The sequence below is a fragment of the Phalacrocorax aristotelis genome, chromosome 7 (genome assembly GCF_949628215.1).
Source record: "Phalacrocorax aristotelis chromosome 7, bGulAri2.1, whole genome shotgun sequence".
NCBI classification, from domain to species: Eukaryota; Metazoa; Chordata; class Aves; order Suliformes; family Phalacrocoracidae; genus Phalacrocorax; species Phalacrocorax aristotelis.
In genome coordinates this window covers 12,218,852-12,329,742 of record NC_134282.1, presented here as the reverse complement: position 1 = coordinate 12,329,742, position 110,891 = coordinate 12,218,852, and the positions used below count along the sequence as shown (strand labels likewise).

General features: G+C 40.0%; 2 protein-coding genes across 7 annotated transcripts; one reads left to right on the top strand and one right to left on the bottom strand.

The window, feature by feature from the left end:
• Positions 1 to 540: 540 nt before the first annotated feature.
• TFDP2 (transcription factor Dp-2) lies at positions 541 to 59,491 on the top strand. 6 transcript variants are annotated; one of them, XM_075098835.1, is made up of 13 exons: positions 541 to 638; positions 13,085 to 13,178; positions 19,729 to 19,795; positions 32,984 to 33,087; positions 36,839 to 36,960; positions 39,476 to 39,523; positions 40,959 to 41,121; positions 41,662 to 41,805; positions 44,774 to 44,842; positions 46,498 to 46,649; positions 51,061 to 51,227; positions 57,710 to 57,815; positions 58,701 to 59,491. In XM_075098835.1, exons 2-13 carry the CDS (start codon positions 13,164 to 13,166, stop codon positions 58,882 to 58,884), a joined length of 1,341 nt encoding a protein of 446 aa, XP_074954936.1. In that variant the 5' UTR covers positions 541 to 638; positions 13,085 to 13,163; the 3' UTR covers positions 58,885 to 59,491. The 6 variants fall into 6 exon arrangements, with proteins under 6 accessions (XP_074954936.1, XP_074954935.1, XP_074954937.1 ...); XM_075098834.1 differs by having other exon boundaries at positions 542 to 638; positions 41,659 to 41,805; XM_075098836.1 differs by lacking the exon at positions 541 to 638 and adding an exon at positions 963 to 1,272.
• A 20,062-nt stretch (positions 59,492 to 79,553) lies between these two features.
• On the bottom strand, positions 79,554 to 105,982 carry ATP1B3 (ATPase Na+/K+ transporting subunit beta 3). The gene is made up of 7 exons (XM_075098829.1): positions 105,691 to 105,982; positions 97,609 to 97,737; positions 92,917 to 93,024; positions 91,153 to 91,340; positions 90,849 to 90,899; positions 85,137 to 85,223; positions 79,554 to 81,833 (listed from the first exon to the last, which is right to left on the bottom strand). Exons 1-7 carry the CDS (start codon positions 105,797 to 105,799, stop codon positions 81,663 to 81,665), a joined length of 843 nt encoding a protein of 280 aa, XP_074954930.1. The 5' UTR covers positions 105,800 to 105,982; the 3' UTR covers positions 79,554 to 81,662.
• Positions 105,983 to 110,891: the final 4,909 nt, after the last annotated feature.

The window sequence follows — 110,891 nt, the reverse complement described above, 5'->3', positions numbered from 1 at the left end:
TAGGAGCAACAAACGGTGCATTGCTGCTTTGAATGGAACTAGTGCTGATTTTGGTTTTTCTTTCACGGGAGTGCTTTTTCTATTCGTATCCTCCCTAGAAGAATACCTAATCCTGCTTTGTAGTCATCAGGGTTTTTTTAAAACAAAAGAAAAGGTTGAAAGCAAACACTCCTTCGCGCCTTGCCCAGGGGCGCCGCAGCGACGGCGGGCTGGGCTCCCGGGGGCCGCGGGCGGTGCTGCCCGAGGGGCGCTACCCCGCGGTGCCCGTCGATGCGGGGGAGCGCGGAGGGACGCCCGCACCGTTCCCATCGTTTCTTTGTTTGCCGAGAGATCCTTTGTCTCGCGGGGGGAAGTCACAGAGCCGCAGCGGGGCACGGTACAAAAGGCAGCGAGGTCCGAGCTTTGCCGAGTGCCCTCCGCCGCCGGGCTCCCCGCGCCGGCGGGGACCTTCACCCGGCCCGGGCGGTGGGGCCGGACTTTGCCTCCCCAGCCCGCAGCCGCGCCGGCTCCTCTCAGATAAGCAGGAGCCCGGCGCGGCCTGTGCCCGCCGCCACGGCGGCGCCGCTCCGTGCGCAGGAACACAACCACCTCACGCCGACCCGCAGCGCCCCGCGGAGGGCGGGCGCCGTCGGGGGCAGGTAGGGCCGCCCCGAGCTGTCAGTGAGCGCCAGCCCGCCGAGCGGGGCCGGACCCCGCTTCACGCCGCGCTGCCGCCCCCCACCCCTCCGCCCGCCCGGGGCAGCCGGTCCCGCCGCCACGGGGGGCCGTGAAGGGAGGCGGTGGCCCCTCGTCCCGGCCGGGCCCCGCCCTTTCGCCCCGCCCCCCCCGCCGTCGCCCCCGTGGATTGGCGAGCGGCGTGTGTACACACACGGGATGGAGCCAATAGGGCGGGCAGGGCGCCTGACCTCACGCGGTGCGGCAGCCAATGGGCGCGTCCGGTTGCCAGACGCCGCCAAGCTTGTGCGGGGGAGAAGGAGCCGGGCAGAGCGCGGCGGCGGCGGCGACGGAGCGAGGCGGCGAGTGGGGCCGGGCGCGGGGGGGCGCGGCGGCGGCGGCGGCCGGGCTGGAGGCGCTGCGAGCGGTCACGCCGCCACACGCCGGGGCTCGCGGACTGGCCCTGCTGGGCCCCCGTCTCCCGCGGCCTCCTAGCGAGCGGCTGGTGCGCGGCGCCGGCCCGGCTGAGAGGCTCGTCGGTGCGCGGGGCCGGGCGGAGCGGCGGGCGGAGGAGTGGGTGGAGGAGCGGCTGGCTGCCCGCCGCCGCCGCCGTGGCTGGTAAGGGACCGTTGTCCTCTCCTTGCCTCAGCGCCGCTGTCTAGGCCCGGCCCGCGTTACTGCCTTCCCTCCCCTCCTCCCTCGCCGCCGCCGGGCCTGCGGGTGAGCGGGGAGCCGGGGCGGGCGGCGGGGCCGTGAGGGAGGGGCAGTGCCTTTCCTCCCGGGGCGCCGCTTCCCCCGCCCCGCGCCGTTCAACGGCCGCTCCCCCCCGCCCCTGTCGCCGCCCCCCCGGGGGGAGGGAGGCGATCCGGTGCCTGACACCTGCGGGCGGCGGCGGGGCGGGTGACAGGCGCTCTGCGCGCCGCCGGGTCACCCGTGCTCGGCTGCGGGGAGCGCGGCGGGCCCGTGCCGGCGCCGCGGCGGCTGTGCGGGGCGGCGGGGGCGGCCCCGCCGGGGGGGGGTTCGGGGTCCCGGTCCCGGGGGGGAGCGGCGGAGCCCGCGGCCCTGCGGGTGCAGCCGGACTTGGCGGCGCGGTGGGTTTGAGTGGCGGGTTCCACCAGGGGAGGGCCGGTCCGGCGGCAGCAACAACAACCACAAAACTTAATGGGATGCCTGTTCCTGCGCCCTGCGAGTTACAGGCCTCCCCCGAATTTCGGCCGCAAGGGGTTTAGCGGCAGAGGTGAATCCACATATAAATACCGCCTTTCGGAATTGGGAATGCAAACAATAGGAGGAAAATACGGAATAAGCAAACTTCCTTGAAATGGGGAAGAAAACCTTGTCTGAGGGCGCGCTCCCGCATCGAGCACAGGGGTGATGCCGAGCTGCGCCGCGGAGCTTGAGCTGGCTTCCTCTGAGGAGGGAGTCTATAGAAGGAAGATTTTCGAATCGATGGAGAGAGCGAATAGCTTAAATTTATATAATTTAACATACTGTGTAAAAAGTCTAAAAAATTATTACTTGGTCAGTTTTCATAATTTGGAAATCAGTTATTTTCATGTTTCACTTTTAACAGCTGATAGATTTTTTTTTTCAACTGCTATCACTGATGTAGCTTAATTAGCCTGACAGAAAACAGCAAAACATTGGAGGTTGTGTCATGTAACTTATTGCAACTTGATATGATCTTTGATTCAAAAACAAATTTTAGGCTAGTATAAATTGATGCTATTAAAAGATAAAATAATCATTTTTTCTCCATTTCTTTATCCTTCCCAAATTAACTTTAAACGGCAAATTAACAATAAACAGCATTTGATTATATTATATCCTGTCTTACACAAAAAATGTATGATTTGTATGCATGGGGCAAAAACTCATGGCAGATGACCAGTCTTGTAGAACAAATGCAGAACTGTATTTCACAGCCCATTTCTGTGCCAACGCTGTGTGTACTCAGAGATGTTTTGTACATAATGAAGTACTGAATTTCAGGAACTTCTGTTCAAAATAGCATATAGGGTGCTAACTACAGCACTTGAAGGAATGTGAAAGAGCAAGAAGTTTACATTATAGAAAAGTCGACTTGACAGGAGAGGTGGGCATGGGGGGGGAAGGACAAATTCTTCTTTGAAAACTTCCTTGTGAAGTGAGTCTAGTGCTTCTAGAAGGGGAAAGAGTAATAGGTTGAACGATTTAGTTCTGTACTGAGGAAAGACTGAAAATTGTTAAATATTGGCAAGATTGTCGCATGGGTGAAATTAAGAGTGATCTTATTTCGCTATCAAATTATCAGGCTTTCTCTTAACCCCTTCCTGTTTGTACCAAAATAGCTATTATAACACAACAAAAAGAAAACATTTGACTAGTACTATATTGATGCAATTAACTTTACAGAAAACAGGCGCCACTGATAGGAATGCTCTTTATTGCTGTAGAGGATTCTGACTGGCAACCTCACTTTACAGAGTGACAAGGTACAGTTTTCACTACAGCAGCTGTCCAGTGTAACAAGGGGATGGGCCAAATCAGTGAGCGGGGCAAAGGCACAGTGCTGTTTTGCAAGGGATGTCACTGCTACAGGAGAATTCTTTATATTTGTCTACTCTTGTATATGTTGGGTGCTACTGTAGGGGCCTCATGTGCATCTGGACATACTTCCTGGACAGGTGTGAGCACCCTCACAGTGAAGATCTTTCAGCGGGTTTGGCTAAGTGTTGTTACAGGTTTAGCGAAAAAGGAACCAGAATTCCAACTTTCCACCCCTTCAAAAATTTATAGTGGTATTTGGTTTAAGTGTGCAGACCTCTTCACTGTGCCTACAGGAAAGTTTAGTGCAAATTACTGTGTAGATTGTAATATTTGAACTTCTGTGTCCTAATGTGGAGCAGAATCAGTTCTTTATTATAGCTAGTCTAATTCAGTTATTGGAATTGCATTTCTTCTGCTGTGCTACCTTAAAATGCTATTCTTAGGGTTTTCTTTAATAAGTGATAATTTCTTAAACCGTTTGCTTTTTCTACATTTTGTTGTAATAATTCAGAATTTCTCCTCGACCTTTCCAATTACATTCACAGGAGATGACTACTAACAAATCAACGGTGGACCTTAAAATAGGGAAAATAAACTGTCTGGTCTGGTGCAGGGAAATACACTTGTGGAATTCTTGTGTGCAAAGCCAAGAAGCCACTGGTGTCATGGTTTATCATAAAATTTTAGGTATTCAGTCGAAAACAATCCAAATGTCTTGGTGTGATAATAGTGCACATACTACATCAAAGCCGATAGTACAAATGTTGACTGTGGGATCAGAAAAACTAGGGATATGCTAGGAAATATTAAAAAGTTGCAGGTGTGGTAGGGAGTGACAGTTTTATAACAGCTTCCTTGTTTGAGTCTTTATGTGTTTTTTGTAGCATCCAGTATTAGAATGAAATTAATTTCCCGCTCCCTTTTTATTTAATTTGTAGACTACAAATTTAGTTTAGCAAGAAGGAGGGGCAGTAGTAAGTGATCTTACTCTTACAGTTTCATTTAAGGAACTTTTTTGCTACTTTGTCTGATTTCCTGTGTGCAGTGATAGTTTCCAATAAAGATCTTTGCAGACTGTTCAAGTTTACTTTTATACTTCCCAATATTAACAGCATAAAAATCAGTCTAAGCAAATCAAACTGCATGCCAATGCCAGTTCAGTTTGCAAGACTGCTATACATAATATATGTTAATAATGTGTATACTGATATATCCTAATATATGCATTAGTAGAATCTGCAGCAAAAGCACAGCTTTCTAGCATATCATATTTCTAGTGAAATACAGAATAGTAATTAAATTAAAAGGGATGATATTTGGAAAAAACTTCTCCTAGATCTAGCTATTCATTTAGTACTGTTGAAAAGACTCTGCCTTTCAGAACACAGTTGTAAAATCCGCAGCCTACTGAAGCCACTTTTGAGAATATTTGTCTTTACTGAAACCTGTAGAAATTTTTAGACTTTTGCAATGCTAACTTGGTGATAAAATAATGCTTCAGCCAGCTGACATTTCGTGTTGGCTGTCACGATAGAGATTGAAAGTAAGCTGGAAAAAGATGAGCATTTGTTTTTTGTTAGTATGCTTGGTTGTAAACTGCAGCAATTCAGGTGTTGGCACAATTTCATTCTTTCTCACTTGGTCTCTCTTTTAGAGAGGTAGAAGTCAACTTGATATTGTTAACCTCCCAAATCACTTAAGCATGAATTGCAGAGGGTATCTTTGAAGGCACTGTCCAGAATTGTCGTGGCACTGTGATCTTCCTGGTGTACAGTCCTTAGGATATTTGGTAGACATGAACTGCTGAGTTTTTCACCAAGCTTCTAAACATGCTGTTGGTTAACATAGCTTCTAGAAATAATACATTTTATAAAGGTGATTTTCTTTCAACTAGTTTTACATTATTTCAATCAGTGAGACATACCCTGACCATCAGTTTTTACACAAACAGTGGCAAGAGGAAGCAGTGATGGTACTTGAGATTATGCTTCCCCTATGTCTCGATAGCTGATTCTTTCCCAACAGTGAATGGAGTGCCTGTGTCCCAAACATGAAATTTGTGTTAACTTCTATAGGCCAAAGTCCATTTGTGAATGTAATTCTGATCTTGCAGCTTAATGTAGTTTTTTCCTGTGGAAGTTCAGGCATGCTCCTCTGTTTGGCAAGTCAGGTTTCTCTTGTTTAATCAGGTTCCTGTTGCTGCCAGGTTTGTCTCCGTTTGGGTGGGAATAGCAAATGATTCAGTTCTGTCTTACAACCTGTTTAGTTCTTTTGTTCAACAGAGTCCCTTACTAACCTCTGTCCAGTGACTGTATCATCTGGCAGGTCACATGAAAAGGTTGCTTTGATAGTAACTCATAATCCATTTCCCCGTGTAGGTGTTAGCGCATATATTCTGCATGAATAAGTAACCATTTTCATTCACTGTTTTGTTATTGGGAATTTCAGCCCAAGATGCAAGTGGAAAAAAATCAAGAAATATAAGGTCATATGTTCAGAATGAAACTGGCAGGTTGCTACAGGCGCGCGCTGTCTTTAAGACCATGAACTTTTAGTCAAGTTGTACAGATGAATTCTTCAACTTGGTAGCAGCAATTATATTTATAGGTATTAAAGTCTTAAAGCAAATGTATCCCTTTGCGCATTAAGGCTTGTGAATGCCAATGTGTTAACATATTGAAAGTCACTTGTGAACCATAACAGCCATCCAAGTATTAAACCTTGCCCATATGAGCAATAGTTGTAATTACAAGAATAGCTGTAACTGATCTGTAATAGAAATTATGGTGGTAACGTGACCAATAACTACGAATGAGGTTAGGAACTGCAAGTGAAAGTGAGCTTATGTCCCCAGAGTGAAATCAGAAACCTTTGTGTGCATGGGTTCTCCGTTTATTGTAAGGAAGGAGTTAGGTAAATTTTCCCTTCATTGTAAACTTGACCTTGAGGCTTGAGAAGCTTGAGAAATACATTTCTGTTCTCTTAAATGTGCAATCCAATTGTCCTAAGCTTCAGTTTATTTAAAATTCAACTTACAGTTGTAATACATTTAAACAATTTTTAAAAATCAATAACTTCATACACACAACTGATAAAATTTCAAGCTGTGTATTGATTCTGTATAACAGCAGGCTTCTGCTGTCTGTCAAGAACGAATTGTTTATCCAGCTTATTGCTGCATAAGAAATTAGGAAGGCTCTGATCTGAAGACAAAACATCCTGCTTCTTCCTATAGATTTTTGAAGCACGCACACACACCAGTGAGCTCTTCAAAAGCACAGAGTAGTCTTCATACAAACAAACCATATCCAACCTTTTGTCACATTTCAACCCAAAAGTAAATTTGCAGGAGATCATAAATGCTTTTTTGCAGAAACGGAGTCATGATGAGGTTCTGCAAACCAGATTGAACCGATCAAGCAGCTTGATAAATCTGAAGGGTTAGTCCTGTCCTGTGCACAGCCCTGTAGGGCCGTCTGAGCTGTCAGTGGGTTGCAACCTGTGGAAAATTTTCTTCTTCTCCCTTTCAGCCCCATTCTTGCTATGCTGACAGTATTAGAACTAAATTGGCTCACCGAGGGGTCAGGTAGAGCGGGAGATGTTGAGAGTATGTAGTGTAGGGAAGGAGTGGAAAGTGGAAGTAGGGAAATGCAGATCCTTCTTAGCAATGATAGCAGGTGTAGGACCTTACATCAGTGCAACTTGTTTCATGGAATTGTACCCTTTAGGTAATTTTGTGTGCTGTAATCGGTACTTGAGAGCTTGTGCATCACTAGAAAAATCCCTTTTTTGCCTTTGTACTGAAGTATGACCTTTTTTTGTAACCTTTAGCCTTCAGTGAACACTGCCATAATCTTCAATCCATGCAAGAGTAGACTTAATAATGGTTTTAAACTAGAACAAAGCTTCTAGCAAATTATAAGGAAATAGTTACTAATTCTCTCTCTATCAAGGTCTTTATCCCAATATAACTTGGTGATCTTTAATTAAATGTAAATGTAAAATTATCTTCAGTTCATTGGATGGTAAGATCCTTCCAGCTGCAGGTGTAGACAAAAGCGCGTCTCAACAGGACAGTTAAACTGTTCCATGCATTTGTCAATGTACTGATAACCATGGAAATTTTAAAATCTCAAAATTAAAACTCATTACAAGACCAGATAAATAGAGTATTCTCTGATGTATCATACAGTATATGACCTGGCAAGAAGCTTGTCTGAAGTCTCAGTAGTCAAAAAGATTTTCTTTTCAGCTGAGCTTGATTGAAAGAGGCGCTAATGTATTATTGGCAATGCACAGACTGTCTTACCAAGATATTTTACAGTCATTCATGTAGATTGCTAAATTTTTCAAGTGTCAATCCATTTCTAAAATGAAATTTCTGAAGGCAAAAATATGTTTTTGAAAATACAGTGTGCCTTTTGCTCTGAAAGGAAGTTGCACCTGCCTCTCTCCACTGAAGCAGTAGACTCCCAAATATTGCGCCCTGTATAGTAGTCAGCTATGGAAGAAAACCCTGGGCTAGAAACCTAGTTAGAGGACAAAAGATGAGCTTATAGAATAGACTGTCTACTTAAAAGAACTACAGCTAAATTTCTGTTAATTCCAAATGTATCTGTGAGTGTCTGTGCTGATAAAAGTTGTCTATAAAACTGAAAAAGAAATTTTAGATCATCTTACTTTTTTAAGTGCTGCATGAATGTTATCCACAGTTCTGATGTCAGGCCTCTACGTGCTTTATCTTGAATGACAGTAAGCTGGTTTGGGGAATTAAAAGAGCCTTCGAAGGTTCAAGTACTTGGGAATTATTCCACGTGTTTAATGTAACATCCTCCTCATTTGAGCAATAAGGAACATGTTTCACCTCATTGATCTTGAAATAAACCCTGAGTGCTGCTCCTATTCTTAGATGTAGAGTTTATCGCTAGTACTTGCATGATATTGAGCATGTCTAACAGTGTGCCTAAGAAACTGAGTCCCTTGAGGGACAGAACATCGAATTCCAGGTTGATGGGATTTGGGTCTCAGCACTGTCAGGACTGGACAAGCAGCAGAACTTGAGGCTCTGTAGTGCAGTTAAGCGCATGGAGACAGTGGGCGCTTCCATCTAGGGGAGAGTTTAGTTACAGCTTTGGATTATTCCTGTGTTGTGTGTTCTTGTCACTTGTACATCCACTCAGACCGGTTTTCATCCCTCGGATTCAAGATATTCAGTAGTCTCCACCGATGGTGCTTTTGCTAGTCGTGTTATGATATGTACAACAGGGAGAGTAAACACAGCGAGTAGTGGGAGTAATGGGGATGTAGCGTTTGGGGTCAAGTCTGAGAGTATTGAAAGAGATCTGATTCATTTGTTGCCTCAATATATGTTCCATGAGGTTCTTAAAGGGACATTTCCCCTGACATGCTTTTAGCAAACCACACTAACTGTTGGTTGTTTGTTATATAGCTTAAGTGCTACAGTTTATACTAATTGAACTTGTATGTAGGCCTTGTCTGTTTTTCCAGGTTCTTTGTACTGTGTAAACTTGAGTCATAATTACTGCTGTTGTCAGAAGGTGTTGGTTAATTTGTTGTGATGATACGCTGGCATTTTGCTGAATCACAGCAACTTAGGAGAACCTGGTCAATTGTAGGTACTTATTTGGTTTTGCTCCTTTTGATTTCTTGTGGGCTAGCTGGTTCCCCCAAACTACAAGATGAGATCTTAACTTTCAAATTATGTTCAGGTAGTTATATCTTCTGTTTGCATCTTGGTTTAAAGCAGTCATGCTCATTTTGGTTTTGTGTCATGTAGTAGTGGAGACTTCTGTACTTTGGATTAGTAGGTTTCAGTCTTTTAAGTCACGTAACAATGATTAAATGGTGAAGCTTTTAAACTCACTACTCAAATTATTTAATTTTGTTAAAAACTCCTAATATCATTTAGCAGTCAAGTCACATTTCCCTTGCTCAGTCTCTCTAATCACCTTGTCTGTTAGCTGCTAGGGCTTTTTTGAAGGCATACAGTTGCTCACAGTAAAAGCTAGAAAATAAGTTGTAGTACCTGTAAGACCTTCATTATGCAACGTCATGATGGGTGTTCCTTTCAAACGTTTCCTAAGAGCTACTTTCTAATATTATTTTCAAAATAAAAATTATGGTGTGATAACTGAAGATGGGGACTTATTTCCCACTCTGAGTGTGCAACTTGTTGAATGCACGCCTTGGCTGGCTTTCTGAAGTCCTTCGTTAAGTGACATGCTGAATGTTATATGGACATGGATATTCCTGTCTTTCATAATTTGCAGGCCAAGTTTATTTCTTGTGTGCATAAATAAAGGATAAAAGTGGGACTAAGTCATCTGATTACTCAGAAAAAAAGGTTGACAAATCAATGGAATCTTATTACAGAGATGCAAAATCTGCAATTTAAATTTCAGAAATTTGATAACAGTTGTATTTCTGTTTCTTAGGGTACCAAGAAATTAAACTGACTTAGATATTTTCACTAAAATTGGTCCCTTTTAATCTCAATTGCTTCATAAATGAGTTGGATATTGAAATGGTTTTTAGGAACAAGATGGGGAACCACTTCCTAGGAGCAGGTGGATTTCTGATAAGTACTTTGTAATTTTGAAATCTTCCTGGTCTGAAAACTGAGACACAAGGAAGCAGCATATGTGTAACAGGTGGTCTAATCCATGTAGATGCTGTGCATAAATTAGTGGTTTAAAACTGAGCTTGTACTGATTAATAAGGAATCTTTTTGTTACTGCTGTCTTCTGAAATTGGCCTTGTAGCACCATAGCTTGAAACATAGTATTGTGGAAAGGGGCGTGAAGAATATAAACTAGTTTCTAGTGGAAAGGCTGGCGTTATACAGGTTTCTTTTTCTTGAAACTGATGACACTTTCTTTCTTCTTCGCTGACTCAGTTACTTGGAATGATTTTCACTTTGCAATACTCTTGATGAAGTAAATGAAAAAAACACTCCTTGGTGATGATAAAAATCATTCCAGTATACTAAAATATCTGTACAGTTTTTTCTGTGCTCTATGAAGACTTTTCATCATAAAAATTTAGGTAACTGTCCAATAGTTGTTGTAATACTTACATAAATGACACTTGTTGTGAAGTGGAAGTGGCCTCTGGGACTGGGGAGAATCTTTGTGTGGTGCAGGTCTATGTGAAGGTGTGGTTTGTGAAGTACTGATGAGAATTTGAGAAAGCTAAAGAAAACCAGGATAAGTTTGGCAAAGCTTAATTTTCAGGGGCAGAAAATAGACTGTTGTGGTACGGGGCTGTATTCTTTTCTACTATTAGGTTTTAGGCAGTATGTGTATCTTAAAGGGATAATATAAAAATAAGACTTTGGACCACATAAAATAAACCTATGAAGGAATATAATATTTTTCTGCAGATAACTGTTTTCTGTTTTGCATTGTTTCTTGTACTGGGATTCAGCTTCAGTTATCACTGAAACTTCTGAATAGATCTGGCTTTTAACCTGTGATGAGAATAGGTGCAGATAAACTCTTGTACTGTTCTGTTGTAACTAGAGCTTGATTTTCTGGGCTTTTGTAAATTTAATGCCCAAACTGACTTTTTAATGCCATTGGTGTAAGGGATCAGGCAACATACATTCTAGAAGAAACTACAATTCAAAGTTTACAAAGTCAGGCAATTCAGTTGGCTCACTGTACTGTACAATATTTGACCAAAAGGCAAAACTATAGGAGTGGATTATAAACCAAGGCTTAGATTATGAAGGGACAACCTTAGTTCAAATAAAGCAATCTTTGTGTCTCATGTGCTTTGGGCTCTGAACCTGTCTTTATGCAGCTTCATTTCAGTAGAAACCAGCTAAAGAAGAAAAAGGTTGAGTTTTATGTTTCTCTATCTGTGGGGTGCAAGCTGTCAAACAGCAATTGGGAATGAAGAGAATCTCCATTTTGAGGCCATCTGTGTAGGTTCTTTTGTCTGAACCCGACAAGAGGTCATGGCAGATGGTGGGGTCACAAAGTCTGGCTTCTCGAGCTTGACAAAATGTGTTCATAAAGCTGGAAGAATACCAACTGTTCGTACTGGCTGAAGAGCATTGTGGCAAAGGACTGTAATAGTTTATGGACAATACTTTCTGGATCACTAAGCTTGACAGCAAATAACTCCTCAAAGATGAAATTAGGTTGCTTATCTGTAAATGGGTTAAAACTGCTTAGCTAATGTGTTCTTAACTATGTTTTATTTGAGTAAATGACTTGTAAAGCCTCTTAAAGGAGGAGAGGGAGGTCGAACAGCATAATGAATTTTGGCCAAAGCTCCACATGATGTATTTGGAGAATTTGTGTGGAAGGAGAAGGAAGGTGGAAAAAGAAAAGGGAAATAGATTATGATATTCAGATACAAGGCAAGGCTTCAGTATTTGCTCCTTTGCCAAGACCACTGTAGCTTTATGACTTTTCTATGGCTCTTCTTCACGTTTCAGGATTGCTACACAGATCCAGTAGCCCCTTTCCCCAGGGCGTGAATAGATATACCTCTGCAGAGTCCTCTCTGAAGGCAGAGAAAATGCTTCTTATTTTCTTGGATGTTTTGTTGTGAAACTAAAACTTATAAGCTTTCATGGAATTATGTCTTAGTAGACAGAATTGTGTGGTGTTCATAACTGCTTAATTATGGCTGCAATAAATTGAGGCACTAAGGAAGATAGATAAAACTCATTCAGTAGGAAATGGAGAACACCTCTAAGTTGAATAAAATGTTTTTCTGCTAACTTTAATAACAGTTTAGTTGAGGTGATGTCTGAATAAACCAAGAAATCTACAGAAACATCCTAGAATTTAAAATTCGGAATTATATGAAACCACTAACATGGTGATGGTAGAGCTCCCCATTAGCTACATGCATTACTGAAAAAATTTTTGGCACTTCTAGAAGGGAGGTGAAGACACTAGGCATTCCCAAACTTTTCATAGGTTAAAATACAGAGGAAATAGCACTAATTGCACCCTGCTTTTGTAGCTGGTGAGTTCTGCTGTATTTGGTAACTAGTTTAGGCATCTTTCAAAAGATTTTGCTGAGTTGATTCCACACTTGAAAGTGTGAACAGTTCTCCCTCTTTTAAACATCCAAGTGCAATTCAGACATCTTTTGTAGTCCGTTTTTTAACAGCATGTAGTACTTAGAAAGTACTTTTCAAGTAATTAAACACTTGTCAAGTTAATTCTATCTTTAAAATGGTTTGTGCTGCCAGCATTGATTTGTAACTTGTTTTCTCCTGTTTTCTGTAAGACTTCTGGAAGCTTTGTTTTAAAACAATGAGTCACATTAAGTATTTTTCAGTATACCAAAGTGTTTGTTGTCTTCTGGAATTCTAATATTGTAATTCTAATTACATAGGGTTAATAAAAACCCCTGAAAATATTAAAATTAGTTTGAACTGGAATGTTTTTCTTGGTGTTTCCTAAAAACACTTAATGTTTGCTGTGTATATATATTTGATAGTATTTCCTACTTTTATCAAGATCTTTGTTTGTCTGCAGTGGTGGAATTAGAGGCTTTCTCTGTTGGTGGAGGCTAAAGACATGATGGAGAGAATTAGTTCACTTCCAGCTTTTAAAGTCAATCTGCATTAGATGCAAATGATTGCATGGTTTTAATTACAAGACTTCAGTAATGGTATGACATGCACATTAATATAGTTAGGCCCTATGTAAGTTGGGCCTTCTTGTATAAAGATTACATATCTGCCTATTCCAAGCAATGTACGTTTCTAGTATCCATATAGAACCTGACTATTGTGGTGATTGATTTTATCAAAAAGTTTTTTAAAAAAAGAATCTATCCTCTGGAGAAGCAGCATTGAAGCTAGAGAGGTAACTGAAAATATATTTTAACTATTTTTTTAACTGTCTTACAGGACGTTCATTTTAAGGATTCTGTGAAGATGAAAAGAGATATCTTATGGTTTTACGGAATATAAAGCAATATTGTCTGACATGACGGCAAAAAATGTAAGTATAATTATACAACATGTATTACTTCCCATATTGGCATGCTGCCAGTCACTTCTGGCTTTCAGAGTTTGGAGGTCTTTGTGTTTGATTTCTTGTGTTTGTCCATACAAGAAATCAAACACGAAGACTTTTAAATTCAAAAATCTTGTCCAATTTTTGTATACCACAAATGTGTACCCCATCATCTTCTACAGTGTTTTGATAAATTTAAACTGGTTAGAAGCTCTTTAAGGATGTGGAGTTTACTCAGCTATAGGTCAGGTTGATAACTGGGGCAATGCTTTATGCTGTTTCCTTATGGATCCTTACAGGTCCCTTCCAACTTGAGATATTTTATGATCCTCTGATTCTTCTAACATTGCTCCAGACTTATCAGAGCGCTTCACATTTTGTTGAAGCATCTCACCTTTGCACCAAAGTAAAATCCTTCTACTGAGTCTGAGTCTCAAAACTCAAGAAACAGAAAGACAGCATATTTCTTTACTAACGTCGGTATGCTCTTGGTTTCTAGAAGGCTGAGGGCCTTCCTGTTTCTTCGTCTGCCTCATTAACAAGCCTGTAGTGTGGTGTCTAGAGGCTCTATATTTGACTCCGCTATCGTGAGTTCTGAGGAAGCTTATGAAATGTCTAACATCCTGACCTTATTTTTCTGCCTAATTAGCTATGCTTCCTGAGGTACACAATTTGCATAGAGAACAGTCCTGATTAAGGGTGGTGGTCAGTGAGTTGCGAATGACGACTTTGGGCCCTGGGCAATTTACCTGTTGACTGCCTTTGATAGGGCATCCTGTGGTCTAATTAAATCTGGACAGGTTTAGGAAACAACATGACTAAAGAACTACTCCACAATAAAAGTGCAGGTAACCCTAGGATGGCTCTCTGTTCAATAACTGCAAAAGCTTTTGTGCATATTGGTTAGATTGATGCCAAGGGCAGAGTTAGGTTAAATAAATTCTCAAGTCTTGGAAGTTTCTTTTCTGTTGGCTTTATTAATAGTTTCATTTGGTGGTAGTTCCAGGTAAGGCTTTCAGATGTCTTATGTCTGACTGTCTGGTTCAAGCTGCCCAAGACAGAAAATAAATTGATGTGCATATGCAAAGCCCTTTGACTGACTTATTTCAGAGGTCATATTCAACTGTAGTATAAATAGGTAATTCTACTGATGTATGTGGAACAGCTGCACAAATCTAAATCATTTGTGCTTTTGACCTTTTGTTCAATGCAGTCAAAGGATAAATAATGGCAATAAAATCCATGGAGTGTTGTGCGATAGAGTCATAGAGTGACATATATTGGAAGGGATCTCGGGAGGCTGCCTATTCTGGTGCTCTGCATACAGCACTTTGACACTTGAATTCAGAACCCAGTTGCTTGGTGCTTTGTTCAGGGCTTCTCAGGGCTTAGGGTTTTGAAAACCTCTGAGGACGGACATATGACATTCACTCTGGGCAACCTACTCTTGTGCTAAATATAGCAATGTTTTTGTTGTTATTTACTTTAATGCAAGGCTAGAGTTATTTTATAGAATAAATATTTTATTGGTATATATGCTTCAAAGGTTTGCATATTAAACTCTGCAAACCTAGTTATTTAGCTAATGTTTATGGGTTTATTTTTAAAAAATCAGTTACTGTGGTGCAGATGAAAGTACAACTCAGTTTTCATGTTTGCTAAGTATACCTGTTCAAAGGATTTGTAAAATAAATAACAGTGTAAAAACAAGGGTGGTCCTGTGCTTTCTGTCCTTTTTTTGTAGCACTTCTTCAGGATTTCCCAACCGTAGTTAATCAGAACTGCACACTCAGGCCAACAGTGTCAGCCCTAGTGTTTTCTATTGCTGTTAGGAGGCCCCAGAATGCTTCTGAATTTGCAAAGTTCCAGGGTTTAGCATGTGTCTATGGGTTTCTGCAGCCTGAAACCTGTTCCAAATATAAGGTTACTATTTGTCTGTTATACTGTCTGAAATATTTTAAATATCTGCAGAGTGAGTTGAGGGAGAGAGCTTCTCCGCAGCAGTATTTCTATCTCTTTTTTTCTTTCTGTTGAAGCATCAGGGAAAGGGAACTTTTAAAGTATTGGAACCTGGACATCTTCTGGAAAACTCATAAAGGGCACATACCTTTCATCAAATGTACACATCAGGAAGCTGTCACCTCTGTGTTCTGAAATCACTGCCCCTCAACTGGGACACAGTAGTCTAGGGATGTTTGTGCTCCTAATAGCATCGGAAGAACAAAGTGCAGTGAGTTTAGGCTAAAATATCTTTGCATCTCACATGCATAAGTTGTGTTGAGCAACTTTATCTCCAAGGAAGCTTGTGCTTCAAGCACATGGCAAAATGTTTTCATAGACTGAATGTGTATGTACAAAGAGTAATGTTCCCCACCACTGTTTTTCCTTGCTAACTTTTTGATGTGATGGGAGGATTATCAAGACTGGGCTTACTGCTCCCTTCCTCTAAATGCAGGACACTTTCTAGTATCTGCTTGTGGAATATTGCATATGGGTAATTTGACCTTCCTTAGAAAACAAATCTAACCAAAACAGCTATAGATAATAAAACGTAGAATAAAAGTTACGGATTCTCTTGGAGATTAGATGTTTACATGCTTACCATACACATTGTACCCAGATGTAATTTAAATCACCCTGTCATAATGGGTTATTTCATTCTTCACATATATCATAAAAAGCATTTTTCTCGCCTGTTTTGTACTTCCATTCCCATCGGTCCTTCAGGTAAGAAGGCACCAAAGCAGTATTGAGAAATGGGTGAAAAATGAACAAATACTCATGGTAAACTTATTTTTAGGACAAAATAAAAAATATTACTCAAGCAGATTATTTGTTTAAGACTGTTAGTTTTGATTGTGTGATCTGAGTTTATATTCATGTCCATGTAAAGTTGTTTGTCACTGCTTCTCAGAGGGTGGTTGCCTTGTCATAGATGAGGTCAGTTAAATGGCTAGAATAGTTCTCCTTTCACATGTCAATATGGAAGAAAGCAAGCTACTTTAACTGCTGAAGTTGGTCAAGAGGTCCTTAACAAGCCTTAACAATTGTCTTACACAGGAAACTTAAAAAACAATATAAAGGACATTAGCTGTTCTGCACTGATAGTCCGTGCAAGTTTCTTTCAGTTATGATGAGAGAGCCCTTTTTAGGTCCTACCTGAGTAGTTTCTCTAAGTGATACTACTATAGTATATCTACAAATGAGCCTGTTAGGGCTTACAGGTATAAGAAAACAGTCAGTGGATGGATTCCTTACGCATTTACAACAGCTGCATGTTATAATCTGGATTAATTCTAGGGCCGAGAGAACAAAAACTTTAGGTTACTGGAAAAGCTATTTCTGTAAGGAAAGGGAAGGATGGTAGGCAGAGACCTGCTACCTGAACAGTATCTTAAGCAGTGGAGAAGGCTGATAAGCTACAAGAGCAGCTTATGACAGTTTGCCCCATCCATGGCCCTGGTGGTGATTCTTTTTTTCTTTTCCCTAGCCCCATTTGAAAACTTCTTAGTCACCTACTAGGAAAGGAGAAAAAAAACTTGATGAAAACATTTAATAGGATGCAAACGCCTGCCAAGTGCTTGCTTCATCTTACTTAATGGCTGGATTCATCTTGCTGCAGATGGACAGAAGCAGGAATCCAGCTCCTGCCATACCCAGTAATCCAGACACTCTGGAGCAAAGATATAAAGCAGAAATATCACACGAACCATACAAAAAGTAATAAATGATGCCCATGTAAGCATTGCGTTATTTGCTGGTTTCAGCTTAGAAGTGGTTAAATGACAAGAGTCCCAAAAGCAGTGGGTAGTACAGTCTCCAGATAACAACACGGCCTGGAACCTGTGACATCGAAATGGAATACTGGAAAGTTCTCATTCTGCTGCAGTATTGTAATATTGTATCACACTTGGCTGCTTCTGAGGGCTTAGTTATGATAATTCTTCTGTAAAAGAAACATTCCTTTGGATCTGTCACACTTCTCATTTAAGTTCTCATGAAATTCAAGTTTGTTTTGAAGATCTTCTAAACTTAGATACAAAGATTATAAAATTGAGAGAAATGCTCCTGTTCTTTGGATGCTCTTTATAAATGTGTTACTAGGACCATCGTAATGAAAATACATATTTCTGTGCAAACTACAATTTTGCTGTAATGTATAATTTGGATCACTGAAGTACAAGATACACAAAAAATAGAAATCAAGTACTTTGTGACACTTCCTTAAATATTGAATCAGTTAAATAATCTAAATCTTTCAGAGAATTAAATGTAAATGTTTGAATTTTTATAATGTCTGGAGAATCATCTTGGACTGACAGTGCATATGTATATCATCTTCAGTGCTTAACTGAAGCACCAATATGAATCAATAGGGAAACGTACAGTTGTAAATCTGGAGCTGAAGGTTCAACTGTGAACAAATTGCAGTGCTCTCTTTGAAGATGTTCATGGGAATCATAATTCTTATCCTTTCTCTTGGAACAAGTTAAGGCCCTTATAGCCAACAGTTAGTATTTATCCCTGTGGCTCCCACGTTCCTTCTCTGAATTAAAATTTTCTCCTATTTGTGTTTTTCTGTTCCTTGCAGAGGCAGGGGTCCTAGGGAGAAGCTGCTACTCTTATTTATTGTGCAAAGGCAGCAGTAGTATGATCCAAGAGTGCTGGCTCTTCATCTTGGCTTTGCAGTCGTAATGCCCTTTCAATGCTACGTGCTATGCAATTTACTAACCTTTCCAACCTCTGTTTTAAAGACCTCCTCAAGGATACATTTTCAGTGTAAGGAATCACAGTGACCTCTTACCACATGAGCTCTCCTTGATGCCCAAGCACCCGGGGGGAAGAGTACTAGAATGCTGCTGTTTTCCATATGGATCTGCTACCAAAACGTGATAAGAGACGTTTTGTGTTTGTTTTCACGTCCTCTTCCTCTTTCCCCTGCTCAAATCCAGGCGTTCCTGTTCACGTCCTCCCTAGCCCTGCTGCATTGCCTCTGCACCGCTGCCACCTGGTGGGAGACAAAAGGGGAAACGGGGAAAAAATGAGAGGCTGTTTCAAAAGCAACTTTTGGTGATACCATAGTCTGCAACAACCAAAGCATTTGGTTGCCCACTGGAAATAGTATATGACCATCTATTTGGGTCTGACAGGAAAGAGCAAGTCTGATGCAGACAACATCTGGGATAAATTGATGAACTATATTGAGCATCTCTAAGGGCTTGTTTACTGAAGCACGTAACTTAGCTCATTTAGGCAGTATTTTAGTCCAGGTAGTGCTGCAACAGTTAATGTTTGTACGTTGCTCCTGATGGTGAAAAAATCTTTATAGAAGTAGTTTCACAAGACTCTGTCACAAGGCTGTGTGAGGATTTTCCCCCTCAAAAATTTCTTGCCAAATACAAGTTCTGTAGTGGAACTGATCGATTGCATGCTTGTAGTAGGTATTATTTGTTTTTGTGTAGTTTATTTTAGTTTCATGTTACTACTGTTTAATTTTTCTGCAATTAAATGATTCTCTAATTTGATACAATAAAAATTCTATAAGCGGCCCTAGCATATGTTCCGTTATTACTACATACATCTGTAAAATAAAGTAAATATTTGATCCTTGATTGTATGATTGGTTTTTCTTAACTTAGATACCTGAATGCTTTGTCCCAATTACCTACAGAAGTCGTCAAATTTTAAAATACTTTGAGAAGAGATTTTGTAGTATTTGTTTTAATTGCCTACTGCTCCAACAGAGCTCAATCCTTCAGTGCTTATCACAGCTTCTGTCTTGGAAGCATAACAAAATGCTTGGTTGAACAGAGGTTACTACGGTGGTACAAACATAATGCTCTGAAACTGCAGAATGCCTTACCATTACTTGCTGTTGCTGGGCCCATCCCTTGCTAGCTGGGGTCTGAGGAACTTTCCATCTCTTCCCTCCCTCATCCAGAAACATGATCTTGTGTTTTTTGAAACAAACTCCACCTTCCTATGCTTTGTGTACATGCCCAAAATCTGAGATGCACCACTCTGTATATGATTTAGGTTCTCCATGTCTCTGGTAATTTGCCCTCAGGGTAAATCAGTTTTATGTCTGAAGACTAGGGAATGTATTCAAAAAGCATCAGTTGTCACATCTCCTCAGACCTGTAGACCGTGCAGCACAGTACTGAGAATACTGGACATCAGTCAGATTTCTGCTGTGTTATTGGTGGCAGCTGCTCTCTTTGACTTGGAGGAGGCAGTGACTTAGACCATAATAGCCAGAATGTGCTGCTTGGGTCATGTATATTACAGTGTCAGAATATTTAGGGTTTTTTTTAGGTAAGAACTTAGTTAAAATCAGAGTTTGTCTTTATATACACACAGTGAATATCTTGGATCCTTTGCTTTGAATCTCATGCTCTTGTTAGACTCTACTATCTGTAGGATTATGATGTTTCAGAAATGCAGAGCAGATTACTTTTGTAATACTGTTAGTTGCATACTAGAAAACATAGAAAGGTTTATCATATTTTAAGACTTAAAAAAATGTTTTGTTCAGGTTGGTGTGACTTCCACAAATGGAGACTTGAAAGGATTTATAGATCAGAACCAGAGTCCAACAAAAGGTAAGAAAATTCTATTTGTATACATAGAAAAGTAGTATACATTAAGACTTATTTCTCTCTTATGTTTACTGAATTACTATTATTGCTGGTTTCACTGCATATGGTTGATTCAGTTTTGGGAGGCTCGGAATTTACATGTTCAAAATGTATTTTATACATCCACAGTGGCAGATGTTTTATTACTGACATGCAAGTGTCAGTAACAAAGACTGGAAGATCTTCAGGTTTTCAGAGGGGAAGAGAAAGTGTAGTAAAAATAAGTAGAAGATGGAAGAAGCCCTTTTTTCTTTCCCTGATGGTGAATAAGGTGCTGAATTTTGTCATTTCCACTCCACCCTTAAAGTTCCCAGATTCTGTTGTAGTCCAGATGGGAGAGAAGGTTAGGCATGACTTCATGGTCAGTGATCTTGCGGTACTTTTATAAGCATTCTGGACAAATTACCATAATAATTATATTTTGTCCTATCCTGTTTCATCTTAGCATTTCTAGATTAATCACTTTTGACTCTAAAACAGTGTGTTGGCAGAACAGCTATAGGATTCCAATAAAATAAAACTGCAACCCCTTATCAATCTTAGAAAACTCGAGGATTCACAATTCAGGAAATGCCTCAATCAGCCTTTCTAAGTAAATACTGGTTTGCTGTTATCCACTGCAATAAACAAATGCATGTACTAGCTGGAAGAATTATTTTTGGCTCATCACAACAGTTGAGGCACGTCAGACTTCAGAGTCTAAAAATGAAAGAGTCTAAACAGAAAATGGCTAGAGCTACAGTGTCTTCCTAGTTTTCTAAACTATGCAGAACGTTACAGACTGGTTTTAGGCCTTTGAGAATTAATTTGTTGTGCACTGGTGAGATAATTCCCCTTTGTGTTTCATTATTTTGTGATTATTGTGTCATGATACTAGGGAAAAAGACTAAAATAAGTGCAACATTTTCGAATAATTTCTGTGAGACAAGCAATTTATTTGTTCCAAGAATAACTGAATTCAATAACTTTATAAAGTATGGGGCATTACTGTTAGTAGTAATATCTCAGTGATCCTTATCCCAGTCTTTATTAGATTTTGCTTCTGGAATGCTGGATGTATTATTTACCTCCATTCTTCTATGTTTTCTAATATGCTATGCTCTAATGATATTTTTTTAAAAAACCTTCGGGTATAATTACAAATCACTGACATATCTGTTGAGATGTAATGTCTTGTTCATGCTGGCTTATTCTTCTCGGAGAGTCAAATATTCCATGAAAGCTGGAAAAACTTGCATGCCAGTATCTAGGCTGTCTCTTACTTTCAATCTGAAGTATCCTTTCCTTACTTCTTCTGGCATGTCCACTGTTGAACTCTGGAAATTACAGAGGGGGAAGAAACTCCAAACATGCATTCAGATCCACAGTCTCTTAACAGGGTTTTGTGAACTTCCTAATTAATACAGTTTTTATTATTTTATCCATTATTTAAGTTAACTCATTTGCTGTAGTAAAAATACAGGCAATTTATTGCTATGTATCTGGGCCTGTTAATAATGTGCCTTTACAGAGTTCTTAGACTGAAGCATGATGGATTTATGATATGTTCAAGAGCAAAAGAGAGAGGCCATTTGCTCAAATAATGATCTTCTTGAAAGCATCAGATTTCAGGTGCTAGAAATGCTTGTTTAGAAAAGTTGCATTTATTTATTTTCTTTCCAAAAAAGATAATTATTTCTGGTGTGTGTTTATTTGTTATTTGCCTCTAGCACAAACATACTGATTCAGTACCACTATTGCATTAAAGGAACGCTTCATATTCCAGTGCTGATCCATGAACACTGAACACATAGAAAATTCCTTGCAAATTTTGTCTTTTTTTTTTCCCCCCCAAATGAACTCTGGTCTGTTACTATACTATGAAATCTATTGTGTAATCCTTGTTTTACTAGGTTTAATTTTGAAAAATGCTGGGCTGTTCTAGGTAAACCCACTGCTCTGCCACTTTGCCTAAAAACAGTAGGCTGCAGCCTGGATCATTGAGGATGCTGTTTCAAACTGCAGGAGAATGTCTTGAAACACCAAATCAGCTGTTGCTCTTTCTGTACTCATAGCTGCAGTCTCATTCTGTAGCATTAGCACCACTAGGTGTAGTTATGTAGGGGAAATTTTCTGGCTTTTTGCACACTAAAAATGTGTAATCAAAACAGCTAATCACTTGACCCTTGCACTCTAAAATTACTTTCCCTGCTTTTTTTCCGTTCACAGGCTTAAGTTTCAAAATCTCTTCTCCCAAGTTTTTCCCCTGAACCATCTGAAGCACGCACTCTGTTGCTGCTGTTCCAGTGTGTGTTTGATCAGGCTTAGTTAATCTTTCCCACCATGGCCTGTAGTGTGCACGCACACAGGTTTATTTTGCTACAGGAGTAGTTAATGCTCACAGACTGCTTAGGTAATGCAATCTAATCTATAAATCTTAAAGTACTGCTGTGTCACTTCTGCTGATTTTTAAATCTGAATTACTGTTCCTAAATAGGTTGGCAGGTTTGGCTTATTTGGGGGTTCAGTTTTCTTATTACCTGCTTGTTAGTGAATACTGTGGTCTTCTTGCTGTAGGGTTTTTTGATTCAGGCTTTTTAGAATACTTTAAGTATTTTTTTATTCCTTGTATAGATGATGTTTGGGAAAAAGAAGCATTTCTAGTACCTGGTGTATCTAAATGCAATACAGATTTACTAAGGAATTTGATGGTTTAAGTGTACAGAATCAAAGAACATATGTACAAACTTGTAATCCTCATAAAAAGACTTACTGCCTAATTCCAAAGGGAACTAGGTTTTTCTTTCTAGGTGTGCCTAGAAGAAATACCACAGTGCTCAACAGGGCATTAACTCAAAATGCTATTCACTTTGTTTAGTGAACAATTCCTATTCAACAGACAATTTACTTTCCCACATTTGTTGCCTTTAACTCATAGGCAACAGGCTCTTTTCGCGAAAGGATCTCCATTTGGAGCTTGTTTCCTCTGCTTGAAATGAGTACTCATTGGATCTGAGAGGGAATGCCACACGCGCACGGCGCTTGACCAGTGGCCAGGGTACTCGCCTAATGCCAGGGGCCACTTCATGCAATGACAGTCATTGGGTAAAATATTTCAAGTAGTCCACACAGCACAGTCTGGATATCTCCTTTCTGAACGTTGTTTTCACTCAGTCTTTGATGTAGTAGATTCTTATTGTTACAGTCAAAATTGTTCAGCTATGGCAAACCAGGTTGTCTATGTTTCATTTCTTTATCTGAAAGTACCTGGTAGACTAGTGATTGAAATTATTCCTGTAGGAGACTGCATATTAATTTTCCTAGGTAGAAGAAATTGGCCCTGTTTCTCATTCTTAGTGAAAGAATACTCTTGGGTTACCGAATGCGAAAAAGATGCTTCCTGTCATGTTTTGGAGAACAGAGATGATTGTTGCTGTTCTTAGTCTTGGGAATAGATCTGTATGTATGTGTTAGGTATTCTAGTGTTTTATCGTGAATTCTGCCTGTTGGGAGAAACTCCAGGTATGCTCTATGCTAAGAAGACTGACACACTCCCGGGTGTAGGCAGAGCTTTGGTGCTTAATAAAGTTAATTGACATCAACTAAGGTACTCCGTTATTTAGGCAAAACCCTGGTTTAAGTGGCAAGACGTCTTTGTGAAGTTGGCCCATTCTGTTAAAATTATTAAGCGTAATAGTTCAAGTTAGTTCTTAAACAGGTATAATTAGGTTTGTGAATGAGTTGGATAGTGACAGTTCAGTTGTGGTTTGGGGTGATTGTTTGAAGCTGTGAATGAATTAAATCAGACATACTGTAGAGTCCATGTTGAAAAGCTGCGTGTGTAACCAGGAGTGTTTAAAATTTAATGTTTGGGAGACGTTCCCAGTCAATAAGTTAAACACTTCCAGTTTTGTAATCCTGTTCCTACGTATTATAAAAATGGAAAATCAAATCTTTTCCTGCTGATTACAAGCAGAGGGCACATCTGTGTTACCACTCAGTCACTCATCCTGTAAAGCCACCTCACCTGCCCTCTGCATCCCCATGGATGTCTGCTGCTTTGAGGGCTCCATTCTAGTTTAAGGAGTAGTCCCAAGGCTACCTGATCCACAGAGCGTTGGAGTTCCCTAGGTATGAAGGCTTGTAATAAAATCAAGGTTTACAACCAGGTATTACTTGCAAAATCATTTTAGTCGTCAAAGAAGCTGGTGCTTCTCAGCTGTAAGTTCAATGAGACGTGGTGCCATCAGGGGAGCACTACTTAAACACACCTGAAATCACCTTCTGCGGTGACAGGTAAAGGGACAGCATGTCCTGAAGATTCTGTTGAACAAAACAAGGTATGCAGAGAACTCCAAATTTGAAAGCAGCTGCAGATTTTAAAGATTTCTGCTCCATCTGTGCAGTTCTGCAGAACGAGCTGGGGCAGGGGAGCCATGGCTGCCCACCGCCGAGGGGGCAGGACCCGGCCCTCCAGCCGCTGCAGCTCCGGCTCTGGCAAAGCGCCCTGTCCGTGACACAAACCAACGTGGGCTGCTGTGGGGCTTTGTGCCTTTGCTTTGTTCCCACGAGGTACCGGCGTTTCCCGCCTTAACACCCCGTACCCTGAGCAAAGTATTTTTCAACTCCTTCCATTTCCAGGCGCTGCTGCCGAGGCCGTACTGCGGCGTGGGACGGGCTGACTTAAAATTGCCAGTTTCAGCTTGGGAATATCGGCGTGAATGACGCTATTTCCAACTGCAGACGCGGGGAAGGAGAGGCTTTGCTGAGGCGGGCCGGAGGCCGCGGCCCCGGCCCTGCCGCCCCGCCGCCTGCTGCGCCGGGGCTCGCTCGGCGCGCGATTGCTCCCGCCTGGCCGCGCCGCGCCCGCGGGTAACGACGGGGCGCCGGGCGGGGGCCGCCATGGCCGGCCGGGAGCCCCCGGGAGCCCCCCGCGCTCCCGGAGCCCCTCGCTCCGCCCTGCCGAGTCTAAACTCACCGCGGGGGGAGGGGGGGGTTGGCGCTGGGGGGCCGCCCGAGGCGGGGGAGGGGCGCACAAGAGGAGCTCCTGTCTGAGCGCCGGTAGGAGGAGCAGGGAGGTGTTACAGTGCTACGGGAAGGTGCCCTTGCAGTGCCCTGCTGTGTGCGGTGGGACGGGGGGTGCGCTGCCGCCCTGCCCTGGGGGACCGTGGCAGGCTGCAGGAGTTCGTTGCTGGGGGGGGCGGAGTGCGGGGCTCCTGGGCGAGGCTGACCGTGAGCCAGCAACGGGTCCTCGCCGTGAGGAGGGCTGAGGGCAGCCTGGGCTACTCGGGGAGGAGTGCTGGCAGCTGGCGGAGGGAGGTGACTCTTCCCCTCCACCCAGCCCTGGTGGCGCCGCTCCCCGGTCCCCCAGTGAAAGAGAGACGCTCACGTAGGGGAGGGAGTCGGCCAAGGGCCGCTGAGGTCATGGAGGGACTGGAACATTCCTCATGTGAGGAAAGGCTGGTACTCTAGTCTGGAGAAGAGAAGGCTGGGGGGGGCGGAACTTAGCAGTGTACATAAATACTTGCAAGGATGGAGCCAGGCACTTTCCAGTGGCACCCAGTGATGGGACAAGGGGCAATGGTCGCCAGCTGACACACCGAAGGTTCCCTTTGAACATAAGGAAGCCCTTTGTCACTGTGAGGGTGACCGAGCACCGGCACAGGCTGCCCAGGGAGGTGGTGGAGTCTCCATCCTTGGAGATGTTCAGAAGCCATCAGGACATGGCCCTGGGCACCCAGCTCTGGGTGGCCCTGCTTCAGCAGTGGGGCTAGACAAGGTGACCTTCAAAGGTTCCTCCCAACTGCTCTGTGATTCTGTCTGCGTACTTGTAACTTTGCTTGTTAAGTATGTCTTTTACCAGGAATAGTTAGTTTAGGTTGGGAGGGGGGGCAATTAGATGAATCTCTTAGTAAACTGGAGAAGTTGGGGTTTGATCAGAATTATTACAGTAACAACAAAAACAACAGCAAAATCAGTAAAAATTATCAGGAAGGCTTGGGTTTTGGGGAAAAAAAAATTACCAGGCTTTGAGCTGGACAATTCCCAATGAGAATATGTTTCAAAAAAAAAAATCAAGATGTCTCATGTAACAGGGTTGTTTAATTCAAAACTCGTAGCTGCTGGTAGGAATGAAGAGGCAATAAACCTGATATAAATGGAAAAAGTCTAGTAAGGATTAACTTGTATTTGATAGGTTGCATTTTTAATTATACTGCGTCCAAGGTCTTGTTTTAACATGCTTTTAGCTTATTTTAAAAGTACTTGATGTACATGACCTGCAAGTAAGGGATATTCCCAAAAGTAAATCAGATCAACTAAATACACAGAGAAGTCACGTGGAGCACAGGCTTAAATTTCAATAGATAATGATGTGAAAATTTAAAGAACTCTAAATTTTTAAGTGCCTGTACAAAGGTTGCTGAAACCATATTCCATCATCTTTCATGGGGAATACTCTTGCACGTAAAAAAATTAGTTTATTTCACAGGTTAACCATTCTGTTTGCCTCCTAAACAAAATCTATTGGCTGACCCAGTGTGTCTGTGTCTGAAGACACTGGGTACTGATACACTTCTGTCTATGAACAGTGAGTTGGCAGTTACTAGTCAACAGGGTGTGGAAGAAAGAAGCAACAGTTTTTGACTGGTTGACTACGAGCGACATATTTGATTCTCATAGTAAAATGGTAGTCTAGACTAACAGTAGTTTTGGTGAATCTTACTGTCCTTTGTTAATACTTTTTTGTTACTATATTCTTAAATTCTAAGAATTTACATGGTGTTCTCTGCTTACTGCTGTGGAGGGAAAAGGAGGTCCAGCTCTAGGCCACCAGACTTGCCGCAGGCTCCATGAGGGAGCATCCCTTAATCAGATGAAATTGCCGTCCAGATTCCTTTGGGTGGTAATCTTAACTCTTAATACAACTTCACAATGAACTTTGTTTCAATATGTCTTTTTTTATGCAGTACCTAATTTTTACTAAGTCCTGATATGGCTGGCGTTTTCAAAACTTCTCAAAACTTCTCAAAACACAGGGCTGCCGTATGTCTATGCAACTGTAGTGGAAGCAGTAAGGCAGGTGTCTTTCTCTTTCTCTTTTTTTTTTCTTTTTTTTCTCCCCCTAATTAACATATTTACCATTTTCTGCCTTTTCTTGTGATGTAATCTTTTGCTTGCTTTGATAGACATCTTCTCTGGCAACAGTACCACCTGAATTGCCTCTGGTCACCTCACAGCTGCTTTTAAACATTTTTCTTTGCTTAGTGCCAGCATAGCTGTGTAGGTGACCAAGCAGTTCACCGGACCCAGGAACAGATTCAGCAAAAAAAATACCCATTGTTCCCCCTTGCCAAAGGAAAAGAAGGCGAGTTCACTGCATAGCAGCCATAGCCGTAGCTGTGCTGGCTTGCAGGCAGGAATGAGCATTGGCGATGAGGTCTGCCTAAACAAATTTTAGTGGCGGTGTGCTGAATATCTGAGCAGCGACTAGGGGGGCTTCCAGCTCGAGGCCTGAAGAGCACTGGGAGTTCATTGTGTGCTTGAAGAGATCTGCTAAAATGACCAGGACAACAGAATCGGTTATCAGTAGGCCTACACTTGGCACTTTGAGATTCATAGAACTGTTAACTCCTATAAATTTGTCTTAGACTGAACAGTAAAACACTGAAAGTGTACTGGTCAGTGTAAGCCAGAAGTACACTGAAATATTGTCTGCCCCATTTTGTTGTTTTGGTCTGGTTTGGGGTTTTTGGGTTTTTTTTTTTTCCTACAGATCTCTTTGATTTCACATCTTTCTACATATGTATGTACTTCTACAGACTAGAGAATTTTTAAAGTTAGGTTTATAGCCTAGTAGGTTTGTGCAATAAACAAATGAGGAAATCTACCAAGAAAATATATGCATAAAAATAGCACGTTAATAATTCAGTTTTTCTGTATGCTTTTTTAATACTGTATCCTGATCTTGGAGATCAGCTTCTGTTTTAGTGTAACAGATGTGCCTGAGGACACATCACATATGTTATTGCAAAATATCCTAGTGGACTTCCGATATTTCACAACTCCAAACTGGGTGTTTTTGCCATTACTGGTAGCCATAGGCTGTATTATTTAAAATGGCTGTTCACTGAATCACTTTTAAAAACATGGATATTTGTTTCAGAGCTCTGAACATGAAATCCAAATTACCAACACTTCCCTCACGTTTTGTCTAAAAACTGAAAGACTTTTTTTTTGTTGATGTACACATTGTGTGACCCCAGCTGGTTGGTCTGTGCTTCCCATCAGCTATGGTTTCCTTCAAACTGGCTGTGACAGATTCTATAGATTTTCTGGTTGACATTGTTCCTGATTATCTTTGCAACTAAGCTGCAGACCTAAGAGATTCAGTTACACAGGAAAAAAAGACTAAAACCTCTTTAGCTTCATATTTGTATAGGAGTCCATGTTGTTTGTGTGAAGTTAAGCTATTTAGGATGTCACATAAGGATTTAAAATTAGTCTTGTGGGATGGTTAGTGGGTGCATGCGAGCATGCATGTACATAAACATGGATAATTTTGTTCTGTGACTGCTTGAAGCTGAAGATCATTTAAATGGGATTTTTCTTTGTGCGTGCAAGTAAGAATATTTTGCAAATGCCAGGAAGAATAATATTTATGTAGTGATCATGTTTTTCTAAATATGAAAGAATAGCAACACTGGGTTTTCTCCATGAGAAACAACAATAGTGGTGAATGAGGGATGGAAAAATAATTTATGTAGAAGCAAAGTGGTTTTTTTCTAAGAGAGACATATATGTGTCCACTGACAGATTTTTATTTTGAATTTGCATCGGTGATGAGCATGCTCAGTTTGTGATGGTTTTATATATATTGCAGTTAAAGCCTCTGTGTGAGAGTTTTAAGTGGGTTTCTTTCCCATGTGCTCGGTTTTCCATAGGTAAAATGGGAATAATGACACTGACCTCCTTTGTGCTTTGAAAGTACTGCTGAGAAACATTATATAAGAATTGAGTATTATTATACAAATCATTCTAGTTTGATCCATCTCTGCTGACCTTTTTCATCCATGCAGTAAGATTACCGTGACTAGGAGGCTGATGGGTCTCATTGTGTTCAGCTTATCACTGTACACACTGGTGTTTTTCAGTGGAACATAAATCAGTGCAATCTTTTTTGTCCCCAGATGATGAGCGTTATTAAGGCTTGGCATTTATGTGGAATCTGATCATGTTTAAAGCCCTTACAATTGCCTTTATCACAATACAAGTGATAAAGTATATTACTTTGGTGATATTTCTGTTCTAAGTTGAATACAGAAGTCTGTTGAATATTTATAGATGATATACAGTATGACATCTACTTCTTTCTTCTACTTTTTCTGTGCTGATTTAGAAATAAGACTTGAAAAGATTGTACCTGTTGATGCTTGCTGTTTTGTAATACTACCTTGCCTTCAAAGCTTTAGAAATTACCAGCTCTTCAGCAAATGGGGGTGCACTAACCTCAAAAATTTGGTGTAAGATACAGCTAGTCATCTTAGCAAAGCAAATGCCTGCTCTCTGAGCTGGTTGCACTTGTGTCAGCAGTTTCCAGTTCGTGGTGATATTTCTACTGTGCTGGGGCTGGTCCTCACCAGCTCCAGGTCTTTCAGTGTCAGCTGTGTCCCACAGACCTGGGCTGCCGCTGGGCAAGGGCCACAGGTGTGACAGGATGCTCTTGGAAGCTGGATTTCTCTTTGTTTAGAAAAGACTAGTGACGCTGGCGATATTGACTGCAAAGTCTGTCTCTTCAGGTTGGGGTGCTGATATGATCCATTTGGAAACGCTTTAACTTTTTGCAGCAACTAACTGAACCAACTATCACATTTGCTGTGAAGAGGGGTGGGAAGGTGGTGTTTCCACCATTAAATATTTGGAGCAGTCAAGGCCACATGAGTATCTGGACTATGATCCTATTTTGGGGGAAAAAAAATAAAACAGGAGGGAGGGAGTATTTTATTAGTAAGTGATAAAACTTCTCGTTCACTACTTTTTCAACTGCTGACAAAGAATGACCTCTTACTGTGAAAATTTGGTTGCGCTTTCCTTGAGTCCACGGTGGATGAGAGAGACATCACTTATAAAAAGAAAGTGGTCCCTTTCTGTCCTATTTGTGTTCAAAAGTCTACACACTTGCATATTTATATTTACCCATAAAGAAATTTAAAAGGAAGGACAAGGGCAGGAAAACATTTCTTTGAAAACCTGATAAACTCTTAAGATCATTTTGATGATGCTGCTGCCAAATGAGGGATTTGTGTAGGGATTAGAAGATGATGATCTTTCTTACTGGCAGTAACTCTAGCCAGAAAGACTTTTAAGCATATGTCATAGGTAAGCAACTGTCTTTTTCAAATCAAGATCAAGTAATTTGAACGACCCTTGCATTTACGAAAGTTGCCTTAGAGGTGACTATATACCTTAATCTAGGTAGCTTTGTGAATGAAGGCAAAGTGCAGCAGTAGCTCTTAATTAGTTGTTTGGGGGTTTTTTTTCCCCCAGGGCTGCCACAGTTGATCTGTGGCTTTGGCCATGGGTGTTGTATTTTTAAGCTACAGTTTTCAGAGAGCCTCTGTGTGTGTGCAAGGGTGGGGGTGTACATACATATGTATGTTAAAACGATTGCCAGTGAAAATACATTACCATTTACATGCCAGATGTTGAGCAAGAAGCAAACCGTGTGCACAGCAATTGATGTGGGACAGTGGGTAGACCCGTACATTTAACTTACACCAGCAGCGCTAGTTGTACGGTGCAGTAAGTCTGACATGTCTCAGCCTTATGTTTTGAAACGTGACGATACGGGACCTCTTGCGGGCCAGGAAGTGTCGCTGGGGACGGCTCTGTGATGCAGCCCTGTGGTAAGAGAACTGTAAGCCAAGCGCTGACATTTCAGGATTTTACTGCACTTTGCCATGTGACCTTATGTTGTCGACACCAGAGAAGGTAATTTATTTCTTTTCCCTGGTAAGAAAAAGGGACAAGGAGAAATAGCATGAGAGCTGATCTTGGAGAAAAAGGGGTCAAAAGTTTCAGCTACAACAGAAAGAGGAAAATGGCTACAGCAATACTGGGAAGTGACAGGCACGCTACCGATAACAGCAGCCTGCAATGAGAGGGGGTACTAGGTTTTGACGAGAAAAAGCTGGCACAGCTTAACAAATCCTGGGCAAAATCGAGTAGGAAAAGTAAAACTGACAAGTAACTGGCCAGTTTAGAGAACTACTTTGAGCTCAGAATGGGAACACACTATATGCAAATAATGAATTACTCTTGTCTTGTCCACTCTGGTGCTACCTCACAAAAGGTGTTTCATAATAGAGCAAGGATTTACTGTGGGGGTAGGTTTGCGGGTGTGTGGGTTTTGTAAGTTGTTTTTTTCTAGATGAGTTAGGTGACCAAATAAATTATTCAATTTATTGATTAGAGAAGCAGCAAGCTACTTCTGAAGATGTTATCAGATACAGATCTGCCTTTTAGAAAATCAGTATTAAGTAATTGTATTACTCCAGATGCCAAAGGAATTTACACCGAACATTAGAACATCCTTGTCTCAAATGGTAAACATTTGTTACATCTGTTCATTTTTTTTATAAAGGTGAGACTTTGCGTGTGTGTCCATCTTTTCTACTTCTGTGCTGTAGCTACAGAAGATCCTTCTTTAAGTATTCTTTTTCTCTCAGTTGTCTTGCTTCAGCTTTCTATGACAGAGAAGTTACACTGTTGAATTTGTGATTTTCCAGTTACCTCATGGCAGAACATAGGTGTACTAAAAAAACCAAAGGACCATGGTTCAGGACCAAGTGAACAGAGCAGAGCAGGCAGTGGAGGAGAACAGGTTATGTGAGAAAAGACCAGGGAACAGAGATGTCAAACACCACTGCGTCAGCTTGGCACCATCGGGGCTAAGCTGCATGTTGACCAGCTCCTGTGGAAGGAGGGCAGGGCAGTGGTGAGGGCTGGCGTCTGCACTCTTCTGACGGAACCTGTCACCTCGGATGCCTTCAGTTTCTGCCTGCTAGTACTAGAGAGTGTAAGTGGCTCTTCAGGAGCCAGTCATTGGCCTTACGGCTCATGACCCCAGCTAGACCCAAGCTGACTCTGTGGATTGCGAGGCAGTGGCAGCTCTTCCTTACATTTGATTCTGCCTCCAGCCCCACCACTGTAATTCCCCTTTTTGAATAAAGCTGTGCATAAGAATGGGGCGAGGTATTTGATTGATCGATTCCCAGCTCTCTTGCTTTGAAGCTGTCAGAGACAGGAGCTGCTGCCACCACAATGTCCATAGATAAATAAGTGTTCACTGCTTTGAGTGTCTTGTGTGCAACAGTTTGAACACTCATGGGCTAGTAGTGCTGCATGTCAGTTTTGATAAAGACATTAAGTGAATGATTAATCAAGATTACAAGATATGATTTGGAATAGAGGATGAGCAGCAGCATTTGTGAGGCTCTCAGCATAGAGCTGCGCTTCTCTGTGAAGGCAGGATGAGTTAGGTCCGTAAGCAGTCAGGGATCACAAGGGTGATAAACATCTCGGAGTGAGAACATGCTGGGTTAGAGATGGTGGGATTGGCTTTATCTTGACATCCAGCTGCCTGCTCTGTTACTATAGGTAAGTTGCAAAGGCATCATTTACTCCAGCTGTACAGTGAGAGGCTGTGGTAGGCTTACTTCACTGATGTTTTTAGAATAGTGTAGTATAGTCAGATGAGGAATGGTTAAGGCTATGAAGATACCGGGATACATATTTTATGTATTTTATACATGTGATTATAGGTAGGATTTGTATGCTGACTTCTTTCTGCAAGTATACTCATTGACTTTAACTTCTATTGCTGAGATATGGCAGGCTGTGTGCTCTTTGTCTTAGGCAAGAAGAAATTGTTTCTGGAAATAAAATACTAACATGTAATTTTAAAGGTAAAATAGCAAAGGTGTAGTTTTGTGAGGTGTCCTTGTGACATCCGCTAAAAGGTCAGAAGGCTGTTATGTGAGGGTGTGTTTGCAGTGTACAAGTCAAAAAGGCTAACCAGATTCCAAAACTTTAAAATTATGTAAGAATTTGTCAAAGTGTTATTCCTAGAGTACTAAGGAAGTAATTAAAAACTCTTTTTACTGCTCTTTTTAGGTAATATTTCAATAATCGCATTACCAGTTTCCAGCACCAACTCCCCAACGAAGATTTTGCCAAAAACCTTGGGACCAATCAATGTGAATGTTGGACCCCAAATGGTAAGTTTTGCAACTCCGGTAATGCTAACTTGTGTAACTAGCTGCCTGACTTCCTGTTGATGTAATATGGAAATACGGAAAACAAAGATGTGAACAGTGCTAGGAACTTGCGGCTTCCTGCCTCAGCTGCAGGGGCACTGGAGTGCCCCACCTGGATGGAAGGTGATGATGTGTGGCTACAGCAATCTTGGCGTGCCAGAATTGCCACTCCCAGCTACGCTGCTGGGCAACCTTGGGGGATACCCATCTTCCTGGCTTTGAATGGAAACAGAATCAACTTTACTAGCTGACATTTTAACATTCAAAAGTGTATTAAGAAAAAAAAAATATCTCATTATGAATGTTATTAATGCTCTTTATTTTGAGCGATGTTCTCACCAGTAAATCTCCAGCATTGGCAAAGACTAAATGTCTTGGATGTGTCACTAGAGATTTAACTTGTTGAAACTACTCTTCTTAAAGAGGAGTGTAGTGTCTTTTCCTGTCAATGATAACTGTATGTGGGAGTATATTGCTGTTTCAGGGGGTTTGGATCTGGTTTTGCGAAAAGTTTTCGGTTTTCTGATGGCCAGAGAACTAAATACACAACACAGCAAACCATTTCTAATAACCTGATGCCTACTTGCCAAGCACTTAGCCTGACTACAAGAGCCATTTAAGGTGTTTTTTAAATAATCATGGTGTGTCTTTTTCACATGAGAAGTTCTTGCCGTTCTTCAGTGGCTTTTATCCCAGTTGGACAGATGGGCACAAGCATTGCAACCGGGCCCCCCTGGCTCCATCCTCCACTGTGCTGAGCTCTGCATCTGAAGTACTAGCTATGGGCTGTCTGCCAGAGCACAGCACTCCTCAGTGCATCCGTACTGATGCAAGTGTTGCTAGAGCACATGCCCTGGAGCATTTCACCAGAATAGTTCTACTACAAAAGAGTTATTTTGTGAGTGCAATAAGTAATAGCCAAGAACAGGGGAGAGCAGTCAGTTAAGGCAGTTCCTACTCTTAGGAGTGACTTCTCAGGACCCTGATTTTGGTTGAAATGAACCCCAGGTAACAGTTTAGGCTCTATAGCAGGTAGATGTTGCAAAAGCTACTGCATGGTGTGGCGCGCACATTTTGTTGTGGTTTTTTTTATTCTTATTTTATTTTTAAATTTTTCAATTATTTTATTTTATTCTGCTGCTTTGCAAGGATACATCTATATTCAGAAAACATTTTCTTATTAAATAGCCATTAGCACAAGTCTCCGAAGACATCCAGTGTACAGTTGTGTTGTGTCCCAGACTATCTAAAAGAGAACGTTCACAGGTTCTCAGTTGTGGGAACGTTAACACTCCTTTGGCATCTCATCTGTGTTAGCAACTGCCTGCTGCCGCAAGGGGCTTTTGGCTTTATTTCACCACTGTAAGTTACAGCCCTTGCAGCTGCTCCAGGTCCTTTCCGCAAGCACACAGTCCTCAGGATCAGTGGGGCGGGCCATTGGCTGAACGGTGACCATTGGGCTGAATCCCTCAGGGTACGGCTGTGCTAACAGTGAAATCAGCACAGTTTGCTGGATTTTTGCATGTGGGTGTTTGTTACAGTTTCTTCAGATTCAGTCTGTCGGTGTAAATTTAACAGCGTATTATTGATAAAATGTTAGTGCTTAGTTACAGGGATTTAACACATCCTACAGGTGCTCTGTTTGCTAAATTAGAGTGAGGTTTTCTTTTTTATGCTGTGCAGTGAATTCATGTGATTGCTTCAGGCACACTGGAGAAATATTTGCTGTTAAGAGAAGATGGTATTAGTTCTCTGAAAATAGTGTAGCATTTTTTGTGAAAGCAGACATTCAATAGTAAATTCAGAAGTGACACTGAAATAGCTCTGATTTGTGTAACCATGACACCTGTGCCCCTGCATCCAAGAACTTGCAGCTTGAACAACAAGCTGCAGAGCGGTGCCTACGAAACAGGTGTAGCCAGAGCGGCATGGCTGCCGGGGGCAGGGGCTCCCGGGGGGCGTGCTGCTGGTGTCTGCCCCCGCTAGATGGCACCAGGGGATGGAAGGATGTGGGACAGTTGGCCTGGGAAACACCCGAACATGATTTTGCCACCACAGTTTATTATAGCGGTTGTCACAAGAAAATGATGAGGAGATCAGACATAAAATACTCTTTTGTGACACGTTTGGTCTGTGATTTACAAGACATCGGTAGAGCAATGCAAAACCTCAGAGTGGGTGGAATGCAGTGAAATGCATTTCAGTCTGCAAAATATTTAAAATCTTTTTCTCCCTGGCATGTCTGCCATACGCTGGCAGAAACATATGCTTACTGCAGATAAATGTCATTTATAGCATTGCAAGAAATGCATATAAAAAGTTACTGGATTAGCTTGATGTTTAGCTAAAATATTGCACTGCTGGTTCTCACATATTGGTGTTACACCAGTGCTGAACTTGAGCAAGCTTTTAAAAATCAATCATTCTATCACAAGATGTTTTTGACTTTCAGCCAACGTAGCAGTAAGTCAATAAAAGTTGATACCTTTCCTGTGCCTGCATGCAGTGTGTAAAGTGGCCAGCCAGGGATCTTTTGTTCTCCAGTATCAACCAGTAAATATTTCACTTGGACCTGTGTTTTGGTTTTCCTAAATTTCTCTTTTCACTTGTTTCTGTCAAGCAATCCACTTGCAAAAGTAAGAAAGAGAAATGTGTGTCTTTAGGATGAAAAATACATACTTGTAATCACAGTGTGGTGTCAGGAGGGATGTGACATAATGCTCAGTGAGCTAAGGAAATGGGAAGTTCTTCAGATACCATTTTTTTCTATGTGCTTAAACAGTATTGATGGATGCCAAAGTACCTGCCTTATACTTATATGGCTGTTGGGTAAGTTAAGTAGTAAAGGACACTACAAATTTTAATACAGTAAGTACTCAAAAGGTCACTAACAAATGTGGTGAAGTAAAATAAAGTTTAAAAAAGCAAAATAAGGTATATGAGTAAAAGGCGTTGTCCAAGAAGCTCTGGTACGAATCTTAAGCTATTGAAATAAAAATAATTTAACATGTTTTATTTTAAAAGTTAATTAATTAATACTATTTCATTTTCAAATACTGCTTAAATTCTTCTGGAGACCTACTTTAAAGAATAAGCTTAGATGTGATTTAAAAGTTGTGACCACGTGTCTTAGTGTTCTGACAACCATTGCATGTACAATTTCACCAGGTTTTAATAAATGTAAATTCTATCTATACTGTACAGACTTTACATTTAATTCCATAGGTACAATGCTAGATTATTAGCTTGCTGGAATGCCTTGAGATCTTGTGAATGCTGGAAACTGCAGGGAATACTTTGTCTGCAGCTCAGATTGTCTTTGGTACCAAGGATAGACAATTGCAAGAGACAAATCCATGGGAAAGGAGGCTTTATTGATTACAGTGATCAAAAAATGGCCTAGGTGTACTCATGAAGAAACAATGAGATGTATGTAGGTAAAGGTCCTATCTGCCATGCCTAGTTATTTCTATTTGTCTAGATCTTGTCCATAGGAATAATACAGTAATATGGTACACGTAGTAGAAAACGTAACAGCATTGTAATTACTTTCATATATGAAGGTCTTCTGATTAAATCTCTTCTGTATATTTTGACTGCAGCTTGCATCTGGTACAGAATTTTTCTTAGTACCATGCTTAGTATGAATCTTGGGCTGTGGTAACCTCTATTTTCTTGAGTGAGCTGTGTTTTTTATTTTTAAATTTCATAGATCATAAGCACGTCGCAAAGACTGACCAATTCAGGGAGTGTTCTGATCGGGAGTCCGTATAACCCCACTCCAACAATGGTCACACAGACACACATAACGGAAGCTTCTGGCTGGGTCCCAGGGTAAGATTTTTGTTTTATTTTAAGATGTTTGATCTGTTCTGATTTTTTTCCTTTATTTAAACTATTGTATCTATGTGTTGGCTTACAGCTTTTAGTTCTTGCACAACTAAAAGGAGTATGCTCTTTAGCCTGTTATGCGCTTTTGATGTCTGGAGCACGTGAACACGAAATTACAAGCACCAGTCACTTCCCTGTCTGTTTTAACTTTTTTTTATGGCACCATCTGTTTCTTTGTGAAAATGGAGAGTCACAAATTCGTGAGTCCTGTTAAAAGAAGACTTTATTTTTTTCATAAGTTCACAGTATATCCAAGTAGCTTTTCTGTTGAGCGTACCAGCGGGTGCCAACAGCAGAGAGACTGTCAAAAACACTTCAAGCAGCATTTCAGAATAAAGCTCTAATGGAAAAACTGTAATGTAATCAATGTTGTCTTATTATTACTATTTTATAGTAGCAAGTTTTCATGGGGTTCTGAGGTACTCCAGAGTAACATGGCTGTCTTTATCTCTTCTAAGGAAATCTGGTCTTTACAGTGTGCTTCATCATTTTTTTTTCTTTTTTTGATACCAGTACTGCTGAGCTGATCTGTCTCAAGAGCACTGTAGTGCTTTGCCTCTGAAAATTAAAAAAATTATTTCCATATCTGGGTTAGTTTTTGTAAACAGGTGATGAATGTCAGTAGTACCTTTTCAGCTTTAGAGGTGGGAAAATGGAGCATCTGGGACGTGGCAGAAATGAGAGTATAATTGTACCATGACTTTCTTAAGGAAAGGACTGTCAGAGACGTGTACTTCCCAGTCGCTATATTCCCACCATAGACTCAAACTGCATGCCTGGCTGAGCAGTTTTGAAGCTTGGTTGTTGTTTTTTTTGCCGAGTATGTGTCCATCTCCTCAAATTCCTTTTCAATCCACATAGTTTTGATTTTATTTGAAAAAGGATTTGTCAAAGATTACTTCGTTTCTCCAAATTTTGCAAGATTTGTAGGTCAGGCGGAGTTCTTTCAGTACCCAGAGGAGGGAAAAGCTACAGTGCCTGTTCACGGCTTGCTAAACAAAGAATCAACGCCCATGAGCTTTCTTAAGCTTCATCCAAACCCAGGTGATGGAGATTCCCAGAGAGAAGCCTGGTTGCAGTGCATCAACCACACCGTCAAGGAGAAGCACCATCCTTCTGTTTGTATGCTGTCAAAATCTAGACACACTATTTCCAATGAGCCTAACTATTTTGATGCTAAAAAGGAGCAAGATGTTCTCTAGACTGGCCGATCATTATTGTTCCCTGCAGAAGTCCATACTATAGATCATATTTTCATCAAAGACAGAGGGTGAGGAATGGTCTGTGGTGTTGCTGAACCTGAGCGGTGAGCCCTTGCTGAAGGCAGTTCCAGAGCTTTGCAAGTCCAGACGCCTTGCTTTAGCCATTGTTTACTTCTCTTGACAGATTCCAAATTGTTTCCAAAATCAAATGAGCCAAGAGCGCATTCATTCTCAGGGCTCCAAACAGCCTCTGTCAGCCTGGCTCTCAGGCCAGGGGACAGCTCTCCATTCCCTGCCATTCCAGTCCCCACCCCAGCCCGGCAGTCAGTCTGACCCCTGGCAGTCAGTCCGACCCCCAGCTGCATGTCGGGAGTGGTTAAGCACCATGGACAGGGATTGCCAAAGATAAAAGTCCTGCTATTGCTGCTGAGGAAGACCGTCTGCTGGTGGGTTCTGGATCGCACAACCAAATACACGCAGGCTTTCATGGAACAGCTCTTCAAGTCATCATTTTTGTTCAGTTCCATTCATAACATTGTCAGGTTTTTAGCTGGGTAGGTATCTGCTGTGAGCCCTGGTTTTGAAACTGCAGGGTAACATGAAGTGATTTACTGATAGTTCTCGAGCAACGTGTGTTAATCACCTGCAAGAACAAAAGACAAGTTTGGCATACAACTTCTGAAGTCTGCGTGATGTAGCTAATAAAAAGAACAATAAGGAAACCATCAATGATAGGTGACTGCTTCTCCAATGCAAAGTTCATGTCAGCTACTTCTTCACACTATCGCTCTTCAGTGTTTTACCTTGTTTTTTGTTTAAAGATACCAGAACATTCAATGTCCTGAAAATACAGGATATATCTTATGTGCTATTTAGAGGCATTTTTCTTCCACATGGAGGAATGCTAAATAGGAGTTTTCAAAGGAGCCCAATTTCTCCTTTTTGATGGGATTTGGTTATGTAGCTCACACCTGCACTTCCTGTAGTTCCAGACAAAGTGACATCCCTAAAATCATACAGGCAAAGCGTTGTAACATTGGGACTAGAACTTGTCTGGCAGTGAGCTCAGACAACCTCCAAAGTCCTAGCCACTTTCTCACAAATTTTGTTAAGCTGCACGTATGCACACTCTTTTCCTCTGTCAGTAAACATGTGACAACAGCCAGTCATACACCACCTAGGCCCCAAACACATTGATTTTGCTGGTCTAAATATATAATGTTATGTTCATCTAAGTTTGGATTGTCTTTTCTTAGGGACAGAAAGCGGACTCGAGAATTTATAGAATCAGATTTTTCAGAAAGGTGAGTATCATTGCACATATGTGTATGTATACGCACACGTTCTGTATATGGTCATACCTATTTTACCTCTTCAGAGCTGCCCTTCGGAGAGATGGGTGTCCAGTTCCCACTTTCAGCAGTTTCCACTCCTCTGTGTAAAAGCTGTGTTGTCTGTTATTCCTTGTAGTTATAATTCATTACTCTCTGCTTTATCACTTCCTGATAAATACATTTGCTGTTACAGATGATACTGGGAGTTGTGAAAACAAACAAAACACATTTCAGAAACAGGATTATTTTAGTTTTCGATGTGACAAATGCTTGTAAACAGATTATCTTTTCCTTTGCTTCTGAAACTTCTTTGAATGCGTTCAAGGTAGTTTTATTTGTTTACATCTCAGGGGTTACTCAAATACCTGCATAGGGATTAGGAGTGTGGGTTTGGTTTTGGGTTTGTTGTTTGTTTTTGTTTGTTTTTTTTTTTTTAATATTCTGGTGTTCCTTTCCACGCTTTCTTTTCCTCTGTCCTTCTTTCCAGTGTTCTGTTTTCTTACATAGACTCAAAATTTTGAAATGCATTCTTGTATTTTAATGTTTTCCTTACCTTATTACTGTTGACAGAAGTAGGGCCTTTTTCTCTGAAATAATAGATCTCCCTGACACTTATTATCAAACCAACTTGTAAAACAGTAGTTAAAAAAAACCCAAACCAACAACAAAAACCCAGAACAACACAGCTGAGCTTTTTAAAGGCTTCTGTTGAAATATGCATCCAAATCTAGCTTGGTGATAAAACCAATTGGCTGGTTTTCCCATTATCATTATCTAAGCTCTTGCTTTTCTGGGTGAAGAAAGCAAATGCAAAAATAAACCTGACAGCTGCCAGTTATTACTCTGGCACCATAAAGCCCAATGAAAATGTACTCACTCTCCGCAAAAGAGATTCTTGTATCTAAGTCTTGACTATGATGGCACAGATATTAAACTTTGTTGTTAGGAGAATTATGGTATCTTCTGCTGTCTGTAAACAGGGATGTCTGGGCCTTCCGATTTTCAGCACAAACATGAGAGTTCCCTGTAAATCTGGCTTCCAGGGACATAAACAACCTGGGAGGTCCCCCTGCAATTTTTGGTTGCTCCTTTGTGAAACTGCCTGGACAGGAACTACAAATGCAGGGGTTTTTAAGCATCTGCCCAGAAGCGTGTGTCAAATACTATACAAATGTAGAAATCGCCAAGAAGGGGGAAAGTACACTGAAGAGTGTACTTTTCTGCCAACTTGTAAGAAACAAGAAACTGGTTCAATAAAGCAGAACAGTTTTATTTTTCATAAAAATTTCATAGTACATACTTGTTATCAGTCCTGATTCCTGTTGCAAAAGGTAGACCTTTTCCTGTGTAGCAAAGTAGCTTATTAACATTCAATGTGTTCAAAGAATTACTTTTCTCATTCCAGCAAGAGAAGCAAAAAAGGAGATAAGAATGGGAAGGGTCTGCGGCATTTTTCAATGAAAGTATGTGAAAAAGTTCAACGTAAAGGAACAACTTCGTACAATGAAGTTGCTGATGAGCTGGTATCAGAATTCACAAATTCTAACAGCCACCTAGCTACAGATTCGGTAAGCAAATATGTGCTGAAATCAGATATACCAGTACAAAATTGTCCAGTTTACCATGGAATTCTGTCCCTTCTGTTGCTGCACTGTCCTGCTACACTCCATACTTCACTTACTTAACCGCATCACAAATACACAGACTTACGCTCTGAAATTTAAAAATATAGAATTAAAATGAAGAATTGACCTCTGTCTGAATTATAACCAAAATAGAGACGTCTGCTAAAAAGCGCTATCTTTAAAAAAGGCTACTCTTGTACCTACCATATGTGGGCTTGTCAGGCTTTTCAACTGTAACAGACTTGCCACAATGGGAATTTGCTGCACAGAGGTGTCAGGCAAGTCTGAAGCTGCCATTTGCAACCAAGCACACTCGTGGTGGCCAGGTAGTAGTACAGGTGAAGACGTGTTTTAATACCGCTCTGACTTGAACTGCCGCTTTGGCTTTGTGTCTTCTATGTATCTATGAAGGCTGTGTTCAGTCTTTTTTTCTTTTTTTTGAAATCTTTTGTTGTAATTAATGCTGCGTTGTTTTCTTAGCAGGCTTATGATCAGAAAAATATTAGGCGGAGAGTTTACGATGCCCTTAATGTCCTGATGGCAATGAACATAATTTCAAAGGAGAAGAAGGAAATCAGATGGATCGGCCTTCCTACAAACTCAGCTCAGGAATGTCAGAATCTAGAGGTAAAGTAAGGCAGATGGGAAATTCTGTGTACTTCACAGATTGTGATAATGGAGCTGCTCTACTTTAGAAGAGGATTTTTTTTCCTCAGTTTGAACCTGATTAGGTTTGATTCTTGCACACTATGAAAATACAACTTCTGACTTGATGCTCCTCAGTTGGACTTGATCCTAGAGGTCTTTTCCAACTTTAATGATTCCATGATTCTATGTTTTGGGCCCCTCAGTACAAGAAGGACATTGAGGTGCTGGAGCATGTCCAAAGAAGGGCAACAAAGCTGGTGAAGGGTCTGGAGAGCAGGTCTTACGATGAGAGGTTGAGGGAACTGGGGTTGTTTAGTCTGGAGGAGAGGAGGCTGAGGGGAGACCTTATCGCTCTCTACAACTAACTGAAATGAGGGTGTAGTGAGGTGGGTGTTGGTTTCTTCCCCCAGGTCACTAGCGATAGAACAAGAGGAAACAGTTTCAAGCTGCATCAGGGGAGGTTTAGATTGGATATTAGGAAAAATTTCTTTACTGGAAGAGTGGTCAGGAATTGGAACAGGCTGCCCAGAGAGGTGGTGGAGTCGCCATCCCTGGAGGTATTTAAAAGATGTAGACGTGGCACTTCAGGGCATGGTTTAGCAGACATGGTAGTGTTGGTTTGGGGGTTGGACTTGATGATCCTAGAGGTCTTTTCCAACCTTTATGATTCTATGATTCTATATTTGAATAAACTGATAGGCTATGTTTATGTATTCTTAGTTGAGTTTTTAGTATACATTACATGAAGTTAAAAAAACCATCTGTTTACCTTACAAAAATGGACATTGATTGAGTCAGGGATTACTTTTAAGATTAAAGTCTGTAGTAGCCTGAATTAACCAGAAGGAAGTCAGAAGAATTTATGGTACAGTTATGCTTACAAAATGGTATAAATTTGAAAGGAGACCAGTTTTCTATTAATGTCTGTACTTGGAAATGCCATTCAAAGGAAATTAAATTGAAAAATAATTCTTCTAGGATGTCAAATTCTAGTTATCTAGCAGGGGGAAAAAAAAGAAGTTTTACTTATTGGTTATTTCCGTTATTTTTCCAGCAGGCTAAGAGTTACCATGTTTTTGCAGGGATGCCAGAATTTATAGGCACAAATGTTGCTTGTCCTTCAGGCCAAACGCTCTATAAATAAAAAGCACAAGTTACTGCATTTACTGCAGAGTGCTGTAATGACTGTCTGTAAATACCTCTTCATATGTATTGTATTTGTGATACTTGTGACATCAAATATCTTGAGGTGGGTGGGGTGCCTCTCCAGTACAGATCAAGGTTTTTTTGGGCAAGTTCATTTACATCAGTTGTCTTTCTAGATGTGGTAAGAAAAAGCTTTTACTATCCTTGTCCATTTCAGCAACTTGGAAAATACATCCACGCAAGGAGTAGGTGTATGCTCAATCATTATCCTCCAGGATTCTTTTTTTTAAAAAAATTTGAATAAATCTACATTTTGCATGCATTCATGTGAATGCATTATCTTCACTGTAGGTTATTGTTACACATACAGAACTTGAATTTCAGTGTGTCATCTACAGTGTTCATACACTATTTGCTGTTTCAGGCTCTAATTACATATGCACAGAATGGAAGCCAGGCATATTTTCTTAAAATGTTGCTTCCTATGACATAATAGAAAGGAATAGAAAATAAAGCTGCATTTTCATGGTGTGAAATTCAGCATTAAGTTTGCTTTTAAAGCTGTGTAAAGTGCCAGCTCTTCTTACAGTGTAATTCCATAAGAAGATTACGAGAACAAAAATGAGACCCACATACAAAAAAGCTTGTTGTAATTTAGCCATATTTTCTATATATCTGGACTGTTTCTTGGTTTTGAGAGTTATATGTTTGTCCCAGCTAATAAAGTCATATCTACTGTGCTCTGAAGGAAGCATTTTAAATATTAAAGTGGCTGGGGGAGGGGAGGAACCACCACAAATAAAACAGGGGGTTTAGGCTAGCTAAGTTTTAAAAGACTGCATCATTTAGTTTCAGTGGGTGAATGAAAGGTAATTTAAGAGTTTAATATTTTTGGGAGCAGTGATACAGTGCAGGCAGCAACAGGATGATGAGGCAAAATACCTTTTAAACATGATGACTACTGGCCAATTCTTTAGTGTTGCCACAGAACAATATTTAAAATACTGTTGGCTGTATCTGCAGTGTCAGTCAGCATCCAGTACTGCTGCTGTTCCAAACACTGCACGCTTAGGTTGAAGATAGCTTTGCCCCATAAGCTGGCATTAACAAAACTGATGCAAGAAATGGATTCTGTGCTCATGTATAGAATGTTACCTCTACCCCCTTTTTGTTGCTGAAATCTTGTTAGTTTATTCAAGTCTCAAATGCGTAGTCCAAACAAAAAGTGGAGGTCACTGAAAAGACGCAGGTGATGATCCTAAGCCCAGTCTCCACACACTTATGCCTGGTGGCTTGTAGCTGGGAGAGCAGTGGAAGGGGTGTGCACAATTCCAAAACAGTGGAGGGCAGGAGGGGGGTGTAAAAAAAAAAAACAAACACCCAACTCAAAGCACCCCCTCCAGCAAGTGTTTAATTTGGTGGTAATCGGCACTCTGTGCACATTACGAAAGAGGAGGAATGAGTGGAGAAATAATACCGTCTCTTGTAATGATTGATTCTTTACTTAAAATTATTGACAAAGAAAGAAATTAGTTTGTCAGACCTGTTTTATGGAGAAACTCGTGACTATGCGATTAGTCTATTTGAAAAAGAAGAAAATGTATGGCAGCTGGGTAGGCCCAAAAGGCTTGTGCAATTTACTTGCCGTGCCATGGAATTCACCAGCATTTACAATGAAAGTGTGGATTTTTATCATGGTGCTAGCACACCAACATAGCTCTAAAGCCTGTTCAGTTTGGCACAATGGAACAGACAAGGTAACTAAGTAATTATCTTGATGTATTTACAATTATATTTTAAGCTAGAAAAACAGAAGCGGATTGAAAGGATAAAGCAGAAGCGAGCCCAACTACAAGAACTGCTGCTGCAGGTATATTTAATTTTAATTATTTTTTTCTAGAAATGAAATTATCAAGTGCTGATCTGACATGTTAGACCTTCTGAAGTTCTTTCTAGCTTTATTTAGCAGCTATAATATAATAGGGAGAAAAGTTTCACACTTGTGACCTTTGTGGATTCTAGTAGGGGGACCTCTTACCCTCACTTTCTGGTTCATTTTTACCTATTGTAAAACAGCATGACACACCTGCGTGCTACGGGCTTTTGTAAGTGCTCTGCTGCAGTTCTGTCAACGTTCATGGGAATGGGAGCAACTCACGAGTCCCCCTTGTTGACTCTACTCCTCCCCCAGAGTTACCTTCTCCAGATAGTTCTTACTGGAAAATTTCTTTTTTGATTCTAAGCTATGAAATTTACAACTGAACTTGTGTAACTATGTACAGAGTTGTTTTGGGGGAGATAGACATTTCTGGATCCGAAGAATGGATGGCAAATCCAGCTCTTTTACATTCTTAAGATGACTTGAGTTTTGGCTTTGATTGCAGAAACAGATTTCAAATGCATCTTTGCTTATCAACTAACATTTTATAAGTACAGTTATGAGCATTCTTAAGTGTTTTGGTCTGTGCAGACTTCCAGTAATTTAAATGCAATCATACTCTTCTATGAGGCTACAGGCAATAAGGGTATATTTTTTTCCTGGTGTGACTATATTGATACAATTCATATGTAATTAGATATGCATGGGAGCTTTTAAATATCTGCTACTTCTTTTTGCCATCACCAAAAACTGTTTCTCTACTTAGGGCACAATTCTGATTCTATCTGTCTGACATACTAAATTAGCAGCTTCTCTAAGAGTGACATGAAATTATCCTGGTGAAAAATAAGGCAACTCAGGCCCTCTTAACTACTAGTTTGAAAACGACAATAGTTGCACTCTCTTGCTATCTACAACTGTCATTATTTCCTTGATGATGTTCATTGTCAAACAGTTTACTGTCCTTTGGGATTCTGTCTATCCGTCTGTCCCATTCAGTGGAATAAGTAGTGCCTCAGAGTGGGCAAGTACGCTGACTGCCAATCCCTCAAATAACATTTCCTAAAAACACACATTTTCATACATATGCAGTCAGATATAAGGCTTCAGTAGAGAGTGAGCGCTGTCATAGACGGCACCTGTTCAAGAACTTTCAGAGTAGAATTTCAAAACTCATTCTTTTGAGAGAGAAAAGAGGGTGATGGATGAGAAGGGCCAGAGAATTATGGGTCATGGGGGGGTGTGGGAGAATGCTGTAGTTTCTGTTAACTTTCATTTCAGTGTAACTAGCTCCTCATCTGAGGTAGTTACACATATAATAGTAACAGAAGAAACCTCTGACTCCTATGCCTTTTTCAAAAGGAATGGGGAACAATTCTTCACCAAGCTTTATTGCTTCTTTCTTGTTTCTTCTCCAAGGATTGTGAGGGGGGCATAGCCATTAGGGTATGCGTGAAAAACGTGTTTAACCTCTTCCTGGTGTGCTTCACTAGTGCAAAGAGGAAATCGGGCCACAACTTACGTTTTAACAGAAAATTACTGGAGATACTGAGAGTTGGTAAATAGGAGCTATGAAGTTCCACTTGCTGGAGACACTGATGTCTTCTCCTTTATTGTCAGTGATCAGTTTTTCTTTCTTTCTACAGCAAATAGCATTCAAAAACTTGGTACAAAGAAATCGGCAAAATGAACAACAGAATCAAGGCCCTCCTGCTTTGAACTCAACAATACAGCTGCCTTTCTTAATAGTCAACACTAGCAAAAGAACAGTTATAGACTGCAGCATATCAAGTGATAAGTGAGTGTTTATGGAATCAGTTTTCAGAATTTTATTTGTGGAGTGGATTTTTTGTTTGAACAAATGAGATAAATTCTTCTAGTTTACTAAAAGAAATAACGTATTTAAATTTTCTACTGTCGCATCAGGGGAGTGTTTTGTTTTGGTTTTTTTTAATATTTAATGCAACCTCAGTAGTAATAGGAATAAGTTTATCAACATTGCTTCACAAACACTAGTTAAAACAGGCAGACTTTCACTGTTGCAAAAGGCACTTCAGACCGACAGTTCAAAGAGGAGAAATAACTGAATGAAATTAAGGACAGCGCTACCTTTTAATGAAGCTGTGTGGTAGTGTTGGTGAATTCTTACTCCTAATATGCCATAAATGTGTTTAGCCAGAAACACAAGGTGATCTGTGTAACACGAAGGCAACATCCTAGAGGTGATAACAACAGTTTTTTAAGTGTCTTTTAATAGCAGAAAGGTTGCACCTAGTTCTTTGAATGGAAAACAGGAAGAAAATTACATAGAAGTTTGAAATATTGTCTTTGTAAGCAAACTGCTCTAGTTGCACTTTTGTATTAATCTGAAAATCTTCCACTTACTTCTGTGTGCTTATGCTCTTCTTCCTGTGAAAATATGGCTGAAAGTATGAGGTACTGTTATGGTAACTGTTAATTGGATCACAACTAGTTTATTAGCTGAAAATAGCTGGCTGGCTTTGCTTTAATACTGTAGATTACTCTGTGGCATTCAAATCCCATATTGACCTTGAAGTCAATTAACATGCAGCAAAAATAGACAGTCTCTGGTGACCTAACCACCAACATGCAAAAAAGCAATACTATTAAAAGTTGAATTTTTGTAGAAAATTGGACTGAAGTCCCATACATTGTGTGACAAAACTTTTTGAATACTTCCATCAGCACTGCAGTTCAGCAAGTTGGGAATTTTAGGATCAATATTGATTTAGCTTAACTATACTCCTGTTTTATAGGCATACTATACAGTTCTTACTGCCCCTTTGAACAGTGCTCTATATTTAGGTTTGAAGTCACTAAAAAGTTGAACAATTTCATACTGAAACTTCAGAACTGCTGCTTTGAAGTTGTCAGAAATTAAACTGGCATTTGGGATCTAGAGCAGCGTAACACATTTCTACAATCTCAAACTGTAAGAAAACACTACTGCTAAAAATGAGCCCACCGAAATGATTTAAGTTGTTGATATTTCAGTTTATATAACCCAGCTTCCACGTTTCTGTCATCTGGATATCATTAAGTGTACAACCCAAATTAAACAAGCTTTCTACTGTGGTTATTATTTGTGCAACTGATGAGTGGCAGCAGCAGCATGTAGGTAAACAGTACCAGAAACTGCTAGCGTTTAAACCACTGTTACATTGATCTGCTAAACAAGGCAGTGGGCAGAAGTGGTCACTCAATTTGAAGAATTAAAATTCTGTAGTTTATTGGAGAGTATTTGCACTGCCTAGCCACATTACTGGTCAGCTGGAGTGCTTGCCCTTCGCTTGGTTTTTCAGCCTCAGTTAATAACCCGCTGTTGTAATGGGCTTCCATTTTCCTTTCTTCTCCCAAGTAATATTTCTATAAAGCATTCGTTGGTATTTATGATGCAACAGCAGGTGGTGTTAGAAAGTCCAACAACCAGGTAAGCTTACTGCATTAGCTACTCAAAATCGCATTTGCAGAGGATTTTCCAAAAGAACACAATTGCTTGGGAAAATGGTACCTGTAAGGGGGATTTACCATCATGAGGAACACAGGTTTTGTCTTCTAACTTTTTGTATGCAAGAACAGGCTCTATCTAGCCAAAACAGAACGAGATTTCTCGCATGTAAAACAAAGAGGTTATTGGGCAAGTTTTGTTTAGAGTTTGGGAAGGCAGATGGGTGCCAAGCAGCATACTGGAAATGACGTTTCTGAAGTTGGAATAAGAAGTGGAGTCTTCAGATAAAAAGGAAGAAATGAAAAATTGTGTTGAAAAGATGAGGCACCTGAACAGGAAAAATATATTAAGTGTATATGGTGCTTTTACATAAACGCTGTGGGTCGGGGGGAATTAACCAGAATACCTACTTTTAAACAAGGCTGCAGACACAATAGATGTATCAGAAGCTTGGAAAAATTAGAACCTCTCTATTCTAATAGGAAATGCAGATGATTTTGCCGTTGGAGATACAATGCTATACATTAGCAAAAACATGTAGGAAGTAGGCTCTTGTATCCTTAGAGGAAGAATTGCCTGCAAGAGCAGAAAATACCAGATTAAATTAATTGTTGGTCATATTTGCACTTACCAGGGTAAAGGGACAGGAACCATACCCAAACTTTGCATATGCAGCGTTGGCCTCTGGACCTCATGTTTAGCACTGAATAATAAGAACGCAGCCCAATAGATCATTCCATAAGAACAAAAGTTGATTCTCAATAATGGCCAAAATAATGCTGGGAATTTTTAGGAAAAACAGTAAGAAATACAATGTAAAACTAGGTATGTTTAGTGCTTTTATACCTGGAGTGCTTTATGGTGTCTTGTTCTTGGAAAGAGTATAGCAAAACTGGGAGGGAGACACGGGAGGGCATCAAGAATGCCTGAAGCTATGAAAAGGCTTTCACAGAGGGAACAGATGGACTCTGTGGCCTAGAAAAGAGAGGACAGTTGATTCACAGGTGTCTATAAAACCATGGATGACATGGGGCATGTACATAGGGAACAGCTGTATACAGCTGCTTATTAAAGTTAAAATTAAGAGACATTAAGAGAAGACTACCAGGTGACGGGTTTTAGGCAAAAAGAATATATGTGGTTTTGTAACAGTTCATCTATGCAAATCATGGTGTTTGATGTGTGTGCCAAAAGTTTACGTAAGTTCAAAAAGGAGTCATGTCAAGTCCCTGAAAGAAAACCCTCCAACAGCTATTAACAGCAAAGGTAGAAGCGTAGGGACTTCCCATGTCAGAGGCTGCAGGGTGCTAAAAAGCCATACTGGAGAAATACTACTGTAAGTTTGTTTGGAAACTTGGGGAGAAGGGTGGGGGGGAGGAGTTATGCTCCTTTCTAGCATCCAGTGTTTGAGCACAACACATGGGAGGGGAAATGCAGAGCTATCAATAAATCCAGCCTTTAATCCTGTACCATGAAAGCTGAATTCAGTTATTGCTTAATTAACTACACAGCTTGCTGGTAGTTACTTGGTACAACACTGGTCTCCCATCCCCTTTTTGTGTAAAAATGGTTATGTGACTTCAGCTGCACAGGTTTAGGCAGCAGGAATGTAATCATACCCATTAAACATATAGCGATGCATCTTATTTTCCCTTTTAATATGGTTAGCTTTAAATAAATATAGCTGCATAAACCATAGGTTTTACAAGTAATACGGTATGGATCACAAAAGAAGTAATGCCTGTAACTGACAATTACACCTAGTACAAAGCATGTAGATTTCTAGATTAAAGTTTTGTGTATAGGCACAAAAGATGTAACTTTTCCAAACTTATTGGATCAGGTATAAGAAAATGAGTATTAAAACACACCTATGAAGAAAATCCACATGTGACGCGAGCTTGGAGAGCTAACGGAAGACCCACCAGTGAATTATCTTTTAAAGATCGTATCTCATGGATGAGTTGCTTTTCTAGGGATAAAGGTTTTGTCAGCAGAAAATGTGGCAATGGGATCTCTATAGCCTTATATTGTCATCCCTGGACCAATACTGTCCAGGTTTTTAATAGCCTGTGATCATAGCATAAGGCCAGTCTAGGCATTCCTGCTTTTGTTAAAGCTGTATTGAGTTTATATCACTATTTCCACATTTATATATAATGAAAAACATGTTGAGAGCCCTGCAGCAGAAATGGTACGTTGTGAACACACAGGAGACTGTTCTGACTGCTTTGCTAGCTGCATCCAAGTGCATCCAAAAAAACAAAGTTATACCAAGATAAATAGGTCAGTTCACAGGAGGAGTGTTGCACATTAGAACAGAAAGTGAAATGTAAAAGAAGCAAAACCAAAATAGCTATTTTGGTGACAGGGCTGCAGGTGACCTTTAAAAGTATTGGATTTAGTACAAATGATGAAGGTTCATGTTTAACAAGGCCTCCCTCTTCCCCTTTGAATCTGTTTAATGGGGTAGAAAATTTTAGACTTTCTTCCTGCAGTGGTTAAGTTACTTTAATTGAGAAAGTGCCATTTTAACCCCTGTAGGCATGCCAGTCACAAAAGCAGAGGAGAAAAATCATTTGCTACATTTCTTATTTTTCCTTAAGGACCCTTAAGATAATGAAGAATCCAGACACTTACCTCAGTGTGTAGAAAAAAAAAGGAAAAATAGGCAAAAAAAAAAAAAAAAAGCATAGCTGTGCATTTTCAAAACCATCTCACTATGACTTTTTACATGCAGATTTGAATACCTCTTTAATTTCGATAACACTTTTGAGATCCATGATGACAGCGAAGTGCTGAAGAGAATGGGAATGTCCTTTGGGCTTGAGGCAGGCAAATGCTCAGCTGAGGACCTAAGAACTGCGAAGTCACTGGTGCCAAAAGCTTTAGAAGGCTACATCACAGGTAAGTTAGAGTTTTAAATATCGTTCCTGATCAAATTCCTAACATTAGTTAATTGAAGCAAATTTAGTGATATTAACCTACGTAGGTACAGAACATTTGAAGATATACAGGAGCTAGTAGGGTTGGTACATAAATGAGTTGTTTTACAGTTGATTTTGGAAGGTTTCTCATAGCTGTCCTGTAACCTTAATCCACGTGGATTTATAAACAACAAACTTCTGAGTGAGCTGCGTTACGAAGGAGTTATTTCTCAAATAACTAAACTGACACCAAGAACAGATCTTCAGGGGTTAGTATTAATTTTGAATAACTGTGGACGTGTGGAGGAGCAAACTGGAGGAAGGCAGCTCTTCCCAAGTTGAGGAGGAAAAGGAAAGAAAAAGGGCATCTTGAACTGGTGCATAATCCATATGTGACCCTGCTGCGTTCGCACTTCACTTTGCCTGAGGTAGGTGAGCTCTGCTAAGAATTCTCTGTATTTCTGTCCGGGTAGACATGCTCAGTGTACTTGGTGCATGGATGGTAGGCTCCCCTGTGTCCAGTCATTTCCACATTTACTTAACGTGTGAAACAGCAATACTTAGATAAAACATATGGCCAGCAGGTGCCATCTGAGAACTGAGCTTCTCTAAATAAAGCAAGAGGCTCCAAAGAGTTCCAGGACAGGTGTCCAGTCATACTGTTTGAACACGTCACACTTAAATGGACTCAACCTAGATCTCCTTCAGCATTGCATCATTGGACTAGAGCTGCTAAAACCAGTAATCACTTCCTTCAGTTATTGCCAGACTGCATTCTTCTTGCTCTACCCAAAGATTAAACTTAGCCCAACATCTTCTCAAGTTTCTGGAGGGACTTGCTCTGTAAAGAAAGTGTTACCCAATGAATTACTGTGCATAGACCTTCAATTTTGAGGAAAGGGAGAACGAAGCTATTGCCCTGACTTCTTGACTAGCTAGACTTTGGTCTTGTTTAAACTACAGTGGTAAATAACTGTCTTTTACACAAGGAGGTTGGAAACTTAAAATATTTTACTTCATTTTTTTAAGAACTTCCCTAAAGTTGATCAATCCCTTTCTGTTGGCAACATTCAATCTTCATGTCAGGATTTTTAATTGCAGGCATTATATTAAAAATGCTATTTTGTTTTGCTAAGAAGAATATAGTTAAGTAGTCAGGAAGCTGAACATACATTTTTTAATATTGGTTTTACTATGTGAGAGAATTAAGAATGAAACAGTTTCTTAAAATTTGTGATATCAAAACCCTGCTGGATATGAATTAGAATTCAGCTACATTCACTAAAATTAATACCTTTCAAATGGCTTAACATCTCAAACTATATCAAATATGCTTATGTTTATCAACACTTGTTTGTGTTTTCCTGGTCCCCTTGTCCTGTGGGTTTTAAAACTAAGATTTTCTATTTTCATTTTGGTCAGTCTTGACATTACACACCAAGTCTTTATAAGGCTGCACTGATGCCAAAAAAAGAAGTTGAAAGACATCTTGAATTGTTCCTTCCAGCTTCATTGAACTAAAGATTATTTACCACATGATTTACCACCAATGTAAAAAAATGGAAAGGAGCAGAACCCACACCTTTTCATAGTGGTGTAGCCTTCAAGTTACTGAATTGCTCCCATGTATCAAGGAGCAAACTAAAAATTCTATTTCATTTTAAACCTGCATTAATTTATCTTCAGAGAATGGAGTTTCTTTACATTTGCAAAAAAACCTGTCGTCACACTATTTACTGAGTAAAACCAGCTTTTAAAGATTGAGCAATAAAACAGCATGTCTAAACTAGGGATTAGTAGTTCATTTTAGTTTCTTTTGAAAACAATTTACTCACACCAATGTACTGCTGGTGGGGTTTTTTACTGAAAGCATTAAAGGCAAAACAACCATGATGTTCCTGTGCAAGTAGGTAACTAGTAGTACTGTGTTTCAAAGAAACTAAACGGAAAAAAACAGATTCTAAAATTGGATATTCTTAAAGAAGGTTGTGATTAGGGTTATTTCCCAAGCAGCAGACCAGCAGCCAGAAACCTATATAGAATTTTCATCCTAAGCAATGTATTGATTTTCTTTTTTACTCAAAATGCATTGAGACAAGTAATGTACTCTTCAGACATGGGTTACATTCAGCTGTTTCAGCCCCTGAAAAAATTAGTCCAGAAGAGTTGTTACTAGAGTATGTACATTTATTTTAAAGGTTTTTTTTCTATCTGTTGCTTGCTACTTAATTACACAACACAAATCTATGGTTAAGAGTGTGAATGGTATAGTAGAGGTTTCTAATGGCAGTAACTGACAAATAAGGGAAACAAATTTAAACAGTTTGCACAATACTTGAAACACCAGCATTTGCCTGATCACATATTTTCAGTTAGGTGTAACTTCCTATTTTAACTTTGGCAGTCTTTAGACATAGTCTCTTACATTGCAAGAGCAGTGAAGTGGAAGGCTCATCACTGGTTTTTAGAATTCGTGATTACGTCCGTAGCTCTCATGATGGCACTTTTATGTACATTGGCTTCAGTTACTACTATACAAGAAAAGCAAATCAAGGTCTCTCATTTATTCACTGAGTAAATTTATTAAAATCAAGGTTAAAGTTCTCTCACACTAGCTGACTCCATGAGCTCAACTGCTGTAGAAATCAGCATCCTGTTCTAATATGTCCAGGTAGGTAAGTCATTTAACGTACAATGTTAGTTTGACCTTAGACTGATCATCTTTTTTTCCACATAATTACTGACTTCCAAACACTAACAGTAGTTTGTATTGTAATGCTTGCTAATAGGACTGGAGAGACAGTTGGAAGAATCCAAGTCTAAACCAGTTCAATGAAAGAAATTTAAAATTGACAAAAAAACCTGGTACCATCTCAGCTTTTTTTTTTTTTTTTTTTTAAAAAAGTAACTTCTAGTTGCCTTAAACATGTCAAACAATTTGCTTGGAACTGCTGGTGTTGTGTCCATCAAAACCTTATTAGTGTATTTTCTTTGCAGGAGGATAACATTTTAGCCATTCTTCAGGTGCCCTAATTTGATAAAAATAGTGTCTTCTAGGCTTTCTATAGGTTTCATCATGTTTTAGCAAAAAACTGTTGGGTTTTTTGAATACTTAAGTACTACATTGGTGTGATCCTCAGGTGTCTGACAGCCATTGAAATAAGCAGAAGCTAAGGCAATTAACACCATAAAGAAAAATATTATGTATATCTTAAATGATGTTTGTAACACATTTTTCTGTTGATTGATTGTCATAATTGGTGCAGCCTTCTAAACCTGACATGGTTGACCTTACTTTTTCTTGTTTCCCAAAAGGGAGCAAGAGTAGAGGATACGTCAACTTAACCATAGCTTACAGTAAAAGTTAACATTAAAGTGTTGCTTTAGCTAAGGCAGTGACGCAGAAGGAGTGATGGACATACACCAGACTGCACTACAGCCACAATACTTGTCAGCTTCTTACTAAGGAAGGAGCAATATTATTTCTAACACGACACTTGCACCAGCTTAAGATGGCATCCCAGGGTCACAATCCTAATTACGTTACTACCCATTTCGTCATTTTGACAGAGTTACTTTCCTCAGCCTCCTCATGAGCTGGTTCGGGGTACTGAACTGCAGGCTTTTTATCTGGCAGAGGAGTTTCTGACAATTCAGCATGCAAAGCTCTAGCTAAGGGCTCAAACCAGAACAGTCCAAGTGTAAAGGAGGGAGTGAGATTGCTGGGTGAACAGAAATACATCACTCACTGAGACAAGCATAAACTCTTGTAGAATCATATCCAGAGTACCATCTTGTACCTTTTAAGTCATGCATATACTGCAGGCAGATAATGCAAAAACCAAGTCCTGCCTCTGTCATTTGAGTCCTTGCTCCTAGAAAAGACACTACAGATAAAAAAAGCAGGAAATAAAAATTCTGAGGCACTAGTAGTTGTGGTAACACCATCCCACCTCTATGTATCCCACTAAGGCAGTGGGCAGAGACAGTGGTGCAGTTTAGGACCACTAGATTACAACGCTACTTTATTCTTCCCTGCATGAAAAAAGTGCTCTGCGATCTACCTGCGTAACAAGCCTTGGCTGGAGTTGGAACTGAAGAGATAGGAGTATGCATTGAATGAATGAGCTTGTTCAGCTAGCAACAATAATCCTATACAGGCTTCTACTAAAGGCTACTGAGGGTATTCCTCTAGAGCTGTCTGATGTAAAGTGCAATTTTCTACCAAGTATATCTCCTGTGAGATATGCCTGGTTCATAATAAGGTCTTAGATTGGACTGTACCACCTTGGGAAGCTGCTTCATGAGTCTAGCTATTAGCAATTTATCCACTCTGCTAGAAGTAGCAAGTCTTCTCATTGTAGGCAGGCTTTGATTTTGACAGTCCTTGCAAGACAGGAAATGGCTTCTTAAACTCTCCATCTTTCACAAACTTACTCTTTCCCCTGACTTGTGAAAGCCCACTGGAAAGTAGAATTTAGAAATATAAGGCAACGAAAGCACAAGGCAGGGATATGCATCTATGAACCTTCTTTCTGCCTTATGCGTAAAATCCGTACTTCACCTTGCTCTTCAAAAAGAAAAGCTAACTAGCATTTATCCCAAAACATCAATAAAATGCACAATTACTAGCAACGACTTGTTATTATTGGAATATTAATAGTGGACACACAGGTACGCCCCTTCAAAAGGCCAGGAAACAACACTGTGATACATCTCTAATCTACTTTATTAATCTAAGTACAATGCAGTCATTCCAAATGGTTCGGCCTCCTCTTGCAAAAGACTGGGGGAGACTGTCAGAACATGTTCTCCCTAAAAATGAATCTGCTTTTAGGGCAATTTTAATGAAAACCACCCAGCTATGTCCATATTCACCGATTCTCATCCATTCTGTCCTCATTGATCACCCTAAAGCTGTCACTTACTTATGAATGTTTTCTGTCATGTTCCAAAGACTCTGCTGGCAGGAACAACCTTGCTAGCATTGCTTTGTAACATGCCATTTAAATGCCTCGCTGCTAACAAGTCTCCACAGCACAAAACAAGGTAACCTGAACCCCAGTGGATGGTGAGTCAATTTATGTGGCTGTGAGAACCTGCTTAAAGCAGTCCCTGTGCTAGGCAGTACGCTGCCAAATCTCAGGGGGCCAAGGCTTAACAAGAACACAGGACAAATGAGAAAGCGTACTTAACAAACACAGTTATTCCTCTTATCTGCTATTATAAATATATAGAAAAATTCTAGATAAAATATGGATAGCACGATCCCATTTTACTGCCATCGTGCTGTACAGAACAAAGGTTTGATTAAGCATAGAAAATAATAGTAAGGACTGTAACTCCTGGTTTAAGGCATCCAGCTGGAACCTCATGCAAGCACCATGAAGAACTAAACAGTCCTGATAACACAAAGTTAAAATAAAGTTGAGCTGGAATCTGGGCAGGTCAATAGAAACACCTTATCTGAGAAACAAACTAAAAACAACCCCCCACCCCCCCCACCAAAAAAAAAAAAATTCCCCTAAGCGTACTTGGGTCACTGGACTTGTTTTGCTGACTTGCTTGGCAGAAATGTGCGTAACAGGCATTACCTGTCAGGGCATTTGAAAACAAGTACTATGCGGGTTGTAAGTAAACCATTCATGTCCCTCAGAGGGCATTTAACACATTACCTCAAGGAATTCAGCATTGTTGCAAGACCATTTTAATCCTAAAATTTCCTATCCCGAGGGAGGAGACTGCCTTGCACAGCACACATGCAGCATACACCAGGCTCTTTCATACTTTTGGCACTAGACCTTTGACATGGTCTATTCATGCGCAGAGCCGACTGTCTTCTCTGTCCGGTGTCAGAATGGATCAGGAGGCTGCGTTACAGCCAGCTGTGAGACCACCAAGATGAAACTGCCTTTGGTCATCAGCACACACACAACTGAAACGCATGCTGCCGTGACGGCTTCATGCAGTATCTCCAGTCCTGACAAGTACAGGTCCCATTTATACCTTCACCAAGCACAACAGCAAAGGCACTTAGAGCTGTTGGGGCATGTGACAGGTCACTCTGTAGCAGCAAGTTTCCACAGGGACTCCAAAACTCTATTTCAGGTACCTGTGATTGCGTACGGCTACTAGCTGGGGTCATCTGCAGCGTGAATTCTCTTCAGACAGAGGGAAAAAAATTCATAGAAATAGCCACAGTTATGAGTGTGAGGGAGTGCAAGGCTTGAGTGCATCCACAAACACTGTGGGGGTGGAGGGGTATATACACACACACGTACACATATATAAAATTTCATCTTGATTAAACAGGACTCATCTACAGTACAAAATTAACTCAAGCTCCTGGTACCTTCTTTTCTAAACTAAGGAATCCTAACTGCAAAAAGACTGCAAAGTTTGATTGTAAAAGAAAGAAAAAATTTAAGTACCTATCATAAATACAGTTGTGCTCTCTTCTAGATATGTCTGAAGGACTTTCATGGATAAATCAAGGCTTACTTTCAAGTTCAGCACAAGCAGTTTCACATTTAGAGGTAGCAGGAGGCACTTCTGATGCTAAAGCAAGGTAAAGAAAAAAAATCTTTTATTCAAGGATAGTGATACATGATTTGTGGTACTTTCAGTAACCTCTAATTCTTACCATTTACATGCAGGAAACATTTTCTATTATGGGTGACTTCTGATTGTGAAAAAGTCCTTATTCTGTGTTCCTTGATAATTATACTTGAAAGGTCAAATCAGCATGCTTTGAATTTTGAACACAGTAGCTATTTTGTGTCTATGTTTCAAAATAATAGAATCACTTCCAAGCCCTTATTATAAGGACAGAGTTTTCCTGATTAACCTTTAATTCCTGCCCGGGCATGGCCTACAAATAGGTAATTGCATGTGGAAAAAAGCCTTGTAACACTTCTGAAGAATACAAAAGAATGTTCAGTGTATAAATGTACTACTGCTTTAGCTCTCATGAAAGAAGTGTAGTCCACACAGTCTAATCATAATTTTAAATTAAAAACCAACCAACAACCACCACCACAAACCCAATCCAAAAATTACCTCAACCACCATACTTTGCTTGGAGGTTACCTGTACCTTAAAAAACTGGAAGGAGGGATTATTCTGGAACAGGCTCTTCCTCATGACATTTTCATATTGCAAACATTTCTGTGTATGGACAACTATGATGGATTTATTCTTCTTTAAGCTTTCTTCAGCTTGAGCAATTCCACTAGTTGGTTATGGAAAAAAAAAAGCCACCCAATAGTGTTTTTCATGCAACAATCCAATATTTTAGTAGTTTTCCTAATTATTAGCTGTGTTAAATGTAAAGTTTTTGGATTTTACCTTGTTAGTAGCATTTCTTTAACTAAAGGAAAAGCTGAGGCCCAAAAGAACGCTTAAAACTTCATGAGAAATCATCTAAACTTTGACATTTCTGTTGTTTTGATAGTGAGAATCCAGGGTTGTGTTTGGATGCTGAAGTGGCCTTAGCAACTGGGCAGTTTCTTGCCCCTAGCAGCCAACAGTCCAGCAGCGCAACGTCACGCTACTCTGAATCACGGGGAGAAACTCCATGCTCATTCAATGATGAAGATGAAGAAGATGAAGATGAAGATTCTTCCTCCCCAGAATAAGGACAGTAGAAAATGGAATACACAAAATGCTGCTCAAAAAATATTCTTAATAGGAGCTCCTGTTTGGATTTTACTTGTTTCTTGCCTTGGTTTGCACTGTGTTCAGTGAAGTAAAATGTGAAGTGAAACTTCAAAACAAATTCATCCACAGCTGAAATTTAAACCTTTTTGTAACCGAACACAGTGTGACATGCAGACGTCTGCAGAGCGAAATGGGTTTTATCAACTATAACCAAGGAAGAGAACAAAGTCCCTGGAGATTCAGCAAAGTAAACATCAAGTTCACATTTTCCATTTTGGGACATTCTGTCTCAAGTCTCTGTCTTCCCCTTATCTTTACCAGATGGAGAAGAACACAGAGTCAGTCAACAAATGCCAATTCTCGCATCGTCGTTTGGCTGTGCTACCTTTAGAAAATGGGGGAGAGAGCACGCGCGAATGCGCGAAAATGGCTATTTAAAACTATCTTATATGAAAATTGTTCTAGGGAAAAGGGGCTGTTAGAATGTTTGCTTTTTTTCTGTTCAACTTGCTGTATAGAAGATTCTTAAAGTAATATAAATTGCAAGTGATTAAATGAATCTTGAAATAGTTTAAATCCATTTTAGATACTCTAAAAGTAACAATGGTATGTCTCTTTTGAAAGGTTCATATGTTCATTTATACTGCAGACCTAATTTATTATAAATAAGTGATTATTCTTAGCCGTTATTAAATAGTCAGGATAAAGGCAGTATTCTCTGCACCAGCTTTTTTCAAGGAAAAAAAGTTTAAAAATTGTATTTCTAGATTATAGTGTATCCAGTATAGCTTCTCCTTTACTGTTCTAACTTTATAATCCCTTTGATTTTATAGCATGTGTTGGGTTTTTTTAAAAAAAAGGCCTCTCTGTTAAGGATCTCAGGCAGCATGTTTTCAAGGCAGTATTTTCAAATTCAGGGTGGGCAGGTCACATAACTTTTAAAGTTATAAGTTGAGGTTCTTAGGAAAAAAATTAAATTTCAGTGACACATCATTTCACGTTTTGCATTCTAGTCAGCTTGGATGTTGGTAGACTAACTTTCTTAAAATGAACTTCTGTTGCACTCAACTTGATGCGCCTTTGAGAAATAGTATCAAACCACTTCTTAAAATAATTCATGGCTAAAATTTACACAACATGAATCTCACTTTAACAGTTAAATTAGACTTGCAACAGGAGGCTCCGTGTTCTATAGTTAACATCACATCACAACTTTTTAAAATAAAACTTGAATAACAGAGCAAAATACACCGTAGATGTACTCTTCCCATGGTGTTCTAACATCGAGTATTTTAACTAGTCTTGAAGTTAACTGTTTTTAATTAGGTAAATCCAGTTTAAGAGAGTGTTATTTCTTTTTAGTTTTTAAACTGTCTGTAAATAGTTGACCTGTTTCTAAGTACAGCGTACTACCTGTCAGAGCTCTGTTATTTAGTTACAAGATTAGGCAGCTTGTAATACTGTTGTTTGCTTGAGCAATGGCAGCAAACTGGATCCTGTGGCTGCTGTGACCATGACTCTAGCACAGTGTGGGGTATGTCCACATGATCTTTTACAGACAGACCTGCATGGAAGGAACACGATCCAAAAACACCCAGCCTGAGCTAGTGAGATAAACCGAGGCTCCAGCTGAAAAGCCACCTGGCTGTTGTACGGCAGTTAGCACACGGCTAGCTACATACAGGACAGGTAAAACTGCGAGGAGTGTACAAGCACACCTGCATGTTTGCATTAAAAACTTAGAAACCTTTCACAGAGAGTTGGAATGCCTGCATTTGAGGTACAGTTAGGGCAGCACCATTATTTAGGTAGAGGTCTTGACTGAGCAAGTAGAGCTATCTAGCTTACACAAATGAGTTGCAAATGCACAAACTATATGCCTACCATGTTATCCACCCTCTGAGCAAGACTGTTACGACTGTCCTGTGCTCATGGCTCACAGGCAACAGCAGACACCACCTCACTTCAACCAAATCTGCATCACTACCTCTATATGAAGAAAAGCTTTACAAATACAAAATAATATTCTTGCTGAGAGAGTCCATGCACTTGGCCGAAGTGGCTCACTTTTGAAATAACAGGAGGAGAAGGTAACAAGGCACTCTGGTCATACTACTATGGAACTGTCAGCTTCATGAATGACCTTTCATTTATACAGATAATTGGTGTTATTCTGAAAAAACCATTGTTCTTTCAAAAACTGTCCCATCAGTCAGCTTTCATTGGAGAGGGCGGATCAGAGATACGGGATACATGCAGGATCCTAAGGAAATCTTAAAGAGGGCAACATTTTATAAAGTTATTATTCTCCCTTCCCCCAGTACATATGGGGCACATTTAACATTACACCTTCTTCATGTTTCCCACTCAAGATCTGTGTGAAAAGAAAAACCAGCTGAACACTAGTCAATTGCTAAAGAGGAGCACTTTGAACTATAAGAACCTGGCAAAAAAAGGCTTCCTGCCCAGAAATGGAATGTATTTTATTAGCAGTCAGTGTGCTTTCTCTTTAAAGGAGGAAGATCTCCAGCGATATCTTCCTTCCATTGGTGTCCACATCAAAGCAGCAGACTGCACCGCTACTTGCTTTCTGGCAAACTTCAAGCTATCAACTTCTTTGTTTTTTAAAAAAAGTAAATAATAATCTAGGAGCACATAACATTTATTTAGACAGTTGAACCAAGACTTTAAAAGTAATTTTCCCTGAACTAGTTGAATATAAAGGACAAAACAAGTTAGAACATTTAGAAGAGACTTCAAAAGGAAATTCTTTCCTTGGGACTCTTTGTGCCAAGTTCCAGCCAAGGATGAAGTTCAACTAAAGCACTGCAGTCTTGTGGTTACACTAAAGTCTGGGAACTAGGAGAATTTTGGGCCTTTTCCAGCCATAGTCACTCACATATGATCCCAGGCAAGCGTTTCAGTCATTCTTGTTGATCTTAACTGACACATTTAAAATTAAAAAAAATAAAATAAAAAAAAACACACAAAAAAAACAAACCACAAACATAAAACATGCACAAACCAAAACAGGTAAATGCAGGACCTCACAAATGCAGCTGTTGCATCTGAATTGAGCTCTGAGTAATTATGAGTAACAGGGGATTGAGAATGTTAAGCAACTGCACCGCTCCCACTGAGCTAATGGCAGGAGGTGTGCTCTGTTGCTTTAACACGCAGGCCTTCCTGCCCCCGAAAGCCAGCAGCAGATGCTCTGCAGAAAGGAATGGTCATTGGCAAGACTGGTTTTCCCATCTTCTATTCAGTTACCCTCATCCTCGCCTGTCTCGTGCAATGCCCTTGACATTCATTGGTATGAAACAAGTAACAACTGGTACTAGATGGTATCTCTTATATGACAAAGTTAACATTTAAGTTCTCAGGCGTGACATGTTTCTGTGTCTTGGAACACTATTTCTTGGTTATATATTCAGAAGGCACTTGGCTGCAAGCAATATAATGCTGTGTGTAAATGCTTTTATATAGAGCAGTAAACAACTTTATTTCTGGACAAACTTTATGGTGCCTGAAAATCTAAATTTGACTTGAAAAACTTGTCAGCACCACAAACTAGAGTCAAAAATATGAGTGGGAGACAGCATTTTTCTATTATGTGGAAATCTGACATAATGCTTGTGGATTTTGTTTTTTTAAATCTTATTAAGGTGTGCCAGTCTTCTCATTTCAACACTGGAATTAATGACAACAATCCATCTAATCTAAGAAAGCATGTATATTAAGTAAAGACTAAAGCAAATGATACCGGTTTTACTGAAGGTATGATTTTAACTTTATTAAACCTAGTACAAGCCACACTGTAGATATTTCCATTTTGGTCAAGGGCTTTGTTTATTTTTTTAAACTACAGCCTGCAAATACTCCTAATCCTTTTGAGCTGCTGGAAATTGTAGAGTACACAGAATAGCTGCAGAAGGACTTCTGCTGATCAACTAAGTCAGCCCGAAGTAACATTATGTAAAAAGGCCTAATAACCAAATTTTAATCCTTTTTGGTTTTTTAAAACAAAAACAAACCCCTCAAGTTCGTACATAAAATGATGCTTGATTTTAGAATTCCAGTTAAGGTTTTAAATGTCAAGTGCCTTTTCTTCTGACCATACCCACCATTTTAATTCAAGAGCATGGCTGAAACTTAGTCACGTTTGAACACCAGGCAATACTCATTTTTATCATTAACTGGCTCTTTTCAGCTGAAAATAACCCAGGCAGTTTATCGAGAAGACTTTCCTTTTAGCAAGCTAAAGGCGTTTGAGTTTTGGATTCATTTAAAAACAAAGCAAGTAACCACAGGGTATAGGATATAGTAAACAAACCAAGTTATCATCTGACTGACCCACCTAATTTATATCTTTTATTAGAAGAGTCTCTCAGGAACGTAAGTATTTTAAATAACCAGATAGGATGAAGGTGGGAAAAGACTATATGAGCTTTTTAAATTTTTTATTTAAAAAATTCTAGTAATATCCATACGATGAGGTGACATCCTTCTGCTTACTACAAGCTTAAATTAAAGAAGTGCTGCAGCTGAGTTATGCCAAGGCCTGGTATATTTTATGGCTGAAGGCGTAACAGTGCCTGTGGCAGCAGCATTGCTGATGACCAAGGCAGAGGCTAAGGACTACTGGTGTGTTTACTGAGTTTTTGTTCTTTAAAATAGGCCACTTCTTGAATTCTAACCTATGTCTAGAAGTAATATGCCAGTAAATCATGTGCAATTTCTGATTATCACACACCTGCCCTTGCAAGCATGTGTTAACAGCTCTAAATACTTAATTTTCTGCTGGCAGATGTTCACATAACCAAATCCCAGTACCATGAAACTCCTGGAACTCTCATTCCTTAGACTTAACTAAGTTCCCAAATCAGATTATCTCTTTCCCACTTAGCTGTTAGAAGTTAGCCTGGTTTTTTAAGAGGCTGTGAGCAACTGTTCTCCCCTGGAGCCAGGTCTATTGCCAAAAGAATCCGCACACCCAATGTTACAGTTTATCATTCCTTCTGCGAAGTATTGCTACCATTTCAGGCCACTGTAGAGCTGCTCACACAAGTACCTCCTAGCTCGTTCCATCTAATTACCTGAGCTGGCACCCATGGATACCTGACCCAGTGCCCACGAGGTGAGGGAATGCACATAAAAGCAGTCCCACACTAACAACTGAAGGGGCTGTTTATCACAGCTGTTTAGAGAGTCCATATTCATGCTACATCTTTCATACTTCTGCCTTGTCTGGCCTACCCCAAAGATCAGCCAAAACCAAAATGTTTTCTTTCTGCTTACATCATTTTGACAGTACCCAAGAACCCAACATTTACAATATCCACCTCAGCTGCAGGACCCCAAAAATCCTTGCTTGAAATTGGGCAGAAGAAACATCTGAGATCTAACCATCCAAATCCCAGGAGAAAGCCTCCCACTTAGGAACAATATGAAGCAAATGAATACATTTATTTTTCCTTTCTCCAACAAGAAAAGCAGGCTGACCTGGATCAGATAATTCCAAGCAGGGACAGGAACAGGAGCCCAGACTTGCATTTCTTCTTAGTATCCTGTACTTAGAACAAGTGGCAACCACTTAATCTTCTGACTTCTCTAAATGTCATTCTTAAATACTTAATGCTCTCCAGGTGTAGGCGCTCTAGATACATGAACACCATGGGACAGCAGGAAACAGCTATGTAAAGTTTAAATCCAGTTGTGGATGTAAACCACACTCATCTATGCAGTACACAGAACACTTTTTCCAAGACAAAATGGGTTTTCAACAGTGACTTGGTTTTAGCCTACTCTCATTATCCAGGCTGAGTGAAACAGGGAAATTAATCCCTAGCACTGTCTGCTTCTTGTGCCGTCCATGAAGCAGCAACGGCACACCTGTGAGACCAAGGCCATCGAAGGAAAAACGCCACCACATATCTGTAGCCCTTCTTGAAATTTTTAGGTCACATAACAATTATTCTGAACAGCTGCAAAAGTTAAAACACTGACCAGAAATGGTTTAGTCCACAAAATCAGTCTCCCTTTTTTTGGTGGGTTTGTTAAATCCCTCATATAACTTTAACAATTAGTAGATTGGTTGCACTAGTGCAGGGGTTAAGTGGGTCTCCCAGAATTGCCCTAGGAAGACACCAGCTGAATCACAACCCGTCACACAAGTTTCTGGCACATTCCCTTGTCTCTAAAGCCAGGCTGTATATAGGAAAAATACTTCCAAGAAGTATATGCAAATGTTATGACACTGTATCTCACAAGCACCTACTGTGAAATAATTAATCCTACTTTGAACAAACCTGTAAGAACTAGGATCATCCTCGTTCCTCAGGTCCTGGCTGCAACTAATGCCCCGGGACCAAGGCACCGACCTTTGTACCTGCCTATCCTGCCTCGCACCGGGAGTAACTAGCCAGCAAGTACAGGCACAGTTTTACAACAGCACATGTCTGTTGGCACTCCTTAGATGATCTGGCAATAGATCAGTCCCCTGGCAATGACTTAATGCTGACGTACGCAGCAACCAACATTATGGAGCTGCTGCAACATGAAGTAGGTGATAAGGCAGGTCCATCCATCCCCCCGTTTACAGTAGCACTTGTTAATAGCTACTATATTCTACATGGAAGTAAGTCGCAGAGACACTTCCTTTTTATGTTCAAAATGCAGAAACCACTTGAAAGTCCATTAACTTTTAAATAAGACTTTTTTTGTTGTTGTTGTTAATGAATGAGGCCAGCTATTTTATGACTTCTTTCAATGCTGAATTCAAAGGTGGATTCATAAACGTGGTGGGCAGGAAGAAAAGCACTGACAAATCCAGTTTATGAGGATGCTAACGATATGGGATTTGAAGTTTTAATTACTTTTTTAATCCACTTTTCTTACTCGCCCCCTCCCCCCACATCTATATCGGCTGTATTGGCCTAAAGCGTCACACGCTTTGGCAGAAATTTTTCTCCCGTTTCTTGTGCTAAACTCCTGTGTCTTTGGCAAAGTCCAAGTAGCCCATTCAGCTCAAACAATTTGCTGTGTATTTTTGAATTCCCCATAGATTGCTTTCTTTCCAAATACCTTTAAATTATAAAGTTTTATTTTTGCAGAAAGACTGCTATTAAGCTATGCTGATTTTTTTGTCCTGATCAAATAGTGTTAATTTCTACTACCACATTGTATGTGGCTAGGAGTAGTGTAAAAAAGAATGTGGTAGTATTATGTGTACTTTAAACACTGACAAAGATATAAAGAAAAATACATATACAAAGTTTTACTTTCCTAATAGGAACACTGGCATTAGCAAATAGTATATTTGAACCAATAGGAAATATTACTTTGCAGTAGCAAACACTTTGTAAATAAAAACTTGTTATTTTTTTAATGGAAATTTTATAGAAGAAGCTATTTCTGTATACTCAATTGATCCCATGTTTACTGAAAATGCTGCAACTGGGAATTGTACGTTGCAAAACAGGGGTTTGGAGCAGCCAAGTCTGAAGTGAAAACTGTACGCTTTGGAGAAAAACGTCCAGTCGTCTGTGAACAGGAATGTAAAGCTTAACTGTAGAAGAACTGAATAAAATAATTTAAAGGCAACAGGATTGGGCTTGTTTTTGAGAAAAACATGGAAAAAAGTTGCTCCAGGTTGATGTTGACAGTACATGTACCTCATTTAAATCAAAAATAAAAAAAGGAAACCTCCTACTTTAGCGTCCAGGAAATATTGCATCCTTTGGTGTTTTGGAAATACAGAAATCGAGCAATTGTGGCCTCAATGGTTACTTTACCATTCAGAGAAACTTAGTATGTTGTCATCCAGGGAAAGATGCCAGATTTCTGAAATTGTTACGTTTTGACAAAGTAACTCAAAAGCTTTCGGCATGTTACCGCCCCCGTCACAACAAGACCTGCACCTAACCTGTACCCAAGGGAAGGCCTCAGAAACAACCATCTATTTCTGTGTCACACTGAATGCATGTTTCACACTGACTTCTTCATTCTGCTTTCTTAAAAGCATTACGTTTTTCTATTTAACAGCGAAGCCTGCCCGGAAGGAACTCAGTGTGTTCTCCTCAGCAGCCTGTATTCCTGCTCTCTGCGTGCTACCCTTGTGGCTCAGGCTAAACTCTTAATCCTGTGGACACCCTTCAAACATCTATAGGCTCTGAATATATATCCTTCCAACCCCCTTCCCATATTTTGTTAGCAAGAAGCCAAATGGTAAGACTTTAGGGAGCATTAAATACAGTCCCTTTTCATCACCTGTGTTGGTTTTCCAACTCCACCAAATACAAAAACACCAAGTAATTTCACAGCGCGTGTTTTTCCGCACATGCACAGAAGACCCGTGACTCAAACCAGCTGAAAGTAAAGGTTAAAAGACAATAGGAAAAGACTTTGCAAAACTGTAAATTCATTCTTGTGTAATAAGTAGAAACTCTAGCACAGACCCCTTTCATTTAAAATGCGTTGGCATATTTGGGAAGGCATTTTTCATTAGTAGATTTGGCAGACTCCAGTTAGCCCCAAATAACTAGCTAAAAACTCCTGTTGTGTGTTTTTATGGGCAAGAAATACAACTGAAGAAACGAGAGGGTACAGTCTTTATCTCAGTAATAAAGACATTGCTTATTTTTAAAAAAAAAAAAAGGTCTAAAATTCTGCACCTCCTTTTCTGTCAGTGCTACATAAGTTGCTACCAGAAGGATTCTGGAACATAAAACTAAAGGTGAAGCTGGTTGGAATAAATACACTCCTCTAAAGAAGCTAAAAGGACAGGGTTTTGCTGTAAGCTACTTTATTTCTTTGTGCCATGTTTTCACCTGGGGATCTGCCCTGCCAAAAACCCAACAGAGGGACTGAGAGAAGGTTAAAGCATAAAAGCCCTTTTACTCTTCTAAGAAAGAAGTACTCGGCATGGTTCTCTGAGAACGGAGAAGTCTGCAAATAGCTCTCTCTGAAATTACGAATGCTTTTGGTGAGGATTTCTTTGACTGTCCAATAAGATAGCATCATACAAACTGTTTTATATTTTTCTTCACATAAATCTGTATGTTTTCTGAAAAAAGGAATCAAGCAGTGGTAACTGCTGCAGCATTAAGGTGCTCTGAGCTAACAATAACAACAGAAACATTAAGACAACAACAAACCTTTTCTTTGGTTAAAAGAAAAATAGTCTTTAAAATTGTATTTTGCTGAATTACACACATTCTCTTAGAAAGCAAAAAGATCTCAAAACATTCAGGGAAACCAGAAAAAGAAAACCACCAAATATGTGTAGGTTTATTATTCATTAAACTTTGTCTCAACCCCAAGTGTAGGATAGGAGATAAATTTGAACAATACTTCATTGTGGAAGCCCGCTGTCACGAGTAATGTCCCTGACTGCGTGTGACTCGTGTAGGTTGCTCCTCAACACGGTTCCGCTCTGCAGCGCCCGTCCTCCGTCTGCCTGGAGAACCACAGAGCTCTTGGGGTCCTACTTAACATCAAATTCCTATTCCATTGCTCCTACTGTCGATCATTTAAAAGGCTCAAAAATCTAACGTCACTGGGATGGTCTCCTTGCTGAAACTACTCTTCAAGAGTAACAAAACACAAGAAACTGTTCCTATACAGTTCACAGGATAACCAGCACTTCTCATCTGTCACAATGCTTTAAACAAGTCTGTCACGCTGCAAAAAATGAAGTTGTGAAGGATTTGCATTCCAGGCCATTGGTTCTTACAGCTGCCACCTAGACAACCCCGTTGCAGGCTTGATTTTGTTACATTTCGAGAATCCCTCACCAGTCATTCAGAGAACTCTCAGATCCACAAACCGTAACTGAAAGCCACTGCCCCAGGCATGGCAGAGGAGGAGGTGACGTATAAAGCCTGCAACAATGAGATGACATCAAAAGGAAGAAGTACTGGCGAACAGAAGGGTTTGTGCTCTTCCCACGTAAGGCGGCAGAGCTACAAAATGGCGAAGTTACCTAAGCACCGTTGTTTTACAATGCATGAAACCATGAAAGCAACACTGCTTTGGTTGAAACGATCTGTGCTAACCCAAGTTTTCGTCATCTTCATGTTAAAGTCCAGATTATACAGCAATAACAATACACAAATATTACATTTAATTAATCTATCGCCATTAATGAAACATTAGTTTTGAAATATTAAATAACAAAATTAAGTCAAATCCTGTTTAATACTATATTATGTAAAAAGCAGTGCAGACTACATTTTTACAGCAGCTGCTAGCAAAACAAGGTAGCTATTTTTAATAAATAAGCACCACAAAGTGGTAAATTTCTTGGCACATTTAGGAGTTACAAAAACATTTCAAATGAGTAAACCGTGTGGATGATGGGAAAATGTGCTAGCATTTACCTGTGTACAATTTAAGCCTCCGGCTTTCCAGAATGAAATTAAACAGCATTCAGAGCTCTCAGTAACAGGACTAGGTTGAGGGCAGGGAAAAAAACAAGTTACTGCAAGGTAAGGAAGGGCGTGAACTCACCACAAATAGCGCGCACACTGTAATCGCCCAGGTTGCACCCCACAGAAAGCTCCTCTGTGGTAAAGGTGGGATTTTTTTTTTAAGGGGGGGGCCAGGGAAAACTGGGGCTTCCACAGTTGCCAGCATGTTTTAAGACCACACCTTAGTTCTTAGCGTCAGAAAAAGAGGTGTTTGCATGCTCATGTATTTTGTTAAGAGACAGTTACCGTGCTTTAAAGCTACTGTTGCAGAATGGCAAGTTATGACCAGACCAACCATTTTATTCTCCTTTCCAAAAATCTGTATCACTCTCTTTAGGATATATCCTAGATTTGTTAAGTTCCCATATTTGCTTCTGTCTGTTTTTGTTCCTCTTTCAGTGATACAGGAATAACAGCTCACCAGCTCAGCCTGCTCTTAAACTACAAGAGGACGTCCGAGCTCTCGTGCACCGGGGGGATGCAGGCTCACAGGCCCCCCTGCCCCCGACAGAGCAAGGTCCAGCACAGCACGTGCTGCAAGCAAAGAACTCTGGGCAGACTTACTATGGCAAAAGAGACGCATTAAGGCATAACAGGCTGCTGACCTCAGGAAAGCCAGACATCTACATCATACTTCGAACACACGGGGCAACGTGATGCCACCTACCACTGCCTTGGCACTTCCGAAGGTGGTTTTGCGCTCATTTCCCCAAAAGCAGTCGCATTTTGAGTTTTCACACCTGTAGTATCACCTAGCTGTGCTTATTCTGCACCTATCTCTCTTCCCCACACCTGCTGAGAGTAAGGTCAAAACGCAACACACCGTCTGGAACCACCAACAGATCGCCGCCTCCTCCTCCTCGCAGCTCCACCAGAAACACACAGGCTTGCTTCCACCTGCTCAGCCCCTCCGTGTGACGGAGGGCGCCCGTTCTGCGGGCCCAGGCATGCTGGCCAGGGCAGCGGGCGGCTCCGTTACCGCCAGGCCCTCCGCGCCGACCAGCGGGGACACAGCTCTGCAGCCGCCCTCCCTGAGGCACCGTCCCGCCGAGGGCGGCTGCCCCTTTCCCCCTTCGCCCCCTCTCCCTGACCCGCCGCACCAGTCCTCGCACTACCCTCACCCTCTCCCCCAACAGCCAACCGCCCAGCGGGCTTTTTTAATATATAGGTATTTTTTTTTACATTTTTTCTGAAGTCCAATCTAATTTCTATTAAAATCAACAGAAACGACGAAGTGGAAGAGGCTACAGTGCAGTCTCCTGTCTCCTCAAGCCCCGGTGAGGCTGTCTGAGGGAGCGCCAGGCCTGCCAGTGCCACATGCAACAAGGAGCCAAGCTGTACAGTAAAAGAAAAAAATAAAAAGCCTTACTTTTGTAGAGTCCTCCCTATGTAGGATTTAAATAGACTCAGAATCAGAAGGCAAACAAAACCTAAATCAACCTTCACAAAAACATTCCTGATTTTTGAAGAGTTTGGAATTAGCAACGCTTGACTGGAAACGCCGCTTCACCTAACTGAACCTCTTCTAACCCCTGGTTCATGGCACCCAGCAATGAGAGACTGCGCTTGCAGAGGGATTGTTATAGACCCGCGTGTCTGGCGCCAGCTGATTTCGGCTTGTGCTGCCCAGGCAGGAGAACACCTTCCTCTCCAGAGGAGCCCCCGTTACCGCCTGCAGCGGGGATCATCGGCTGCGCTGCAGCACTGACGCGCTCAGACAGTGTGGCCCGGCTGCTGTGGCCCACACTCAAAACAAGCCCCATCGCAAGCCTCCATTAGAATCATGTTAGGACTTTTATAGAAAATGCCAGAGTTCGAAGCATGCTGTTCAGCACTGTTCAGCTGCTAGAATTGGTAAGTCTGTCTTTATTAAAAAATAATTAAGAAAAAGTGGCCAAACCTCAACAGTTTCCGATAGATGCTTTAACCTTCAACCTATTCTCCTTTTAAAGCCTTCCACAGCAGTGCCCGGGACTTCTCCAAAGATTAGTCCTTGTATGTACTCCCTGACTGGATTTATGAAATTCAGGGAGCTACGTCCACAGAGAGTGGCCTCTCACCATGAGGAAGGCTGTTAGTTCGAAATTCTGAACATACAATCAGTTATACAGAATAATCATGACAGGGAGAATACATGAAGTGTGTGAAATCTATATGGTATTAATTGGGGAAAAAAGTCATTCAACTGAACATTTGGGTCTGATGGGTGGCAAACCACTGAAGGTGAAAAACCTTAACTGTTTTAAATACATTGGAGAGTTAAAAAATACCAACAGCTCTGGAGAATCTGCAGACAAAATCTTCAAGATGGAAAAAGATCCCGTGCTTGCAAAACACCCTTTGAGGGAGAGCTTTTTTCTTTTTTAATTACCACCATCTTAACACTAAGATAACATTTTCACATTACCATAACAAAGTAATTAAGTATTATTCATAGTGAATTAACTAAATTGTAGAAGAAGCTTCTATACCTATTGCTAATAACTTCGTATGAGGTGTAAATCAGACATTAATGTCAAACAGCTGGTGGCGGTTCACAGTCAGGCTAGCCATTCTGATGTAAGGCCAGGGAAAGCCTGAGATTTTTATTGTTGTTATTCCTTTTGAACCTTCTCACCTTTGATACTTTCTCAGCATCTCATTAGCATGACTACAGCCAAGCTGGAAACATTCTAGGCTTACAAACTTTATTCATATTCTGCCAAGCTCCTACCTACAGTTTTCTGACACCAGGTGATATACTTAGACTATTAAATTAAGATTGAATGATAGGTCTATTCTGCCTAGAGTCCATCGCCAAATGACTGAGTCACCTGTATCAGAGCGTTTATCAGATCAGTATTTGTTGGCCCTTGAGCAGCAAATGAGGGGCAGAAGCTTTTGCACTGGCAGAGACCTCATCAGGTTTGTACAGTAACTGAGGACCCTTCCAGCCCATGTAACCATGCGATTGTGCGTGTTCCTGAGGTGATTGGTGTTGAGCCACCTATTTATCTATTTAAATATAGGAAATGTGTGATTAGCGTGATAACAAATGGTTATGTCACCAGAGACACAACAATTCCAGGAAAACAAAGAAGTACTGGTTGCCAAAGATTTTTCATAAATAACTGTAGAGCCCAAAGAATTCTTGCCAGACTCGGACATAGGTCTTGTTAATACATTTCATAGAGGAGTACCCCGATTTCGAACCTTTGGGAAAATGCATCCATCAAGTGGTACATTTGATGACTAATAAACTGTTCACAATTAAAACGAATACACTGTACTAAAGGATAATTGCAGCCAAATATACCCCACTCTGATTACTAATGGATATAATCCCTCAAACTGGGAGGTCTTTTCTTGTTTCTATTCAGGTAGTTAAACTTGTGTTAGAAAAGGACAATGATAGTTTCAGTAGCAAGAAAAACAAATACAGAAGGCTGCCCTTACCAATGGCCAGACTCTTAAAAACCACAAAACCTGAAGGTAAGTGGCCCATGCGTTGCTCTTGATGCTACCCAATGTAGTGAAGAGGTACAAGGGCACGGGAACAGAGCGGGGCAACAGACGTTGTTAACCAGGGGAGTCTGTTTTCATGGGTACAGGATGAACACACCAGAAAAATAATGCACACTAGTGAGCTTCTGAAGGCGATACTATGTATTTCCAGAATTATTTTTTTCCTTCTCCATTTACACATATTTGTAACTCTGTAAAGATGGTAAAATACTACATAAATTGGATGCCTAGGAAGGTATTCCCCCTCTGTGATGAAGCTATGAAACAGTGCTTCAAAAGAGGGAAGACGCAAGCACCGTACCCTGCTCAGTGCTCCACAGGGCACGAGAATCGAACTGAACAGCAGCGGCTGCTCCTGCGTGCAGAAACTGCAAAGACTTAGTCACTTCTCACAGGCTCCCATTAGTCATTACTAATCACCAGGACCTGTTCAGTCACTGCAAGAGCTATTATAGATTCTTAACTTTACATGATTTTCACCGTGCTATGTATGTCTATTCTTAAGAGGAGCTTGGTAAGCAGGAAAATATAGGATACATCTTTTGTGATCCAGAATGAGTTAAGGAGCCTTGTGCCTGAGCTCCCTGCAGACAAGACCAATGTGAAACCTCTGACAAGCCAGGCAGGCAACTCTGGCTCAGCAGACAGCAGGAACACGAACTCAAGGGGCAAAGATATCTCACGATTCCAACAGCCATTCATATCCTAGGGAGATTTCCGAGAGCGTTCTTGTCATGTTTTAAGTCATGGCTGCATTTATGTTTGTCAGAGTGCATTTGCTAGTCGCACTGCTGAGTTTTTATATGCAGGTCAGCCTACAGCAGTTTCCAGTAATGGCATCTTATGCAATTTTTGACCTACTTTAATACGTTGGGCCACTTGGAAACGCAAGATCCACTGCAGCAGCTTTCTGCTTGAATGTGTTACACTGCAGCAGAAAGCAAATCTTTAGACAAAACCCCAGACTTTAATTTTCAAGGTATTTGTCAAACCATGGGAGCATCCAGATCAATCATCACACCTATGATTTTCAGATAGAGACTGTACATGTTATTTCAAAAAGATCAAATGGTCAAAAATCAGTAAGCTATTACATATACCTGTGTGCTCACTCTCAACCTTTCCAGGCTGCTGTTTCTAGAAGAACGCCTCAAAGCAAGGCTTGTGTGTGTTACAATAAAACACTACAGGGTTAGCGATACATAAGTCTTTTCTTTTGCCCCACCAGACAGCTATGTTAGAAAAGAAAGCTGTCTTCTAGACATCGTCCCGAACTCTAGCAACAAACAGATGATCTTTGAGGAACTAAAGGTCTTATCAAAGAGAATCTTTGATACTCTTATTATCTATGCCACTACCAAATGTGAACAGCTGGGGAGCTAAACACAACTACTGAAGGAAAGACAGCAAATAGAAGTATTCCCACTACTAATCAGGACTAATCTTTGAACAGTAGGGGAAGTAGGAAGGAAAACGGGATGACTATCCCATCATCTTCCTTCTCCTACGTGAGAAACAGGACTCTGATACAGTGATTTCAAAAGTTACAAGTCACATTCCACAGTGTGCACATTTCAGAGTTGTTACCCGATTAAGGTCTCTGACCACCGTTATCTGAGTAGGCCCACAGACACTTGTCTCTGCAAGTTACTTTAAAGTGCAAGATCTACCGAGCACTTTTTTTTCAGAACAATCCTGGAAAGGCTACTTTTTTTTTTTTGGCCTCCCCCTCATTCTGTTATTAAGACTTCAGGGAAGTTTTAAGGATGGCTGAAGCAAACACAATAGGCACGATCATCTGACTTGTACACCAGTATGTGCATATTCTGTGTCAGTGCTCAGAACTATAGCCTCCTGCATCTTTTTTTGTCATTTTATATCCTGCATTAATGGAATAATGTGCTCTCACCTGAAAAAATCTGGAGAGACTTAGATATGTTTTTGACATTAAAATCTCAGGTACTTGATACCATACAATATTGATAACTGATTACTAATTTAAACCTACAGCACTTTTCTCATGCAGACAAAATAAGTAAGTCCAAACAATATCCAGTATTATTCACTGACAGCTATTTTACCTTGTTTCTTTAATACAAGTTATCACTCTTGCCCTGCCATTCCAGTGTAATTTGTACCTTACTACTACAGTGCCCCTAATGATCTTTTACTATTTTTCTGAAATGCCTTAGCTTTGAATGAGTATATTACTACTACAGGTAAGCCCTTGAAACTACCAGCGTTTTTGTATACTCTTGATTTGGGGTCAGTTACCTCTCACACATTAAAGGGGTTTTATGTAATGGAGGTTGTTCTTCACTGTGTTCTGGTTTTGTATCTTTTAAGATAATAAATAAAATTAAGAGGTGTTTCAGACTTCACCTGTAGGTTAATGCATCACCTCCAACCTCAGTGCAGACCCATTCTATGCCTACCAGCTTCATTCTCATCTTCATTTGTAAATTGTTTAAGTCACAGATGCCCAGCTCTGTTCTGTTCTAGCTGGAATTTACACTGGGAAAATATATTCCTTTTGTCCTGTAAGTTTTCCCCAGTTTTCCTAAATTTCATCTTTTTTCTATATCATTTTCTAAACTCTGTGGTATGTTACATGAAAAGGCTACTAAGGGGGCTAATATTTGATCATACAGCGCTCTCAAAAAAACCCCAACATATTATATTTTACATCTTTAACATTTTTCCTGTCCATGACGCTGTTGGTTGGTTTGCATATAATTTCACTTCAGACCTTCCCAACAATCTCTTTGCAGAAGACTTAACTCGTCCTTAGTTGTACCCAACAAGGAAGTTATTATACAGCCCACAGAAGCATTACAAACCTTCCCTGGCCAGTGCCTGACACACACCCCCCAGTTCCCAACCAGGCCCCATTACATCGTTTTTTTTAACAGCTATTGTGTTACCTTTGGGAAAAATCTCCTCAATCCACAAGCACACAGAGCCATCAATCTAGACTGAGGCAGCCACCTACAGGAACATTTCCCCTCTTTAAAACTTATATCCTCCTGCCACACAATGTCCTTTCTCTTCCATAGCCCGAGGGTTGTAAGCCTGAGGATGAGTCTGCACTACAATGAACCTGTAAGTCTTGTCAACGTGAGCCAAACGCCGCCAGTTGGAGCTGTACAGCTGGCCCCAGGAGACAGTACTTGCCCTCGGCATGCCATGTGTCTATGCACCATCCACTGAAAAGACATACGTGTATAAAACACGAGTGAAGTAACTAAGGTGCTCCCAACCACCCTTATCTGGGGATTTTGTTTTAAACTAACATTTAAACCAATCAGGGTGAAATTTACTACTGCCTGTAAGCAGTGTCGAAATTAAGCAATTTCTAAACCCAAGCAAATTTAGAGAGGAATTTACAGAATTACAGATACTGTGAAAATTCTATGCTAACCTCTCCCTAAACTTAAAAGGCAAAAGAAGCAGTAAGAAGTCAGGAGTTAACCAAAACCCATCCCTTACACTAAAAGTCACACAAGCTCTGATGCATTGTGCTTTTTCTCATTCTCAAGAACATTTAAAGTGTTCAGACAACTTGGTACTAAGTAATAGACAATAAAATATTTAGTGTGTTAAATGCATGCATCAGTCCCCTTTGTAATTAGAAGGGAAGTGGCAGCTTCTGAAGTTAGAATCTACAGCCACAGCAGGTTTAAGACAGACCTTGTTACGGACAATAAGCCCTGGAGGAGTTATCACTGTAGGGGCTCTCGTGTCAGAGAAGTAGAAATAGCAATAATGTGCTCACATGATGTTTGGGTACTGGAAGGACGCATTTTTATTCCATACAACTATAAAGCAAATTCAAAATATTATAATCCTAACACATAATATACACAGCTAAGTACACTTTCTAAAATAAGAGATTACATTTTTTGTTTCAAACACATTGATACCTATTCAGCTCTTTTAAGGAATTGTTGCCAAATCCAGATTAAACTCTTAGCAATTCCCTTCAGTTAATGCAAAATCAAAATGAGGCACTGCTTCCACAGCTACCTGCAATACTCTGTTCAGAGTCGCACCACATATAAAGATTAAGTACATGCTAGCGAACATAACTTTGACATTTCCTTTACTGACTTCTTTAGTTGCTCGCCTGAGACTTAAAGAGACAAAAGAAGTCTTACTTTTAGTCATGATTAGAGCTATTTGATCCAAACAAACTACAGTGACATGCAAGCTTCTGACAACCCTCATATTACACTGATTTCACATTAAGAATCACAGTGACCAAATTAACAGACTTCAAACTGCAATAACCTGAATTTTCTGCTTACCTTCTCCAATCTTCTTCCCTCCCATGTAGATTCAAAGAAAAACTGTAGAAAGTATCCCATAGAGGAACTCTGATCTTTTGTATTAAGATGTTTATTCTAACAAGACAATGACAGTTACTGTATGTATTTTAACTGAAGGGTAACTAAGACTACTGCAAAACCAAGCCTCTTTGATGGAAACTTTGTCTACAGCAACACTGACTTCATAGTCAGGTCACTTCTAAGGTAAAAGAGGAGTCACTTTTTTGGTGTTTGGTTACAGGTGTTGGGCTGCACAGCATCAGGACAAAGATTTATGATGTGAAACAGCCGAGGCTGAAAGTTACTTCAGCTACTTATCCCATGAGCATAGCTAATACAAGTAAAGCTTCCAGTACAAAAGGGATATTCTTCAGAAGTAAACTGTGAGGAAACCCCACGTGTATTCTTTATTTTTACCTAAAAGAGAAAAAATAAATACCAAACCAGAAAAACAACTCAGTATTCATGTAGAGGGTGGGCTGAACTAAATAAAATATTCCCTCACCATACACCATGGGTAGAAAGCACAATGGCCTCCGGCCACTTCCAAATTTGCAACAGCTTGTAGCAAAAGGAGACCAGAGTTCTGCCTGTTGCCGGTGAAGTTTCTTCTACTCTCAACAGGTACAGAGCTAGATTTGACCTACAGGCAGAACTGAACAGCTGTTTCTGAACATATTTACACCTTGAACATTCTGCAATGCAAAAAAAAAAAAATCTACATTGAAGATTTTTCATGGTAGATGGTATTAACAGGATGATTTCTTCCCTAAGAGAAAAAGAACTAGTTTTCAGGGATACTGACTACAAACATATTAACATAAATTCATTAAAAGGCTTCCGTAATTCAACAGAAGATGTAGCGTGAATACTGACGTGTTTTAACAAAGTGCCTAACTAGCAAAAAGATGAATGTTTCACTAGCAGGGAAGTCAAAGCTCTGAATAATTGCAAAAAGATAAACTTAAGATAGAAGTTTCAAGCATTCTGAGGTTTGGAAATCCATGCTCAGAGCTGCCCCTTATACTCTTGGTATCTAAATCTAGTATTTCTGAGTTAATGCTTAAATTATACAATTAAGAAATTTTCTGCATCAGAGGAGACCCATCTCATTTTGTAAGACAACCAAAGCGTACTCTCTGAATGTTTAAGTATGCAAAACTTCATGTTCTGCTTCAAGCTCTATTTGACTCGTACCGTCCAAAAGTTATGATGAATAAGCTTCACAGAGAAGTAGAAAAAAAATCCTCGAGTAGGGAAAATCCAGGTTCAGTGCCAGGTTCCCAAGAACACTGCATTTAAAAAATTGTAGGAAATCAGTCAGCAGGGCTTGGTGCAGAGAAATGTATTTTTCCTTTCCTAATCTACTGGGAGAGAGGCAGGGTGCAGGGGATTAGAAAACAAAAACAGCACCCCCGTCTCTTGTCTTTGAACCTGATTCAAAGTTGAATCTACTGATTCACAACTCCTTCAGTCTACAACTCCTCCTTCCACTCTTCATTTGCATCCAGACTTTTTCTCTCTACTGCTTGGGAACTACTACAGAAGGCGTTTTACCACAACAGGGAAGGGTGTCTGTGTTTTCATTACTAGTGTCCTAGAAGCAGCATCATCCCCAGCAGGAAGGGATTGCAGGTCAGTGCTAGATGTCATCTGTCCTCAAGGGGTCATTTATCTTCTGCATGATCAGCATAAATAAGACTTTCAGCTAATTTTGTCTCAACAATCTTCTCTTCAGCTTCCCCTTTAATCCTGTGTATGTTCACGTGTGGGGCGCAGGGGGACTGGGAGTGGAACATGGCAAAGAGAAGGTACCTCAACTGAACTGGCTGTAAGTAGGTTTTCACAGTGGTATGAAACAGCAATTGCAACAACTGGCAATTTCACAATGTTTAGAAGTCCTTGTTCCAGACTCAAAGGCACTAAAAGTTCCCCAGTAAGACAAGCTAGCATTTACCAGTAAAAAAGTTAAACATTTCAGGTGTCTGGTAACAAGGTTGTAAATTTAAATCTTTAATCATAATTTAAAATTAAGTCCAAAGGACCTTTACTGTAAATTTCATATGAAGAAAACAGGATGTGATAAAATTACTAAACAGTCAATACACCTGTTTATAAATAACAGCTAGATCACTTACTCAAATCCTTGAGATACAGAAATAAAAATGAGGAAGTAGTTCAGTTTCATTAAATAGTTTAACACCAGACTCATTACCTACTTACATTTTACATGCTAATTTTGATAGCTGAACCCTTTCAAAAGTTTCTTCTTTCTCCTCCTCCCCCCAACTGATAATATTTATGTGATTAAATTAAAAAAAAAAAACCAAACACTTCTACAAAATCTATGGAGAACAGGAGTTTATTGAGTTCTACCTGTCTGAAAAGTGCTGGTGAAGAGTTGCCATTTCATGCTTTGTCTATATAGATAAGTCAAGAGAAATTGTTGCAAAAATCATCTAATTCGAAAACCAAGTGTTTCTTCAGAACTTCTTACCATTCCTAAGTGAACATAAATGTGAAAATTTTTTAACATTAAGCTAGTCCTTTTCATTTTCAGATGCAACATCTACACTTCAAGTTCCCTCACAGCTATTAAAATACTTTCAGGCAGTATTAATATACAGAAAAGCAATTTGTAATATCGTCAAGAACTCAGGTATCCCAGCTCTAAAAGTGCATGATTTAAAACATTAGTAATGAAATATTTTGAAAGAACATTCTTACTCAGTATTAATGCATGCTATTATTACAAAAGTACCCATTGTATATTGTAGAAACAACAATTTTTTCTTTTGTAGACAACAAAAAAGCATGCTGAATGGTATCAGATCAGTAAAAATCTATTATTAATGAGGTTCAAGACACTGTTCAAGTCCCACTAAGAGCAGCTTCCTCCAACTGCGCACCAGAGTAAGCCTCCATAGGTATTAAAAAAAAATTTGCACTAATGTGGCTTAGACTGGCCTCAAACATTTTCAAAGCAGGGCATTAAGACTGGATCTTGAATTTTAGTAATCATTAATTTAATTTGTTTAAATATTAAAAATCTGTATAAGAATTATGCATAAAAGCATGTTAAGTAACAAATTTAGGCCTAACTAGCAGAACATACAGGTATTTACACAAAAACTGATTTGCTGTGGTCTTTAATATTGAGATGACATCAGAATATGGACCATGTGCTCAAAAAAAACAGGACCAAAACCAGACAAAAACCCTGGGGAAGAGTAATACAAGTCCCATGCCAGCACAACTACAGAAGTTATAACCCAATATAATGCATCAACTCGGTTTAATGCGAGCAGCAGTCACAAACCAGTCTATTTGTAGTAATTTTAGCAACTAGATTAATAAAAATATTTAAGTTAAACTGCAAGTAATCCACTCCAAGTCAACAGGATATTTCTATAAACACCAATTTTTTAAACAGATGAGGAAATACCCAGAAAACCCAAGATGAAAGAGCAGATGCAGACATGAAGCATGTTAAAATGATGCAATGAAACAGTACATAAATTAAACAGGAATGTTTAATCAAGACAATCCTTTTTGTTTTTTTTAAACAGAAGTTCTTCCGGAAATTTTTTAATTGGAAAATGAAAGCCTATTCCCACAACAGTGAGGCCTTTTCTTTCAAGCAGCTCTGTTGCACAACTTCCCCAGACCCTAAACAATTTAAACTGCTGTATATTGATATTTCTGAACTAAAAAGTTTTAAAATATTGTATAGATTTTATTTGTGCTCCACATATTGCAAGCAATTAACAACACAAAGATTCAGTTCCTCAGCTAGAATACCAAACTCTATACCAGGAATTACATGTACACAATACTTGCACAGTGACAAGCACACTAAAGTACTAGTTGAGCACTTACTTTCAGAAATCCATACCAACTCTTAAAATCCATTTCAATTCTCCCATGCCACCCAGTCTACAATTTAAGGCATCTCCACACAGCCATCCATCCACCCACCCACTCCCATACACATAATTTACGTTGAGGGTGTTTACTCTTACAAAAAAAAAAAAATCACAATGGCAATCAGGTACCATTTATTATTTATCCCTATAACTGTGTCAGCTTGAGATATGACAGTTAAACCAGTGTTAAATCAGTACAATATTTACATAGCACAGCACATTAAGCTTGAGACACTCACTTGGGGGATAAAACCACATTTTAGAACAGGACAAAGGTCACCAGCTATTTACAGGTCCCTATGACATAACTATAGTCTGTACACTGTTCCAACGGGGCAGGCAAAAGCAGGATAGGCATTTATTTTTAGGGATTTTAAACACACGGTTTGGAAGCATATTATTATGCTACCCTGAACGCCATAAACCACCTTAACATTCTCCAAGGTGGTCTCATATGCTAGAATGGCATGTCCAGCTGATACAAAACAGACAACACAATGTTTACTTTGCGGAGAGTTTTTTACTCCTGCTATTCAGTCATCCGAAGTTTGAATGCAATTCGTCCCAGAAACTTGTCACGGTCATCTTCATTTTTTAAATTAGGTGAGCCCCGGATCTTACACTCAATTGCTATTTCTTCTTTGGTACTGTTGGAGTTAATTGCTAGTTGAACAGCCACTAGAGGCTGTAAATAGTGAGCCTATTAAACAGAAAGACGGGGGAAATACTTGAGATACCAGAGTAAGTTAGCATATAAATTAACATTTAATCCATCAGAACAGTTCAGAAAAAAGTTAATTAAGAACCCAACTTTTCAAAGCACGGTCTGACTCAGGTAGTGCTTCCTCCACACCCCCCACACCCCCCCCCCCCAAGTTAGTCAGTCAGGTCTACATTCTTCATACTATTTCTTTAACTAATACATTCACCTAATTTAAGTAACAGATAATATCTTCAAGAGGCATATGACTTTACCCCTTTCTATTGTATTGGGTCCAATTTTCCCAGAAACCTCTGCTTGAAACAGCCTCTGAAGTGACAGTCATCTTTCCTATTCATTCCATTGTCTCTTCTGTTTGGTTTGGGTTTTGGTGGGTTTTTTTTGGGTTTGTTTGCTTGTTTGTTTTTTTTTTCTTTTTAATCTGCTGTAGAACACAGCTTTTCTAGCACAGTTTTAAGTGGTTTTTTGCCACAAGCATGATTCAACAAATACTAGTGAACTAACTTCCCTTCCACTCTATCCCATTTACTTGTTCAGCAACAGTCCGTTCTAAAATGTGCTCTCTATTTGATAGCTTTACAGAGAAGCCTTTCTTTGAACATTCTGACAGTATCCTGGGTCAATCATATTTGGTGGAACAATTGTAATTCTTGACCCCACCCCCTATAATAAAAATTAAAATTTAAGAATGAATGCAGAAATTTTTTTGTCAACCCAGTATTATTTCTTAAGTCCAATTCAATTAGGACAACTTGAATTCTCTTGTGAAGTACCTATGAATTAAATATTTATTATACACTGTTAAAGCAGCATTTCATCCAATGTTGATAAGTTATTTCCATAATTTATTTATATTTTTAGGTCAATACTGCTGACTGCTGATTAAGCAAATTTATTTTCCTGATAATAATTCCTATAAGGCAGTGGACTAAATGTGACACTACAGTATTGTACAAGTATATACCTTAAAATTTAATTGAACAAAATTTTGTGTTCAGTTTTTCTTCATTATCTTAAGAAACTCCTTAATATATTTCTGTTATTATTAGGCTATCTTCCTTATTCCTCTACCAAAGAAAACACTACAGAATACTCAAATTCTCATTTACAAAGAATGATGGCACTAAAGCTGATGTGCCAAAATCTTTAACGTGAAGTACTAGTAAGTAGATTGAAATAAATTTCCCTGTGGGAAGGGGGAAATGCAGCTAGGCAAGGCACCCTGAAAACTCTCTGGCTGTAAGGGTGGTATCATACTTCAAGTACTAACTGGGTTTTCTAAAAATCAGAAATAAATTCCTGTGTTTCCTCAGAGAAGTCTTCTCATTGCCAGGATTTTTCAAATAGGTACACAAATTTCAATAATATTTTGAAGCCAGATGATACCAGAATGGACTTTTACTCAACATAAAATTTGGTGGGAGGGGAGAAGAGAATCAGCACTCTCATTAAGTAATACCAATCATCTACAAAAAGTAACATTCCCTCAGGTCAGGGAGTTGGACTCAGTGTGCTGAGCAGCAAAAGGCAAATAACCATTCTGGACCATGAAACTGTAGATATCAGTATTTTTATGGCTCCCACCTTAGCGTAAGGGCAGCAAGATTAGTTAGATCCTCTTAACTCATTTACAGAATAAAGTAATTCAACAATTAGATGCTGATACAATACAAAAATTCTGTTCTATAGCCAAGAAATCAATCCAGCCTCTTGAGACCTAGTCAAACACCTCCACTTCTCACAACTCTTCTTACTTCCTCTTCTTCTCGTAACATTAGTATATTGTGAAAAAATTGAGCCTCACATAAGCAAGAATCCCTCAAACTATAGCCCCTACTGCACATGACAAAATGAACATGAAAGGGCATTGAACCAAAAACTAAAAAAAAGCCCTAAAAGTAAATAAATTAAAATAGAAAAATTAATTTTAAAAAAGTAAAGCTTCTTCTTAATCACCTAAATCAAGTAAGGATTATCATTGAGTTCTGCCTGACTTCATTACTCTCCTTTCATAGTAATTCCTTTTCCGTCAGTACAGCAGCAAGACAGGAATTCTGTCAGGAAAGCTCTTCATCCCACCTTTGGTACAAACTACCTCCTGACACCTCAAGGCCTACTGATGCTGTATTTTGGATTTCCTAGGGAAGCAGTATTCTCTTTCCCTATTTTACCATTCCAAGGAGGGGACAGAGTACGTACCTACTCTGCCTGTTGAAAGCACAGGTTAAGAGTCTTTCTCTAACCTTTTAAGTCTAAGAAAATGGATGATTTACCAATTCAAAAAGTCTGGCAACAAAACGGAGACCATAGAACTACCCATAAGTAACATGAAAGCAAACGTTGAAGAAAAACTCCTTCCTCGTTAGGAAAAGCCATGTGAGGATTAAAAAAAGGTTATGAACTGCTCCAAGTATGTACTGGGAAAATAACTGATCAAAATAATTTAGTACAAAAATCACTTCGGGGAAATTACAAACAACCACTGCGGTATATCATGGATCTAACAGATTCATGTTTAAAAAGTACTTTTATCTTAAATGGTGAACAGTTTATTAGGATGTTTATTAGACTAAATAACCTGGTCAGTAAGAGGCAATATATTTGATAGAAAGTATGTATTTTCTGTATGTAGTTAACACAAGTTGATGCAAGAAAAGGAAAACACAACTAAATTGAAGTTTGAAAAGGAACTTGGAGTTTTAACTCTACATATTCTGTGTCCGTAAAGTAGTGAGCTTTGGCATTTTTTAAAATGTAAGTGTTCTTCAATTAGATAAATAAAATTTATGTCAGAACACAATGAGCATAGATGAAGCAAGCAAAGAAAAACAAAAATAGGAAAATTTTTAAAAATCTGCTACCTTGAAGCGCTTCTTCATAAAACAGAGCATTAAATTATAAATTTAATAGCCTATACATAAACCAGAGGGATTAACTATTAGAAACTGTATTGTTATCTGAAGAACTAGTTTAATTTTCCTGCCTTTCCCTACATTCAAAAAGATTCCAACAGATATCAGTGACCAAAAAGCAGCAGATGCCCTTAACACTGCTAGTATACAGCTTCTTCTTAAGGAAATAAACTGGGCATTATCCTAATGTCTGCTAAAGTGCATCTCTAATCTCATCAAGCACTGTGAATTTTCTGCAGCATTTCTAATATTCCTTAGGAGTACCTCATTACAAAGTTCAAACTTCAGAATTAATCTGATATTAGTAATTGTAAATGTAAACAGAAACAAAACATTTACAAAATTAAGACCATCATTAAGGCATACTTACATGCAAGCTTTTCCCATAGTATGGAAAGTACATTAAGTCAATCAAGCCTTCAGGAGGAAAATAATTTATCTCAACCATGCCTTCTTCCTGTGATTGGAGATAGCAATGAAATTAGAAGTTAACATCTGCTTGCATAAAAATGAATACAAAATTAGAATTATAACCTATATAATGATATATCATTATAATAATAAAGTGCAAGATCCCTAAAAGAGAGGCAACTAAGCTACAAACTCTTAGAATAGCTTCCAAAATAGATTTTTTGCAAGCAGTTACATGCTGCACACATCTGCTACAGCAAGGATTACTGACAGTAGTATTTAAATTAGTAATCAAGTCAAGACAGCTTGCCTTCATGTTTCCCTTATTAGTCAAAGAAAAGGGGAATGGGGAAGAGGATATTCATTGCAATGAATAATTTAACAATCACCAAAACAACCCCATATATAAGCTAAAACCCCAAGTATCCACAAGCAAGTCAGTATATTTTGGTGAAGCAAGAGCACATCCATATTTAAACTGAAGTTAAAGATTAATTTCCATTTAAAGCCAGATGTTTAAGCCTCTCAAATTTGGGACAATACAACCCTTCACAAAGAACTATACCCCTTCCCTGCAACAGTGTACTACTCCTCACATTTGTTCAGCTAGCCTTGGAATACTACTTGGAAGTAAAAGGAAACCCAGGTTTAAAATGGTGATGTTACTAGAGTTTCTGTGTGTCATTGCCACCTTAGAGGACCAATATATGTATGCAGGCCTTCTCACTAGACTTTCCCCTATAATCCCAAATCTTGTAATAAGCAGCTACCTACAAAGTTGCTGCCTAATTTTTGACTAAGGAGTCACCCAATCTGTAAGATACACAAAAAATCCCGTTTATATGATTGAGCTGTCCCAGACCCAGGCTACCAGCATAACAATACACAGATACATATCCCTATATAAAATATTTCTCAGGATTGTGTACCTGGTAGAATGTCAAACTACTGCAAGTTCAAACCACTAGGAAATGTCTACATCTAACATGACTTTGTATAATAAGGTAAACATGATATGGGGATATGATAAGGGAAATGCCACTAAAACAACCCCCCCAAAATGCTAAATGTATCTTCAAACATCACTGCTTGTTCAGTGTAATTCACAGGTTCAAAGTGCATTAGTAGCTTTCATTGTTTCTTCTTTACTACCATATACAACAGCTGCAGTTTTAAAAAGATACACTACAAAGTTCAGGAAACAACTGCAGTAATAGAACTAAGCAAAAGAGGAGCACAAAGACCAAAAAATAGCAAAGAATAAACCACAGCTCAAGAATACCTTCTCCTCAGCTCCTCAAAAGAACATACAGTGTGTTGTTTAGGATATGGCCACATTCTTTTTCCTTTGCAACCTAAATTATTGCAATTCTTCCATATACGTTTACTAAATATTTTGGACCTGGAGCTAGCAAATTTAATTACTAAGTCGACATGTTGCTTTTTACCATTAGTCTTTATTTTATTTAAAGCTCATCCAGCTGAACACACTCATTTTTCAAATATATTTCTGAAATAATGGTTAAAAAAAATCAGAATACAGAATAACATAAGGAAGATAAATAGAAGTAGAACTTTCTGGAGCAGCTAAACACACGGCATGCATGCAGTCCTAAACATAATATGCATCAGGCTATTAATGCAATAGCAGAGAGGTTCTAGGACATGCAACTGCTGTGGTGTTTTCTTTAATAATGAATTAATCCTAATTAATATCCCTACACAATTTAAGAAAAAACCCAACACCTGAACAAGCCACATTTGCTGAAAAGCTTCAAGAATCAGTCCATTAGCGAGCGTCGCTTTTTCGGCTTACCATTTATAATTTCCACAAAGAGTTGCAGGCAGTCAGCAAATCTAAAAATCACACCGCTTAGCTGGACAGATAGACCCAGTAAGTGAGGTGGAAGTCTTTATTAAGACTGTGTCTTAGAAAGAATAATTTTGCAGGTGTTAAAATAATGTACAAAGACCGAAGGAAAGAACTTGGGCAAGAGTGGTCTAATCATTTCAGAAGAAGAAATGGTATCATTGCAGAAGATGAAGAGCAGTATCCATTAGTAGAAACTGTAAAACATCTAAGATTTCTGTCACAAAAAGCCAGGTAACTCAGATGCTGAGTATGTTGACAATAGCAAGGTACATAGTGTCCTTCATACAGCCATTCTTCATTCATGTAAACTAGAAAGCGATACCTAAATAAAGTCAAGATGGTCACTAAATAGCAGAAATATTTTGGAATTAAGGCTATTTTTCTTTTCTGTAGTTAAAAAAATACCATGCACTAAATCTACTAGTTTTCAGTAAAGGTAGTTTTAACTTGAAAGAATACTGCTGCAAGATGTTCCAGTGCACATGAAACTGCGCACCCCCAGCCCTAAATGAAAGGCCTAAAATGCTGATCTTCAAACTTCTTGGAAACACAATCCTTTTCAGCTTGTTCCTCTTTGTGGAGATCCTCAAGAATAGAGCAGCTCAGTTCCTCCAGGGTGCAGTAGGCAGAACCATTTATAATCAGTGCCTGACTCTGCAAACACTCACTTCCCTAACCTACAGAAATTACAGGAGAATGCTTGAAGAACATAAATTTCAAAGTGAAAAACTTCAGTGACATTTCATGTGGCAAAGACTGGCAGCATGTACAGAGAGAAGCCATTAATCTTATTTTGTATTGTGAGAGACTTGTCGTCTTAATCAAAAATTTTTTTTCCCCCATTTAAAAGTCAGACTGTGTTAAGTCCAGGCCGACACTTCTCCAAATTGTTCTCAATATATATAAAACTAACTATAGAGAACAAGAGATGTTTAAAAACAGAGATGAAGGGGAAAGCAAAATTAGTAAACAGCAAATCTACAGGTTAAAAAAACCCCTGCTCTATAATGAGGAGAATAAAACAGCAGGAATTCTGCTTTGCTCAATTAAATCACCTTTTAAGCAAAATCCATCTTTGTCACTCAGATGTTAAAGATTTCTGACATAAATTTTAAAATTACTAGTAAGTTGCACTTGTGCTGTGAACTGCACAGATATGCTCATATATTCTATGATGCTAATATCCACTGGAGGGGGGTTATTTTCATAAATGCATGTCACCTAGATTGAATTTGGCAGTAAACCCTGAATTATTTTAATGCACATTTGCTGACAGCCACACAGAAGGGGGAAGAAAAGAAAAAAAAACACACACAAAAAACCCACACCACCCCAAACCACCACAACAGAAGACATCAGTTACTTCAAGACCAGGTAAACACTCTGAATAAGGGAAGCAATAGAGAAGTACAAATTACGAGGCAGTATTTAGGGAACATTCAAACACACTGGCAGATGCAATGTGGTTATAAATTCCCCTGCAAAATCCACAAAAGCCTACTGGGTGTCCTTCACCCTTCCAGTGTGCGCACAAGGGTGTCACAATTCACATCCTTGCATCAGCAAGACCCAGAAGAGGCACAAGATATTATTTCCAGGTAAGCATTCACCTTATCCACTGCAGATGAGTAAGCAACCATTACACAGCACTCATATCCTAAAGAGTCAAAGAAATAAAAACGGAATTGGAAACAAGGCCTCATAAGCTGATGTGAAAAACAGAGTAATCCTTTAAGTTTCAGGTAAGAGCTTCAATAGGCAAAGAGCATAACAGAAAGCAGAAGGTCTGTAAAAATAAAGCATAGACGGAAGGAGAAAAATGAAGCAGTTGATGATGATGCTTTGTTGTCTAGAGAGAAGGATGAGCTGTAGCCAGTACTAAAAGTTTCCTAAGCAGGTAAATCATGATGAGCTCGGGTGAGAACAGGCTAATCAAAGATAAAAGATACATTCAAATTGCCAAAGCCTGACAAGCATTTTCCCTGCAAGTCACTAATGAACTAATAAGATAAATAATCTTACGATTTAAAAACACCACACTTGTGTATATCAGAGAAATTCTAACCGGATATGGTAAAAATCAGTACGTTGTACTTAAAGAAAGAGGATGCAAGAATATACATACCATAACATACAGTATTGTTTATTTGTAAAGTATCTCAAAGGGTAAAAAAAATAGCAAAAACCACCACCATCATCAACCAAGTTGTTATCAAACTCATTCTTTTGCTAGTGAAATCGTCTATGAGGATAAAGAAAAGCATAATCTGTGACTTGTTTAGTATAGCTTTTACCACTGTCTCATAGAGCATCCATGAAGAAAGCTGAAGAAATACAATCATCATAAAATAGGATTACCATCGTATTTTATAAATCACTTGAACAATGGTTTTCAGCACATCACAAGGCATTTCAGGTGGAAATTAAGATGACAGTCCTGGACCCTATTCAGTGTTTTCAACAAGGACTTGTGAGAGGTAAAGGGAAGTCCATTAATTGATGGCACCAACCCGTAAGTAGTTCAAAACACTTCAGAGAACTCGATCCCATTGAAATGATCATGAAAGATTTGGGGGGGGGGGGGGCTGGGGGGCCCAGCAAAAATAGCAACATGAAATTCAAAGCACAGAACTCCAAGAAATCACATATACAAATACAGATTGGGAAATAACCAAAAGATAGATCTAAGTAGTGAAATGATTAAAATAAAGACCTAATATATGACCAACAACAAATTCAGCCAAGAGACATTATTACTTCCAATGTGATGACAGAGGGGAAAATTCTGTCATTAGCAATACCTCAGCTAGAGGCAAACTTCTGTCCAGTTTGGGATACTGCATTACAAAAAACTATAAACTAGAGAAGTCAAAGAAGAAAGAGTGGTAGTAAAAGTAGAAGGTGCTTAACTGCTTTATTCTAAAGAAACAAGTACTTCATCCAACAGAACAGCATTTTTTAAGAATGGACACAAATAAATCTGTCTTAAATAAGAAAAGGAATCACCTTTACTTGTAACACTGTCATGGGGAGATCAAAACTTTCAAAGGCTCACAAAAATCAAGTATCAAAATTTATGCCTACCACAGGTACCTAAGTGTAAGCGTTCCTGCCTTCATCCATTTGTCTCAATTTCCCAGCCTACATTTTTATCAGTAACCTCAAGCTAAAAGCTGTGACTCCATCCCTTGTTCAAGCTACTAACTTACCAAGGCTTTCACTGCTGCCAAAGCAGTCTAGGAAATGTATGCAGAAGTCAAAGTAATTATTGTTGCCATCAAACATTCTGTGTAAATCCATTGGTACACAACAAATATGCATAATTAGCTGTTGTTATTGGAAGTAGTTTATACTTGATTTGAAGGCAACTTTAACTTGAACAGTAACATTAGTTTCCACACTGTGTCTTACCCATCATTTATAAAATTGTCTAAGGTGCACTTGCAGCATGGAGAAAAAATAAAAATATAAGTTATGAAATGGGAAAACAAAATACAACTCACAATAAATAAATGACCACAAATAACATGTATGCATTTTCTTCAACTCTAAAGCAAGCCAAGTATTTCAAATACATCTAAAGATGAAAGAACAAAAAAGTATTTTTATAAGTATGCTGAAGAAATTAAAGACACTAAAACTAAACTAGACATACAGTATGATGAAAACAAGAAAAAAGTACAAAGTCTAACAAGAAAGGGAGTGAAATAAAAGCTCTGACACTGTATACTACTTCACTTTTCACCCTAATCACAAGGAAAATTAACTACACGCTTATTTCTTACATTCAGAACTGACCTTAGATGTACACTGTATATGTGGTTCTCCTTCAGGCTTTAATCCAATTATCTAAAGGAGAAAAAGTTAAAATATTTAGACTTTCTTGTACTAATACTTGTAAGTATTATAATTCTCAAAATACTGGCTTTATCTCTGAAATACATGAATTGCTAGGCATTTCACTAAATTACACTATTCCAGAAACGCAAATATCCTAAGAAACAAACTGAACATGCATTTCAGTCCTTTTCTACAGTCATTTTTCTTACAGTGGTAGTTTGGAGCACTTATCCTAAGAATTAAAAAATAAGTAGGCACTTACTCTGTTCATTTTCACAAGCACACAGGGAGTTCCTTTAGAGTAGCCAAAGGTCTTGTCTTCCTTTCCAGAACATTGTCCAAGCTCAGAGAGGTTAAATCGACAAGCCTTTTTAACAGCAACATCATTCTGATCAAAAATCCTTCCTGCTGTACAGTTTATGTTTTGGGATTGCTTTGAATCATCATATGCTATGAAACAGAAACAGCTTGTAAATCAATGGTATAAAGCATACAAGTAGCCAAAAACTGCAGAAGCCTACCTAAACATCTCATTTATAGCTGTTACTTTTCTCAAAGGACAATTTTCAGAGCACATCATCTCTTACATCCACCTTAACACATGCTTTTTCAAAACCTATCAAGAAATGGCACTGTAGTTGAATGAAATAGAGTATTACAAAAGAAAATGTTGTCCTGCTTTTCAAATCATAACAATAATCAGCACTTCACTAATTTCTGTGCATAAACTAATTATAAGCTAATTATCTATTCTAAGCTAATAATATATTAAAATATAATCAATCACGTTTTACCTGGAAACTAAACCAGTTTTACCATTGCACATGGTTTTTTTATAAAACACACAGGAAAACTTCAAGTATTTCAATGACTAATATTAAATTGCCTCCACATTTACATGAGGTAGTATAACTGATGTTATACTAACATCCCAAGTTGTTTCTCACTTTCTTGTGTTTCACAAGTACACAGATCCCATTGTCACAAACACTCGTCTCCTCACATTGAACACATTTTGTGGGTCTGTTCTCCTCCCTTACACCCTGTCCCCAGCTAAGCATAAACAAAGTACAACGGAAAACGGTAAGTTCATCCCCAGTGCAAAAGTCCAAAACCCACTGAACTGGAAGAGAGGCACGTAATCATGAAATGCAGCATTCCTCCCAGGAACCCTTGAGAGAAGAGACCTTGAAAGAAAAACCTACTCATAGAAGCTTTTAGTAGGCACCAAAACTACAAATCCATATAGAGTCAAGTATAGCTTGTGTAGCTAACAAAGCAACTCATGCTCACAGGTGAGATTTTACAGCAACTCCTCAATTCTGACATACAACTTTTGAAGGGCTAAACTTACTAATATTTTAAATTGATTTCTGTATTTCTAGATAAAGCATGCATACAGGCACATATAAAAAATAACGTATGACTTAAACTAGTGATTTTCCCATCCTTCAGTCTTGTCTTGTGTTACCTTTTCTCCATGTTCTAAATACAATGTTTTAATATTTCTGCCCCTAAATAATGTGTATCAGGGTGAAAATGAGAAAATTGCAGTTACTTTAATCTTTGTGTGCCTCGTTTGTTAAACAGGCAAACACTCAAGTTCTTAGGACTAAAGGATTCTCACTCAGTTACCAGGCCATCCAGATGAAGACTGATCAGTTAAGTCTTGATAAACTTTGCCTCCAAATACATGACCTATGTAATTTTACATTCAATTCTTTTGGCATACGTAATTTCTGCATCTTGTGGTATTTAAACAACCATGTCACCAAAACTCTGGAATAGGACCCAAAACTCTCCATTATGCACTCCACTATTGCTCATGCTCAGGCTCCCTGTCCAATACAGGTGTTGATGCTTACCTTTTCCTATGAAGTATATACTTTAATAACACATGTCTAGAGTAAGCCTGAACTTGCATCAGTTTTCATTAGCAATTGGTAAGTACAAGCAAAAAAGGAAACTAATACACTCCACATTAAGACTCCTGAATTACTCGGGCAATTGTAACTAACTTACTTACATTCAAGAAATTTTCTAAGTGTAGAAACATATTCTGCATATGACTGGGCATCACTCTTGTTAAAGTAAAATTCCAATGCAGTGTCTGGCTTTGGTGAAATCATAAGTCCTTAAAAAGAAAAAGTGCAAGTAAATAACTGAACAACTTCTCTTCCCTACACCACTCTAACCTACTCAAAAATCATATCCATAAATTGGAAAATACCTATCTGTAGAGAAACATCGTTACCCCTATATTCCACAGTACTGGAAGGTAGTTCTGTTTGAAGGTTTTATCAAAATCAACATTACATTAATTAATATTTAAATTCAATCCAACATATAACTGCAATTCGCAAACCAAACCCAACTGATTAGGAATAGCAAAATCAGCAACTCAATCACATTCAAAGAATTTTACTGATTCACACCCACTTTCCGTATTCAGCAAATTAAACTTAAAAAAAAAAAATCACAATACCCAAAACCACACCCAGAAAGCCTTCAGTTAAAGCTATGCTTCAAAACTTTAGGCAATATAGAGTGAAGCTGATTGTGTTAATCTCATAGAAACCCACAAGAAACAATGGATTTTTAAAAACTTTATAACGCATAAAGATGGCTTGAATGATTTCTCAATCAAAACAGACAAGCCAAGTTAGCTGTTAGTCCTTTCCTCCTCCTTAAACAGGAAGTTTAGACACCATCTGTTTCATGGAGAATACAAGAAGCTTTATCAAACCACTGCACACATGTCACTTGAAGGGGTACCCCTTAGTCAGGCTGCGGTAACTATGATCACTCTTGAGCTGCCTCCCAGGCTGCTAACTCTCCGCACACAGCAGCAGTCAGGGTTCCCCCGGCTGCTGCAGCGGGGCCTACGGCTGGCTTCATTCAGATGCTGGCTGCGGGTACTGGAACAGGAGCGATCTACAGCCAGGGAGCCAGGACCGGCAGGAGAAACAAGGACACAGATTACCGAAGGCTGAAGTCCAGCTTTGCGTTGAAGGATGAAAAAGGCAGACACTGACAACGAGTTTGGGCCCTTCATAGAGGTGACCTGTCCTTCTTCCCAGGATACGGGTAAAGAAAGGTACAGAGTTAAATCTTAGGGATTTTTTTTGTAGCAGGTGAAAGCAAAAGGCACACTATCTGCTAATATATACAGCCCTGCACCATCAGGAGTTGTCACTAACATGGATACCTAATGCTACTATCATTCATCACAGCTTCAGTAGCAGATGAAATAGTACTACATCACCAGATATGGCAGAAGAGATTAAATCTGTTCAGAAAAGGGTGTATGATTGATTACTTTATTCACACTACCTTAATGTAACTCTTTACTTAATATAAATAATTAGAACGGATAAAAGCGCTGTAGTTGTGATGAACAGATGAGTGTCCATGCATCTGTCTCTTCAAATATAGCTCAGAACCGACATTGCACTTCCACAAAAGAGAAAAACAAACCCAAAGCAAACAACCCAACCTATTGTTTTTTAGATTAGTTTTCTTCTAAGTTAGAATATTAAAACGGTATGACATCAAATTTGGCACACAGGAAGAAGCTGCAACTATAGCAGCAGCTAATTTTATCAGCTTAGGATGCCACGTAGTTTCCTATCCTCTGGCAAAACCAATTAAAACTAGATTCCCAAATGAATAAAATTTAAGGCAGAAAACAAAATTCATCTCCCCAAATTAAAAAATAAAAATAAAATCAGGCCTTCTTTATACAAAACAAACATTTAGAAGATAATCTAAGTCTAATCTTAGCAGATAGACTACACTGGGAAGAAAGTCAGATAAATTGTCTTTATGTTGGATTCTTAATACATTACCATAGTTAATCAGTCACAGTGAGCTTTTGGAAAGCATACAGAAAGTGCAATGAAGCAGCCCAGATCTATTAAGGATTCACTTATAGAAATGACCAAGCTTCTCATCCAAAAGCAGGAATTACTGGCAGTACACTGAACTGGGAAATAATAAAGGTATATACTAGAAACTTACTAGAAACATCTTTCAGATTCTAAAAAAACCCAGATATAATTTAATGCTTGTTCACTCTACCTTTTTTGTAGGATTTCACATAAATCATAAATTCTGCTTTCTGCATTAGCAGCAGTTAATTATTTCCAGGCAAGCGACAACTAAATGCCTTAATGACTGACAGTCCATCTAAAACTATAAATACCATTTTTGACTGCAAATTAGTTTGCAGCATTACAGTCATCTTCTGGCCTCCACACTGAACTGGGATTCAACAAAATACAAGATAATTAGTAACAGGGCTGAGAAGTCGCTGAAGGGGTTTTACACACTAAGGGGTTTTGGGGGAGAAGAGACTGTTATCTATAGAATTATATTGTAAATGAAGGACTTAGATGCTGTTTTTCAAAGCAAATATGACAAAGTAACTAAACTAGTCATCAATGAATGAAACAATAATTTGAAGAGATGTATTGCTTCAGGGGAGCTTCAGAAACATCCTAAGAGAAAGGGACTGCTCCAATTCCAATGGATCACAGTCTGCCTAGAGGCTACAGCGTAAATTCTACAGAAGCAGCTATTTGAATGACTGATGCATAGACTGTGAGAGATAGAGGATTTGGGCTCTTCCAGAGGAACAGAATTAGCAGCCTCAATTTAGCATCACATCTGGGATTGTAACAAAGATGACATTATCCTACAATTCCAAGCGGGATTTAAAAGAAAGGTTTTTAAATCATCTGGATTTGATTGATTTATATCCCAGTGTAAATGCAAGTCAAATACCAATTATAAAATAAATCAACTGTGAGATTTCCGAGTATGTTTAACACAAGAATAAAACCTTTGACCTACGCCATCCAGGTTTTGTGTGTAGAATTTTTTTTACAATTTAAAGTTTTACAGCCAGGAACATGACATGTTTCACTGAAAGTGAAAAATGAAAGAGTTAAAGAGAAACATTAAAACAGAAATAAGCAACTTTACTAATACATAACAGTTAGTCACAACATAATTAATTAAAAAGTCAGACATGTTATAGGAATTCTTACATTAAAAACTGATTGCGGCATACGCACTTTTTAAAACAAACATCCTTTATGACTTATTTCAAAAAAAGGAAAATTAATACCCTGAACTGCAAGAGGTACGAGAGGAAAAAATGTTACTCAAGTCCACTATTAAGTCACAGCTCCATCCACTTCCAAGGTTCTAACTACCACAAAGGAAATGGGGAGAAATGGTCAACTAAGCCACCTGCTTTGGATTTTTTTGCCTTTTTTCCCCCTTTCTTCTTTTAACTAAGCAGGTCATTATTATTATTATTATTTCCAGCACTTAGCCCATTCTTATCTTAAAAAAAACAGCACAAAAACTCAAGAATCCCTTATAAGAAGAGGACACTTTTTAGAGAAGGCCTGAACACTACATCAAAATAAATTCTGTTCAGAATCCAGAGACATTTATCATATTGGCCCAGTTGCAACTTGCTCACACAAAGATTACTCTCTCATCTTAAGTGTTGATGCAGCTGCAAGATGCTGATTAATTTTAAGAGTTTGTACTTCAAAAAAGGGAAAAGTATTTTAAAAAATAATGCCATCTAACTTCCACCAAAATATTAATAATGCATAGCCATTTAGTTTTGTTGGGTTTTAAAATTAAATTTGGTCCCTAAGCCTAGTTATTATAAAATTTGAGATCTTATCAAATTTTCAGATGGCCCAATCATTTAAGTTGCATATGCAATTCAAATACTTACACATTCTCCAGAAACAGTAACTAGAAAACGTTAATCTATTTGGTGTAGTTAAAGTACACAGAAGCATCTTTTAAATCTTTCAGGGTGATAATCCTTAATTTTTTTCCAATATGCAGATACACCAAAATAGAGCCTATAATGATAGAATTTTGTGATATATTTAAACCAATAGTTAGAAAAATTAAAAAGTAAAAAAAGAAGGAAAGAAATAAAGACAACCACCTTATTATTTTTATTTCTGCAGGTTTTTTTTTTTTAATCTGTCACACACAGCTCCTTAAACCAGCCACCAGTGGAACTGGGTGGGCATGTATACAAAGCAAGCAGTACTTCCAGGAAGCAAGACACCACTTTTAGTGGCAGCTGCATGTTACGTGCTTTGTCATAAAACAGGACCCTCTCTCTTCAGTGGATCCCTACAGAATAGGTCAGCAGCCCCTGGAATCCACAGACATTCCATGTCAGTTGAAAGCTACCTAATACTGTAACAAAAACCCTGGAAATGCCTTCATATCATAGTCCTTATCCACTCTTGACAGATCACCCCCATAGTACAGCCTTCCTGTACTCTCTTCAAATACTAATCACAGGTTGCTTTCCATCTGATCCAAGAGAACTAGTTTATAGCATCTTTAAAGCAATTTGTTTAAATGATAATCCAACTCCTGCAACAGCATGTTGTGTGGATGTGCAGGTAAAATTGTGGTCTACATACAAGACAAATTCAACTAAAAAGAACTTAGAGAAAAAACAGCAGAAGTTAGCACATACACACAAAAAGGTACTGACCAAATTTGTGCTATAAACATAAACTTGCCTCACACCAAGTTTTACCTTCGAAACCTGTAACTGAATAATAATCACAGTTTCTCATAGGCAGTTCATATGACAAACTCTCAAATGAAACTTATCTGTTAAACCGGACAGAGGTTTATGAAAAAATAAATGAACTGTTACCTGGACTAGAAATCCGGTCACGGTATTTTGGTATATCACTGCTCAGTGTCTGAAGCATAACCCACATTGTGAATGTGAAGAGTGCTGCTAGGAAGCCATAAAATACCAGATAGAATAGTAAGATCAAACCTGTAAAGAAAAAGCTAAAATTACTATTTTTGTTTCAGCTAATTCTATTACCTATTTTGAAAATCAAAATGGGAAATTAGCAATACAGTGTTTGGTTTTGGTTCCAACCCCCCAGTCCCTTGCCACTCCTAATTATAGTTATAAATCTATATGCCTCTAGCACATGTACATATTGCACAGTGCAGAATAATGGGTACAAAAATATTTTCTTCATACTTTCTGGCTCTTAAAATTTACAGGACATTTTGGCATCGCTATTTTTAAGAGAGAAGCATTAAAAACCATTCTTTGGGCTACACAGGAAAGCTGGCAAAGATGAGTAAGCAGTCCATTAGAAAAAAGAAATAGTTTCACTTGTTTAAGGGAATTATAGTTCCCTATCTGGAAAGGAGAGGATTGTAGGGAAGACAAAAGAACTGGGTGAAAAGATAAAATTATTACACTGGATCCAGGGGAGGTAGGAAGCCATTGGTGCTTGAGTAACATAGTTGATAGTTGAGAGAATTCCAAACAGAGCGTTCATTCACATGTACGTTCTGGTACACAAGACTTGTCAAGGTGAAAATGTTTTCTGCTGTGTATTTTTGAAAACAAACCAAGCCTTCTATTCAGACTTATCAAAAGCCTTTGCCTAACATATCTACCTGCTTTACCATTCTGCCTCAGGGACCGGGCAACCTTCGTGGAATTGACCAATTACACAGATGTTACTGGCTTCAACTTGGCAGTTGCATAAGGAAGGGCTCCTCAAAACCTGAGGAAACAGCTTATTAGGATGCTGCACCTCTCCATCACTTTGCTGCAACAAATCCCTAAGTGAGAATACTACTTGGGAAAACGGCTTGAAAACTTACCGTGATTAAGTGGATTTACCCCCCCGCCCCTTTTCATTACGCATGCACAGACGTGCACTGTGGGTACACAGATCAGTTGTTTACTGAGAAGACAAGGTAACAGGCCAAAGTTAGTCTTACTTTAGAGATGATAGGGACTCAGATGAGCTGCAGAGATTTTCTAAGACTTTCTGTTCTTAGATAACCCTCATTTAAAAGCCTTTATTATTTTAGTTACTAAGTTTTCAAACAAGGTTTTGTATTTTTGCATTATTTCTTTTTTGACCCTGATGAACCCGTGTTAGTGTATCTCATTAAAGCAAAAAAAAAAAAAAAGCAGCACACTGTTTGCCTTCGTTTGTTCTCAGAAGTTCTGAGAATACATATTGATGATTATGATTAGATTACCTTTTAAAATTTATGTTTACCTGCAGATAGTTCCCAACTAAAGATGAAACATATATACTATATGGATGGAAGACTTATTAAAATACATTTAAGATTCAACAGAAATTGTTTTGTTCGCTAAGTATACAATACTAACCTAAAAAAAGAATGTGTGATTCTGTTTTAAGACTGAACACTTCACACTTAAGGACATATGCACAGACATTGCCAAGAAGGATGAGAGCTATACAAGTATTCAGATGCTTGCACAGGGAGCAAACTTCAGCCACCTTGAGCCATCTTCAAAGTCTTTCTAATTCAACACCATAACCGATGATGCAAATTCCATTTTTATAAAATATTCTAGCTATAAGGCTGCTACCAGGAAGCCAAAGAGAAATAATTCAGGTCAAGAAAAGCACATCAAAACTGTTATGCAACATTCTATCACTGACACTTGATTATATGACAGAGTAAGTGGCCATAGAAAAGGAAAAGTCTAAAGCAAAAATGACTGTACCCCAACAAGGTGCACTGTCCACTGGAAGATGACAGAAGGCAGCCTAACTCTTAAGTAAAAGTAAGTAAAGTTACTTACCAATCTGCAATAACCTGAAAGCAATCTGCTTTTTAAAACACATTTAGGAACCACTGACATGCAAGATACAACGCAGTGATTAGAAGTAACAAAGTACGCAAACACAAGGAAAAGCTTACTCCATAATGAACAAGACAGCTAGACATCTATTATAAACTATTTCTAAGGCTATTGAGAAGCTATTTAGAAGTTGAAGAGAGTATATAAAAACAAATAGTAGAAATCCTAATCAACAAAAGCTGTTGCAGAAGCTGCATCTGTATTTGGCACACCAGCAATCTGCTTTACCTACAAGCTTACAGCTGCTTTAACTGGATCCAAAACACAACAATGATCTCCTGATTAATACCCAAGGTATTCTGGGTATCACAAAAAACAAACAAAAAAGCTCCCTTACAAAACCTTTGGTCCGCTCTCATTTTGATCCCTACAAGTTAATAAATTATTGAATACACTTTCATCAAGCTATCAAAAAAGCGCACTTTCAATCAAGTGACCACGACATTCATCAATCAGTTCCAATGAAACAGAAAAAAAGTTTCACATTTAAGACAAGAACACCTTCTGTGGCAAAAGCAAGAAAGTCAGGGAAATCTTTTTGATTGAGCTATTTCAGAATACATCTGTATTTTAATTTCCAAAAGATGACGCCTAACCTCACCAGGTAAAAAACAAATTTAAAAAAATCCCTGCACACTTCTTTATTACTGACAGGTGTAACAGCACCACAGTGGTGCACTTCTAAGCAGACGTGGCCCTAAGCACAGTACTGCTTTGGGCCAATACTACCATATCTGCAACACTGGCCTTGGACCTCATTTTGAAGCACCCTGAAGAGCTGATCTAAGCCTGCTGAAGCTCTCTTCCTTTGCTCCCTCTGTCGAGGCGAGGATGCCCACCCACCTATGGGCAGTCCCTGGGGGGCCCTCATGCCCACAGGGGGTGTGCCAATACCAGGGAAAACAAGAGGGACCCCAATGTCTAAAACACAGTGATCAACTCCATGGTGGAGACTGCAGTGTGAACAGGCCCTTACGGAGTCCTTGCCCCTCCTGGCACAAGCATACCCACTGGGAGCTGCAGCAGTAACAACGTTAGGAAGACTTTCCATTCATAGCACTGAAACTCCACTAACCTCCCCCAGTCCAGCAAATCATGTGTGCGCGCACATACAGAGACATTTTTAATCTTGATTTTAATATAGCTTGTAAAGGCACTGCAGAACACTGACCACTGAACTGCCCCATTTATACTACTATGCCACATTATAAAGAGGGAAAAAACAAACACCGAAACACTCCTCTGCAGCTTCCAACAGCCCCAAACTGAATAAGTGGCTCTTTGTGAGCTCATTAGCATTAATTATCCTAAGCTAATCACAGTGAACAAGCCATAACCTGTCAAGAAGCTCTGCCAAAATAACTTCACAGAACACTGGATTTCTTGTCAGGAAACAAGATGTACCCAAGTAACAGTAGAAAGATATCCTCCACATTTACTCCAAGGAAAGTACAGCTACCACAGCTCACATGCAACTCAACTCAATTGTCGCAGAACATCTCGCTACATCAAACCCTTCGAGTCTCTCACAGTCTTTGACACTAGAACTATCACACAAGGAAAACTGTCAAAACCAAAATTCTGCCCTACAGTTTACCTAGTTAGGGTTTTTTTTGGGGTGGGGTTTGGTTTGGGGTTTTTTTTGGCTTTGTCCAGGGCATCACAGTACCCAAATTCCTTCATATCCTAACCACATGGATAAGCAAGAGTCAAATGTGGAGAATTACTATTTCTGAACCAACATGTTGGTGCCATCATTAGCTGGAGTCCATTTGCAGGGATCAAACACTTTTCCATTATGAAAACTAGAACTTCTGACTCTGGTGAAAGCAAGGTTTCCATGAGGCGTACAAGCTTTCCAAACTTTACATGGCAAAGGTGATAAAAAAGCATGTCAGTCTGGCATAAACCCAATTGGCAGATCTACCTGTATGTCATACATAGGTAGGTATATACAGGTAGCAGTATAAACACTCTCACAACAGACGTGGAAGCAACTATGCAACATTACCTGCAACAATGAAAATGAACTGCTGTCTTTATGGTTTGTTGGATTCCATGCCACACCGTTGCTGTCACCTGCATGATCATTCTTCAGTGTCTTTAACTACTGAGATTTAAATACCTAAGCAATGTTACTAGTGACCACCACCAATGCCAGCAACACCAAGGACTTTTGGTCCACCTGCCGATGGATTTCCTTGTCTTAAACTAACATAACTATACATATTAGATAGGCACTAATCATGTTTCAACTTTACTCCCTGGACACATGAGAATCACTGTTTTCCAATTTTGGGGGATGGGGATAGGTAGAAGAAGAAAGAGGAAAGGAAGGCTCCAGGAAGAAATGAAACCTCCGTCTTGTGTTACAGTCTATTTCACAACAAGCCAGGGCTCCACATATAACATGGCTAAACGCTTCAGGAAACAACAGAAATTGTCAAGTGCAACACTTGCAAAGAACAACAAAAGTCAGTGCTTAATGCCATGATTAAGCATGTACAACACAAAAAACCCCAAACCCCCAAAACACACTCACTGCACCACAGAGCTTACTAATACCTGCAACAAGAGAAGGCAAGCCTTCTTCAGAGCACTCTGCATCATGGAAAATAAAACATTCTAACTGATTTCTCAAATATTCATTTCTTACCATAGGCAATATCATGGAAAAGTTTAGTAAGATTTTGACTGCAGTCACATTCCTGGCTATGCAGGAGTTTTTACAGGAACTGTCCATCTGCCACAATCCAAAAAAAGTGCACTGTGTCTCTCTCCAATTCACAACTTGGGTGTGTAAGCACTTCTACTGCAGTGGCAGGCGGTGATGCCAGAATGTTTAACATTAGACTACCTGTGAAGAAAGCTAAATCGCAACAAAACCATGCTCAAAACACTGATGAAGAACACAGAATAATGAAGTCCGAGAAGTAGTTAAAACTTTGACAGTGCTGTATGTCCCAGCAAGAAGTCAGTGAAGACTAAACAGAAGCAAAACTGAATCTTTTGTTATGGTGACTGAAAAGACTGCATATCCATTGACATGGTGGAAAGCTTTCTGAAAAATAAGGTGTTGGTGGTATTTTTCTGTAACCTTGAGTAAAAAGAGTTTACTGTCTGTATTGTAAGACTGTGCACACTACACTGTGTGTAGTGAGCATCCCATTACAGTACTTTCATTATGATCTCACTCTGTTCTTGCTATTATTCTAGGCAGGCACAGCACCTTCGCACTGCAGGCAAAGCCAGATGCTAATCTTCCTTTTACTTACAGTAAGGCCCCACATGGCACTCTTCCAGGTTCTCCTTTCTTTGCCCTACCTGATTACAGCCTGTGTGGAACCCCAGGACCAACTGCCCTTCCCATCACCTCTGCAAGGACTATTAGCACCCCTTATGCCTTGTTGCTGAGAACACCACCAACTCATCAACAGGGTTTTTTTCCCCAGTATTTTCTGTCTCTTTAATACAACAAATGATTATGCCAGATAACTAAAATTGTAAGGGTTTTGATGGGGTGGTTTTGGTTTTTTTTGTTAGAGTTGGATACTGGTTTGTGAAAGATTCAAGCAGAATTATCCCTCAAGTCTGCAAAAAGTAAAGTAAAAATCTCTCATTTTTTACAGCAAGAGGAGGCTTAGTACAGGGTTTTTGCCAAGCTGTAAAAGGTGACTCTTTACCAAACTCTAAAAGGCAACATACCTCTGTTACATGACAAATGAGTGCAGGAGCTGCTTGTGTTTGATCTTTTTACAAATCCTGGTGTGGAAGTGGCAGATAAAGATGAGTACTCCAATGCCATAGCACTCAGATTCACAAAGAATGGCTGCCTTGCAGTTACAATTTACATAAGCCCCCAGGACTGCCTGAGACTAAGGCAAAACATGTGCAGACTGTGAAAAATTATTTAACAGTTTCTCTACTGCTTCTGTCTTATTTCTGTGAGGAAGCTGTCTTGAGACAAGAGAAATATGCATGGAAGAACCAGAGCCAACTGAATTCTTATTATGCTGCCCCTGGAGACACCATAGCCGAGTGGACTGGCAACCAGAACTCTCTTCTATGTCCCCACCTTTCAGAGGGGAGGCCGGCAACAGAACAGGAACTATAGTCAATGAGACTGCTCTAAGCTCACACCAGTACAGCAAGGGCAGAAGCGACACCAAAACCCAACAGAGCCACTCAATTAGTGCTCTGCAATTAAAAATAAGAACCAAACAGAAAGCCACACACCACCCCCCAAAACAGTCAAAGACTATAATTTACTTTATATAATTATATAGGCACAAAACACCAGGACAAATAAATATTGGCAAAAAAGCCCACCGACAATTTGTAGTGCTGCTGAACAGTCACCTCTTAATGTCCAGGCTAAGGAAAAGGTATCTTGCACTAACCACATACCAATCACCTAAACCACTTAAGAAAACTTAGTAATGAAGTGAAATTACTCAAAGTGCTATCTAAGCCTATATGTACTTCCTCAACATGGAAAAACATCTTTTATCAAGGGAGCTGGTCACAAAAACTCAATTACCAAGTAATATAAATTTCAAGTGTTATCTATTGGCCTTGGACTAGCACAGACTAGAAACCTTGTGACTTATCCTACTAGATAGGTTTAAACAGAATGTTGTTTCAACAAATTTTTTTTTTTTTTGTAAAGAAGTTACAACCTATTTCTAATGTGCCCACGGCATTTGTGCTCCTCAGATTCACGACACAGACTTCTGCAATCCATACACCCATTCATCCAGCCCACGCACTTCAGGAAACCTGCCTGTACAGAAAGATCACTAGACAACAGCATAGTGGAAATTTCCTCTCCTTTGCTATTCAACTGGCAGAGTAGCTCGCAAGCTCTTATTTCCATCTGAATGGAGGAGAACTCATGTCAGCGCTAGGGCCCTCTCTTGATAGACAGGAGACATTGGCACGGCAAAGAAAGCACACCCCATGTACAGTCTGCTTAGGGCTCCTCCTCACTATTTCAACATTAGTATTCATTGAGATTGTGTCAAGGCCAAGGATGTATTGGCCCGTTCCTTTACACCACGCTGAGATTCTTGTTGGTTTTGTAAGCACAGCTATTAAATATCCCGACTACATCCAAGTTTTGGGAGGAGACGCAGCATTTTCTGAAGTCAGTAAAGATGTCCCATGAGGACTGAAGAAACATCCTAATATTAAGCATTTATACAACTGCTTAATGTGAGAAAACATACTCAGAAAATCCAAATATTTTTATTGGAAGCTACGAGATTATGATAACACACTTTCCAGCTCAGAGGAAAGCTATGGGAAGACTACCTGAAAGTAGGAAAACAAACGTTGCCTTCACAAGCTTTACTAGAGAACCTTAATTTAAAAAGCGTCGTTTAAGGAAAATAAGAGGCCCAGAAGCCCTACGCTGGAACAAATTTAGCACAATCACGCGCAACGATCGTTCTTTTGCAGACTACCGGGAATCCGGGCTCGTAAACTTTTGGGGTCTAGGGGTATTTCCCCCTCCCCCCCCCCCGATCCGCAGCTAACGCCTCGCAGCGCGAGGGCAATTCGCGCTCATTCATTCTCGGTTTCCTGTGATGGGGGGTCGGGGGGGCGGTACGGGCCGCGGCTGCGCTGACCCACCCGCGGCAGGCTTCCGTCAGCCGGGGGAGCCCCGCATCTCGGCGGCGGAGTGCGGCCGCAGCCGCACCGGGCGGCCCCCCCGTCCCCCCGCACACCCGGCGGGGGAGGAGCCTGCGGGCCCCGTTTGCTGCATTTACGTACTGAGGCGGGAGGAGGAGGAGAGTGAGTCAGCTCGGGGCGCGCTCCCAGAAACTCCTCTTCCTCCCCCGACCCCCACCTGCTCCGGGAGGTGCTTCTTCCCCCCCCCCCCCATATCCATCCCCCCTCACCGCCACTGTCACGGCTGGAGCTATTTTTAGGCCGGCGGGCGGCGGCGGTTGCAACGGTTACCGGGGCGCGTGCGCCGCGGCCTCGCGGGCCGCCTCACCTGCCCGCCGCATCCCGGGGGGGCTCCCGCTGCCGCGCTCCCGCGCTCCCCCTCCTGCCCCTCGCTGCCCTTACCCCAGCTTTTCGCCGTGCGCCCCAGGAACTCGCCACTGTTGGGGTTGTAGACGAACTGCCGCCACTCGGCCATGCTCTGGCGGAAGGGCTTCTTCGTTTCCTTGGACATGGCGAGGGGAAGAAGCGGCGGCGGAGCCTCCTAGGCAGAGAAAGCCGCAGCGAGCGCCTGCTCCCAACAGCTAAGTAACGGCCGCCGCGGCGCCCGGCGGGAGAGCGGGCGGGGGCGAGTCACGCAGAGACCGGCCCTCCCTCCTTGCCGCCGCGGCCAGGCGGGACCGGGCCCGCCCCGCCCCGCCACCGCCACCGCCGGCCAATCCCCGCCCGCCGCGCCACTGCCCCCTGGCGGCCAGCTGCGGAGCCCCTGCAACGCGGGGGCGCGCGGGCACACGGCCCTGCCTGGCGCCTGCGATCGGGGCCGCGCGGGGCGTGCAGGCACCCGGGCGCCCCACTCCCCGCTGCCGCGTGGGGACGGGACGGGACACATACACACACAGTGCAGGTGGGGGGGGCGGCTCCGGCGCTTCGGCGGCTGCTCCGAGGTGCTTCGGGCCGGCCGCGCGCGGCCACAGCCGGACATCACCATCTCTAGAGGGAGAGAGACGCTGCCGCGGTGATCGCGCCCTAAATGGCACCTGCCCCCCCCCAACCCCCGCGCCGCCTTCCCCCGGCCCGGCTGCGGCCCGCTGCGCCGGGGGTCCCTTCTGAGCCGCCCGCGGGCCGCGCGTGGGGAGCTCCCCGCGCGGCGCCCTCGGGGCAGCCCGTAACTGCTGATTTAACCCCTCCGAGCCCTGCCCGCGATCGGTCCGTGACACCGCTGTGTTTTGCCAAGCACCGAACGGCTGCCTGACCGCGTGGGAGTGCCCGCGCGGGGCCTGCAGGGGCTGCCACTGAGCACGGCGGTATGAACAGCCGAAGAGGGAACGGTGAACAAGTGTAATTCCTATCTCGGAACTTCCTTTACTTGTGCCACCATCCAGAAATACTTGGTAAAAGAACACATATGTGTAAAAATGCTATAGAAGGGGTACTGATAATACGACTCAAACGATTCAAAGTAAGAATAGCACAAAAATCATTCTCTCAGCTCACAGCCGAGGAACAGGCGCCGTTTCCTCTCTGGCGTGGAACAAGAGCTTACCCCCTTAAGCCCCCCCTTTCCCCGTTACTAACCAGAGCAGTGCCAGCCACTGCACACCACCGGCCCATCACCCAGACAGGTGGGTCAGCTCTGACGTATTCTCCCTCATCTATTGCTCAGACAAGTAAAGAATGGACTGTTAATCAAGGACTTCGCAAAACTCAAGTGTAGCAGGAGAGCTACTACATCAGGGCGGTTCTTAAAATACTCAGTCAGTAAGCCAGAGATCAAACCTGGGTGAAAAAGCTAAGACAGCCTACATCTTGAAAATTTAAGAGCAATGATGTAAGAGACGTCCTAAACAAGAGGAATTAAGTATTTATCAGCATGGTTAGTTTAAATCTTTACGATGGTTGCAGTATTATTCATGCCAGAAAGCAGTAAATGTGAAGCCTAAAATAGAATAAACCTATTTGCCTCCTGAATGTCTGATTCCAGTAGTCTCTTCTGTTACAGCACATCATCTAAATCATTCTATTTGCCCTAAAACAACGGCAGAAAATAACATATTGCTCACTACTTACTCTGTCACACTGATCAGCTAACATATTCCATTTCAGGCCAAAAATAAGCCATTTCCATTTCTTTTTTCTTCTAAATGTCACCAAGCAAAAGACTGAATGTCATTCCAGTCTAGCAACTGCTTTGTTAAATTATTTTTCCCAGTTTACTCACCTAGGTATCCTGCACTCTTAAGGAATAATATATTAGCAAAATGTGCCTATAGCCACGTTTTTGGGTGGGGAACCATATTGATTCAATAGCATTAAAGTTTACTAGATACAAAGACTAGGGGAGTCAATACAGATGAAAAAAATCGGATTGCCTCTAAGGAGTGACCATACCCAACATTATGCAATTAAATATTTAAATAGATCAATATTTAAAAAACATTAAAGAAAATGTAAACCAAAGTATCAGAGAAATTAGTATTATCCAGCAGCCACTGAAACTCTTCATCCTGCTCATCATAAAACATAGGAATCTTTTTGTGCTCTGCTCCAGTGACTTCAGAGGCCCAGTTTGACTATAACAACTATTATACTCGTTTTCAAAATCAGCAGTCCCGCAGATCCCAGCCTGACTTGGATGGAGGGGTGGATCCTCATCCCCACTGGAAATCCAGCTGTTTCCAAGCTCCAAAAGGGTAAATATTTTGACTCATGGACATACAAACCCATTAGCTAGACACCGATGCCAAGTAAAAATAATGGAAAGGTCCACCCATATCCCAGTCTTTGTTAATAAAAAGTAATGAGTGGTGACAGCATGATCTGCTATACAATTATCTGCAATCACAGTGCAGCGTTTGACTGCCTGCGTCCCTTCCCAACCTACATTATCTTTTATGCAAGGCAGTGTCAGGGTGCAGCACGGGCCAGCAGCTCCCTGGGGGCTGGGAGCCAGAGGGGACCCCACAGGTTGTGGCCTCCCAGCCAGGGCCTGACTCACTGCCCCCAGCCGGGGAATGGGGCAGGCCAAGGGCAGACAAGGGGCAGACAAGAGCCCATGCCTGGGCATCAGCCCTGGAGTCGGGGTCCAGATCGGCAGGGCCTGTGGCTGGGCATAGGCGCAGCCAGGGCTGGAGACCAGCACACCTCTGGCGGCGCTGGGCCGAGTGAAATGGGGCTCCAGGGCCATGGGGGGCAAGGGTCAAGTCAGACTGGTCAGGGCAATTAAGGCCCATTAGTGCACTCAGGGCCCTGATGAGTAGGAACAAACATCTGCATTTTTTTAAAAAATTAAATGTTCAGCTGATAAAACCAATTGCAATTCCATTTTAAACTTGGATTTCTCCAAGCTGTTGATTTAGTGCCACAAGATATTTTGATTCAAAATACCTGCTTTACATAGACGCAACTGAACTGAAAACTGGCTACTGACATTTCAAAATGCAATTGTCAGTGGCAAGATATCAATGAGTTGATGTGTTTATAGTGGCATCCTTCAAGATGCCGCTTCCTAAGCTGAAGGTATCTTGTGTTAGCAGTCCATGTGGTTGTATAAAGTCTTTAGTGACAATGTTTAGAAAAGGTAGAAAGATCAGTGTGTTCATTTGTTCAGCAAAGCACAGGCAGTGCTGTGGCAAAAAGAACTAGTGCAATCTAGTGTGCATAAAAACTTGTCTTCTAGAAAGAAGATCTCTGTCCACATATTGGTGAAGAAATGCTACCAAAAAACCTGCACCCACTTCTGATACTTACACTAGCAGGAAAATGGAAATATTAGTGATAGTTCGAAGAGTACTGAAAATGATCTAGGGAGCAGAAAACAAGTTATATTGTAAGTTACCACCTCCACGTTTCAGCTTATTCAGCTTCTGAAAGAAAAAAACTGACAAGAGTCTGGATCACTTTGAGGTACTTAAATATAGAAGAGATGTCTTGATAGTATGACCTTTTCAACCTCGCTGACAAAGGCAATGGCATCCATTTGCTGGAAACTGTATCTAGACAATCCTAATGTTGACGTCTCCTGACTGTGAGGGCAATTAAATATTTAAATAGTTTATATCAGGAGAGATAGCGGGTACACCTTTGCTTGGGTTTTAAACATGAGATTAGATATGCTTTTTAAAGGCAGGTTTTAATTCAGCTTTGGAAGAAATCCAGTTGTGTGCAGATAGGCAGCAGGACTTTGCTTACAATCAAACAACATGGCAATGTGACGTTCTGGGTCAGAAGCAGTATTATCTACTTGCAGACACCGTCCAGAAAGCAACACTGATTGTCTCTGCTGTCCACAGGGATTTTACCCATGTTTGGTCAGATGGTTACTGAAATGTTTGAGTTCGTTCCACAGAGAGAAATGACGAATGATGCCGCTGGTTCCGAATATGGATGTCTGATGATTGTCAGGTTTGGGCTCATCACCTCACAGACCATTCAACACTAGGAATGGTCCTCACTTTACAATTTCCTATTTCTCTGGAAAGGCGGTTTTATCTGCACGGCTGATTTTGTAATGGTGTAATTGGTAATACGTGTTTTGGAAGACAGGAAGAAAATTACCTTGACTCATTATCAAAAAAATAATGGATGATGGTGATAACAACCATACCACACAAAAAATTCCAAACTTTAAAAATATTAATTGTATAAAGATACCTGCTAAGTTCTTTTTAAAAATTGTCATGCAGAACTTTGGGGAAAAAAAATACAATATGATGGGAAGGAAGATTGCTGTAGTTCACAGTATGGAACCTCTACAGAGGGCAGTTCTTTAGTACAAGCTAAATTTCTTTTGTGTTGCTAAAGGGAATTTCACCTGGGCCCACTGGAGGATTCCTGAAGACTAGAAAGCCACCCCCTTCTTTTCTAGTTTGGGTCTAGGGTAGACCACAGCAAGACAGTTTTGGCACCATTCAGATAGCTCCCTGGGGCTGCTGTAACTTCCAAAGGGGTCTGCCCAGTCTAGTTTCAAAGCACCTTTTGAACTGCAAGAGATGTATGCATAAGTTAGACCCAAATTTGCTTCTTTATCCTCAGCTAAGTTTTAAACTGGAATTAGAAGTTACATGATAAACTCAGGAAGGACCAACTTCAAAAATATTATGACTGAGAAATACTTTCTATTTTGTTGTACAAAATACCAGGAAAAATAAGACACATATTTTCATGAGGAAAAAAAAATACAAAAGACTTCCCACTAAAAAGGAAAAAGAAAATGTCTGTCATTGTGAGAGTAGAAAGACTACAGAAACAGTTCTGGTGTTTGGTAGTTTGCCAATGAATCAGAATGGGCTGGTAAAAATGCATTCATTGTCCAGAGCCCCCTCACTCTTGAGAAAACTCCTTTATTCACAGAGACAAGATCCCGTTCTCATATATAGCACGACAACTCCTGTTAAGTCAATGGGAGTTGACTTGCATTACGCAAGGAGGCTTTTGCCCAGATATTCAGCATTTGTTTACAGTAGGAAAAAGAGTCTCTAACTATTGTTGCAAACCATTTCACTGCTTATTTTTAATACAAAGGGCTTGAAGTGAGGAAAGCTCAATTAGTAGGAATTTTACTTCATAACTATTAGGGTTTTATCCATTTTATAACACATGCAGTTCAG

What these genes read in the sequence shown, in the direction of transcription:
- TFDP2 (XM_075098834.1), top strand. An exon ending in TGCAGCATATCAAGTGATAA is followed by an intron (nt 46,650 to 51,060) that starts GTGAGTGTTTAT and finishes TTTTACATGCAG; the next exon opens with ATTTGAATACCTCTTTAATT. An exon ending in ACTTCTGATGCTAAAGCAAG is followed by an intron (nt 57,816 to 58,700) that starts GTAAAGAAAAAA and finishes TTGTTTTGATAG; the next exon opens with TGAGAATCCAGGGTTGTGTT.
- ATP1B3 (XM_075098829.1), bottom strand. Translation starts at nt 105,799, where the DNA reads ATGTCCAAGGAAACGAAGAAGCCCTTCCGCCAGAGCATGGCCGAGTGG. An exon ending in GCGCACGGCGAAAAGCTGGG is followed by an intron (nt 97,738 to 105,690) that starts GTAAGGGCAGCG and finishes TTTTCTTTACAG; the next exon opens with GTTTGATCTTACTATTCTAT. An exon ending in ACTTAGAAAATTTCTTGAAT is followed by an intron (nt 91,341 to 92,916) that starts GTAAGTAAGTTA and finishes TCTGTTTCATAG; the next exon opens with CATATGATGATTCAAAGCAA.